Source organism: Pezoporus occidentalis, unplaced genomic scaffold (assembly GCF_034315485.1).
Source record: "Pezoporus occidentalis ecotype Australia unplaced genomic scaffold, CSIRO_AGI_Poc_V1 ctg108, whole genome shotgun sequence".
Taxonomy (NCBI): domain Eukaryota; kingdom Metazoa; phylum Chordata; class Aves; order Psittaciformes; family Psittacidae; genus Pezoporus; species Pezoporus occidentalis.
The window spans coordinates 1739759-1844193 of NW_026912865.1; the positions used below are offsets into that span (position 1 = coordinate 1739759).

The 104435-nt window shown below is 41.1% G+C and overlaps 2 protein-coding genes across 6 annotated transcripts; both read right to left on the reverse strand.

The window, feature by feature from the left end:
* Positions 1-16856: 16856 nt before the first annotated feature.
* Positions 16857-22590, reverse strand: CFL2 (cofilin 2). Its single transcript, XM_062623200.1, has 4 exons — positions 22460-22590; positions 20678-20985; positions 20505-20581; positions 16857-20412 (listed from the first exon to the last, which is right to left on the reverse strand). The coding sequence occupies exons 1-4, from the start codon at positions 22460-22462 to the stop codon at positions 20300-20302; spliced, it is 501 nt and encodes a 166-aa protein (XP_062479184.1). The 5' UTR covers positions 22463-22590; the 3' UTR covers positions 16857-20299.
* A 12814-nt stretch (positions 22591-35404) lies between these two features.
* On the reverse strand, positions 35405-96548 carry BAZ1A (bromodomain adjacent to zinc finger domain 1A). 5 transcript variants are annotated; one of them, XM_062623243.1, is made up of 27 exons: positions 96408-96548; positions 95560-95709; positions 87686-87964; positions 76112-76255; positions 69102-69203; positions 67756-67843; positions 67015-67149; positions 66284-66386; positions 64040-64206; positions 63226-63321; positions 61325-61463; positions 60731-60877; positions 58281-58376; positions 57930-58154; positions 57127-57292; positions 56738-56851; positions 55445-55569; positions 53702-54310; positions 51169-51332; positions 50830-50984; positions 48294-48442; positions 41992-42239; positions 41645-41871; positions 40292-40776; positions 39075-39220; positions 36965-37052; positions 35405-36450 (listed from the first exon to the last, which is right to left on the reverse strand). In XM_062623243.1, exons 2-27 carry the CDS (start codon positions 95670-95672, stop codon positions 36260-36262), a joined length of 4701 nt encoding a protein of 1566 aa, XP_062479227.1. In that variant the 5' UTR covers positions 95673-95709; positions 96408-96548; the 3' UTR covers positions 35405-36259. The 5 variants fall into 5 exon arrangements, with proteins under 5 accessions (XP_062479227.1, XP_062479198.1, XP_062479235.1 ...); XM_062623214.1 differs by lacking the exons at positions 95560-95709; positions 96408-96548 and adding an exon at positions 94816-95079; XM_062623251.1 differs by lacking the exons at positions 58281-58376; positions 96408-96548 and having other exon boundaries at positions 95560-95877.
* Positions 96549-104435: the final 7887 nt, after the last annotated feature.

The window sequence follows — 104435 nt, forward strand, 5'->3', positions numbered from 1 at the left end:
CTGGCCTCACCTTTGCTTCAGTCTACGGGTTTTGCCTGCACCAAGTACTTGCACAAAATTCTTTAAATTATTTCAACAGAATTAATTATTACAACAGAAACAAAAACCTTTTTGTTTACATCATCAGCCTCAGTAACTGCAGTGGTAGGAGCATTATGGGCGACTTCCCCAAAGCAGTTGTATTACTCTTTTCACATCAGATGTGGAAAAGTCTGAGGTAAAAATATGGAAGGCTATTTACAGTAGTGCTTTCATCAGTGCTAGCGCTGACGATTCTTGTCAGGGCTAGGGAATAGTAAAATTGATTCAGGAAAAAACCTCAGTATAAATAAGGCCTTGTTGATGAACATGTGGCCAAGAAGGATAAAAAGCAGATTTGCTAACACTGACCTCTTACACGTCATTCCTCAAAGGCCAGCTCTGCCCCAGCAGGACAGCACCAGGCAGGGCAGACAAAGCAGCTCTTGTCATGTCTTGTCACTGGTACAATAATGGGTATCAGGAAGGACTGCACAATGCTGCTTATTTTGCCAGAACAGACTGAATGACACTTTCTGCCTAATTCAGTAGATACCTATTGTTGGGGACTATTAGTCATTAGTATTTGTCTTTTGCTCCTTGTTATCTTATTTCCTTTTCTTTTACTACTTTTTTGTTTGCTTTTCAATTATTTTCCCCTCTTTTTATTATTTACCATTTTCCCTTCCTAATCTCTCATTCTCCTTCCAACTTATCTCTTCCTTTCTCTTTATCAATCACCCCACTCCTTGGCCCAGTTTCCTTTGGTCTTGCCTAACTGTTCTAGCTCATCAAAAAATGTCACCCCTCCCCTCATTCCCAAGTCTTCAGGTCCTCTGTAATCAGTCCCAGCTTGTTCCATTTTTGTCTTTTCTTATTCTCAGTCTTACATTCAGTCTTCTGTTCTTCTCATGTGCTCTTCACTGTCTTCTTATCATAGAACCATAGCATCAACTAGGTTGGAAAAGACCTTTAAGATCATCAAGTCCAAACTTTACCACAGTGCTGCCAAGTTCACTAAACCATGTCACTGATGGCCTCACCTACACATTTTTTTGAACACTTCTAGGGATGATGATTCCACCACTCCTGGGCAGCCTGTTCCAATGCCTGAGCATCCCCTCTGTGAAGAAATTTTGTCTTGTATCCTGTATAAATCTTCCCTGGTGCAGCTTGAGGCCGTTACCTCTTGCCCTGTCACTTGCTACTTGGGAGAAATGACCAGCCACCTCCTCTCTCTATCCTCCTTTCAGGTAGCTGCAGAGAACAATAAGGTCCCCCCTGAGCTTTCTCTCCTCCATACTAAACAACCCCAGTTCCCTCATAAGACTTGTGTTCCAGACCCTTCACCAGCTTTGCTGCCCTTCTTTGGACCGGCTCCAGGACCTCCATGTCTCTCTTGTAGTGACGGGCCCTGAACTGAGAACAGTATTTGAGGTGCAGCCTCATCAGTGCCAAGTACAGGGGGATGATCACTGCCCTGGCCATGCTGGCTGCGTTGTTTCTGTTGCAGGCCAGGATGCTGTTGGCCTTCTTGGCTACCTGGGTGCAGGATGGCTCATGTTCAGCAGCCATCAGTCAGCACCCACAGGTCCCTTTCCACCAAGCAGCTTTCCAGCCACTCTTCCCCAAGCCTGCAGCATTGCATGGGGTTGTTGTGGCCCAGATGCAGGACCCAGCACTTTGCCTTGTTGAACTTCATACCACTGGACACAGCCCATCAGTCCAGCCTGTCCAGATCCCTCTGCAGCCTTCCTGAGATCAACACTTCCAGCCAACTCAGTACCATCCACAAATTTACTGAGGGTGCACTCAATCTCCTCATCCAGATCATTAATGAAGATATTAAACAACACTGTCCCTAACGCAGAGCCCTGAGGGACACCACTAGTGACCAGTTGCCAACTAGATGTGACACCATTTACCTATCCTATTACACCTATCGAGGCCATGAGCAGCCAATTTTTTCAGAAGAATGATGTGGGAGACAATGTCAAATGCTTTACTAAAGTCCAAATAGACAATATCTACAGCCTTTCTCTCCTCAACCAGGCAGCTCACTTCCTTATTTAAATGTCATTGTTACCCTCTTTTATGTCTGGCTGGTAGCCACAATCTTCTGAGTTCTCCCCTGAAAACCTTGGATGAAAACCTAGCATGTCCCATGAAAGATAGTAGTATTAGAGCACCACTTGCAGCATAAGACAATATGATGGCCACTGACCTGGTCTGCTTGAGGCAACATTCACAAGTTGGCTAAACGATAACAGTGCATCTTGTATCTTCCTGCACATATCAGGTGAGCCTACCTGACCATCATCCTAAAGGCACCAAAGGGGTTTCATTCCAAGTGATCGAACATAAGCCAAGAAAATTAAAAACAAAAACAAACAAACAAACAAAAAACCACCAGAAACACCTGCATCTCTGGCTTTCATTTCCTGACTTAACAGCTATAGAGATGTAGGTGCCTGCTAATTTTAAATTGTGTTGGATAGCCAGTAGGCATGGGTTAAGATGCAGCCACATAGAGCACTCACTGTTAGGCTTACTGCAGTTTTATTTCCAGCTGTATGGTTTTGAGTCAGTGTCTCCTGGGACAGCTTGATTTGACTGATGGTGCTTACTGCAAAACAGGCAGGACGTGCAGGGCAGGTGTAGCTGCCCTGAATAACTGATTCCCACAGTACAGCCACCAGCACTGGAGCTGCAGCCCATCTTCCAGACAGGCCCATTTTGTCTGGTTTATCATGCCATCTTTCTGGATCTGGAGGTGCTCAATGTGAAACAACTATAGAGCACATTTTAGGTTAAGCCCCTCATGGTTTAACCTCAGTTGGACAACTAAGTACCACACAGCCACTTGCTCACTCCCTGCACACACACCCCAGTGCGATGGGGAGGAGAATGAGAAAAAGGTAAAACCTGTGGGTTGAGGTAAGAACAGTTTAATAACTGAAATAAAGATAATGAGGATGATGGTGGTGGTGACGAAGAAAAGGGAGATAACAAAAATAGAAAGAGGAATAAAACACAATAAACACAAATGATGCATAATACAATTACGAGCCACTGACTGATACCCAGACCATCCCTGAGCAATGATTAGTCCCTCCCAGCCAACTCCCCCCAGTTTATATACAAGGCATGATGTGCTGTGGTATAGAATATCCCTTTGGCTAGTTTGGGTCAGGTGTCCTGTCTCTACTCTCTCCCGTCTTCTTGTGCCCCTCCTCACTGGCAGAGCCAGTCAAAAGTCCTTGATCAGGGTAAGTGCTGCTGAGCAACAACTAAAATATTGGTGTGTTATCATTATTCTTGTACTAAATCCAAAGCACAGCACTGCACCAGCTACTAGGAAGAAAATTAACTCTTTCCCATCTGAAACCAAGACACCCATCAAAGGCCATGCTGCTGCTGGAGGAGAAATCCTGCCTCCCCTGTGCCCCTACTCCCACTGCTGTCTCAGTGCTCCCTCAGTACAGCCCCAGGGACAGGCAAATGAGGGAGCTGATCCCATTTACCTGTTTTTCTTGCAGGATCAGTTTACAGCCAGCTCACTTGAGCCAGTACAATAGGAACAAAGGGAGAATATGAAGGGTATCACCCCACTTTTCAGCAGCAGCAGCCCCACCACTTTAGATTGACTTAAACCAATCAGGAAGCCTTGTGGCATTACTAATGGATTACCTCAACCTGCATGTCAGCAAAGACGAGCTCACAGGCACATTACAATAAAGCACCCCACTGTGAAAACCCAGTGAGTACACCAGGAAAAAATTCAAGTGGCTCCTACTATGGTGTCTTAGAGTAGTGTGGTAGTCTTCACTGATGAACAGGATGTGCACCAGGCAACCACCAAGCCTGTTTCAGCCCAAATTCAGGTGGGATAGCTTGCATCACAACAGAGGTCTGCACAATGCATGCATGCCTACAGCTAACAAAGGCACTTGTCCATCAGCATCTAGCCAGCACAGCTTTCTGATGTTGAGTAGGACAGGCTATAATCTGAAATAAAGGCTAATGGAATAGCATTTGGATCTCCATTAGCACTTTACTGAGTTGCAATAGTCCCATGATGAAGGCAGAGGTAATATGATGAGAGGCTGTATATTTGTAGCCAGAAATTACAACTGTAATTCTGTGAGAGCAAACAAGCTGTGTGCTGCAATGTGGGGATCTGAAGTGTTCGGTATTTGAGACACTGACCTTCACTGCATGTGTTCAGAAAGACACACACTTGTAATGTCCACAGGCATGTCCAGGATTGGCTCTTCAGTGCTTCAGAGAGCACTGTTACAGGATCAGGTCTTCCGAGCAGTGTTACGGATGCTGTTTGTCCCAGCTGTGCAATGTATGGTGGAGGGAAGAAAGAAAAGCAGAGGTGCTTTGGCTTTGTTCTTTCTTTTTCCACACTCATGCCTTTTAACTTATGGATTTTTGCATCTGGGTGCATGGATCTGATGGTGAACAGGTGAACCAGCCTCACTGGGAACTCTGTATGTGGCCAAAGGGAATGCTGGGATATATGGGTCGCCCTGCAAACGAGGACTGAGCAATGGGAAACAGCCTAGGAAATGTTTCCACTCCTCCTGCTGGGATGAAGATCTCTCCTTCCCAAGGTACAAAATCAAATCCACAACATTAGTTTAGGTTTAGTTTGAACTCTTGTGTTCAGATCTGTTTGCAGTTATCACAGCAACCGTGACATGTAGGGCCAAATCCTGCTGATACATGAAATAACATGGGCACCAAAAATTCTTCTATTAGGGCAGTGTTTGACTCCATGCAAAAGGCAGGAGTTCAGAGTATTGTTCATTGTTGCCGAGTTCCCAAGCCTCCCTGTTATGCCCTTATGGTAGACACCGTTCACAAAGCAATAAATATCAGGAGCGGAGCAGGGAGTTGTGCCTCAGGACTGGTGAGGAATTCAGCCAGGCCAGGGGAAAAAAGGGAATAAATCCAGATCCTCTTCTGGAGTGGATGCCTAGTGCACGCTGCACTAGGGCTGTAAATGACAGCTTTGGCACTGAAGTAAAAGGACCTGCGGAAAGGAGCTACAAAAGAAACACAGACCCTTAATAATCTTTATTCTTGAGAATTATTTCAGGGATATTACCTACATAAGCAGGACAGTCAGAAATGCACCTCCATCCACTCAGCTCTTCTGCTACTGCAAATCAGTATTTTTCCATTAAAGTCAATGGAGCTTTGCTGATTACATGAACTCAAGATTATTATGTACAGTTTATTGGCTTTAGTCATTTGATAATACTCTACATGGGAAATTTTTTACCTCTGCTTCCTTTCTAAAGCACAAAGGACCTGTACAGTTTCAGATCATTGTATTTTGTTCCAGTCCCACCTTCTCTTGAAAATTCCTTTTGTTATTTCTCACTTGAGGGGGCAGCTATGACTAAGTGGCTGAACAAAACCTTCAGATTTACCAAACCTGCAATGCAGCTCATTTCCCACCATTTAAGGCAATGCTATTTTTGGAATTCGCACTTTGAAATCTCCCCAACCAGAGACTCAGTACTGTAGGACAAAGGTAGGCACCAGTGTAAAGCCCCATTGCAAATGCATCACATAGGAGTTTTATGTTAAGATTTGCCTTTCACATCTCATAGGAAAAAGAGTTTCTTTTCTGTATTTCTTATTTCACATCTCCATATAATCACCCAACTGTGGCACTGAAGACAGGGGAGTTGCAGTAATACATCCTGGCAATGGATTCCCCTTCCAGTCTGAGCTGATGTTTCTTAGCTCTGGACTTCATGTAATCCTGTCTCCCAGTCATACAGTCACAATATCAGCACTGAGCCTCTAACAGCTAAGACTTTGCTTAATCATAACTACTTTATCCTAGAATGTACATTAATTTCTGCTCCATGAAATATCTCAGTGTGCTGTAGTGGTACAACACGGTATCAAATCCTGCAAGCACAACAGAATTGAGTTACACAAAGTCGGTACCTGTGTGACAAGCTCAGAGGAAAGGACAGCAAAAAGTGTCACACTGATTCATTAGGTGATGTCCTTCCCTGTGCAACCAATGCCCTAAGGTACACAGGGCTCTGACTTCCACATGAATCATAAAATGTTTTGGCTGCTTAAGATGTGATTGTGTATGACGTGCATAATCTTTGTGATGAGGTAAAGCAAATAACAAGAGCAAGCAAGGTTCAGTCAGGTTCAGTAAGGCTGTTACGTCTGCGTATTTTCAGCTCAAGTTCCCTCCTAGCATTCTCCTCTTTGGGTCACCTGCAGTTCACATCTGGTTCTGAATCTAAAACATATCAAATTCAATTTAATTGTATTCAGTGTCACAGCTTAACACGAAGTGTTGCCAGCTCCTGATTCATATTGGGCAACAAGGCTATCACATAGGGCTCCACAAGTAAGATAACAGCATGCCTCATAGTTGGAAGTTGGCTAAAGTGATGCTTATAGAATTTGGGAATTCCATCCACAATAAGGTTTACAGCTGTTTCATTCTTTTCATATTTCCCCTCTTTTGTACATTGCTGAGGCACTGTTTTATAATTAATAGAATATTAGAAAATCCCTTAATTTGCTGTAATTCTTAGCATATTTATTTTGAATGAAGTACCAAGTATTTGGGGTTAATTTATTAACAATAAAAGTGAGATACTGACCTCTTAATTTTTAGATATATTCAAGAAAGGGACTAAGTTAACTAGGCAGTTGCCAAAGCATGTGTGTCTGACCTGAATGATGGTCATATTTGGAAAGGAAACATAATAAGAGATAAGGATATGGACATGGGATGAAAATGCCCACTTATCATTGCTAAATTATTCCAGACTTGTTTGATATATGTATTTGATAAAATAACTGCCTTTTCTTTACTGAGATAGACGCTAGACCTAATCTTGCTGGAATCCCGAATGTATTTTGTATAACATTAATTAAGATGAAAATCAAGACTAATATATGAACTGTAAAGCATATAGGAAACTGACTGGACAGGAGTATTCTGTCAGGAAAAAGGGGAATTATTAATGCAGTTTCCTAGATTCACTCTGGGAACAACCTTATTTAATCTTCTCATTAATGGCCTTGGCACAAAAAATAGGAAGTAAATGAGCTAATGAAATCTGCTGACAACACAAAACTGGAAGGTACTACTGATACAGAAGAGGACTGGGGTATCATGCAGGAAGACCTTCATGCCATTGAGGACTGCAGTAATAGAAATAGGATGGAATTTCATGGCAAATAATGCAAGGTGATGACCTTAGGGGGCAAAAGAAATTTCTATAATCATGAGGAAAAAGCAGAGGAGAGAAAGAAGGAGAGGTTTCAGTCACAGGATATATATTAGACTTTAATGGAGGAAGGCATACTATCCTGTGATGCAGAGACAGCAATGCATTAAAGTCTTCCTAACATGTAGTGATAAGGCATAGTCAAACATGCTCAGGAAAGATTCAGATGGGACCGAGTACCAAGAGGTGCTGCTAGAACAATTGAGGGGATGAAGAATGTATTCAGTCTGGAATTAAAATAAGGCCTAAAAGCATCAAAGCAGGATTCTGGAACATCATCTCCTTGTAGTAGTAGAAAGAAAAATAATAACTAATTTTAAGGTGAACTTGCTAAATCTGGAAGGAAGAAAAAGGGCAGAGGGCTATATGGCTTGATAACTGGCAATAGGTAGTTGCTGGAATGAAAGCCCCATTGGGTGGCATCAAGTTCTCCATTGCCTGTCAGTCTGATTTGCATAGAAAAATGATATGCAAACTTTCACATGCACAGCATGGAGTCCTGACCTGTACCACACCTGCTTACTGCAGGTGTGGAGCTCTGTGATCACACTCACAGACATTTCAGGTGGTGCGGAACATCATACGGCCAGTCCGTGTGTAGAGGAAGTTTGCGTTCCTTTGGTTGTGGCAGCACTATGTTTCAGCAATGCACAAGACCAAACAATTCCCACATATGAGGAAGTGAACAAAATAGCTTTGATCCACTCAGTGAGTCCACTCTGCAAGCCCAGCAGTGTGGCTAGTGCTGTATTTGCAGCAGGAATTGATTTTTATAGCTTACAGAGACACCTCTCACTTCTCAGATTGTGAGCATGTGGAAATATTTCTTGCCATCTCATCACTGGAACTTAGGCTGAGAAAAACACATTCACCTCTGCGCAGACAGTGCTTGAAAGATCATTCCTGGAGGAAGTAAATTAAACCTGCAGTGATGCTATGCCAGAAAAATAAATATTCTTCTGACAAATGAATCTGATTCTTAAAAAAAAAACAGCAGACTTACTGAAGAGAAGTACTGAACAGACATGAGTAAGGCATGTGTTAGGTGTGGAGATGTTAGTGTCCATGGATACTAGAGTTAGACCTGGTTAGGGCACTAACATATGAATTGGAACCATAACTAGTCAAGAGGGAGATGGGTTCAGGCTTCTTCCATAATGGGTGGATTTTGTTTTCGTATGGTTTCGTATAAAAAATGGAGGGCACTCACACATTTTCTAATTATTATGGCAATAAGATTGGGCTGTGCAATGTTTGTGCTGAATCCAGTGCTGTCAGTGTACGCTAGTCCTATTTAAAGTACCCTTACTACACTGGGCCAAGGGGGAGACTCAGGTGGGAGGGAGAGCCCAGCTTCCGCCATACAAATGGGCCTTGATGTCAATGCTGTTTTCGGAACATAAACTCACAAAAATGAGGTGCACTTCTGTGCATATATAGGACATGAGGAGACAATGCAGGGATGCTGATCCAAAAAGCTCGTAACAGATATAAATGGCCACATGATAAAACAACAGCATTTATCATTGTATCTCAGGCATTTAAAAAGTGAGCGCTATTAGGTTAAATTAATAATGCATATTTAACATAATATTTTGAGTAAAAGAATCATGGCTTCTTTTCCTTTATATATTGAGGCCCACCATATTTCAGTCTGGACTATACTGTCTTTGTTGTCTGAAGCTGCAAATCCATGATACGTGCTCTGAAATATGCATAATGTATGTAAAGTATTTGTCTTCATGTACTGTACACCCAGAGCATTCCCCTGCTGTCATTAACATCACACCATGCTGTTCTAATGATTCCAGACACTAATGAACATGTAATAAGCATTTCTAACTTCCACTGATTTTAATGGTGCTACCTCTGGTTATGCCTGGATTACATTAATCCTGACAAAAAAAAAAACAACCCAACAACATATATACTTATATTCGCCCACTGTAGGAGAGGATCAGGTTCGAGTGTGACCTCATAGCAGCCTTCCGGTATCTGAAGGGGGCCTACAAGGATGCTGGAGAGGGACTCTTCGTCAGGGACTGTAGCGATAGGACAAGGGGTAATGGGTTTAAACTTAAACAGGGGAAGTTCAGGTTAGATCTAAGCACTGGAATGGGTTGCCCAGGGAAGTTGTGAATGCTCCATCCCTGGCGGTGTTCAAGGCCAGCAAAACAGAGACAGAGCCTTGGGCGACATGGTTTAGTGTGAGGCATGCCTGCCTATGGCAGTGGGGTTGAAACTAGATGATCTTAAGGCCCTTTCCAACGCTAACCATTCTATGATTTTATGTGTGCTCCAACTGAATTCCAAATACACGTCAGGTGAGCCATTTTGCCTATTACTCTTGTTTTCTAACTTGTCTGTAGTAAACTCATAATTTACTTTTCCACTCAAATCACCACTAGATACAATTCATCTAGAATGCTAACAGAGTTCTGAGGTTGAACAAAGTCTGTCTCACCAAGTAAATTAACAAAGCAAACCCCAAACTCTTTAGAAGTGCTGCCCTTGGATATTCAGAGGTCTGTGATGTGCTGTACATGGCACTGTTGAGAATACTATGGCATGGCAAGACTCCCAGTCTCCGAAAAGCTTATAGTCAGAACTTTAGAATCTGAGGAATTCAGTTAATTCCTATCACAGATCTTCAGGGGGGAAGGGTAGTGAGAGTACTGTTAGAAAGAGTGAAGATAGGAAGCAAGAGCTGGAGTCAGGCATGCACATGTCTGATAAGGTGAAACAGAGTTACTCTACAAGTTAAACATTAAAATGCCTTACACGTCTGTGCGGCATTATCAGCAGCTGAGATTTGAGGAACCAAATTTCACCACTGCAGTAGTGAAAGCAGTAGGAGTCAGAATACTGTAAAGTATGTACATGACAAGAAGCTGAGATTAAAGTCATTTGGCTTTCCTGCTTTTTGCCTGAGATTTCCCAGCAGACACCTATGACTGTGTCAGAATCATTCACTGCATTTACTGCACAAGATGTATATAATACAGTAGCCTGGAGTTGCCTGGAAATGGACAGAGCAACATGCAGGAGTACAGTGACTGTCACAGACACCAACTTCAGCTCCTCCACAGACACCCTGCATACCATATACTGAATTACCAAGACCAAGGCAATTCTCAGAAGCATCTGGAACATTTCAGGCATTGTGCCTTCCTAAACAAGCTAAAAAATAACCTTTCCAAAATAAGTGAGAAAGGTAGATTCCTAAATTCACTGCCTGGTCAGGCAGGTATGGGCACCACACCCGGTAGAAAAGAGGGGGAGCATTCAGCCCAGCATCTGGAGGAATCCCCCTCTCATTGCAATATGTGTCATTAGATTGCCTTCACTATGTTGTCGAACAGCACCCTCAGATGGCCCTACTTCATATTTCTTTTTATCAGACTTACTTTCTTTTTAAGATCAGGAAAAGGAAATAAATCCTCACTGCAACGCTGTTGGTTTCTTATGCTTGTGACTGCAGAGAAAAGCCCAAGGAGATGAATAAGCATAATACAAGGTTTCAGAAAAGGAAGCAGAAGAAAACTCTTAGAAGATATTATATAACTATTATACAAAAAGCTACTTCATGATTATTGAAACTTTATTTTTTGAACACATAAGGGAGTAATATGGCCTTTAACCCTTGTCGCAGTCTTCTATATATTTTATAATACTGAGATTTTCTTGATTTGCCTATGAAGCAGTGCATTTGACTATGAACCTATGAGCCATGCAATTAACTTTCAGGTTTCTATGTTGATACACAGTTTATTTCATACTATTTCTACAGCTTCAGTTTTCAATATACTCTAAATTCATGCATCTCTAGCATCTCCCCACACTGTAAGTACTTACCACTTTTGCAAAAGTTTAACAGCTGAAATTAGATGCTTTAATGATTGCAAGAAAGGACAGTTCGGGCTTCTGGCACCGAGGAAAGCATAAAGTAACCCAATACAGCAATTCCCCATCTAAATGGTGGAGTCTGGATTTCAAGAGTTAAATCCTGTGGACAGAAAGGAACTGTTTAAATATCTGAGAGATTATTTCAGACTGTTTGCCACTTCAGCAAACTGGAGCCAAGTTTACTCTTTGAACAATTTCTTCATACGGTTACATATTTTTAACAAGAAAAGCCAGTAAATGGATCCAAAGTGTTCGGGTTTTTTTTCTTGTTTGCACTATGTTTATAATAAAGACTAAAGCACACTGCTAATGTGGGGGAACAGGACCAGAGGAGAATTGGAGCTAACAGGGAGGAAAAAGGTTGTGATGATCAGAGGTGAGACTGGGGTAACTGAGATAAACGTGAGGACTAGAGGCAGCAGGTGAGCAATTTCTGCATGTAGGCAAGAGAGGGGTAAAACGCTTTGGAGAAGCAACACAGAAAGGAAGTCGAAGGGGAAAGGCTCAATTTCATTTTCCTGGTTAAGGAAACAGTAGGACAATTACCTGTTCAAAGGAAGCTAAATGTTACTGACAAGTTCTGATCTAAGAATATTTTTTATTCACTTTGCTTACAGCATGACGTGTAAGTTCACCACCATTAAAATCATGCACCACCACACCCTTCTATGTACTCTTTCACACTGTGCCCAAAAGATGGAAAAGCAAGCCTGATAACATTATAGCAATTCCCAAAAACAGATTAAGTAAACTGGTGGCTTCTATAACATCCACTTATTTTTCAGCCCCGTAAAAGACACTGAAGAACTACATTTCCACTAGTTATGAATCGTCTTTTTAAAAACATAACAGGTGAAAACATCAAAACGTTCATCACAGGTATAAATACTTTACCCAGAGAGCTCCAGGTTTATAACAATGACAAATTATCTCAGACTAGTATTATAAAGTAGCTAGAATATTCATCTCAAATGCTGCTGCAAGGCTGATGAGATGGTCTATGATTATTTCAGGATTAAGCGCTACAATAAGAATTTCATTCCCATTGAGTGCTCCTAAATACTCCCAGCAAACCCAGTAGTCCCTTTTCCTTAACAGTTATCCCATCCCTGTAAAAAGTAATAGCTCCATAAAACTGGGTCAAGCAAACAATTTACTCTTTCCTACAGTAACCGTATATTTTATATACACAATACATCCTTCCTTTGATAACAATTTAATCCAGTCTGTATTAGACTGAAACAGTGTGGAGAAAGTGAGAACACCAAACCCAAGTAACTAAAAAACTAGAAAGAAGAGATTTTCATGGGCAACTTACAGCATAAGAAACTTGTCAGGAGAGAAAAATGTAAGTTTTTTGAAGTTACTTTATATGTTCCTCCCAAAATATGCCCTTTGGTAATTTTAAGTTTTTATCTCATATCTCAAAACCGTGTGCATGTTCATATTAATACTGTAAAATGTGACTTATAAAAATCCTGTGTTCTTGTCCGTTAACCACTGAATGTGATCCAAACACTATTTTGAGAAGAAACTGAGAGGCTCTGTATTTGCACACAACATAAGATGCTGATGCAATGAGAAATAATTCTTCTCCTCTTCCCACAGTTAGCTGAAAAGTGGAAAGACTGGTTATTAATTCCAGGTTCCTTGACTGTCTGGACAAATAATATTTAAAGCACAAGCATGAAAGTGTATTATTCCATTTCCTGGATATTAATTAGTAAACCTTGGGAAAAATCTTATCCTCCCTATATTTTCCAAAGAAAACAGCTGTTAAAGTAAGATTATAAACTACTATCGGTGTTAAATCTATTTTTATGTGGAGAATTACTTTGTGCGCAGGGTAACTGCAGAATACATACAGCCATGTGCTTCTTGAATCTGGTGCACACAAAGCTACTACTGGAAATATCTCAACTGTGTATTTCACTATTAGAGCAACAGCAGTCCTAGCGCTCCTGAAGGTGTCTTCAGCTGTCAGTCAGACTGACTTCTGGAGTAGAGAAGCACTGTACAGTTGCATAAACAGAAATTCTAGAGTAGGCCTAGCCTTGTGACGCTACAGAGGTGCTGCAGGGACAGAGCTAGAGTGCCAGACACTCAGCCTCTCACCACAGCTCTTTTCTGGAGGCCACCAGGACATGCACACAACTCAAGTTTGACAAGGTCACGCTTCGTACCTGCCACAATAACTGGAAACAATTACGATGCCCAGATGTAATTCCAGTGCTGTATTCTGGCCTTATGGTGCACAGTGCTATGAGAAGCATTCTCTTTTGCCTTCTGGCAATCAGGAAAAAATAAAACTCATAGCTGAAATGGTTGACTGAATAACTGTAAGAAAAAGCTGTTAACTGCAGTCTGCCCATTCTGTTCAGAATGAAAAAGGAGGTGAAATGCTTTAGACAGTGATACCACAGTAACCTCAACATGTCCCAGGATAGGAAATACATCCAGCTATGCAAGAAAGCAAAACAAACTGCTCTAATGCGAATGCTCCAACACTTCTTCAGCCCTACCATGAAAATCTATGGCATGTGTTCAGTCAGGAGCTCTCTGGAAGGCTGCTTGATTTGCCATCCTCATTGCAAAACTGAGACCAAGCTATAGAAATAAAATCACCTTAAACTGCTACTAATTTTGACGATGATGACTTTTAAATGCTTTTAACTTTAGCTTTAACTGCCTAGAGTCCAGCATTGCTAATGGAATAAAGAGCTGTAATGGAATTAAAGGCACTGAATTAAAATAATAATGAGACCAAAGCAACTACCAGAATTACTGAAAGGTTTTATGCCTAAATATAGTTTGTCCTGAAGGTACTTCCAACCACTGCATCTGTTGAAGTGAACCTATAAAACTGGCTAGAACCAAAGCCAGGTGTTTTTGTCAGAACAGTTCCAGAAAAACATTTAAGAAGTGGTCATCACTGTGAGCCTGACAGCTGTTTCACTCAGCCTTACTAGCAAGCAAGGCATTCAGCCAGCTTGTAAAGCTTTTATCTGAGCAACATTAAGGCATTCTTTCCTGTTTCCACAAATTTCCTGGGTTGGGCTGTTGCACACAAACCTGAATGGGCTGATGTCCCCATCAGAATAACCCAACAGTCACGGACAGCATGCAGGGCCAAACATGTTCGGTAGCCATGCAGGCTAATGCCATGCATTTGTTTCCTATGGGTGTTCTACAAGATGCCTTTCTCCTTTAGTCACACCGAATAAATATTGTTTAGGAATTCTGGTTACTTGGAAGGAGAGTTCTGGGAACTCATTTTGAAGTGTGAATGCAGAGAAATAATGCAGCACTACAAAGGGAATTCACCAATGCAGAAGAATAAAAACCTTCAGGTGACAGATTCTGCATCAGCAGAGTCAACGAAGAGCTAAAATTATGCTACTGCTTCTTAAAAGAATTTATGCAGGCAGTGAATTCTGTGGACTGGGAAGTGTAATCTATAAGTCATGCTTAAATAACAGGGCTAAGACTCTAAAATATGGCTATAAATTATATTTGTCACTTGCAGTCACCTAATTAACAACTACACCCTTTCATCCTCATTCCTGACCAATGTAATAGCTTAATTATTGTATTTGGTGTAATCAAAAAATACACATTTTTAAAGGGCTGTTCAAAGGCAGCTTAGGTGCATGATCATCTGTATGGTATTTCTATCCTACAGCCCTGTTACATCACGGCTTCATGCTTGTAGGAATAAAACCAATTTCACCACTACAGAGCTGAATGTTCACACTGCATTACTTAAAAGCATTGAGACAGTGGGACTGTGGAATCGGTATGTTCAGGCAGAGTAAAAGATAACATAACCTCAGCCTTTACAGCTGCAAGCTCATGCTGAAACTGAAAGGAAACAAATCCTCAGCTGTAACCTTTTTCCCTAGTAGATGCAAAGGTCTCTATGAAAAACTGCTTCTTCTAAACCTTCCTCTGCTGCTCTGCACCTTGTTTGCAACATGTACGTTCCATTTTCTGTTGAAACAGCCAAAATGGAAGAAAAGCTTAGCTCTCACATTAGCCTTAATAGAAGGTCACAGATGAAAGCAGTGCTGCCACTAAGAGGAAGCAGACACAAATAAGGCTCTCTAAACTGGTTCTCAAAATCACATCTCTTTTTTCAAGTCAATGTATACCCGGCAGCTGTGCTCACCAGAGAGTCACTGATGCTTTTAACTTTCTGCATAATAGAAAAGCTTTTGAGGAGCATAATATTACAGCATTTAGTTTTTCTAAATCAAACCCCTACAATCACAAACAAGAGAGGGGAAAAATAGATACTAAAAGGTACAAGTGGAGATTGTCTGTAAAGCTTTACAGAAGATGGAGGGCAGCTGGTGGGGATTTGCAGTGACACAGCTGTTTTTAAAAATAAAGAGGTGGAAGAGGAGAGGCATGATTACAGCTACACACACATTCCTGAGCCTGTTCACACAAGAGTAAAAATTAAGCTAGCAGCAGGAAATTGAAGTTTGTGTGTGTTATTTTTTTATCACCTGAACTGACATTTATAAACTTTAATGATCAGTGACACTTTCATTTTCCAATCTAAGTAACTATGAAGTAAAGGTGACAAGAGAAATATTAACCTACTATCAGACATGAAAAAGGCAACGTCAAAATTACTTTCAGTGCCTCCAAATAGCACACATTTTTGCTGTATGCCTTACAATATAAGATGAAAATGCTATCAAGTAAACAACATAAATTGTTACCCATTTGAATTTCCTACAAAAGGCTTTAATTTTCCACTTTAGGGTTTATTTTTTTCTTTCCAGATGTTCTTAGTAGATTGTGGAAATAAGCAATGCAAGAAATAGTAAGGTGTATGGGGGTTATTGCTGATTCAACACCATGGGAGGTGAGGCAGGGAAATGCCCAAATTCAACAGGCTATCAAGCACTGTATATGAAAACAGTAAGAACATAATTTAACTAAGCGGTAATTTGTATTAAAATAATTTCATACAGACACCTTGCACTCATTTGTAATGTATATTTCCATACATGTCCTCCAGCCACAGAAAAAGCATGTTAGGTAAACACTAGAAAGGCTGTTACTCTATAGTGTAAAAGCCTGTCTTCTCTTAGAGAATCAAATGCTGCTGCTTCTTGACAGCTGTTTGCAAAATGAACTCTCTTCCTATTAAGTGATTCCTAGATCCAAAAAATTTCAGATTGAGAGATACAACTGATAGCAAGAGGATTACCTTTTGATCATTCTTCACGGAGTCACCATTTTCACACTACATCAGCTCACTTTCTTCCCGAGTATTAAAAATGACTTGTCAGTGTAAACATTATTTTTTGCTACCTTTAAAAAAACCCAACCTATCCCATTTTGTCAACATATGACCTAGGACCCAACACAAGAAAAAGGTTATCCAGCACCAGCCCACTAAAAACTTCTCCATACCCACCTCCAGAGCCATCAGTGCTGGCTTTTTGTACATCTGGGTATTGAACTGAACAGGTCGTATGTGAAAGCTGTCACAAAAGCACACATATTCCACCCATTTACCCCACAGTCTCTCCTTTCAGTTTCTGGGCTGCTCCCAGTCCGAAAAGAACAGCAAAGTGAATGGTGTAGGTGCTGCCTAGCACACAAACACACTCAACAGCTGAGGACATTTAAATTAATTTTATTTATACCAGGTTTTCAAAATCAGAAATATTTCAAAGAAATTCAATACTTATAGACAGGTGCTACATTGATGATCTTTGATCCACCATTAGTGCCATGTTCTCACTCTACAACCATTAACTCGCCACCACAAACTAAGGGGAACTTACAGAAGTTTATAAAAAATAGGCAGACATGAAAATTTGGTTTATACTGGAATTGGCATAAGAGTAAAGCTTATTGTCAAACTGTGGCAACTGCTGTATTCCACCACTCGTTCTGAGGGAATGGTACAACAGAAAAAGACTCTCCCACTTAAGAGAAACACTTTGGGTTTTAACTGAACACACTCAAAATCCATTTAACGATCTGACTAGGAGTGATTCTTACGCTCGAGTCCGTATTAATTTAAAGGTCTGCATTTCTAAAATCGCCACAAGCATAAACCCCACCTACTCACCCGGTCTTGGACTGATTTCCCTTTCTGGAGAAATCAAACCCATATGTCTACACCTCTTCCAGGATTTACCAAATCAAACAAACAGCTGCTGGTTTTAAAGTATATTTTAAGAAGAAAAATGCCATTTTCTCACAAGCTACCTTCATGAAAGTTTCATCTAAAATTTATCAATACAACAACTGCAGCCAAGATACCCAAAAGTCACGTCTACATGGAGATACACAGAAGATACTCTAGAAGACTTTCCTCCACTTCTCTATCACAATGAGGCCCTCACCATTTTGCATAATGACAGAAAACAACAGCTGACAAACCATTTTGGAACAGATGCCAGCCGTCTCTCATTTGTTTTACAATTCAAACAGTAACAGTTCTGTAGCACTTTATTGGTTTGGTTTTTGTTGGTTTGTTGTTTTTTTTTAAAGCAAGCCATCTGAATTGGACCTCGCATCAGTCAGTCAGTCAGTCATTTCAAGAACAAACTGAAGAAGGCAGGCTGATCCGTTTGGATCCACAACTTGTTTTGGTAGGAATCTTACATAAATACAGTTTGTGCTTCAATTTTTTATCTACTTGGACTGAGTGAATATACACCTAAGCTAGTTTAAAAAAAATAAACTTGAATATCCAACTCAGAAGCCACAGACATCTTTCCAGACTGTTTGCAGCAGAGACAAACAATAAATTTAAACACAGTACTGCTTAAAAAAGTTTACTGTCTAAAATGAAATTTAAATGGTTTATTAAAAATCAACATTTTCCATTTTGGCTTTTTTTAAAGAAAGCATACCTTGTGAAAAAGTCAGTTAAAAGATCATTTCATGATATTGAACTCAAGTCAAACATAAAGCACAAAGTAGGTCTTTACATTAAACTGGGCTTTGCACACAATGTGAATTATCAGAAATAGACTATTTCTAGGAATAAAAACTTGATTTTTTTTTTTTTCTAGACAACATGCATACCATCAGTTACTTCTCCACCTTAAAAGTTACCTGAAAGGAGAGTTTTGTAGAAAACCAAGACTCATTAATACACTTAGTAAGTCAGTGGTCATCATGCCTTTTTAGTTAAAGTCTAGTGAATTTTAGTCTACATAGAACAGCTAACACAATGATGTGTGCAAGTCATAGGGACAGCCAGAAGCCTGAAGCAAAGTCTTAAAGTTCTACAGGATGAGAGAGACTAAACACAGTACCACCATATTATCTGAGCTATTACAAAAAAAAGGATATTTATTATTATATGCCTCCTTGCTGAAAAAGGGCAATGGACTGAATGCAAACGGCCCGCATTCAAAAGCTCCACAGTTCTACTCTACCAACTTTTTTAAATAAGGTAATGATAAAGAGCATTCCTTCCAGCAGCCTGTACAGTTCAGCTGCCAGTGGCTGCCTAACAGCGCTCCTTCATGCATACCAGGAGAATCATGTCCAGTTTTGCCATTTGTGGATAACGATGACAAGATACAAAAGCATGTGTTTGCCATAAATAGCTCTGGCTAACGGAGGATTGTTCACACAGAGCAGATCAAATTCTCTATAAGGAGAGCATTATTTGGCTCCCAGCCAAATCATGTCCCCAGTGCAAGCCTCTGTAGTGGCAAACACTTTCCAGTTCTATTTACATAGAAGCTAACAAGTAGAACAGTTAATTTAGGCTGTTTCTTGTACCAAGTCCATCTTAAATGCAACACTCAAAAAAACTCCAAAGATTATTTACTGGCTTCATATTCTGTGTACAACTCACACTACAAATCATCTTACCCCAAAAAAAGACGGCGAGCTGCAAGAATTCATGCAAGGTTTTACTCTGACATGTAGAACTTTAAGAACGCTCAGGTATGGAACGCACTGCGTGGTTAATTACTTTGTACGTGTCTGACACAAGTATTTCATGGAACAAATGGTCTCTAGTAGTGGTAGCTTCTTTAACGGTAAACTAGGAGCAAGTCCTTTATCAAATGATCGGAACAGAGCCACAAAATATTGTAAAGCAGTACCTAAATCACAATTAGGAATGAAAAATTTGCATTATTCAAGAAGAGATTAATGACTGTTTACCTTTACAATACTTTCCACAGAAGTTATTTGAAATATGCTTAAATTAAACATACTTAAAAACTATATTTTCCAATGAAAACAAGGCAACGTTCTGTAATAAGCCACAAGTTTTATTGCAACGTGGCCAGTTTTTGATCTCAAAAAACAACGTTCCATTTAAGGCTCTTTTTAATACAGAAACTGCCACCATGACTGATGTTTTACAAAACTTTAGTGTTTCAAGACTCATATGGTAAACAGATAACTTCTACTCCTGTTCAGTAGTGTACATTCAATGGAAAACAAAAAGGCATTGTAACAGCTACTTCATTTGTAAAGATATGCATGTAACAGGAATGAAACTGAGGTACTACAATAATTTGATGACACAGTTACAGCAACTTAATTGGCATTCCTCTGGGGGGGCGGGTCAAACATATTACAAAAAAGTGCTTTAAATGCATAGTGTTGTGTGCTGCCATGTCACAAAAATAGGCTTGTCAAGGCAGGTGAGGTGTATGAATGCACAAGAGCCTCATGGAACTGCAATCAAGTGCAACTGTAAGTAATACTGTATAGAGTCTACCATCCGACCAGTGGACAATACTTTCAAGGCATTCCATTAGCTTACCTTTTGCTGTCTGCTAGACTATTTACATTAACTATCACATTCATTGTACATGTTGCAAGGAATGCCTGCGACGTCAGTTTTGGCTAAGAGTATGACGTGAAAGCATTCCTTGGATCCTACATAAAACTACCAGGATTAAACAGTCTAATGGCAATCACTGGTAGACTGCTTAACAATGACATCTCCTTCAGGAGCATGAGGGAAGGGCCTTATTTTTTGAGGAGGGAAGGGGATGGGGAGACTAATACTATTCCAATTGAACGAGCTGCAGAAATGGAAGCTCCTTAGATCCAGATGGCACTTGTTTGTCTTTTTATAAGGGTTTTCCTTCAAGTGAAACTACCACGTTGCCTCCCAATTTCTCTCCAAGTGTTGAACGGTCCTTAATATCATCCAAACCATTTACTTGCCACTCATGTTTAATACCTGGAAGACAAGACGGACAACAATGTACTTGTGAGAATCTCAACATCTAAAAAGCATTACAATCAATGAACAAAACACTTTTAGATCCATACCTGTAAATTTCTTTTTAATGGCATCTTTAGAGCTTGCGTAGATCATCTTGCTTTTTAAAGGTGCGCTTTCAGGAGCCCTTTAAAGGAAAGAAGACGACCACAACAAAGCAGTTAGTCATCCAGTGTTAACTCCAGAATATTCAATTTTAACAGCAAGCTTTGCTTTTACACACCAGAATATAAATACCAGGTCTTCTTTCTTAGATTCCTTTGTCTCATATGTGGCATCATACAAAGCATATCGGCAATCATTCAAAGGTAGTAACTTCACAAAGGCTGTATAGGGGTCCTCGACCGTATCTCCAATGTCACCAACCAATATCTGCTTTGCCTCCTCTACAATTATTTGTTTTTTGTCATCACTTAAGCAGAAGAGAACAGCTTTCTTTCTTTTTTTAATCTCTTCTGGGGTTGAAGATTTCCTTACTTTCATGTCATTAAAAACCTTTATGACTTCATCATTCACTGTTACTCCAGAAGCCTGCAAAATGAGATCAAAGGAATACAGTAAACAGCAAAAATTAACACTCATGAGAAAAGATTATAGCCCACAGTGCTAGATAAACAAGTCTGCCTTATCCCATAAAAATAAAAATACTATACGCAACCTGAACACACTACGGATTTAGCAATCTTTGCAGGATTGGAGCAGAAGAGATAAAGGAGGTGTAAATTCTGTACTCTCTTGTTGCAGATCTCAGCATCTTCAGCTGTGATTCTGGATAGCAGTTTTATAGAGCTAGGCACACAACTGTACTACTCAAACAGTTTTCCATTCCCTTATCATGCATATGGCTTATTTTGGGGAGGGGGAGAGTGAGCAGAGGGGAGTGGAAACTGAACACAGGAGAGAAAGGAGTCTGTAGTTTTGGGTTGGGATGGGGGGGTGGCTTTTTGTTGGGCTGGTTTTGGTGGTTTTTTTTTTTTGCGGAACAAATGCCACAGCAGCAGCTCACATCCAGCACTGTCATTTTGCTGGGTGAGGTAAGGCTCTACAAGCAGCAGAAATGTTTTCTGCATTGTGTCAGCTTCAACACCGCGCTTTAAAAACTCCTGAATTTTTACTTCGCACTACTGCACGAGCATTATTTAACTGCTGTTCCTTCACACAAAAACACCAGTTACAATGTGCGCAGTTCCCCATAAGGCTCGCAAGCCATCCAAACCCGAGCCTAAAGCAGAAAGGAAACAAAACACTGACTCGGCAAGCGGGGAGATCATGACAGAAAGCAAGCAGTTTAGCAAGCCCTACTGCGAGCGAGCTGAGCCGAGCCGAGCCCATCCGCAGCGCGCTTGCTCTCGGTCCAACAATTACATCCGAAGAGGCGGGCGCTGCCCGGGCAGGCTGCTCGGGAGGCAGGTGCACGGCTCGCTGGGAGCCGCGGCTTTGTGCCCGGGGAAGCCCGCTGCCCCCTTTCCCGGCTTTGTTCGCGGGGAACGGGCGTCTCACCGCCTGCCAGCCCTGGTCCCAGCCGCACTCGCTCCGCCCGCAGCGCTCCCACACGATCGCTCCCGGTCTCCCCGCTCTCCCCCCGGGCCGGGGCACCAACCCCTCGGGCCCGGTCCGCACTAGCGGCTGTCGGGAGCCCCTCTCCCCGCACCAGCCCCTCACACCGCCGCCAGGCTACTCGCACGCCCGAGCCATGCCGCAGGGAGCGCTGCGCCGCCCGCCCGGCCCCGGCGCCAACCCCAACCGCCGGGCCCGAGCCCGGGCCCCAGCCCCGCCACGGTCCGCCCCGCCGCCCGCTCCTGCACCGCGGCCGCTCCCACTGCTACTTCCCCCCGCACCCGGCTAAAATTAGACTAAAATGGCCGCCGAGAGGCCTCGGGGCCGCGTCGCGCTGAGCCGGGCCGGGCCGGGCCGGGCCTGCTCAATTCAGCCCCGTGCCCCAGCGGGCCACACTACCCCCTTCCCCGGGGGGCCACCCCGCCTGGCTGCGCCGCGTCCCCCTTACCATGGCGCTGGGGCGGCGGCGGCTGCCTGCTGTGCGGGGCTGCTGCACGCAGGAGAGCGCTGCGCTGGGGGCGAGGCGGGCGGGGACTCGGGCCGGGAGGGGGATGAGCCGCGGCGCCCGGGGAGGGCCGGTCACATGGGCCGCGCCGCCACCACGTGCCGCCGGGCCGCGCCGCGCCGCGCCGTCCACCGCGGGGCAGGGCCGGAGTGAGCCGGGGCTGCAGGGAGACAGGCTCGGCCGCTGTCCCACCGCCCCTCGGAGGGGCCCGGCTGGGTGCCGGTGCTGTCCCAGCGTCTGCCGGGCAGGCTCGGCTAGCAGCGTCCGGGAGGGCCGCTCCCGCCGCCTCGGCCTCGCAGCCCCGGGCGTTCCCCCTCGGCCGGCCCCGGGCCCACCCCGGCGTGTTGCTGGCTGTTGGCGGGTGACGCAGCCCCCTCAGCCGGCCGTGGAGCAGAGGGAGAGCTGCCGCTAGCCGCTTCAGGTCGGGCACGGTGGTGGCATGGCCCCTTCTGGAGTTAGCTGCGACGGCCCGGAGCGGGGCCGTGCCCTGCCCTGGGCAGCCCAGCGCGGCTCCCTTCACCGAGGCGCTTTGTGCTGCTCCAGGGTGACGCTTTTGGCATCGCCCCCCGGTTCACCCCTCATGCCCAGGCGCTGTCTACCTCTCTGCCGGCACACGCCCGACACGTCGGCATACATAGGGAGTATTTTGAAGTCGCAGCGTGCTGCAATTCATTGCCCCCCCCGGAACAGGAGACGAACTGCTGCCATGGCTGCCCTTGCTTTGTGTAGTGAAAGGCCTGGGGCGTCCAGCACAGACACAGCACGTTCCGTGGTTTTGGGAGAGCTGCTCAGACAGTGGGGCAGGACACAAGTCGTAAGGCGGAAGGAGGAACATTACGAGATAGGAAGGTTCCTTACACGTAAACAAGGTATGGTAACCTTCCTTAGAGTGTGTCACTTGTCCATACTGAGCAGGACGGGGCTTCAGCTGCAGGACACCAATCACAGAACGTTTTATCTCTAGCCCATAAAAGTGGACAAGAGGATTGTTAGCACTGTGCAGTGCTCTCCACCTCGGACTGGTGGTGTCTGAAAACCCAGTGTTCCTGACAGTGCAGGATCTCAGCATACATGTGAGCACCCAGCCTGTGCTGTGGCGCTCAGCGATCTCTCCCCATACACCTGGATTGCTAGTAGTACCTTGGTGGAAACCAGCCAACTAGTGCTTGTCAGCATGCAGGTGTGTATATACATACATAGATACGCACATTTCATGCTGCAGTGGGTGGGAGATGTGGGACTTTTTCCTCTATCCATTACTATGCACCACCGCATTGACCAGATGAGCCACTATGTTCCTAATCACTGTTCTATCTCCTGCTCTGTCTGTATACAGAATTCAAGACTGAATTACATTCATCAGTATTCAGAATCTGGTCCATCAGCCTTGAAATCACTTAGCAGGAGCTGTATTACACCTCAGCTCCTCACAGCCATACGTTCAGGACTCACTACCGCCACTGTTAGACTCAACCTTTTCCCATCTGATGGCCACTCATGTATTCTTACTGCCTGTTCTGTGCCAGCAGTGTGGGACCCAGGGAGGAGTACCTTTATTGTGTATTTGCATTTAAAGAGTCAGCCATTACCCAATTCAGTTTTCAAATACAACATGTTGCATTTTGATCAAACAACCAGTTAGGAGAGGTGAAAATTGTTATGGGAATTAATAGCAAAAATCCTAAAACAGATAACTCTCAATAAACTGTTTCATGACTGGTTTAAACCAACATAAATCCGTAGGATATCTTAACAGCCTGTTTCCAGGTATCTGCTGCTCTTGTGCAGCTCCGTGGGGTGGACTTAAGTGGTTACACATGCTCATCATCACGATGGCTCAGTGTATCCCAAAACAGCCTTCATGACACTGCAGTGTGGCATGGCATGCTGCGTGTGACACGTGCCATTCTCAGCATCCCAAACGGAGGTCTGTGTCCTTGCAGCCACACACAATGTTGGGAGGCCACTGTGGCAAGCAGCAGCAGGGGGGTTCCTTCACTTCTGTAAGCAGATATGCATGTGTGTGGTACATCCTCCAGTGCCAGTGGCCACAGCCACTGCCAGGGGCTCAGCAGGTTTCTCCTAATGCTTGTGCAATACCATGAAACCGCTGTGTGTGAGGGCCCTATGCCCCCATGGAGGAGCTCTGCACTGCACATCCCAGGCTCTTGAAAGCTGGAGTACGAGTTACCAGCTCCAGAGTTGCATGGGCAGGTTGATGCTCTGGGGATGACGACTCCATGACTCACCCTCTGGCTTAACTGCCATGCAAACCGAATAATGAGTCAGAAGGGCTTGTTATTCTCTTCACCTCCCAGGGTGCACACCTGAGGCACCCAGGCACACCGAGCTGCACATCGCTGACCAGTGCCTGCCAGTAATCAGAGAACAGAAGCAGCGAGGGTGAAGAAGGGGGATTTTGTGATTTTACAGACATCTCTAAGAAATAAATGAGTTTACCAGAATCGGAGAGCATTTCTCAGGGGTGAAAAATGGGTCACAGGTGAACAGGAAGGGGCCTCTCATTGTCAAGAAAATGAGCAATGGACTCCTGGTGACTGCAGCAGGCAGAGAAGGAGCTTGTGGTAGAGCCCGGTGGTGACCTTGGAAGCCACAGAAATGGACAGTCTCCAGCTAAGAGCAATAATGACCAAGCAAATCTTACTGCCGGAGCACACTCAGACAAAGCTGGTTCCTCACCTTGGCATCTTGCTGCACTCAGGAAGCATCGAGTTTCACTACCCTTGTGCCACAAGGCCTCCATCCCACCAGGCACCACTGAAATAGCCCTATGATTCAGAGAGCCCAGCAGCAGCAGCACTAAAAACTTTGTGAATGATACCCTATGTGGAGTGCATGCCTCTGAGGAAGCCCTCTAAGCCTCCCCTCACCCTCTGTGGATGGAAGTAATGACTCACCGTGAAGCAGAAGGCACTGTTTGTTTGGATTCAACTCCTGGATGCTCTTTAGTGTGAAGTGATTAGAGTGGACCAAGTTGCCTTATGTACTGAAGCTCTCTGAAATCATGGTCCTTTTCTTCTGTATGCTGTACATCCTCTTTGCTTTTCTGTCAGTGTCACTAAACTCAGCGTTACCATTTCAGCCTCATTTCCCGTGGAAGCAAGGTGTCTGCTTGGCCTCCTCGGGTACCCCCTTTCTCGCTTGGGCTAGTCCCTGTCCTGCTGACTTTTTGTTAGCTTATTTGAGTTAAAGCTGGCAGAAGAATAGGGGTCACAAAAGTAATTAAGATCCTTAAGTAATTAAGTTTCATAAAATAATTCATTTGAGATAGAGGAAAGTGGGGCTGCATGTCTGCTGGTTCAACTCAGGAACTTGCTGGTTTCTACTAGGAGACATCAGATCTCCTATGGTGTAGCCAGATTATCTTCAGGAAGAGGACTGCAGAGGGAATGCAGAGGAACTTGTGTAGGTGTACACTGAAATAACAGGAAATCTTAATACCACTCAGTTAAAAGATTTGATCTGTTGTGGGAGAAGTCCATAGGAGACTGCATTTGATGAGATGTGTCACTCAGAGCACTTGATTTACCCCTTTCCTCTCCTGCCTCCCCCTGGAAAATGTCTGGTTTCCCTCCAACAATTCTGTATTTTCAGTGGGAGTGCAAAGAATGCCAGATAAAATCTTAACATCTTGTAATGTAAGACAGTGTTAGAGAAAACCCTGGTGGAAAGCAGACACTGAGGTTTTATGTGTTTCCTTACACTGTGGACACATTTCCTTTAAACGATTATACAGCAAATGTATTTGACTGTGGGTGGTGGATCCTGGCATGATTTTTGCTGCGTCTCCTACGTGCAGTGATCCTGGGAGTCCGCATTAAGGGGCAGGATGCGTGTGCTGGTGTGGAGCACGACTCCCCATCAAGCCCTGCTGTCGGACCAGAGGATGGATTTCCCCCCAAGGGAAGCTCTGGCTCCACCGTCCTTGGCAGGGCCCCTTCTGCTGGCTTCAGCAGCTTCTTCCACCCGTGTGGTCCCAAAGTCCCCTGGGCGCTCCGAGCTATCAGGCAGCTTCTTAACGGCGGGGGCTGGCTGAGGATGAGCGAGGCGCTGGCCGCCGCTCCCCGAGGAGCCGGGCAGTGCCTGCTGGCCCCTGCCCACCGCGGGGATGGGAGCCGGGCTGTTGCGTCACCCTCGCCGGGCGCCCCGGCTCCCCGTGCCAGGACATTCCTGCGGCTGAGTCACTGCCCCGCTGCCACCGCGCTCCCACCACGCTCGCTCGAGGGTGCTGCAGCCTGCCAGCGGCTGCCCAGGCGTGTGGAGCTGCCGGACTGCCTTCCCAACGCCTTCCCAACGCCTGCCTTCCCAACGCCTTCCCGGCCTCCACCCGGCACTCCAGGGATCATCCCTTCCAACCACTCGCTGCACTGAGGAGACACAGCCGTAAGAAGAGGGGTAAGATTTCCCCGAGCTGCGATGCCAGCTTGAGTGCTGTGATACTTCATTTGGTTTAAGCAGCCCCTTTCCCTGCCAAGTGGAGCTGCCTTTTAGACTGTGCAGGGACGCGGCTGAAGAAAAGCCTTTTTTCGTTCTCTTGGAACGCTGTTCAGCTGTGCGCATTCCCTGGCCAGGTTCACCTTCCGGCCGTCCGCCAGGCCAGCAGCCAGGGGGAGGCAGGAGGAAGCAGCAGCAGCGGCAGCAGCAGCGGCAGCAGCGTGAGGCCGGCCTGGCCAGCACGGGCGCTCGAGGAGAAGCGGCCGCATGCTCTTGGGGCAGGGTGGAATTCCCCCCTCTCCCCCCGTGGCTCTCTGCGCTGTGCTGGTAAGTCACACGTGCCGGTGAATCATAACGCCGGGCAGCCGCGGGGCTGTCATTGCTCAGTGGGCAATAAAAGAGAGATTTAATGAAACCGTTATGTCTTGTAATGACATCATGTTAGGGGTGGTGTTTGGGCACAACAAAAAAGGAAATAAAAGCTCCTCCAAGGAGAGAAACGTGGAAACTGACAGCAGAAACGTGGCCAAACAGAATAAAAATTTCCCCTGAAGTCTAAAATACAGGAAACTCTGCTCAGCCTTGTTAATGCAAACAGGAGATAAAAGTTACATGTAACTAACTGGCATGTATTTCACATTCACAAAGGTTTGTGCATTCATGGCACTAGTAAAGTAACTACCATTTACCCTGCTACCCTTCATGAATTCCTGTATGCCCTGCAAAGTCCATTTTCCCCATGAGTAGTTTCTTCCCAAGTCTCTCTTCATGCTGCCTCTTGTTCACAGCTGAGATAAATTTACAGCATAACTCTGGGAAAGGAGGATTTATATGATCAGCCACTGACTATAGTGGTTGTTCAATTTATTCACGTTTTTTTTTCTCCAGGCAACTTTCACTTCCAAGCTGAAGACAGTATTTCTTCTTTTCTTCGTCATTTTTCACCTGTGCCATTTTTACTTCAAGGTCTCAATGCTCTTCATTAACATCATTAATGAGGTGTCTCTGCCTGGTCAGTAGTATTTCCCCTGATGGATGTTTCCTGGGGTCATCCAGGAAGGCTGCGGTGAGCCCTGGTGCTGGGCAGGGAGGCTTGGATGCCCATCCCTGAGTGGCACCCCTAGACCATCTCTCCTCCTAGGGAAGGAAATGTAGGCCAGGCAGAACAATTATTTTCTTGAATCCTCTGTTTCAAGCAAACAGCAAAGTCAGCCTTTCCTTCTCATAAGCATTCTCCAACAAGAGTAGGTGTGAGGAGTTTGATGTCGGCTATCTCCCTACTACTGATGTGTCAGTATATAGCCCTGATATATAGCAGATGTGGATGCTATTTGGTAAGTCCTGCCTGAAGAGAGGAAATGTAAAAAGCAGCGCTGCTTTCTGGGAGCCTGGTAGTTGCTGTGCATCATAGAATAATGTTTATTACAGTGAAACAGCAAGAAAGGAGCCAAAGTGACCTTTAGAAAACCATGCATCTGTGGCTGACCTATACGCTGGGTAAGTGGATTAAGGGGAGAGCTGCCAGAGCACTTTGGAAGAATGGGCTGTAATACTAAACAAGATAAAGATTATATCATTTGATTATTCTAATAAAATAAAAGACCAGAAATGTTCTTCAGGCAGCCAAAACGCAACAGCACAATGTGCTGGATGTATCAGTCACCCGGAAAAAGCTCTTCTGGATAATCCATTCTCTTTGGGTTCTTGTTTTGTATACATGACTTTTTCATACAAAATGAGCTATTGGCAGAGTCCCCTGAAAGTGAGAATCTCTCACAGGAATAGCGTGCCAGTGTGAAACCAGTATGAAGAAAACCCAAACTGTTCTCTGGCACCGCCGGCATGTTTCCAGCTGAACTGCACTGTTTGTAGCTTGAAGCACGTTATTCTCCCTGTCTGTATCTGCAGAAGGAGCTGCTGCACAGGGGAGGTAACGCACCTTCCCAGGCCTGGGAGCTCCTGCAAGGGCCTTCCCCAGACCGTGGCATCCACTCACGGCTTCAGAGGAATCCCCGCACTCCTCATACGCCGTCCTGGCGCTGTCCAAGAGCACACACACCAGTCACACAGAGGAGATGCTGTTAATAGCTCTGCTGGTTTCTGTCAGGAGTTCCTAGTGCAGCTATAAAGCTGGGGTGCCCAGGTTAGCAGGGATGTTCATCAATGCGAGGGCCCCAGGAGGTGCTCTTCAATAGCAATTGCACCCCTTGCTGATCTCTTCATATTTATGGCAAAAATGCCCTGCCTTTGCCCCCAGAAGAAAGCTGTCTGTTACTACCGTGGGTGTGCAGCACTGTCATGCACCTTGCTTGAGCCATGTGTCTCTTCCTGCTGCAGGTGTCTGAAAACTTGTCCAGCCACAGAGCAGGGATTCCTCTCCAGGGAGGAGCAGGACAGCTGGAAGGGTTAATGTCCTGAACGTCTTCAGCCTGGTTCACAGGAGAGCGATTGCCAACAGTTAGGATGTGGTTGGACATCTCAGCAGATGACATGGTTTAAACCCCCAGGAAAAGGTGGCAATGGTTTCAGAAAGCCCTTTCCCTCTGGATAGATGCATGTGGACCTTCAGGATGCTGGGGTGGGCTGGCACATAAGGCATATAATGATTCAGCTTTGTTACATTCTTCTTTACAGAAGAGCCCCCCCCAAATGATCCCATCGAGGGTTCCTGGTGGGACAAGGAATCCTTGTTTTCCTGTGGCTAGACAAGTGCAGAGCAGCACTGTACACAGATTGTGCAGAGATTTTGGGCACTTATCCCAAGTCTTGCAACCTTTGCCCGATTTTGCTACTAACCTTTCATTGCTCCATGCTTCCTCTCCCACTGGGGTTCTGTTGTCTTGCATTGGAATAAGATCCTTGTCAAATGGGCTGTTTCTAATCATGATCAGCACTTCTGTGCCATTGTAGGTCTGATTTAAGGACATATTTGCCATACATAAAAGTAATCACCAGGAAGGGAGCAAATCCTCTCCAGGAGATGGAGGAAGCCATCATGAAAGTGCCAAGACAGGGGAGATTAATTCATATGGCCTGCTTAGATTGGAAGTTGCAAAGGCCAGACAAAAAGGAACACAGATGCTTTTGGTTCTGAAGTTTTAATACTATTAAAATTACTCCAAACAAACAGACCTAGTACCCATTTTGCAGCATGACATCTGAATGGAAGGAAATTCTGTCTGCTGAAGGTTGAACCCAAGGACTGACTTAAGAAACCTCTTAGAAGCAGAGATGGACAACTGCAGAAACAAAAGACGCACTGACTAAACCTACTCAAGCATTGCAAAGCCCCCTCACAAAGCATCTTGCTTAGAAGTTTGATCTCGCCTTTTAAAACCGCTATGTTTTTCTTCTTCAGATAGCAATCTAAAAATACAGTGCTAGCTAAGCCCAACATGCTAAATACATGAGTTGAGATCACTTGCTGGTGGTTGAGGATGGGGCTTTAGGATGACGGGGCCACAGGAATATTTATAACCCTTCCTGGATCGCAGGACACTGACACGCAGGTCAGTGCGAAAGTGTCCTCTGGTGACAGCAGCATGGTTAAGTAGTGCCAGCACTGCAGGGCTGAGCATGTGACTGATGGTGGGATCAGCACTGGAATGCTCGCAAAAGGCAGCTATGAAGCCCTGATCCCACAGGCAAATCCCTGCGCTGTCGAGAATCAGGTGCAGAACTGATCCAAAACCCAAACGTTTCAGCATCCTGCCTCACGTTTCTGCTGTTTCAAACACATGATGCACAGCAGCCAAGCCACAACACAGCCCATCTCTTCAGGGTCCTTTCTGCCCCAGACTAATTTCATCTGTGAGTCGCTTGGAGAATAAAAATTGGAAAGGACATAGATTATTATACACGTTCTTATAGGACTGTTAACCTAGGAAATACCTGTATAAAGCCTAAAGAAAATGGTAAGGTAAGAATAGCAAACTGACAGAACTCGAGTTGGACCGTGTGTCACCCTAGCCAGGAATATCCTCTACGAGACAACTGTTGTTACAAGGGAAACGATGGCACAAGTGTGCCATTTTCTGCTCCTCCACGGGGCACTGTTAAGCCCAGCTGCACACTGAGCCAGAGTAACTGTGCAGCGACACGGTGCTAGCACAGCAGCACTCTGCTGCTTGAATAAAGACCACTGCTGTGGAGAGTCTGCCCGCACCTACATCCCTGTAGGAAACTTGGCCCAATTGAACATTTCCATCATCAAACATGAGTGACCTGAACAGCTGGATTCACCCTGCGAGCAGCAGGGAGGGCACAGGATCAGCCCCAGGCTTGCTGCCTTGTCCCCTTCCAGCAAAGGCTGGGGGGACCTCACGCGGGGCTTCTTCCAGAGCTTCTCCCGGGGTACGCTCTTCTGTGTGCCCAGAAAACATGTATTTTCCCTTCTTCCATACCTAAAAACTGTTAAAGGTGGAGTAGCACCTGAAAGAAGTAATCTAAAATCAGGTTTAGTAGTTTCTAGAAAGCAGCACCACAAACCTGGGAAACCAATATATTGTGGTAGAGAAACAAACCCAAAGTTGGCCTCAGTGCACTTTCTGGGAAACATAAGCAGCCTGTGGCCTTCTGCCACTGTGAACATATCAGGTGTAGTCTGTACTGATGCTGAACATTTTAATGCACTCCCAGTATTAAAAAGCATTGGTTTGGAAAAGTGTCTGTTTGCCAGAATGCAGCTGCAGATGATGGAGTGCTTCACCAACAGCAGGTCAGGTATGTTTGAGTACTTAGGAAAAATAAGCCCAAATTTAAGCACAACCCCAGCCACACGTCACTGAAGCTAGGGCAAGGGGATGCTGCTGGGAGCACGGAGGCACTGGGCTTTGCTCCCAGCACCACTCATGGTCTGAGTAAATCACAGTTTCAGCAGCACTTTCCCAAGTACTGGAGGTAAACCTTGGATGAAGTACAGCATTAATGATAAGCATTGTTTAATAGACAGGGGCTTACAGCAGTTGAACATACAAAACTTCGCACAAGTATACACACATAAACCCACAAACACATTTTAGGGATGTTGCTATTTCAGCATCCCTCTTAGGCAACAGATGGGAAACAAGGTGATGGCTTACACACCTGTCTTTGTAATTCTTTTGATTCACAGCACAAGTCATTTCACCTTTTGCACTGGACTTAATCCAAACATCTTCAAACCCAAGTGCCCCAAACCAGGAAACTTTCTTACTGGTAGTAACCAGAGATTCTCCAAGAGGGGTTTGTTCCACAGGCCTGATATGTACAATTGAGCTCTTAAGGGCAAAGTTTTGCTAGGGTGCTGTTTAAGGAGGCACCAAATTAAGGGAAGTACATTGCTTGTTGAAGGGCAGGTGGGAGGAAGAAGACATCACATGGTCCTGATGGCAGCAGACTGAGAAACCTCAGAACATCACCTCACAGTAAGCTGGGTAAAGCACAAAGAGCACCCTTGCAGAGCTGGACCTGGAAGTCACTGCTGTGGCGATGAAACTGCCTGCAGTCATCCAGACACTGGCAGTTTCTTCAGTGGAATGGCTCTCACAGGGTAGAAAGAGTTCTTGGTGGCCTCAGGAAGCGTTAGCTGGAACTGGTGCTGTTATGACAGTGATCCACACAAGGCAACGTGACCAGGGCAAGGTATTACTCATTTGAATGTACACAGATAAAACAAGATTACCAGTCCAGCAGCAGCATGGTGATGGGCAGGATGCCTCCATGGTGTGGTATCCACAGAGATGATCTGCTCCCTGCACAGATCCCTAGCACAATCCCTACTTCTGGTCTGTGCTCGTTCCATGGATGGATGGTTGTGGGGCAGCTGGCGACTGTTGGGCTGTTCAGGGTCTGTCAATCTCTTCCTCCTTGTAATTACACATGTAAGTTCAGCCTGGTTTTCAGCTGCTTCTTGCTCCTTTCTAATGCCCCTATTTGCTAAGATTATGCTACGAACATCTTCCTTTACTGTTAATACTAACATTTATGTGCTCTCTCCTATGACAGTGAAAACTTCACCCTCCACACAAGAGCCATCCAGTTCTTGGGTGCTGGCCACAGCCCAAACCCCACAAAAAGAATGCTGGCTCACATCTGCCATGCACTCTGCCAGCCCAAAGCAGCTCAAGCTTTCCAGCATTGTTGAGGTTTCCAGAAGCTAAGCTTCCAGCAAGCAAATGTGACACTGAATATGCCAGCCAAGGTGATCACCTGCGTCTGAATACAACTTTGGTTCTCTGGTGCTGCTGGCTGACACATGAACAGCCAGCATCGGCTTGATGCAGTCAATCATCAAACAAGGCTGCATCCAGCCTTCTCCTCCTGACCTCACGCTCCTTAGGTAGGAAGGGCAGCTTCCAGTAACAGCAGCCACTGCACAGATTTGTCTTCTGCATCTTCATCAGTCTGTGGCGGCCAGGAGGTGAGCAAGTGGTATTTGAGGAAACATCGAGATTTGCTGGAAGAGAGAATCCTTTGGGTCGGAGCCCGATTCCTCCAAAGGACCTTGCCCCATGGTTATGAGAGAGTTATATACAAAACCCATCAGAAATGGCCCAGGGTGGTTACCCTGTAATTCCTAGCCCTGACATGAATGAAAGGGGCTGAATTTGCACAAAAGGAAAACCAGCAGGTAAAGCAGCCTCTGAGTACTTGCCAGGGTAAGATACATTGGAGCTGCCAAGAAGGGGAAGACTTTCACTATTGGATCTTGTCAAAATGCTGCTTGAAGGACAGGCACTGGACTTGGAGCCTGTCTTCCTGCAGTGTCTGGTACAGCCTGATTAGTTGCAGCTCTGAATCGGAGATGAAGCCGTTGACCCTATCCATTTCTGCACCTTTGTGAGACTTTGGCTTGGAGCCCTCTGCAGATACTGTGCAACGCTTCGCCTGGTGCTAACAGCACATGGCATGGCTGGTCATGGTATGATGCGAGTTTGTTTTGGTGGAAAAGTGGACATGGAGCACAACTATGCCATGATTATGACCAGGAAGGAGATACTGAGCAACTCGCCTTTTTCCAAAGGGATATGCCTGGGGGAAATAAACAGCCATAGAAAGACATCTTGACATAACTCAGAGAAAACATAGCTGAAGTCTGAAAATGCTGCACTGAAAGTACTGACTCAGGCAGTCTACTACCAGGAACCAAAGGCTCGGCCCATGCCCTGTGAGCACCACTGAAGCTGAGGGCATCTCCATTGCACATGCAGCATACATTTAAACACAGCTGATCAAAGGAGAAGTGGCCACTTCTCTGATTTCACCTCCAGTGTGCTTAAGTAAGGCTTGCAAACCTCATGACAAATTGCTAATTTAGTTCATGGCACAAGCATACAAACACCACGTCACAAGCAGAGAGCTGGGTTAAACTGTTCCTACCGGCTCTAGCTAAGCTCAGACTTACCATGGTGCTGGCTGAGGGGAAGCTTTCAAAGGAAATAACCTTAGTGGAAGACTGATAGGAACAAACAGCTGCGAGACTGGGGACAGTAACCATTTAAATGGAATCTGCCACAGATGGACTTGCTCAGCCCACAGCACTCGCCCCACACGAAGTATTCACATTTAAGTCAATGGGGACTATTCATGTGAACAAGAACTCCAACAAGTGTCTGTGCAACTGCTAGTCAGGATGTTCACATCCTCTTGGGACTAGACAGATGCAGGGATATCAAGTACCACCTACACCATGCAAAGAAGTCTTCTGCTGCTCACATTCCTTGTGGAGTTTAGCGTTCTTTGTGGTGGGAACAAGAAACGCATCTTTGGACAGGAGAGATGTCGGCTCTGAACAAGGGAAGGCTCACACAGAAACTCTGAAGTATCAACAGACATTTCTAAACAATATCCCCCCTGTTCTCAGCCTTAGATTATTTTAGGTTTGTTTTTTTAAGAAAACACCTCCACTCAAATCCACCATTTCAACCTGATCAGTCTCGTATGTGTTGCCATCCACTCCCTAGGTTCAAGGGAATGCCCATTCTAGCCACCTCTTGCTACCCCCAAACTTCTGATCCATGCCATTTTTTCAGTGTGGCATAACTCCAGGTGGGCAAAACTGGTTTCTAAAGGGTCTTAAAGGTACTGATTCAAACAGAGTTTAATACATTAATAAATACTGAAAGTAAAACTGTCGAAAAGAGCAAGTAGTTTAAAGAAGGTGCTGGTCAGCTAAACAAAGCTATGAGGTTTTACACTCTTAGGATAAAGATCCAAATTAAATAACTATACAATTTATGCACATACTTCTTACGTTACTCCTTACATGTTGGTGAACATTTGCATCGCTCAAAGACCAGGTGTCACAGCGGCTGCAGTTGCTGAAAATGCTGACTGGGGTACTCACATGGAAACCAAGTTCTGCCATGTTCTCTCCAGCAGCTTGTCCTGGCAGGTTAACGGGGAAGATGGTGCAGCAGTGTAATGCAGAAGGAAATGCCAGTAAGCTCAAAATACTTTGAAAAATGTGTCATTTTATTTGTGCACATCCAAAGTTGTATGTAGAAAGTTATAGTACAGTCCCGTAAATTTACTCATTGCTAGAAGAACTGCCAGGGCCATGGGCAGATGTTTATTGATTGATCATCAAGTTAGAGGGGAATAAACAAACAAAAAAAAACCCAGAAAAAAAATTAAAAAGCTATGGAACTCCTTTTTTTTTTGTTTTTTTTTTTTTGTTTTTAATCCCCAAGTACAAATTTTATAAATACAAAACAAATTCACAAATTACTTTGAATGCTAAATAAATATCTACTTAATAAACTCAGACTGAATACCTCCAGCCAGCACTGGTACAGTACTTAAAAAGATATGCAGTTGTACTCATTCATGTGTAGTGTTGAGAAGATATGCTCAAAGAAGTTTCAAACACACACACACACACAGTTTCCTCAACTGTGCTACAGCAGAAGATTTTATCTGAGTTGATAAAGCCCTCCATACCACAGCTCCTACAAAATCTAGAGGATGAAACAAGGTCATTTTGTGCAGGAAAAAAACAATGTTCTTCTGGAAGATATTTGGACACATGAATGTATTAAAAATGTACAAAATCTCTGTAAACCAGTACTGTATCAGTACATCTATCAAAATTATCAGACACTGAATAAAACTGTAGCAAAGGTAATCTTTCCTACGTTCTCCTGAGTGCTTAATATTACATTGAGAATATAGTGCAGGCCACACTTCAAGGTGGTTAAACAGTTGTTATTGCTTTATACAGGTATGACGACTGCGTGATTTAAGATTTAACATTTCATTTTAATGAACATAGCAGATTTCTCAAAAAAATCCTTTGGAAGGTAGAGGTTAGATTCGTGACTTCTTCGCCGCAGGAGCAGCATGGTCCACATTACTAGATGTGATTGGAAGTCCAAGCTTTTGAGCCTGAATGTGGAAGAAAGCTTGAAGTCTAGTTCCAGCTTTTGCTTCACTTGTGTTACGAGGGTTGTATTCAAAGCAGTTTGAAAACATCAGCTCAATGTCTTCAATGAATTCCGCTAGGAAATAAAAAGTAAATCAACTGAACGTGTCTCAGAGCAGTACAATAAAGCAGTATGACACCACTAAATCACTACAGTGAGCCTACAGTCACAACACAAAAATGTCTTTGCATGTGTCAAGTGTCTATCATTATATTAGTGCCATGTAAACATTCGTGAAATTTCTCTTATTATCAATAAAAACGACAAATCCAGCAGTAACAACAGGACCTTTTTTAAATATTTCAGTGCCACTCACTAACATCAAAGGCTTGAGAAATTACCAGCAGTTCCTCAGCTGCTCATTTCTTACCTATGCATCTTGGAGTAAAAGAACCGTTCAACAAATCTTACTTTAAAATATTAGTAAATGCTCTTTCAAAAAAAAACACAAAAAACAAAACACACCACGAAGCCCCAAACCAAACAATTTCAGCTTCCTGATCCTCTGACACAGCTCTATTGTATGACAAGAATTTATTTTAAAGTGAGAGAAGAGGGTTCATTACCTCTTTCAATCAGTAATACTTACATGCTAACTTGTATTCACATTTATTCACTTTTTCACGGATAATATTTAAGGCAATAGGTTTTTTGATGATATCATAGTAGTCTGGTACCTAAAAAAAAAATAAAATATTTCCATAGACAAAAGGAAACTTAAAATTCTACCTATAAACAAATGACGTATTAGCAAAAGCATTTTGGTTTTGCTTTTAAACAGAGGAGTCACAAGCAACCACCCCAATCTCCTGAACTGAGTGTTAGTTTTCAGGTATTGCTTCTTCATTTCTGTATTATTCAAATAGTAGACCACAGCAAATATTAGCCAGTGAATAAATCTAACCCTAAATACCCTGTGAACAACTCTAAGAAAATTGCATGAACAGATAAGCATTACAGTGGTCCCATCTGTCAAGTGCAAAATGATTTCCAAGATTTAAGAACCTTTCATTTTCCTGCAACATATTACAATATTAAAAGCTCCTCAGTCATGAGTAATGACCATTTTCGCTCCACTACTATTCACTGTCTTACAGGAGAAGTGAAATCCTGATGCTCCATTCAGTTGTGTTGAACAGGAAGTAGTGAACCTTTTTGTAGCAAGAACACAGTATTCAAGCAGCAGACAGAAAGACTCTTTATGTGATGAAAGTGAGGGGACGAAAAGGATTGCCTAACTGATCATTTGGACCACAGATTTTGAATTCCATGTAAGTACCAAGCTTAGGCTGAGTGTCTCATTAACAAGGCAGGGCAGGGGGGTAAAAGAAAAGGATATCTGATCCAAATGTGACTCCTCCCCCCAAGAAAAGATACCCACATGCACCATCATGTATGTTTTTAAACCAAGGTCTTGTTTATGGCCTGTAACTTTACTATATGAAGTGCAACCTGCAAATGAACCTAAAGAAAGAATTAGCAGAGCTACAGAATTAGATTGACACATTTTACCTTCCTTTCCCTTTAGAAGTGCAGTTCACATGAGAACTAAAAAAAGTTTTCCTTTTCTGGCTTGCTGTGCACTGATCATTCAGTGTATTCTTTACATGGTCTTAAAGGCAGCAAAAAAATCAAACCAGAATTTCTGTCATGATGAAGAAAATTTGAACTACTCAGGAACGGATTTTTCTTTCCAAACTATACAGAGACTGTCCCTTAGTGATTGATTCAGGCAAATAGTAACACAATGAATTCTAGCAGTTTCTTTTTAGAATCAAAATTAAGTTGAATTCTCCATCCCTCCTTACATTCACCAGATTCTTGCACTATCCATTGTAATTACTGTACACGAGTAGGCAGACACTAATCTCTTATTTCATTCAGGATTCCTCTCCTCCTCCTCTGCACTTACATCTTTCATTCATGTTTGAACATCATTCTTTTTGTCCAGATACATTAATCCTTTCAGCTATCTGTGACTCTGAATTCAGTTTCAAGTCTTCATTTAACAGCTGTCACTGTTAATTTTAATAGAGCACTTGAACACTGAGCTCTAGATACTGCACGAATGTCTGTGCAGAGTTGCTCCAGAGGCCTCGGAGAGGACAGGCACTTGGTTAGGGTATGACAGTTTCAGCAGACAAACCTTTGCCACCTGCAGAAAAGCAGATGTACCTTGGGAACTTTTACTGTAATACAAACCTCTAAAGCAGCACTTACTTTGGGTACCTACTTACCATCAAGTATTTTAAAAGCTAAACAAGAAGAAAATAATTAAGAACTAAGCTAAGAAATTCTCTGTTTTACTGCATTATAGTTAACATCAGAGTAAAGCTGTTCCTATCTTGTTATATTACTGCAGGTCTGTTCTCAAAAACACCTTTGTGTAAATTGAAGGTTACTCCAAATAATTAATCAACATAAACGTACCTTTAGCAGCCCCATGCTCTACCTTTTTTCCCCACAAATCAAGGCATTTCATATTTTTAAATGCCTGACAAGCATACTTTAAAATTTCCCAACAACACACCAACTGTAGAAGTTACTTCTGGCACCATATTTGAGCTGAAATGCAAGCGTTCTCCTGAATCACATTGCTTATCTGTATCCCTTTGTTTGAGCAAGACTATAAAATCCCGAATTTTTACTGTCAGCAAGCACAGTTCTCAACCATTCCCCTCTACAGTTCTATCAGTTACCTGGATTTTGGAAACCAGTTTCATGAAAGGCCAGCTGTCATCATGTCGTACCAGTTCCACTACGAGTTGTTCGAAAGCTGAGAGTTCATGGACTCCCCCTTGACGTCCTGAACTTCTTCTGTTCAATGAGGTTTGAGGAGATGATTCTGGAGAAAAAAATCCCAAAAAACAAAACCCACCCCACCAGATAAAAATAAAAACCTGAGAAGAAAAAAGTTTCAAAAAGTAGTAAAACACCATTATTCTTGGGTAGTAAAACTGTAGTTTCAGGACAAAACTCAAGTAGTTTGGCTTCAGGTATTAACTACACTGCAGCCTTGTTATTAACCACTAAATGTCTCTCTTGCAGTACAAGATGCAAAGTACCAGGACTTAGCTGGGTTCCTCCTCCATTCTCCTGCATCACATTAATTTTGGAAAGGATTTTTTCCACTGATTTCAATTTTAAGACAATTTGTTAAACACTGAAAGAAAAGCCCTATTAGAGAAAAACAGAATAAGCTGCCTGCTCATAACTTTTGCTTCAGAGTGGTTTTATCTGCTTTCAAGAGTAGTCAGCAGGGTGGTTAGAGGATAAGCCTAGAAACTCCCAATGGTGAAGGACAGAAATGGCACAAAATACAAGGCCACCACACTCTTTCACACTCTTCAGTCTCACATTGGAGCCTTTCTGTTTTTAAAAGGTTATTGTAGCTGGCCAAGTATTCCCCTACTATCACATACTTGTTATTAACTTAGCAAGCAAGAACCCTCTTAGCCCTATACCAGACAGGTGACACTTTTCTTCTGGCAGCAGTTTATTGTGGTTTGTGTATATTCCAAATTTTGCTACCTTGCCTACATCTGTGTTCTGCACTGTTTCACAAAACAAAACCGTAAAAGCTGTAAGTAAGCATCTGCATTTTTAAGGGTTAAGGCATAAATATCACTTTCACATTTTCTACCCACTTATTAGCAATTGCTCCATATTGTTAGCAAATATGAACCTTCAAATATGGGTACGATAAATCTCCTTGGCAATTGAAGTATTTGTTCTTTAGATGACTGAATTTTTCTTTTTGAGGTTCATTTCTGCCACTGCAAAAGAAGGGATCTGCCTTGTTGGAAGAGGTAAAACTGCCTTCAAGCATCATTTCTAGTCTTCTTGCTCTACCACCCAAATATTTTTACAAGGAACAGAACATGGTTTTTATTCTGGGCAAAATTATTTCTCTAACCTGTGGATTGTCGTTTCCTGCCTCTTCTCTTGGGTTCAGTAACAGGAAGAGAAAGCTTTGAAGTAGAAACTGGATACTTCCGAAGCCGTTCAGTCGGGTCTACGGTATCAACAATTCTAAATCCGAGAGAATTAGAAGGGCTGTTTTCCAGTGTGTTATCAGCATTCTTTCTTCCTCTTCGTCTTCTTCGAGGACTGAGTAATTCCACGAATACATCTGCTTGCAATGAACTTTGGGTCTGACGAGTGGTCCGGCTATTAAGTCTTAAAGAAGGCTTTGTCACTGATGGAGGGGCTGATTTTACCTTTCTCAACCTCCTCCTGGTAACTTTAGATGAAGATTCAGTTTGCCTAGGTGTGTTTTGCTGACTCCGAGAAGCATATCTTGCCTGACGCTGGCTGTTCTGACTTGAGAATGGATTGTTGAGTTTGGCTGCTCTCATTTTTAATGGAAACTTCACCTGAGGTCTTCCTGGCTTTGATGGGCTACAAAAAGTGAACAATTATGTTTATTTATCCCCAAATTCCCTGTGTCTCTCTTCCCTCAGTTTTCTAATTCAGCATTTAAAAAACCCAACCATTCAAGGTTGGACTAGTAAGCAACTGCCTTTCAAGCTGACGCAGCCATCCAGCTACCATTATCTAAATACTGAAGTCTCTTAAGTAGATACTATGTGGAGCACCTACTATAAAGAAATGCTTGGAAGTTCCATCATCCTTGCAGCTTGTGCAATACAAATGCATTAACTGGAGCACCAGCTATCAATTTCTTTAAATCACTTGCTTCTTTCTCACAGCAACTATAAGTAACTAGGATTTTTAAACTGTATTTCCAGCTACGTAAATAAACTGCAGTTGTAAAATACTTAATGTAGAAGTTATGCTCTAGTCAGGGTTTATAACTAATAGTGAAGACTCTCCTTCCATTACAGGAGAGAAGGAAGAACCCAGAGATGAATTTACTTCTCAAGGAGATGCAAGTTCTCTCCAACTATTGCATTCCAACTGTCAGAGCCACAACAGTCTTGCTTCAGTCAACAGGTTTTCTACTGTTTGAAACTCTCCACTTTACATTGAAATAGTAGCTGTACAGAACTGCAACTCTGATGGCCATCTCACCTATACATCCTAGGCTGGAATTTTCATCCTGAAAAGTGAGTCTAAGTCCACTGGACTTAAGTTTTGTTAATACTAAACCCATCATGTAAGAGCCAAATTCCTAAAAGCTGCCATTTTTTTAAAATAAACATATTTTTCACACTGGATTTTCAAGATATGTGCATATGTGAACAATTACTCCACCTAATAATAAAGATATTTCTGTGAGACATCTGCTAAAGGGGCTTCCATTTACCTCATCTCTTCTTCCTCCTGAGATTCATCTTCCTCATCTTGCTCTTCTTCATAATGCTCTTCCTCACTTTGCCCCATTTCATCATAATTTGCCTCTTCTTCCCCTTCTCCTAGTTGTTCAGCAGTCTCTTCATCACTTTCCACAGAAGGTCTTTGTCTGGAGGAGAGGCGTCTAGAGCGCTGTTTTGGTCGGCACTCTGGGCAAAACCAGTCTCCTTCAGGAATGACCTAGAAGGAAAAAAAAAAGGAAAAAAAAAAGAAGAAAGAAGCAAGCATTAGTATGCAATTAAATTGTAAGAAGTACTCAAGTTTTGTGTGAAAAGGAAGCACTTCTTTTTCCTCAGATACCTTCAGCTTGGGTCTGATGCAGTAAGTATGATAGCCTCGATCGCAGCCATCACACAGCACCATGCTTTCTGCATCGCCTTTCTTCCGACACACTTTACAGCGAGCATTGAGGATGGACTTTGACCAGATGACACTTCGATCCAGTGTAGACAGATGAAGGAAAACTTGGGACAAGCTGGTAGAAGAAAGAAGTGACTCTCTCCAGCGATCCAAAACTGTTTTATAGGCCCGTCCACCATCACTGGCATCTTCCATTAAAGACGGGTATTGAAAAAAAAAAAACAAACAAAACAAAACACTAGAATCAAACAACTTGTCAAACATCCACATTATTTTAGACTATGAGGTAAGGCTCTGATTCTCAACACAGCAGTAGTAAACTGGGAAAATATTATAACCTTTGTCTTATCTCCTCAATACTTGAATATTTCCCCTTTAGTTTCCAAGCTGCTGATGCCATTAAGAATTTCCTCTTCAATACCACTTCAATTTCAACTTCCACATACATGGGACATAAGAAAGACATAAAAGTATTACTCAGATAACAATCTGGAAACCTAACAACTTGATTAAATTTATAAATGAAGATTACTTAAGATTAAAAAAAGGACACTCCCAATTTACTTTCCCTTGTAGGTACATTTTGAAACCACAAAATTATTTATATTTCAATATTGTACCTAGCATTAACCAGAGACTTTGCTGGCAAAAAACAGCTTAAAGGGCTTTTCTCACCTGCACTTCTCAGCATAATCTAGCAGACAATCTTTTAGGCCTCTCTGCACACCTCAATGCCCTTATTCCTGTCCCGCACTTCACAAGAACCTGCATGTCTGTCCAGCTAACCAGACTGGGTGACTGCTGTAGTTGAAATATTACTGTTTTCTTGGTATTTTATAAGCAATGTAGTACACATGAATCTGTGGTGCACACCTAGTGGCAAACCAAGTCAGACCTGGGATCCTAATTCAGTTAGAAATAAACGGGGGCCGGGGATGAGAGATTATCGTATTTTCATGGGTTTGGTTTGCAACCCAGGCCACCAAAGCAGCCACACAAATACACATACAGGACAGTGAGGGAGGAGGTACTGAATGGGAATGAGCAGCTGGGAATTACAGAATCAAAGTGGCTGTTTGAGGAGCTGGAGAAATGAGAAGGTATAAACGACACCCTGCACTGCTGCTGCTGAGCAGAAAGGGTATTTCTTTATGAATCTCAAAAGCTATTTCTTGCATTTTGAAGCAAGAAGGTTTAAGGAAAGGAAGACACAATATAGTAGTACTTTTGATTATGGAAATGTTCAAAGATTTCCCTTCTAGAAGGGATAGCCCACTTATTACTGTTTGACCTCCAGCTGATTAATGCTGCACTCCAGTATAAAATGCCACCTTGCCTGACTTGCTATAGTAAGAGTGGGCACAGGAATGGCATATGATCCACCTGCCAAATGATTTCTCCTCAGCAATAGGATGAGAAAACATCTAATAACAAATGAAAACAAAATGAAAGAACAAAAATGAGACTAATTGCTCTCCTTGCAAGGCCTTTTTGCCTCTCATCAACTGGCTGCCAGGATTTGCCTAATTTTGCATACATCTGCATTAGCATCAAGCAGCACAAGAGGAGTGATGGTAGAAGGCAAAGGATAAACAGGCAACACAGCTTCATAAATAAAATGTAGCCACTCCTGAACTGTAAATTCGAACCTGGATTTCCTAAAATTTCCTCTTACTTTATCCTTAGGTTTCCTGTCTGAAGTTCAGTCTACTAAGGATAGTGGTCAAGTGCAAAGGCAATGCTACACTCTATCTTCCTGGTGTTTTTTTTAAAATCAGCAAGAAGAAATTAAATCCACTTGTCAGGACACTAGACTAACATGAGACCCAATTCAGTTCTGCTGCAAATTTCTACTGTAACTCTGGCAAAGACACTTTATCTTAAGCATATATATATATATGTATATATCAGATTGGCAAGCATTTCTTTTGCTGACAGTGGCAGCTTGAGCATAATTACTGGGTGTTTTGGCAGTTATTTTTAGCCTGAATTGGTTCACCAATATAGTTCATGACATAACACAACAAATATTTGCACTGCAAAACTGCAAATGCAATATAGAGATAGAAATTACCGACCACGACCTGCTTCAGCACATCCTGCTGCTGAAACATGCCAAACAACCCCCGACGGTTCAGATCCCAATTTGTAAAATAAGAGTAACACTTTTTTCTTCCATCCATCATCTTTCTCATTTATATTGTTAACTTGGAGGGAGAAACGGCCTCTTCCTTTGTGTCTCAGCAGCTCTACACTGCGCGGTGGGATACCCCTCTGTCAGCTAAGCCCTCCAAGCCTTGCTACAATGCAAATTAAGTTGTTTGACAGATCTATGCACTCATCTATCAATAGCTATTGAGCTCAGGGAAGGGTTTCCATTTTAGTATTCCTAGAAAGGATATGCAATTGCACAATGCTGCAAAGTTTCAAAAAACCCCGAAGCACCCAGAGGCATTAAAGGTGTGGGGGGAAAGGATTATGTGAACATGCAAATTTCTGTTCCAAATTGATAAAAAGAAAATATAGAGTTTTTTGTTGGGTTTTTGTTTTTTTTTTGTGTTTTTTTTTTTAAATCTGTAAGTTGCATTTTATTACACTATACTAAACTATAAAACAAAGTTTTTTTTACTATAAAACAAAGATTTTATATTACTATCCATGTTTAAACCTTTGGCTTCAATAAAAAAATTCTTCAGTTTAAGGAATTGGCTACAAAATTATTATAGTAAACAAACAAAATCTGATAAAATATTTAACAGTTTCTAATTCTTAGCAACACGAGTAACATTGAAAGTTTACCATATCTCTGCCTACTCTTGCCTTCCCTGTCCTCCTTTTATCCCCTCAATGCTTCCATTCATTATCTTCTGCATTACCCAACATAAATGCAGTTATTTCAAATACCTTTAAGTGTGGCAAATTATTTTTTTAATTAATTTTTATCATCCATGCTTGTGGAGTCTAAAAATATAACAGTGTTTCCCAACATGTGCATGTGGAAAAAGGTAGGCAGGGAAGGGTAAGAGAATAACATGCACGAAGGAATTGCTCATCCCAGGATTTAATTTGACTCCCACTACAAACAGAAGGCTTAAATCTACCCTCCCTTATCTTCCTGTCCCTCTCCAGTACAAATGGATATAGAAGCAGCTTACTGACCACTGGTTTCTCTCCCAGCAAACACTTTGCCTGGTCTATGCTACCACAAACCTCCTAACATCTCGAAAACAGCCAGTTTATGGGCACACTCCTCAAGGACCAAGAGAACTAGCTCGCCTGCCATGTGAAACAACATTCTTAAGACATTTTTGTGCAGGAGTGTTCTTGAGTATAAAAATTACGTGTAATGAAATGATTTCTAAAACACAATTCACAATTAAGAAATGCATATAATTCACGTTACATTTAATCACCAAACAGCAGCAGATTAGGGGCCACCTAGTAGCTCTGCAAGGCAGAGGGTGCAGTTTCTGGGGCTTCTAGATCTCCTTTTGCATTGCTATCTTCTGTGCCAGTCTTTTCTTGCTCTTCCACTTGAATATTTGGTATGCACCCCAACTCTAAACTTATCAGAATCACCAGTGAGGCTCTTGGCAGCCTGACAGAGGCTCAGAACAAAAACGGAGCAGAGTGGAGCAGCTGGTCCTTTTATTGCTGTGCTGGGTCCCTTTGTCTGCTCTGCACCCTGGAGGCCACCGGGATAAACTTGCCAGTGACTGCAGTGAATTTCACTGTGCTGTCTTTAGTACTAGAAGCTGTAAATAAGACTGAAAACTAAAAACTCTGAATTATGGCTCCATTCCCTAATAGGAACTGAGCACAGTGAATGGGGGCGGGAGTAGAGAAGGGGGAGCAGAGAGGGAAAAGAAACTCCACAGTGAAGGGAGCAAGTGAAATAACGATGAAGACAAAGCAGGTTCAACTTGGTTTAAAGCAGAAATGCAGGGGTACTCTTTTTACCTAGTGTTCCCCTGTACTGCTACCAAACAGAATTCCTAGCACTTGCTTGACTTCCAGTGTTTTTACCTTAATGGTAATTAAATCAGCCTAAACAGGTTGGGCTTGTCAAGTTTAACGTTAGAAACAGACAGGCAGGCATTTGGTCTAGGGATGGTTCCATTAAGTAGTTGGAACAACTATTAAAAAGAAATGAGCGTATGGACACAATGGACTATATAAGATCAAGCATAACAAGACAGCAAATAAACCCAAAACCCCCACAAACCAAACCCCAGTGGTTACAAACCAGAAGTTAATTTCTATTGTCAGAGCACTGCTGGCCACTTTCTAGAGGGGCCAACAAAAGAGGGTATCACAGTTCTGAGCATAAGGCAGTTCCCCAGCAAGCAGCAGTGTCCACTCTGTATACAAAGTTTTAGTAACACTACTAACACCTCCTTGTCAAGCTAAGTAGAAAACTTTTGCCTGTTATACATACACAAGTTGCAATCTAAGAAACAGAACCTGCTGCAGTAGCATGCAAAGACGCTGTTTCCAGCTGGGAAGCTTAAGCTCAATATTAAGATGATGCAAATTTTACACTCTTGGTTTTTTAAACATCTGAAACACTGAAGAGTTATATCCAGAAAGGTGTGCTTCCAGAACTGCTGCTTGACTGCTGAAGCGCCCAAGTTTGAAAGATGCCTCTCAAACACACAGGCTTCCTTGACATTTTGCAGTCACACCTTCTGGTCACATCCACAAGTTCCAAGTCAGAGCACTTTTCATATAACTAACTGCCTAGTGGTCATAAAATCAGAAGTGAATAGGTTTTTTAAGCTTTCTTTGCTACAGAGCCACGCAAAGCCGCAGCTCCTCCAAGAGCTAATGACAAAACTAAAACTTTGCCTTCAGTCAGGATCATCTCCTGCTAAAAGCAGCTCATTACGCAAGCAAAAACATGAGACACTTGGCATCAAAGGTAAAGCAAGGAAAAGGGAACATGACACCATCCCTTAATGGTTAGGACAGTAAGCCCGAAAGCCTGAGCAGAGCACACCTGGGATCCTTCCTGCTCCTTCAGCTATGCAGGTTGTTCTATATATTACTGTAAGCTTACAGCATTACTATTCTTCAGAGCAGAAGAGATGCACAGGCACAGTACAATATACAAATACACAAGATTTAAGACATGCAAATAATATAACATTACTTTCCCTATATACTTTCTTTGTCACACAGTATAAGGCATCCAAAGGAAAACAGGATTCCCAAGTTAAAAACAAGAAATCCCAGCATCATTCAAAGGGTCGGGCAAAAAGACGAACCATCATTATCAGATTATGGCAGAGTTCAGACCACTGGAAAAAAGATGCAGGAGGACTGCTAAAAAACCTCTTTATCTCCAATACTTTAGAGACATTTCTCTTTTAATCTGTTTCCTCTAACTCCGGATGTCCAGTCTATGGCTATAACCTACTAATAACCATGTCTTTCCCCTTAAGGGCACACTGTAGTAAACTTACAGCTGTCAGCAAGATCCTGTTGCCAAAATACCGTCAGAGAGAGTTTGGAAGTGCAGGCACACACTGCACAACATACTTACAACCTGCACATGCAAAGTAAATACAACAAACATTGGATGTACTCTTAATTAACTGTCTCATGCACATGTTATAAATCTAGTCATATAGCAGGAAATAAGTCCTGTTATGCCTGGCTTGGAAAAGGCAGACACACCTGAGCTGATGACTTTGCGGAGTAACACTTTCAAACAGATGCAGTTTAAACTACTCCTGTGCTCCCCCCCCTTTCATCTCAATCATTTGCCACATTTCCCTTTTCCAGAGGTCATCACAATGATAATGAGATCTTGTGGAAGGGAACCTATGCCTGTATATCAAAAGTCTCTGGCACAAATTTAGCTCAAACTCATCTTCAGTGGCAACTGATACCCAGACACTAGACTCTGTGCAGCAGCAGCAGAGGTGAAGAAACAGTTTTAGGTCAACTGTGCCATGGGGCACTAACGTCTAATGTTAATGCACCAAAACCTGCATTTTCCCCAGAAAACAAACTGACTTTATGCAATTTGACTCTCACCCCCAGAGCACATCAGAGGAGTCCAAACAATGAATGTGTGTTAAAGTCAAGCTATAATCTTTAGTTTATATTTTTCTTACAACCTGTCCCTCTAAACCATCCAGTCTTATATAAGAAGCCACGGGGCTTGGGTGGTTTTCTTTTTGGTACAAAATCTTACACAAAATTAGAGACATACAGTTTCAATTCTGAAAGCTTACCAAGAGGTGCTTTGAGGAACCTGCGCTCAATTCCTTGTTCTATCTGAAGCAGTGCAGATGCCAAGCAGTGGACTACATTATTGACTGGCTGAGGAGTACTTGTACTTGTTGATGCAGCACTTGGAGCTTCAGTTTTTAACCCAACGAGTCTAGAACAGAAATGCAGTAAATGATCATACTGGGTTTTCTCTAACATAGTTAGAATTAAACACCACAGATACTTGGTTTAAGTCTGTATCCACAGTAGATTTTTTTTTTTTGCTTACATGCATGGACTATAGACTTGAACAGATACTACACAGGTGTGATTAAGCTATCCCAGTTCTCAAGTTTGCTTAATTAGTTAATCTAGATAAATCATCTTTAGGGAACAAAGTTAATAATTGTATTGAAATATAGAGATTTCCAGAAGACTGGATGCAACATCCATTGGCTAGCTCATGAGAGATTTTGTGAAGACTATAGTCTCGATAATTCTTCAGTGAAAACACTTCCAGTGGCGAGGTGTAGCCTTTTACAATACTTCCATCTGCAGAAGTTCAGCTATATGTATCCCCACAAGTAATAAGATTATTTTAGAAATAGAATCTTATTTAGAAAAGAAACTAAGTAAAACCAAGAAGCAATTTTAGAATGTTAAATCAAGAACTGTTAACTTATACATCCTCATCCTTGGAGGATTCTTCTAAATTAACACTTTAAGTGAGGAGGAGGATGGGGGGGTAAAGTTAGGTTTCCAATAAAACAGCCTTTTTTTGACCAAAGACTAAGTAATCATTTTAAAGTGTAATTTTCCTGAACCACAAATATTAAGTATGGTGTAGGAGAGCAACTCACACGAATGAAAATAAAATTCAATTTCTACTGGGGGTTTATTAAAAAAAAAAAAAAAAAAGGCAGCTCATCAGACTGTCTGGATTCTGCTTTATTCTGGTGAATGAGCAATGCTTTTGGTTGTCCCTGTTCTTTTTTTCCCCACTTAAAAGCTGTTCATTGTATTTTGCAGTCACACACATTTTGAGAGCCTGAAAGCAAACAGGAAAAAAAGCTGCACTGTTATTTACATTTCACTAGTCAGACTCCAAGGTCTTAATGAGATGCCACTAGCTCTGAGGTGGATAAAAAGCCCAGCATCAAAAGCAATCTGTCACATGATTTCAGAATACCATAGTCTTTCTTTTAATATGCAAGACATTATTAGAGTAGACTTTATTCAGAAATTTTGACAGAGTCAGTATCAAATGGAAAAAAAATGAAGCAACAAGCTTCTGCAGCTGCATCAGGTTGGCAATGGAGCAAGTGCCCAACATAACTGAAGACAGATAAATTTTAGCTTCTTAATTAAAACAGTGGAATATTTCTATGTTGTGACTTTCATGAGGCAAACATCTGCAAATTGTGTCATTAATATAAAGCAGGTTGACCCTATCCTTTCTGCACGTAACTAGAGATCTCAGATCCAAAAGGCAGTGTTGTACGAAAATACTAATTCATCAAACTGAAATAAAAAGGGGAAAACCTTAAAGAAATTTCAATTCCTGTAATAAACAGAGCATTCAACAGCTCGTCCAAAAGTACAGCCTTCATAAAATAAAAGTCTAATTCCTGTCTCAAAGAAAAACTTCACAGAATACACAAGCAAGTAGTATGTTAGGACAATGACAGCCTTCAGTGAACCTTTTTCCTGCAATATTTCAACATTCACACCCTATCAAAGTATACAATTAAATGCATTAAGTAAATTAAGGTAGAACTTCTGAAAACTAGGTAACTTCTAAGAATTAAGTATTTTGAAATCTTCACAGTTTCTATAGTTTGACTTACAACACACACTGATACGGAGACTCGCACATCTGTCTCAAAGAAACACCAAAACAAAGCCAACAAAACACTTCTATTATAGCAACACTATATGATTTGAGGTTTCCTCTCTTTTACTATGTTGCAGCTCACTCTTCAGAAGGACAGTTATTCATGAAGTTGTAAGATATCTCTGTTTTGCTGCAGTGCTAAAAGTTAATGCAGACCATGGCCTGTTGTACTGATGGTTCTTACTGTGACACATGAAAAAGTGCACTGGACGGTTCAACCAATGATTTGTTACTATTCCCATTTTCCCTTTTAAGCACTCCCACTTCTTCCAAAAAGTGATTGTTACTTCCCCCCCAGTAAGCAAAACAGAATTTGCTACATTAAAATTTTCTTTGCATTTTAAACATTTTCATAATGAATTCATATATCTCGGCTGGCAATTAACATCCACTTTGAGCAGTGTAATATCTGAATAGAAGTAAAAATTGGTGCCTTAGTTTTACAGGGTAATAGAACAGTGTCATGTGAAAATATATGAAGTTATTTTCATATAAAAGTATAAATAATGTAATTTAAATATAAACTAATGCAAAAATCTCATGTTACAACTCAAATCTTAAAAAAATACCATTCCAAAGAATTTGAGGGTAAAAACAATTTGAAAGTTCAAAAAACAGAGCACTCCTACATAGGGAAGAGACATTATTTAAATCACAGCTCTTACCTGTCTTTCACAATAAATTTATCTTGATCATCAGTTTCCATTTCTTCAGATTCTTCATTCACAGTTTTAATTATACCATTTTCTTTGTTTTCATCATTCAGAAACTCATACCGCCCATGTTCTAAGGCTGCTCTCCAAGCCTGTCTGTCTGTAACCTGAAGCAAACATACAAATTTGAAGTTTCTGAAGAATCAAAGGGTACAAAACTTTTAGTGCCAATTACTGTCTACACAATTTAATTATGCTTTCAGTAAAACCTGTAATATGCAAGAGCTCTCATGTAAGTTACAGACTCACTGGCACCACTGTGCTTCTAGGTATTCTACAATTCACAAATACCTTAATAGCCCCCAGCGTTCCTTGGTAGATCCTGTCTTCAATGTCCAAAAGAAAGTCTCTAAGTCTCAGTTCAAGCTGCTTCTCTGCAGATACATGAGATCCATCATGGGCATACTGCATCCTTCCCCGTCCTGAAGGAGGTCTGACGTCACTTTGAGGTTTGTCTGTAAGAATACCAAGCAACTTCATGTTAGTGGACTTTGTTCCTTAAAGTAGCCACTGGTGAAGAGAACAATAGTAGTACAGGGCAGAACAAGCTAAACATACAGGTTAAAACCTCCCTTCTTATATGTAGTGACAGTTGCCAGCACCAACATCTCCACACCAACTAAGGATTCAGGTCCAAGCAAGCAGAGTACAATTTTAAGGGAAGACCTACAGATTAGCATCTACTCATCCCAATACACAAGATGAGAAATCTTTGTCAATTTAAAAGTCACTACTTTGTCTTAAAATACTTTCTAAACAAGTAGATAATCAACAATAACTCTGTTGTAAGTGAAAGGAATAAAGTCCATTTCACTTGACAACTCTTACTTTAGAGGAGAGCTCCTCAGTTTTCTTTCCTGCACAAATCTTTATCATGGCAATATTTAAAACAAGCTTATGCAACTGACAGCTACAAAAACTAACAGAACAATATGTAATCCCTTTTAAAAACCTAACTTTAAAACAAAACAGAAAGGAAACATGACACAGGCACAGACTAGACTGACTGTCCCCTCTAATTAAAGGTTTTGGGATAAAAAAGGAAGAAGACAGCAAGATAATTTATTAAAAAGAGCTGATGATGGGCTATCAAGCAAAAACCCCTTTATAAAATAACCCAAAATTAATGCAAAACCTCAAAAGCCAAAAAGAGCTAAAAGGATGCCCAGATACTAAATTAGTAGTTGCAAATCTGCATAGGTGGCAAACATTCCTGTTCACAGGACCTACCTTAAATCCTAGGAATGCAGTAATGAGGAGGTATGTGCAAGAACTTGGAGGTATTTAATAAAAAGTTACCATAACACTGTTGTTAAAGAAGTACAGGATAAATTTCTAAGATGCTCTCAATTGCAGAAACAATTCCCTGTAAGTGAAAGTAACTATGCAAACATTCTCAAAATGCATACTAGCATATTCTGATGTCTGGACGTGGGAAATATCCTTTCTGGATTAAAAATCTTGTTTTTTCTTGAGCAGAACTGAAACAGCAGCAATAAGCTATCAAATGACAGCAACTTTATTTCCATTCTCTCCTGAATGAGAACTTAAAAAGGGAGAAGGGCAGCCTACAGCCTAAGAGCGATTCTCACTTGTCCTGCAAGTTATTTGAGTGAACAGGGTATCAGTTGGAGTCCACAGCAGTAAAGCTCCCTCCAAAGTACAGTTAACACACTGCCACTTATCACTGCTTGTCACACAGAGGAAGCGACGCTGGTATTGAACCACTGAATTTTTTTTTTGTTTCTGTTTAAGTTGAAAGCTACTTAAAAAAAAAATTAAAAAAAAAAAAAAAAATCAGTGTTATTCTACAATTAGCAACAGATGAAACATCTATGGCTGTGAAAATCAAGTTGCTTCAGGGCAGGAGGCAACATGAAATGGAACACACAAAATACAGATAAAGGTGCAGCAACTAGGAACAGAAGGAACCACACACATACATAAATTTACGAGAAAATTACAAAGATTTTCTCACCAAACCCCACAAACACAGCCATAAATCTCCAAATAAAGCTTAATTACTATGCAGAAACTCTGTCCCATACTAGTTTCCACTGAGAGAAATGGTAGATCAGGTATGAATTTACATACATGATGTGTTCATGGCATGCCCTGGCATATACATACTCCAGTAAAACAGAACTCAGTTCTGATACAAGTAATACTCCCTTGCCCCAATACAGCTAACATGAAGTCTTCACTGTAATTTTGCATAATTCAAAACAAAATGCGATTTCTTAAACATTCCTCCCAAAGGAATTAGTATGACCCTGCAGTATGCATTCCCTTGTTCACAATAGGCCAATAAAGGCTTTAGAAAGATTTTCATGCATTATGATGTTATGAAAGAGCATGTCCTACTCAGAAATCAAGATAATAGTAATTGCCTCCCTTTGCCGTGTTTCTGTCTCCAGTGTCGTATTTTGTGTCTGCTTTCAGACTGGAAATGAGGACATCAGATGATCAATACTATGATTTACCTTTAGCAGATAGTAATCTTTATTCCCCAGTTAATCTTTTCCCAAAGCTCAAATTACTTCTAGAGATGTTTGTTTAAAAGCCAATCCCATTTTACTAAGCAGTGGGATAAATGAAAAAATACTGCTTTTTTTTAGCATAAGCCACCAGAAAAATACCAAAGATCCATCAGAGAAAAACCAACAAAACCCCAAAATAAACCCAAATCCATTTTTCAGAGTGAAATAATTCTTAATTCTTATATCTTAGCAATTGCAAGTAAATGAGAATTAGGGGTTTCTAAAAATATTATATAGAAGTTAGAGCTGCATAAGCAAGACCAAGAATTTTTCATTTCATTTACCTGGAATATGGAATTTTTCCACAGGAAAACTGCCTAGTTGTTCATATATTCTACTTTTCTCTTGTAAAAGAGTTTCTTTTAAGGCACTCTCCCTATGTCCTCGGGAATTGAGAGCCTCTAGGAGTTGGTCCAGTTGCTCCCGAGAATTGTAAAAGCACCAACGGTTTGGTTTATATACTGGCCTTGGCACCTCTACGACAACACTGGTGGGTGAATCTTGGTCAATATTGGAGGTAGATTCAGAAGATTTCAAAGACTCTCCAGTTTTACTGAATACCTGAGGTTCATTTGTGCAAGACTGTACACTATTCTGAAAGGAAGAGGTTCGAGGCAACAACATGTCTTCTGTCAGACCAGAATAGTCCTCTTCTATAAACAATCCAGGAACAGAGGGGAAAATCCAGTAGCGTCGGTACAGACGATCACGACCCAATGGGGTGATATTTGTGCAGGCAGTTGCATTCTGAATCTTTTCTAACAGTTCCTTCTCTTTCTTTTGTTGCTCCTGCTTTAAAACTTCTTCATCTTCAGCAGTAAGAGGTTCACTCTTTTCACAAGCAGTCTCTTCTTGTCTTGTAAATTCTTTATATCCATTTTGCCCCCTCCTCCCTAAAAGTTAAGGGAAGAAGTATGACAGCAATGCACTTATAAATACTTTCCTTAACCAAAAACTCAAGGAAAGGGTGGGGTTTTGAGCTGTCCCTTTGTGATTATCAAAACTCACAGTCTAAGACCACCAGATTAGTCAAGAAGCAATACTAGTTTTGTTTAAGAAAAATTCAAGTGATTATTCCCCTTCCCTTGATAAAGGGGTAGCCATCTTTAGCATACTTTCAATTTGCAGAACCTAGGCCAAGTCTCGTTTACTGACACTGTCATTTTTAGCACTATAAAAAAAGCCTAGAATTTTAAGAAAAGTATGTTATAGAAGTACTCTATTATGATAAAGTAAAATTCTAGCAATTTAATTTTTGAGTGCAAACTGGTCTGGATTTAATTTATCATACTCAAAATTACAAACTTAAGCCTCACAAAGGCCTCAAGCAATATTAGAATCCCTAGATAAGAAGTTTTATCACGAACTCAGTTACATTACCGCTTTTTTTTCTCCAATATATATATACTACTATTATGTCCCCTAAACTGACACCAGCTGAATATACTCCAGTTTACATTTTAGTTTACCAAAGAATAAGGTCCTGACAGTCATCTAGAAAAGTACATCTTATAACTGACACATGCAACAGTGAGCAATGCTGTTGGTGCTCCATTTGTACCAATTTCCAGTGTGACCTTCAGCTTCCCCAACTGCAGGAATGAAACAACAGTTATCTGCCATCCCATCACAATGCCTCAAACATGGGCATTCAAGAATCTTGAAATTCTATTTAAGATGAGAGCACTACTCATAACTTTGTCAGGCAACAGCCTGGGTTTTAGACAATGAGGAGTCCAGAGATCAAGTAACGGAAGAAATTGGAGCATGAAAGGACATACAACCCAATGCTGTAACAACATCAGGACAGCTCGATGCACTTAAGAGCCCATTATGATCTTGTTTGGGTGGGATTTTTTTGGTTTTGCTTGTGGGTTTGAGGTTTTTTTCTCCTCTTTTTCTTTAAAAAGTTTACAAGAAAGATTGATACTTTATAAAAATTTACTATAAACCCCAAGAACTTCCCAGGTGCATGCATGTGTGTGTGCATACATGTACACAAATGAACAAATCCATTATAGTATTACCCCTTCTTCGTTTTTTGTTTGGTCCCAACTCTTCTTCATCCTCTGTCACTGTGTCCGCATCTTGCTCTTTACGTTCAACTTCTTTGCTCTCTGTACTAGTATCAAGGTCTTCCCGTTCCTCCTCTCTGACACATAAAAAAATAACCAAAAGATGACTAAGTGACCAGCCATTAAAAGCTGAATAGAATGAAAAGAAAAAAAATACACAATATGGCACTTTCAACACAAACTGCATTTTCCTCTCAGAAGTACTTAAGCTAGTAGAACACCTATAATGCTTTAAAAAAAAATATTTTAAGTCATATTATATTAAAACCCAAAAGAAACCCACTGAACTGTAAATGGAAAGTTCCATATTAAAGACAAGAACCTGCCCTTTGGTATTCACTCTTTCATTTGAAGAGCATTATTAAAATCAGACCCTTTGTCAAGATATTTTACAGTATAGTTCTACTGAGCTCAATTTTTTTCATGACTAAAAAAATGCTTCCTCAGTAAAATGTACACTGTTCTATAAAATGCTTATTACATATTTTTCCCCTCATGTAGCAAATATAATGAAAAACCTAAAGAACTACATGAAATCATTACAGGATAATATTCCTCCCCCTCCCCCAAGTGGAGCTGCAAAAACATAGCAAAAATCTGCCTTTGGCCCATAAGTATATTTGCTTGCAAAAAGTAAGCCACTAACACCCTTCCTCAAACAGGTAAAGATACGCTGTTGTATTTACACTTTGCTTTTTTTTTCTGTAATCAGATACAGCTGCACCTGCACAAATGTTACCACCTGAAGCCATATAGCTTTACTAACAGAATGAAAAAATCTTAGTTTTATGGAAATCACCTGGGATAGCATGGCATTTTTTTAAAAAACAAACAAAAACCACTATTTAATTTGATTTATAAATTGTCACGTGAGATCAGTATTATGTAGCTCAGATCAGACCAGTTCCACATACTAGAATGGTCTATTGTAATGATATTCATAAGTCTGAAATCAATGCAAGACAAAGTAATACAAAAAACCACCCCAACATTTTGTATGTTTCTCATGTCAGTAGCTTTTTATAGACTTATGAGTATAATAATAATGAGTTGATTTTAAAAATAAAAGTCTCTTTCACAAAGCAATTCTAGAACACTAGGAAGAAAAATGAAATCAACATTGATGACTACAGACTTAAAATATACCTTTGTATATGACTGAGAAAATTAAAACTAAGTAAGGAAGGTCTGGCCACATCACTAAGTGCTCTATCATATGTATCGCAGTAATAGCATGTATCATACCCAACAGATACTTCTACCACAGCATTTCTTTGCTCCTCTTCCTTCAGCTTTTCTTGTTTCTCTTTCATTTTTAACTCTTGTTCTTTTAACCTTTCTTCTTTCCTCTTACGTATCCTAATAGTAAGAAGGATATAGAAAACCAATTACAATTAATCTAGTCCCTGATCTGTCTGCATCTATTTTCTTTTATACTACAGCATCATCTGAAAAAACAACAGTAATGTGGGACAGCACAATGCAAGGTTTCACTCCTCATTGTGAAAATCTAGGGGTCTCAGGAAATCACCACAGAACACAAACACTACTACTGGCTGTCACATGCCTTTTGTAGCTGAGGAATTAATCTAATTTGTTGCAATAAAATTTAGCTTTCCATATCCTAGTTTTACCTTGCTGCTGCTGCCTCGCGCTCTTTGCGATGCTGTTCTGCTTTTAATTCTCTGAACTCTTGTTTTGCCTGTCGTAACACATCAACAGAGTCCTCAATGAAATCTCGAGTGGAGACAAGAGTCAGAAGTTTCCCACAGAGGGCATGAAGGATCTTCATCTTCTCTCCTAATAAAATTTAGACCACTTCATTATAAAACTGATAACTAAGCCTTACGCTTACACACTCTAGACTGGTGATTGGCTCTCAGTTGAGAAAAAATGAACAGTCAAACATTTGTACTATAAGTGTACCAGATGAACTTGCTAAGCAGCATTTCCTGAAAAAGATGTGCTTTGCTCAGAGATGTAAGCCTTTATTTTTAATTTATTAACTTTAGGCACTGTAAGAACCAAAATGCAATATTATCTTCAAAATGGAGATAAGTAACAGTAGGTAGTATTTCTTTTCTCCATTTCCAAATAACAAAACAGACCTAAACCAGAACAGCAATAAAAAGCAGGGGTGGAATGAAACACTCAGATGCTTCTCCCAGAGAGATCCCCTTCTGCAAGTAAAACTAACATTTTTCCAAGTGGGATTTTAAAAAGCTACTCAGAAGTAATGAGACTGCCTAGCTCTGCAATCTCTGATCTGCTTGTAGGGGCCAGAGCATAGGGGGGTGGCTGTTGGTCTAGGTGACCTCCAGAGGTCCTTTCCAATCTGGATTATTCTACGATACAGTAAATTTCAACCATTATTGATCTGAAGCAGTTACAAAACCAATCACCCTAATAATCTCTAACATTTATTGTCTTGTATTACCTGGCAACAAATCATACACTGAGGTACTTGAAAGTTTCTTCAAGAGACCAGGATTACTTAGTCTCAGCTCCATGCAAGCATCATCAGTAGCATCAAACCCTCCTCGTTTCTGGTAACGGTATTTTGCATTGGCTGATGTTACATCAGCGCCTGACGCTAGAATGTGAAGTCTGAGAATCTCAGAAAGAGTGCAGCTATCAAGATCCAAGTTTTTCAGATTGCAGCCTACAGTTGAGAAGAATGAACAGTTATTTTATATAGGCATTTAAATGTACATGTGTATTTAAAAATGTGCTTTAAACAGAGCAAATTAATAACAGCAACAAAATAAGAAGTGAAACCCACACATACCCTGATGTAACTGGGGCCATGCAGCTGCCAAAGTTGCAACTGCAGACAGTGCAGATTTTGTGGGGTCTGTATCTTCATCCAAAGCCTCTGTTAAATCTTTAAGGAAATAAACACTTTATTCTAGTGCAAATTAAGACTTGTACTGTGGAGGGGAGGAAAGCAAGCTTGTTTTTTGTAAATTGCAGACAAAGCAGGAAGAGGGCCAAATATTTACAAAAGCATCAATCTATTCAAAACTCAATTCAACATCCAAATTAAGACTTACACGTCTTTAAACGCAACTAAAAATCCAACTACAAGCTAAGGACATGCACCACATGCTATACACTGTTTTTGCTATGAGCTGTTAAAGCAACCACAATGCACAAAACATGCAAAATGGCAACATAAAAGGCAGCAAAAACAAATCCGTAAACACGCTTGAAAGCAAAACCAATCAACAATGCAAGAAAACCTGTATTTCATTTTCTCAAATTAACTGTTATTTCCTATCATCATTCTGCTTTTTTGGGAAAGGCCATCCAAACCAATCACACATTTTGATACTGGTTATCACTATTCACTGTATACTTTTAATCTATAACTCAGACATAGCCTTACTGTCTTGCACAAATACAATTAATAAGGCATAACAAAGAAACCATATTTCACCAAAACAAGCATCTGCACTTCATAAGGAGCATCACACATTAGCAAACTGACCAGGAAAGCAGGGCAGTGAAAGGGAGAAACAGCAAAATTCCTGTTTCTTAGACAAAAGTTTCCTTAGCACTTACAGGTATTTCTCCAGAGGGCTGGCAGATTTTTTTACAGTGTTGTATGCGGTTTCATCAATTTCACTTTATTCAAATCCAAATCATTAAGCAGTTACATAGCCACCAAGTCAGTAAAGAGCCACAAAACCAGACTTACATAAAAAGCAAATCCACAAGTCTCATATGATGATTGATGTTTGACAACTGTCACCCAGACACTGCAAAAGTAACCTGTGCACCTCGCCTCCCACTGTATCTGTATAACACAGTTCGAGACAGTACTGCACACACCAAAACCTGAACACCCATGGTGTTTGCTGTTGCAGACTACTACTAGTTTGGTTATCCAGAATTATAAAGCCAAGAACATGTAATTCTTTTACAGGAAAGAAGATGTCTAAAGGTGACGAGACATGAAAGTTCCAAGGCAAGTCCCAGATAAAGTGCCCTTCCCACAGCTCAGCTAAATTAGAACTGGCAGATTTTTTGCAATTGCCTACCCCGTATCATCAAATTAAAACATGAAAGTTACAATTTTTCTGATCAGTCCTATGAGTAGTAAAGAATCTAATCAACTATTCTATGATTACCTGATAATGGGATCCTTGCTTATATTGCCCAAGCAATACTCTGAGTAGTTAAAAGATACCATTTAATTGCTAAATGCAACAATAATTAACATTCAGTTTAAATTTCTTAACACCATATCAAATCTGTAACTTTATTCAGTTAAAAAGAGCCGACTCCACTGCTGAAGATACTGCCCATATTTTATACAAAGGCATTTTATAGACAAGACATAAAACTTAAGAATGAGAATATTCCTAGTTTTCAAGGAAGGAATTAAAAGAACTCCCTGTACCTCACGTATCTGTCTTACGGGGGCACCACAGGATTCAACTGACCTCAAATGGGGAGTACTCTGACGTTCCTATCTACTGCTAATGAGATACAGATTAGCAAAAGGGTCAAAACTTCTCCTTTAATTAGTCAGCAAATCTGGCAGTGCATAAACACAGGACCACATAAATTTGGAACAAAGCCTATACTTTCTTCTCATCAGTGGTTAGCATACAGTAGAAACCTCTGAAAAAGTGGGCAACTTCAGCCTTAGAGTCCAAAGGCAGAGGGACTTCAAGATCCTTTACTGGAAAAACACAGAGACAAGGTAGCATCTGGGAGTTACGGATGCATACTTTGAGTCTTGAAGGGCAATGAATATTGAATTCTTGATTACAGTCATGCTGGGGGGTTTTAAGTTTTAATCCAGCTAGGTCCAGAATAATTTATTTTTTTTTTTTTTTTAGCTAGGGACCTTTGAGAAGATTTAGGGAAATGCCTTGGTTTCCTAACCCTCAGGAGAAACATCTCACAGTGCTGAAGGAAGAGCAGGAAGGTGAAGACAAGTTTTCCTCACCTCCAAAACATAAGCAGTGCTGTTAAAAGCTTATTATGCTTTGCTGGATATAATCGTAGCAACAATAAGCTTGTTTTTTCTCTATTCCCCCAAGAACCCACCCTCCATGCCCAGTTTAAAGCTTTAATTTCAGACAACAGAGAAAAAACAAGTCCATTTACATAGAATAACCATGCATAGTAAGACAAGGTTAAACAAAGGAATGCCAAAAATCATGCAGTTTAAAAGTTAATTCCAGTGGAATTTCAGTTTTTCAACAGTAAAATTAAGGATCTGACCTTTGGTCTCAGCATCAGCTATTTGATCTTTGGCCACTTCCTCTTCCTCTTCGGCCATTGCCTGAAAGATGGCAGTCAGGAAGAAAAACAGCAATTCACATAGTGGGCCTTCAGTGTCATTTCCTACAAGAGCTTCCTCTAAAACTTCTGTGAATAAAGTTTAAGAAGCGTCACTTTTGCCGCAAAGTTGGAAAACGATTATGTACTGAAGAACGAAAACATTTTTTTTCCTTCAGGTATAAGTTACTTTTCCATCATTTACTGCAAATATTCCTAAGGTGATGGGTGTCAGAAACACGGTGTCCCACAAAACATTATTTTCTTAATATATAACTGCAAGGGTAAAGTACAAGTAGCCATTTTAATAAGTAGATTAACAACTTCTATATTGAAATTTTGATTTTTATAAACATCGCAGAAGTTGACCATGAAGAGCAAACTACATTGATATGCACATGAAAGCACTGACATATTAAAGCTGCAGAGAAGATTTTGTAGCACAGGTACTTTGGTGCACCTAAGATGTTTGGCTGTTTGGTAGGAGAAGCAACACCAAAAAAATCAGGGCACCTTTCCACATAAATGACAACTTGCCTAAAGTCACTCCTTCAGGAAATTCATCTTGAAGATCAAAAAGTTCCCCAAAAGCGTACAGAAACTCCAAAACCATCAGAGCATCACCAAAGATCTCAGGAGGAAGCCTTGTCTTCACTGGCACTGGAACAGGAAGTTCCTGCAATCCAAATGGGACAACTTAATATTGTCTTTGGTTTCTGCAGAGTACACAACTGATTAAAACGACAATCTACGATTCTGTCAGGTTTCTTTACATTTTACTGAAAGTAGTTCTGCAAGACATAAACAGTTATTACAGTAACATCTGTGGCAGTACTAACTTTAAAAACTGGCATGCATGCAACCTGGATAATATCTCAACCTTTTGGGATAAAAATTTATTCATGTTCATGCAGATGAATGATTTTGTATATTTGTTTAAAGGAGCTCAAACCCACTACAAGTTGTTGAGCACCAGCTGCCAACATTTTTCCTTTAAACCTGTATTATTTCACAAGAGCTTTGTATTTAAGTTTGCTGGAACTGCACAGACAAGCAAAAATAAACATATTCTTAAAAAGTTGCTCACTACTGCTTGCGAAGACAAGCCAACAAAACCCCAACGTGTTCACATAAAACCACACCCATCTAGTAGTAGGATATGCAAGATCACGTCTAATGATTGTTTTGGTATTTGTTTTTTTGCATTGGTAAGGCAGTTATGATAGCTACAGACACTTTAAAGGGAGCTGATGTAACCACATATCAAGACCACTTAACAGAGACACCACTTCCAAATCGGAGACAGGAGTTCACAATACCAATTCTAATTTTTCAATTTAACATCCTGATGTAAGTCTAGGGGACAGAGTCAAAAAATTTCAATGAAGATGGCTCCTTGCCACAAAAGTGGTAGTTCACAAACATCAATGAGAAGAATGCCACAAACTCTGTGCTTTCAGAAGAACACAGTAAGGCATTTCACATATTTCTGAAGAAGGGAATTTTTTGAAAAGCAGTTCTTACCTAAACTCATCTTTATTTATAGTCTTGCCAATTTTCACTACAGTGGTATTACTTTCCCACCCCTCCCTTTTTCTTATCCAACTGAAACATAGCAGCACTGTTTTACTCAGCTTTGTCTTGTTTTGGCAATGCTCTTCCCTTTCTTGTTTCTTCTCCCATTCTAAACACAGCCAAGAGTCTCATCTTCAAGGGACTACACAGCTCTCCTTGAAAACACATTCAATTCTCATACTGCTCTCAACCAGTGCTACCCCTTCAATTCATTTAACACTCGTCCCACTTGTCCTCCTTGTACTTATGTTTCCATGTGTATTCCAAATAAACCCCATCCTTGTGTTTCTGACAATTTTTCCTACCTTTTCTATCCCCTGCCAAAATTAATCATAATAAAGTGTAAATAAATACATATCACTACACAATCTTCTATTATGTACAACCGCACAAGAATATTCTTGTTTAAAACATTATGCTCTTTGGGAAGTAAATTCTTGTTACTTTCTACATGTTTCCAGGATCATCCAGAAAGATGCTCATTAAGCAAGGATACTGCTAGAGTATAAATCACAAGAATGCCACAGTCTACCTTTTGCAGCCAAAAAACTTCATTTCACTACTCCAGTCTTTTAAGTAACACAGGTCTATTTGAGGTGACCACATCGTGTATATTTAACAGAAAAGTCAGGCATGCTCAAAACCCTCCACGCTAAGGTCAGCGCTTTAAGAATGCATCTGTTCCACGTTAAGAATGGGAACAGCCTGTCAAGTTTTTCTGGAGGGTGAAAACGCTGATGATTCTATTAGCATCACCACTGGGAAATACTATATGACTGCAGCTGATGCACAACCTCCTGCATTTGGATCAGATCTAGATCCACCTCTGCATTTGGGAATCTACCTTGGGACTTCAGTCATACCTTAAGATCATCACACTCCATATCCTCCCGGGGCTTACTCCATTGTTTCAGATATTCCACATATTTTCTTTTTTCTTCACGCAGCTTCTCTCTTTCCTGAAATGGTGTCACAATTGTATATAAAATATGGTCAGAATGCCCTATTACAGTTTCTAGAATTGCATCACTTACTATCTCAATCAAAAAATAGTATCAAATTTAAATTAAATTAATGTTGGCGGGTTTTTGTTGTTTGTTTAGTTTTGGGGTTTGTTGGTGGGGTTTTCTTTTTTGTTTTGATTTTTATTAATGGAAGCAGATGAGGGAAAAAAAAAAAATCTAATAAAAGTATTTATGCAAGCTGCCACAAAAAAGATCACCAAAATAGGTAGTGGATGTGGCAAAGTACAGTGGAATAAATAATTTCTTTGTATTCAAGGAGACAAAAAGTTATTTAGCAGTTTCCATCCAAAGAGAAAACACAACGAAACCCACAACTTTTTAACATACTGTGAATCTGATCCAGTACAGTCTTTAACATTTAAATAGAAGACAACCATCAAACCAAATACTATCATGCATTACTGACAAAAAAACCCCACCACATTACTTCAGAAGTTCAAAGAGAACTTTTTGCGAACTAAAAGTTTAAAATAGAGAATTTTATCCACATAAATCCATGTGATCTTATAACTGCCTATTCCTCTAAAGTGCATTTCTCTGACTGAAAACAGTTAAAGGAAAATAACTTGAAGCAGATAGCGCCTAAGAAACAAGTAAACTAAAAAACCATTGTACTGTTTCTTATGAAATATATAGACTGCAAATGCATTACTTTTTCCTTTTCTATTTTGAGTCTCTCTTTTTCTTCTTTCTTCTTCATCCTTTCTTCTTCCACAATCTTCTTTAATTCTTCTCTCTTTTTTTCCTTATCTTCTTTCTCCTTTTTCTTGGCTTCTATAGCACTTGCCTTCTCTTGTTTTAATTTAGCTTTTTCAAAAGCTATAAAAGAGAGAAAAAAAAAAAACAGAATAAACCACAGTTATTTTTTCTTCTACAAAATGTTAATTTTATTTATGTGTGCTAAATAATCTGATGTTTTTATAATTACCGTATGAAGAAGATAGTTATGAAGACTGAATTGTTTCTATACCAACCAGAAATTCAATCACTTGAAAGTTCTTTACAGAATCAGAATTTTGAGCCTGTTACACGTTTTACAAGGTTGTCAACACTGTAACAAAGTCAAATTTCTGTTTTACGAGTATACAGAAGTTTACTACTTGTTTATCTACTACACTTGGTTTCTATCAAGTGACATATAAAGATAAGAACTGATTCCAACCACATATAATTACAGCAACATATTTCGTATTTAGTATGACTACTTAATAAAAGCATGTCAAAACTAGGTACCACATAAACCCATGAAATATCTGCGACAGTAAAAACCTTTAAATAAGTGATCTTTAGATATTTAATTATTGCTGAATTGCTGAAAAATCGGTATGTTTGAACCTACTTAGCATTACAGTGGGATTTGTGTAAGTTCCACTTTTTACAGTTTAACTGGAACTCTAATTGGTAATAAATGTTAGTGCCTGAGGAAACCCCGATTTCTTTGTAGATGTCTGCAGAAGAACAGCAGGATACAAATTTCCACTTTCTGTGGACAATATCAACCCACTGACAGGCTAACAAATAGAAGGGGATCAGGGAGCTTAACATTTTAAATGAATAAACAAGAAAGCTAGAATCAGAAGCAAAGAAAATTAAAAAAGAACCTTACTTCCTATTACCAAGTGGATAGCACTCTGAAAGGATTTTGATTACATTTTCCTGTAAAATTCTGAAAATGGGCTAGATTGATTTTACAGATAGCTACTATACACGCCAGCAATGTCTTTCGCTCAGCAAACTGGGTTTTCAGGTACAACAGGACAACACAAAGATAAAATTAAGCCAGAACATCTTAACCTGTTTTCTAGAAGCTGTAATTAACACCACACAAGAAAAGAAGCACCTCTGATGTTGATCAGCTATTACCTTGTTCTGTGTTCTTTCCAGCACATAAACAAATAGATGCTAGTTGTACAAAACAGTGGACACACAAGTTTAGCGGAGCCCGTTAAGCCTCGTGTCCCAGTCTCCGATGAGGAAAACAGCCCTGAGAAGCCCCAAACAACTTTGCATTTATTTAAGCAGAGCTGGACCAGATTATTTCCAGGTGTCCCTGCCATCCTAAAGCATTCTACGATAATGAAAATGAGAGTTAAAAACCAGAAGTTCACTGAAGTATTTCCACAGATGAAAGCCTTTCCTTAGGAAGGACATCAGTGCTTAAAATCCAGAAGAATATTTCCTTGTCTGAGCTTTATCTCCTCAAGATGCACCACTTTACCTACTTAAACCCATACAAAAGACATGTGGGTCACCTTCCTTCATCTGAAATCAAGTTTAAATAGATCTGAAACAGGTCAAAACCAGGCTAAAATAATTCAGTCCATCCAAAATAAGAGCATCTTAAGTGATCTGTGCTCTTTTAATTGGAAAAAAAAAAAGAAAACACATTCTAAGTAATTTTGGAGAACATTTAGACATACCTTAAATATCTATAACAGAGACATCTTCAGAAAGACTCAATGATTCCCTTAAGGATTATTACAGGTTTAGGAAGAACTGCAGGTTTTTTAAATTCTGAGGCAGCTTTTCCATGTACGTATTTTCCTCACACAACAGATTGTGTTAAATGTTCATGTTTTGATATAAATGATTTCACAATCCAAACTCATGCAAAAAATTTATTTTGCTCTTTATCTGAGACAGAAAGCAACACAGCTGCACCACAAGCTTCCTACATTTCGGCAGTTAAGTAAATACAACAACCAAACAACACACACTAATTCAGGAAATAACCATTCTAAACACCAAAAGGAGCACTTTGCAATAGTGCTGTGGCAGTGCACTCTTATTATATTTTCCCTTTGAAAAGTACAACCTCAAAAATATTCTAATTATGGCCTCCTTGCAGACCTGTAAAAACTGGTTCTCCTAGTCAGAAGACTAAACCTCAACTTACCCATGGCCTGCGTATCTTCTTTTTGCTTCTGGAACCTTGTCTTTTCCCTTGCTATTTTAGTTTTGCTTCCTTGGCGATTTCGTTTAGCCACAATCTTGTCCTCCTAACACAGAATTCAGAGGGGGAGTGGAAAAAAACAAAAAAGATCATAATATCTACAGTGAAAGGACCAACAACAGATATTCCAATTTTTTTCTAACAGTTCTCTAAAGAATAAAAGCAGGTTCTAAGAGTTTCCCACAAAGTCCTCAGAGATTTTGATTAATAGTTCAGGGGAGCAGTGACACACAACCTTATTCTTCCAGCTTTCTGTTCAAATAGCTTAGCGCACTAAGCTTTGCTGTGTTTAAAGACAGGCAAGTCACATAACTGCAGCTGAGGGCAAGTGACACAGCTGTATCTAAGAGTATAAATTAAAGGTTTTTAGCAAATTCCAGAAGGGACAAGTACTCTATACATCTTCACAACACACTGAAAAACTAGTTTCTTGGTGGGATCACAGAAATAAAATAGATAAAATTAAGAAGATAACATACCAATTATGGTCCCTTCTACCAGCTTAACTATAAAGCAATCTACTTTAATAGCAATTATGTAATATATCCCAATTCATCTTGAAAAAAAAAAAGCTTGACAACCTTATATTCTGTTATGAAAGTTCAGAAAAAGCAGAGGAACTTACAGACTATGCTGATATGTCTTCAAATAGAATTAAAAGTGTTATTACTTACAAGACTACTGGCTGCCCTCTTTGGAGGTCTCCCTCGCCGTTTGCTTGCAGGACTGAAGATAAATGTGGGTGGGTCATCAGGAAATAAGCAGGAGAAATTTTGTTCTGCTAGATTATATTTTGCAATTGATGTTGCCTTAATAAGAAAGATGAAAACAGATATTCATTGCAAAATTCTTACCTGTTCATAGACTTTAGCTAATTAATGATTCATTAATTTGCAAAAGATGACTGCAAAAGCCCATTCCAGCCACCAGAACTCTTCAGTACTTTTGTCTCACTGAAGAACTGGAGACTGAATTCTACCTACGGTAAAATACTTTCCAGCTAAAAGCATTACAACAGGATAGTATCAGCTTACTGTACCAAAACAGAAATAGTTAATTTTTATTTGAATTAGAAATACCAGCTGCATACCTTGAAGAATGAAAACAACTCATGTGCTAGACTAAGCAAAAATATATTATATTTTAATAAGCAACATTTTTCTAGATAAAAGCTTCCATTTTTATTTGGGGGACTTTTCTAAACTGGTAACTAAAGAATAAATTAGAGGATAGAGAACTCTGCTTCATGTACAGAAAAACTACCATCCTGTTTACAAGCAAAAGTTAACAAAACCCTGGTTTTACAGGTTTACAGAGTTCAGTATTCATCCTTTTATTCTGGAGAAGTAAAATATTAACTCATTATATTATACTTACAAAAAGCTCTATCCCACAAATTATTCCTTCTTACTTACCTTAGTTTTAATGACTCCATCATGTGGTTCACAGTGTTGTTTCAGAAAAAGTTTAAGTCTATCACGAGAAAAGAGATGTTTCCTCCGACTATATTAGGAAAGAAATGTAGCATTATCAACTACATCTTTAATTATTGTTTAAGTACAGCTGACAATATGTGCAAGACCACTTGTAACATCAGGATTGACCTTTTTTTTCTCATTTTCCTATTTATAAATTACACTCTTACCATTGTAACAAATAGCCATTCTTTGCAACCCCAATTCAATTAAAAACTTCCTTATGAATAAAACAAAACCCAAGTAATACTTAAACAATTGGCTTACGCATCTGTAATTTTTGGTTGGAAGATCTGGTATATCCTCTTTTATACAAAGATACAGACCAACTCCACAGTCCATTCATCTCTGCTAGATTTTCCAAACATTCTTTTGTATTGCAATAAGTTTTATTTAGAGATTTTAAAAGCTAAGTCCAACTGCTTCAGAAGACAAGGAAAGCAAACAAGCAAACAAGAACAGCAGGAAAGAAGCATTCACATCTCTCAAAGGGAGAAGTAAGGCATGGATATTTCAAGCCACCAAGTGAGAGGGGTGAATTCACACACTACTTTATCAGGCTGTGGCACTCCTCACTCCAGGACAGTATGTGCTCTAAATGCTTCCTGGCATCCCAGGGAACCTGCACTACTTCATGAGCAGGAGAAAATTAACTACACAGGAGTAGTTAATGAAAAAAATTAATCTCTATTCATGCTGGAACTAAAAGACATGAAATCACTTAAAGGGTTTGTTTTTTTTCAAAGTATCCTGTTTATAAAGTTTCGATACACAAGCTACTCTTAAAACAAAACCAGTTTTAACTAAGTTCAAGACACAACTGTTACTTAAGCAGCAAAACTTCTTTGCAGCTTCTACTTTAAAGCAGCAAAGCAGTCTGATTGTCAGTGTCTGCTTTAACATTTCTAAACCAGTAATGCTACCAGACAGAGCAAGCTCCCAATGCCATTAGTTCATCAATATTAGAGAAAAGGGTTCTCAAACTTTTTTCCATCTATTCCCATCAGACACAGCAGTAGGTACAGGTATCAGCAGCAACACCAGCTCTCTTCCATTTGCCAACAAAAGCAGAGAGTTGTGAAGAATGGGTATCTGTTAATACTAGTAAAGCTTAGAACCCTTGCTACAGAAAGCCTGTGAAACACAGTATTTTGTTGCAGTGCCTCTAATTAATAGTTCTAACATACTATTTTAAAATACCATTTCATATCAAAACCAACTTACAGTGACTTAAGCAACTCACAGTTATAAAGTACAGTTTTAACTTTCATATAGTAATTTTTTACCTTAGTTGAGATGCTTTAACGATAACAGTTTCGTATAAATCTTTTTTAATAGGCTGGACTTTGTATTTAAACAAAGAAGGATCAGTTATGGCTTTCTTCTCCCTAAATAAATAAATAAATAAATAAGTTAACTACATTGACAAAACACCAGTCTTACATTGTACACATTTAATATTTTTATTTGCAGACACAACGGAACTCTTCAAAATACCCAGCCATATTTAATACAGGCTTTAACTTCCATTGGTACCAAGGAAGACCTATTCACTTCTGCCAACTTTCCTGCCACTACATTTAGATCTGCAAAACCAGTTCCTGCAAGGAACAGCAAAAGGGATAGGGGATGTTGTTTTTCTTAGCTGGAAGATGGAGGATAAGAAGGGAGGGGAGAACAAAGAGAGAGATGAACAATGAATATGCCTCTATCTGTTAGAAAATAGTCTTCTTAATACTCTCAGTACTCATGATGGCAACAGAAAGGCAGGAAAGTGGAGAAAGAGATGAGAGACAGAGTTAAATACAGTGAGTAAGAATAGCAGCCACAGACCTACAGATCACATATCAAAATGAATGAAAACCAGACAGCACGTTTTTTCTGAAATACTGATTTAGGAAAGACACCCTCACCAGCAACATTCTGAAAATCACAGGAATCACAAAGCAATAAATCTATCCTTTAAAATAAATGCTTATCAAGTTAAATATTTTTTTCCCCAAAGCATACTTTCCTTTTACAGCTATCAGCCACAGAGAACTAGATTTTTTCTCCCCCATGGAAAATATTTCTTCACTTTTAACATAAAAGTAACCGTTTTGCTTTGCACAATGCTATCCAAGTTAAAGTCTCAGGCTGAGTCGCTCTGACCAACTCCAATTTAAGAAAAATAATAAAAAACCCCAAACCAGTTAGTCATATTAGCAAGAGAGATAAGCGGTATGAACAAAGTAAGTATAGCTATCAGTAAGGTTTTAACACCTCCGCCTATAATTTTACATTTGTCAAAAGAGGCTTCATATTTTGCTCATACTGTGACTTGGTCTTCCATGATCACCTTCACTTTCAAGACAGGAAAGCTAAGGTAACGAAGGTTGATTCTTCAGGAACTTGTGTATAGTATCAAATACTAACTTGTTCCCTCAGCATTCACACCTGCATCTCCAAGCCCTTTGGTCTAATAAGTTAAAGAAAGGCCTAAATAGATAATGTTCAGGTACAAAATAAAAAGCAATTATAGCAAATATATTATAGCAAATATAGCAATTATAGCACCAATGCTATATCAAAAGTGTATCAGTTGATGTATACATTTTTAATAGATTTTAAGCTCCAATACTCTTTGTAGTCAAAAGCAGGGCCCAAAGAATAATCAAATGGTTAACTCTTATATCATTAACCTTTATTTTCCAGTTTATCTTTCTCTCACCTTTAGTGGATCACATATAATAGCCCCAACCTAATTTCCAAACACACTTAGTTTTTTCTGCTTAGTTTCTGAGTTTCCAATGATTATCCTAAGAAATTAACATATTCCCAAATCCTTCTCTATAAATCCAAATTTAAAGTCAAAATTTTGCTTAGTGCAGAGAGAAAGAAAAAAGGTCATTCAGTACCTGTAGAAAGCTTTAAAAATTATATATCTAGTCACTTCAGCATATAAGTCATAACATTCTATTTTGCTATATTTTACTTTATAAAGCATTACATAAGCCATTTAAGATTGTTGTGGTTTAAGTCCAGCCGGTAACTCAGAACCACACAGCCGCTAGCTCACTCCTCCCCTTTCTCTCCCTCCCCCCCCCAGCTCCCAGCAGCACAGGGAGGAGGAACTGAAAGAATGTAAATCTCACAGGTTGAGATAAGAACAGTCCAGTAAGGTGCAATACAAAACTACTACTACCACCACTAATAATAATAACAATAAGGGAAATAATAACAGAAGAGAATATAAAACTAAAAAGAAAATAAAAACAATAAACACAAGTGATGCACAATTCAATTGCTCACCACCAAGCCTGACCCTGAACAGTGATCTGGGCCTTCCGGGTTAACTCCCCCCAGTTTATATACTGGGCATGAAGTGCTGTGGTATGGAATATCCCTTTGGTTAGTTTGGGTCAGGTGTCCTCTCTCTGCTCCCCCCTAGCTTCTTGTGCCCCTCATCACTGGTAGAGCACGAGACTGAAAAGTCCTTGATCAGGGTAAGCATTGCTTAGCAACAACTAAAAACAGTGTTATCAGTGTTGTTTTCAGACTAAAGTCGAAAACACAGCACTGCACTAAGAAGGAAAAAAAATGACTGTTACAGCTGAACCCAGGACAGTATCCACCCCTTATTTCATACCATTCACGTCATGCTCACATCCCACATATTTCAATATACCATCGCTTTTTGTCTCTTGATATATACATAGATACACACACACAAAGAGACAGATGCCATTCTATGATTCATTAGTCCGTGGACCATCCCTATAAAGCACACAGAGTTCATTCAGTTCATGTCAGGCTCCACGTGTTGTAACAGCCTTTCAGGGCAGGAGACATGGTGTGTAGTGTTAGACTGTTGCCTGCTGATGACACTGCTGAACTCGCCTGGTTTCAAAGTTTATTCTTTGTTGGGGTTATGATCGAAGGGAAGTCAGGGTCAGTCAGTGGTGACCTGAAGACAGTTCTGCTGCTGATGATGGCTTTTCCAATGATTTTATTCTCTGCTGATAATCATGACAGCACATATTTTCCTTTCAAAGCCCAGAGCAACAGAGATGGGCATCAAGTTGATGGGCTAAGTGTGTTACATAGCAGGCAACAGCATATAATTGAGTTCACTGGCTGTTTTCCCTCAAAATTAAATCCCCTTGAGGTACACATCAGACTTCCCCATCTTCCTGCATTACCCACCAAGTATATCTGGGTCCCTCAGCAAAGCAATCCCATGAGTGGGTTTGCCTTTACCTGAAGCAGGAATAACCCAGACTCTTTTCCCCAGCAAACTCTTCATGTGCACCACAGGAACTTTGTCCCCTTCTACAGCATGAAAAAGTTCTGACCAGGCTGGGCCAGCCCTGTTGGTGGATCCCCTCCTGTTGACCAACCAGGTGGCCTTTGGTAAGTGTGTATCCCAATGTTTGAAAGTTCCCCCACCCATTGCTCTCAGTGTAGTTTTTAACAGCCCATTGTACCATCCAATTTTCCCAGAGGCTGGTGCGTGGTGGGGGATGTGATATACCCACTCAATGCCATGCTCTTTGGCCCAAATATCTATAACGTTATTCCAGAAATGAGTCCCATTGTCTGACTCATTTCTCTCTGGGGTGCCGTGTCGCCACAAAATCTGTTTCTCAAGGCCCAGGATGGTGTTCCGGGCAGTGGCATGGGGCACAACGTATGTTTCCAGCCACCTGGTGGTTGCTTCCACCATGGTAAGCACATGGCGCTTGCCTCGGTGGGTTGGTGGGAGTGTGATATAGTCAATCTGCCAGGCCTCCCTATATTTATACTTCAACCATCGTCCTCCATACCAGAGAGTCTTTAACCATCTGGCTTACTTAACTGCAGCACCTTTCACACTCATGAATAACCTGGGCAATAGTGTCCATTGTTAAGTTCACCCCTAGATCACAAGCCCATCTATATGTTGCATCTCTGCCCTGATGGCCTGAAGTGTCATGGACCCACTGGGCCAAAAATAATACACCTTTATGTTGCCAATTGCTCCGCTTCCATTGCTGCAACCACCACTCCAGGGCATTTGCCACGATCCATGAGTCAGTATGAATTACTGGCCACTTTTCTCATTCAGCAGCGTCCAGGGCCAGCTGGATGGCTTTCACCTCAGCAAATCGACTCAATTCACCTTCTCCTTCAGCAGTTTCTGCAGCTTGTCACTGGGGACTCCATACAGCTGCCTTCCATATCTGATGCTTTCCCACGATACGCCAGTAGCCATCAGTAAACAAGGCATACTATTTTTCACTTTCTGACAGTCTATTATATGGTGGGGCCTCTTCAGCACGTATCACCTCCTCCTCTGGTAACGTTCCAAAATCTCTGCCTTCTGACCAGTCCATGATGACTTCCAGAATTCCTGGATGACTGGGATTTCCTATTCCAACTTGCTGTGTAATTAGTGCAGCCCACTTACTCCACGCAGCATTAGCTGCACGATGTGTAGAGGAGACCCTGCCTTTGAACATCCAGCCCAGCACAGACAACCGGGGTGCCAGGAGGAGCTGTGCTTCAGTGCCAATCACTTCCAAAGCAGCTCAAACCCCTTCATCGGCTGCCAGTATCTCTTTCTCAGTTGGGGTACAGCTGGCCTCGGATCCTCTGTATCTCCGACTCCAAAAGCCAAGGGATCAACCTCAAGTCTCCCCTGGAGCTTTCTTACAGAGGCTCCAGGTAGGACCATTCTCCCCAGCTGCGGCGTAGAGTACATTTTTCACATCTGGCCAGGTCTGGACTGGTCCAAGGGCTACTGCATGAACTCTCTCCCATTTAATTTGCTCAAAGGTTTGTTGCTCAGGGCCCCATCTGAAATCATTCCTCTTCTGGGTCATGTGATAGAGGGGTCTTACAATCAGATTGTAATTTGGGATGTGTTGGGACGTGGAATTCTCCAGAACTCCACAACACTTAAGAAACCTTGTGTTTATTATTAGTTGGTGGAGACACTGCTTTTATCTCAACCATTCATGCTTCACATTGGGTGCCACAAAGGACTGTTGTGGTTTAAGTCCAGCCGGTAACTCAGAACCACGCAGCCACTCGCTCGCTCCCTCCCTTCCTCCCTGAACCCAGGACAGTGTGGTCTTAAGATAGCTTTGCCAAGAAATATCTGAGTCCTTGTTCTTCTGAGTTACTCATGTCCAGGCCATGACTATCTGGCTTGAGTCCTGCTGGAACTATAATACGTACATATCTGAGTCCTGCTGGAATATAATACCTATATATCTTGCTTTTACTGCAGAACACAATAAAAACAGGTCAGCAGGAACACTAGTACTGAACACATGGCTATTTCTGCCCCACACAGACAGGAGTAGGGTCAGAGAAAGGTTGGGATCTCGAATAACATCTATTTTCGGTTAAGATTCTCAAGCTTTACAGACTCTTTAGGAAAAAATATTTGCAGATGGCCCATCAATCTGTGCAGTGCTCCCCTCCCCCCCTCTCACAAACACACTGAGAGCATCTGCTGTACCATTGTTTAACAGCACTGCAGCTTTGCACGAAGGCTGGGTCTCAAAACCTGGAGATCTGTGTGCAGATGGAGGCAAAACTGTGGTTCTGCACTTATCAACTTAATATTGGTCACAAGGCAAATAACATCCATACTCTCCACAGTTTCTCCATAAGCAGTAAAATACAGACCCTGAAGAATTAGGGCTGCAAAACCATGTAATTGAATTCAGTGGGATTTCTTATTGTTACAAATAAGTGTATAAAGAACCATAAATGCCAATATACAAAACCTGACAACAATGCTCTACCTTTAGATAGGTTTTACAGGTACAACGAACACTTCCAAAGTTTGCATATACCCAGAATATATCCAGAAACTAATTTAACTGTTATCACACTCTTGATTTGTTAAAGACTCACTTAAGCGAGAGGTTTGTAAGAGGACTGCAATTTAAGTTTGTAGCATAAATGTCAGTTATGTATGCCATAAAACACTGCTTCAGAATTTTGTCTATTCTCACCAGATTTCCCTAAGAAATGATCTTCCCTCCCATCTCTGCATTGTCAAAACAAGTAATCAGCTGGGGAGAACCACAGACAGAGTGCAAGACTCAGTCTTACTACCAGCTCTGTACGCATGGAACTAACAGCAACATAAAGGGATCAATCCCAGTCAGCTCTGTGCACGCTTGCGTAATTCCAAGAATAACCTCCTTTCAAACGCCACATACCTTGTGGAACACAGAAAATGCATTTATTTTCTCGAAGACGTAGGACGTCTTCATAAAGAAGCTGGACACTGCCTTCGAGAGACAGTAGAGGATTTTTCAGGTTATTTATCCCATGTTACTTTCTTAGCCAAGCCAGAAGCTCCACCCTGCTTATTCAAGGCATGTCAGGACATGGAAGTCCTCTTGCAGCCAACAACAAAAGTAACTTCTGCATCCACATGACATTGCAAAGTCAGTAACAGTTCATGTAAAGCCTGTATGTTTCTTGATACAAAATTGGGGCCCACTTAAAAACCTCCTCTTTCATCAACGTTGTGCTTGTGAAGCACAGAAACCTTTCCTCTTGTTATACTGCTAGGATAAGCTGCATGTATAAACTCAATTATTGGTCGGTAAAGGGATACTCCAAATTAAACATCACAATTAAAGCCAAAAAGCTTATTAAATGTTATTAAGCTACTCCAGCCTACAGGCAATTCCTTAAGATAAAACATACATTGCTGCTTCGTTGCACCTAAAATCATAATCAATTCATTAAACACAATGGCATATGTTTATATGGACACATGCACATTGAAGAAAGCTTTGTACATTTTGATGTTTTGTACACAAACACATTAAGTCTCTGGAAAGACTTTGCAGAGAGTTCCAGTAAGAGCACATCCTCTTACTGTAAGGCAATCTCAACTCAGTCCTACAACGGAAGTCAAGTAATACATCATGCTAAGTCATACCAGACTGTAGAAACGCAGAACACGACTGCATTTTCCAGGCTACAACAGGACAGGTTCTGCAGCACAGAGAAGACCAGGCATACATGGCCCTTCCACCATCTCTCAACAGAAACACTGTCATTGTCATTCCAAATAAATTAAACAATGATTATTGCATAGGTACTCCATCTCTCATAACACACGGTTCTCTGGTGGATTACGCACAGCACAACTGGCACCTGTAAATGTTCAGCTTGTCACCTTCAGCTGAACACTCGGGATCCATACAGATCAAGTAACCTGTTTCAGTCAGACCCTGCCACATCTGCTTTAGTCTCATTTCCACCCAGCCCACATGCTTTGCACTGTCAAAGTATCATTTACCCATTTTGTGCAGAGCTATTGTGCGTTTCTGAGTCGTCACTGTCAGTGATGACAATTGTGTCTCCGTCAGTGCTGCTGGCGTGGCCATTTGCCATGCCGTTGTGATGGGCTGGAGCTATGACTTCCAAAATCTTACACTGCAACCTGAAATAAAACACAAACATTTATTACTATCAAAGTCTTTCACTAGTGAAAGGAGTCTAAAGTTATAAATATACTCTTAAAATTACACCTACAACTGAACATTGTATTGCCTACTAATCCTTAAGAGCCTTGCACCGAAATATCAGGTAAAATATTAATTTGATGAGTTCCCTCTAATAAATGAACAATTTAATCTGCTTTCACAGCTATCAGCTTAACTAGCCAAGACAAGAAATCAAGTCACTGGTAGACTAATTTATGGTTGTATTTTTTTTCCAGTTTTCACTTAAGCAAACTAAAAAGTTAACTTTATGTGTTTCTTTAAAACTAGATACCAAATCTTTAAATTTATTTTGATAGCAGTCTAAGAAAGCAAAAGATTTTCAGATCCCAAAGTATTTTTACTTATAAGAGATCATCTTCTACTGCTGTTGATGACCTAAATAAACAAGGCTGAAATGATCATTATGCATCTAATCTTAATAATGGCCCATTTATCTGCTGACACATATTAAGGCTCCATCTGGCATGCACACAATTGACAAAACAAGTCTATCCCTTCGCCATCCTGAATGCTAGTTAGAAAAGGCAGAATTAACTACATATTAAAAAGTATAATTAATCGACATTTCATGATGGATAACTGTATTATAGCTGGTTCCTGAACACTTGCACCCCATTCTGGAATTCCAGGGTACATATTTTCTAGTTTAATCTCCTAAAGCCTTGTCTGCTTCATGAAAACTAACTATTACAGTCAATGGATGCTGTCACACACAAAGAACGGGGGGAGAAAAAAAACACAGCGATTCTCTTCTCTGAGCACCAAACACTGCCAATAGAAATGAAGAAAATGGAGAATACATGAAGCACAGGGCTTTGAATTAGTGTGGCATCATGCCCAAATCAGAAACAAACAGAAAAAAATACCAACAAATCTATGGCAGGCAAACTCTAAGTGCTCTTCTATCCAAACACTGGCAAAAAGGAAACAAGGTCAAAATATTTCTTAGACACCTCTTTCTGTAAGCAGACAGTACCATCCAAAACCTGCAGATATTGAAGGGGTGAGAGAGGGGGGAAGGAGGAAATGAAGGGAAACATAGGGAGAAAAGGTGAAAACATTAAAATATCCTGTGTCATATTCAGTTGTGAACTTAGCTAGGACCAGTAACACAGTTAAGTGTATACAGCTGTCCTCCCCAAGCCTCTCTCCAACAGGAACAGAGCTCCAGAATGTTTCAATGGGGTATGCTATTTAAAAAAAAAAAAAAATTAAAAATCCCAAAACAACTATTAATATCCTTATATATTCCTAAAGACAACAATACCATGGGGACACCAGAGCTGCCTGCACACAGAGGCAGCCCAAACCCACTGGACTCAATGACCGCAGGCACACTGCCAGTCCAATGCAGCCAGTTTCCAAAGCTGGTCTGGAAGACACATTTTCGTGGTGAATGGAGCCCAAACTAATTAACTGTGCAAAAATAAATAGGCTTCATGAACAGAACCAAGAGCACCCAAGTATGTAATGGAGACAGAGCCTCATGGATGTTCACAAAATCAGTCCAAGTCCAACAGGGCTTATTAAGGTCTGGCCCAGCACCAGACTTTGCCTGAGTCCTAAGAGAAAAGTCTATCATTAAAGTATCTTGGTTTTCAATATTCAGAACATCACAGCTTCCCTTTCATATTAAATAATATGGAGCTGACTGCATGGCAGAATGTGCATCATTAGGTTGGCTTTTTTAAATCCAACGAAGATCACCTGCTAAAAAAAACACTTCTTAGTAGAATTGGTTTTGTTTCATATTATAAGGTACGTTTCCTAGAAAATTCAATTCAACTGCAAAAACACTTTAAAATTAATTTCTAATGGAAAGTAATCAAAAGCACCAGTGCTTAAAGCTACTGACACTTCTTCAATTTCATTCACTACTAGAAGACCACTAGAGGGAGCGCATACACGCTCAATTCGCAATCCCAGTAAAACGGCCACATAAAGGGCTAAATCGGAACCTATGCTTACCCAATGCCATGAAAGGACAAAGAGGCTGAAACACACACGCGAATCAACCCTCCGGGACAAAAATATTTGAATATTTAGCCACCAAGTGTTTTTCCAACGCTCAATTTCTCTGCTTATCCATTGGACAGCCCTGTAATTTACAGGGTATCCCATCTCCTTCTGTGAGAACCGAAGTTAAATATTTTATACACTTGATTCCGTAAGTAGCAAAATCACCAATAGAGCTACTTCCCCTCATCTTCCCCCGCCTTTTTATTACTAAACAGAAAGAATGACTAATGGAACCAGCTATCACAGAAAGCAAGTGATTCTCCATCAGCTATGCCTTCATTCAAATCATTACCATGAATCTTTGGGGAAGGAATCAAGTGAAACACACATTACCTGTCTCAATAAAAACATAATTCAATGAATTTTAACAGTTACTAATAGGAGATTGAATAAAGTGATTCAACACTTCCTTCTGGCATTAAAGAAATAATCTACAAATGAAGACTCTTTTTAGCCTTGCTACAGTCAAACCATGGGTAGTAGCAGCCAATTCCCTGGGCTAAAAGAGACAGACACTCTGCCTCTAGTGCGAATAAAAGTCTGCTTTTCCTAATAACCTAATCATTCCCCAAAATCACTTATTACAACTCTTCTTCTATTGGGCACGAAAACAGTAGAGATGAATGCTGAAGCAAGACACTCAAATGAAGCATGCTATTTAAAATACTTTCTAGAAAGGATGCCTTAAGATCTCTACAGAACTCATGTCAAAGTCAAACCATGCTCACTCACCATCTCCCACAAAAAAAGAAGTGGGGGCACCTGAATTTAAAAAGCAGCATTAAAGGAAATACATACTCTAATATCCCCCTTAGTCAAGAAGCACTTTCTTCAATAATAAAATCATGGAGAAACTTAAGAGCCACATTACGTGAATGCCACAGGTATTCAGAAAATGATCAGGTAGATTAAAAATACAGTTATCATTCACTTTTACACAATAGTCCCAGCAACTAGCTCACACTGACAGCCAAAAGCTAGAGCAGTAAGCCTGCAATAGAATTACTCTAAACTCATGCAGTTTTGCATGCCCTTTCTGCACTACAATCCTGCTAGCAACAACAGGGTACCTGTCCTCTGACCTGTCCCAAGAACGGCCTTTATGCTTACAGCTTTATTTCTTGCTATGCTCAGAAACCAAGCTCTTTGAGGTCTTTTCATGGAAAGGTCCCAAGAAGGGCTTGCCCTATATTAAGGGGAGAGGGGAAATATGTGGAAGAACAACAATACAGGATCCCCAAAAAGTTTTAAACACAAAGCCAGAGGAGGTACCACCAACATGAATGTAACCTTTTTTTAAAATACCCAGGCACATCATTCTCAAATGAAAAAAAAAAACAAACCCACCAAAAACCACCAACAAAAAAACACAGCCACACAACAACAACAAAAACCTACGAGATTTTCCACTGACTTCCATGAATTTTGGGTATGGCTGGTCAACTGCACAAGTGAAAAGAATGTAACTGATTCCAGCCATCTAAGGGCAAGAAACGCTGACTGAAAACTGTGGCATAGGACATAGTTTCTCTTGAAACCTAACTCCATCAGTATCTCTCTAGAAAAACAATTCTAGGCTCTGCTTTGAAAAGCATCTTGACACAACTAGCTGAAAACTTTTAAGTCTGACTGAACATTGTCACTGCCAGAAGAATGGTAAGGAAGCAGCAGGGTGAAGGTGTATAAAATCTGCTCCTGCAGCCTCTGGCTGCTGCTTCACAAGATGCAGAGGTGACTTAATGGTTCAACACCACCAAAATCTTCCCTTGCCATTCCTCCTTCCAGCCACATACTTGGTGCAGTGCTTGCTTTTTGTAGCTCAGGCACTCTATCATTTTTTGATTGCCATTAAACTGAATTCAACCACCTGACAAAAAACCCCAAACAAAAAAAAACCAACACACCACCCCCAAAAAAAAAAATTCAAAGCCCCAAGCCGTATCAGCTGTTGTATCAGCTACATCAAGCGGCTCACTGAATGATCTGATGACAACTAAGAGGCAAATACTGGCCACAGACAAAAGCAGAGAAGGAAGAAAGAAGCAGCAAGACCTCATTCATTTAGAAACCCCAATACTTCCAAACTTCTTGAGTAGCTCAGTGATTTCAGCAGTTTATCCTTACTAACTGAAAGTGACATCTAGGCAAGTGAACACTAGAATACCAGGAAAGCCTGTTCCAGGGAGATCACACACCTAACAAGGTAGTTGGGCAAGACATGGTACATGCTTCAAACTCACCAGCAGCCCAAGATGAGAGTGATTCGGGAAAACCCAGAACAAAGGGTAATTGTAACTTTTTTTCTTTCATTCAGCTCAGCAACTCAAAAGCATGTACACAAGCCATTACAAGTTACAGGACAAGCAGATATCTCCATCTACCTCTGCTGAAGCAGCAGAACACCACAATCCGAAGAGAAAGAAAAGATACACTCCATTCTAACGGTCCAAAACCAGCCATCACAGGATGTCGAGTGAAAACCTTGACCCTGATATTATACGCACTTGTACTTCCTCAGAAGTTCTTCCCAAATGCTGAGTAGGCCCCTTTACATCCAACCAAGGCTGAAGTTACAAGTTGTGAGAAGGAAGACCACTGCCCATCAATTGAGAGTTCTGCACAACAGCTTTTGATCTGGCTCATGCTAACTACTGTGATACAACAGTCTGGCACTCTGCTATGTCCTCATTTCAAGTCAAAGAACAAGATCCCTTGAAGGCTCAGATGAGTTACAAACATGCCTCTATGCTTTGTATTAAGCAGACAAAAAACCATCCCTTGGATGCAGAAGGCTGTTTCTTGTGCAGAAGGTGGGGGAATACTGGAACTCACTGGGGCCAACTTTTAACATAAAAACCAAGATCAGCAGGTCAGGTGAAAAAGAAAAATAATTTTTAAAAAGACACCCAAATAAAAATAGTTTTTCAAATACCAAAATTTTAAAAGCACACCTTTGCTAACAGTATGTAAAGTTAGTTGAATACAGAAAACCCCAAGAGTAATACAAGAAGCTATAGCAGCTAGTACCAAGAAGAACCAAAAAAAGCTACAGCCTCATTATGTTTTGTCAACTTTTAGTAAGTTTTTAAGAAGTAAATGTCAGATAAGTGCAGCAGTTCATATCTTTGTCCTAACAGTTCTCATACACTTGAAAGTAATTAGAAATAAAAGCGAGACAAGATCTGAAGAAGTGACATCTTTTACGAAGCTAACTGGCACAGTTTAATGCACACACATAACAAAAGCACACAAGGAGACAAGTCTTATGCACATAGTGGTTCCCTGAAGTACAGCAAGAGCTGCTATTTTCGAGTTCTAGCATCTTCATTTGTCTGGCTGTCATATGTTTCAAAGAAACTAGTAAGAAGCATGATTTAAAAACCACAAAACAAAAATCATAACACAAACCAAAACCTGTACCTTTAAATTTATAGTTAAAAAAGCAGAGTGTGTGCACAGAAATGAAAGCTAAAAGAGTGACAGTGCCCCAGAATAGTTGTATAGCTGTTCAACAATCTATAAGAAAGGAGTTGCAGGTTCCTTCCCAGATACCACCATCTCATAGCTTCCATTAGTCAAACACAAATGTAATTATTAGTCAACAAATACAAATATATCCCTATCTCAAAGGACTGAAGGGCAATGGAAAGCAAAATCTTTAAGCATGATTTTTCCAAGCCAGGAGTTTACTGATCCATAAACAGCAATGCTGGAAGAGTGCAAACTGTCCTTGCTCTATGAATGCGTAAGCTGCTCTCCCATAATGTCAGCTATGCCGTTTCATGAGCACCACACTAACTTTACTACTTGAATTCAAACTCACCTTTTGAAATAAAGTAGGAAACTTTCTTAGTATGCACTTATGCTTAAGCCTTATCACTACAAGAAACACTCTATAACAACTTTCTGATTCTCTAGACATTAGCCCCAGTGCGTCTACATCCAGTCAGCTTTGCAGCCTGCGTGTCGCAGGGGAAAATGTAAATTATTTTGTGGTCCACCAACACATTCACTGTATCTCATCAGAGTGGAAGACACTGCCTTCTACTACCTAGTAGTCTCATATTAACTTATCTGAGTGCTCAGAAAACAACTATATATAAAAGCCAGTAATACCTTGTTGCCAGTTTGAATGAAAAAGTTGGAAAATCAGCGGTAGCCTTATCTCTCACACGGTTTATCTTCTACCATCCTAACTCCTTATCAGCTAGGCAGAGTCATGACTAGCAACACACTTCCTGTGCCCCAGTTAAGGCTTACAGACATGAAATCAGTATGCAAATCTTTTAATTAGCCTAATGCAGTGGTTAATCCACTATGAACACCTAAAGCACTGGAACACCAGCCAAACAATTGATGAGTTAAAAAAAGAAGTTTCACTTACAGAGAAGGCTTCTCTATCAAGTTTCCTACAGGTTGACAGTGGTCGACATCAGATCATTCAGAGCAGAGAAAGGATGTCAACCTATACCCAATGTGTGATCAGATGCAGCAATCTTCTCAACAGAGAACTTTGTCTCCTAGTTCTGCTAGTAGGCTCATTTTAAAAACACTGTATTATCTTAAAGCATTCTGGTGTTGCTTGCTCACAAGTATTAGACAAACACCCTTTTGCAGTGGTGTCATCTAGTGGTCAAATCCAAAGAAAAAAGATATTCCTTTTTAGTATCTGCCATGTTCTGTATGATTTTTTCTTTCTTATACACTACCTTTAAGCAACCTTTAAGACTTCTAATTAAGTTGCACATTAACTGATGGACAACTGGTTGTCCCCCAACCTCCGTGGGGAAGGGCAGACATTGTCATATAAGTTATTTTTAAGGGCAGGTAGAGGGGGAGCTGAAGAGCTAGTAGAGTTGCCCAACCTAAAACCTCAGATCTCTTCATTGCTCAAGTCAGACTGCAAGCTTATAGATTAATTAGCTAATTATCACATTGCTCACTTGTATACCCTAATAAAGACAGACATTATTTATTGTGATAGCACCAGACTCAGAATACTGATGAGAAATCAGAGTTGGCTGTTTATACATGCTTTAAATCTAGCTTTTGCTCCAACAAATTACAATCATTAAAAAAAAACAAAAAACACACTGCTGACCTCAAACAGAAAAGAACAGGTCCTATAGCTGACTGAGTTAGGCTGTTGAAGGTTTTATTTGGTGTGCCTGAGGCATTCACTGAGGTTATTTCAGGTAGGCCTTCCACACCCCAGCTTTCAGGTAACTGACTTCAGATGCCCAGATGTTGAAAATCAATTTCACAAATTTTAAGTACCAACAATACAACGCAGTTCTGAGACAGCAACAGATAGACAGGTTACTGCAAGAGATGCCATTCCTTGCGGAGAAAAAAAGACAACTAGTATGTTACGGGTCTTCAACTAAATTCTGATGCACAAATACAGGAAGCAATTCCAGCAATGTGGTCCACTTTTTTCCTCTGTTTCAATAAAGTGTAAGCTAAAACACTGGCTACTTATTTTACATCTTAAGTGATCGTGGTTAACATGAAATATTGCTATATTTTTTCCCCCAACAATTTGAGATTTATATATTAGATAATAATGATTTCCATGCCTTTTTCAATAAATTACTTTCCATAAGCAGCAAATTGACATTCTGAATAACAGTACTTACAGTGTCAGCTGTTTTCAGTTCCTTGGCAACCCAGACAAACTTAAAACCTAATCTCAAATTAAGTTTATATTATGTTTCAGACCAATATTTCAAATAATTTTGTCTTGTACACAGACACTACTAGAAAAATGTTGTTACACAACTCCTACAGTTCTTTAAATGGAAATTCAAGTGCCTACTGTTTTAAAGCATAGCACAGCTGCCACTTTGGAGAAAAGTCACACCCAGTTTGGCCAGAAAAGCTGGACATGTACAAACAAACAAAACCTGGTCATTTTTAATCAATACATCATCAGAAAGGGTTAAAAAGAAGCAGAATTCTCTCTTTGTTGTTTCTGATTACCAAATTGCACATCATTTTCAGAGACAACCTGAACAAGACACATCAGAGGACTGGGGGAGATTTCTCTACAATTTATTTCTGTTTGCTAAGGTCTCTTAAGACACCAGACATACCAAAACAAAAGGAAGACAGAAGAACATCTCCCAGAATGAATTCCTCCCACCAGACTTCAGCAACAAGGCAGAAGCAGCCAAATTCAAAACTGAGCAGCACAACAAAAGGCTAGAAACTCAATGAGCCTGATAGAGATATAAGGCCAGAAAAAGCAATGGGATATCAGATTCTGTAACCAGAACTCACAGGTTGGACACAAGAACAAGTCTCAACCAAAACCATCTTCTAACTAGCCTCTGCACAAAGCACTTGTCCTCTTACTACTTATAGATGACCTGTCTACTGCTTACAGTACTACAGACCACTTCATAAGCTCAAGACAAAACCATCTGCTTTAAGCCAAAATACTAACCCTGCTAGTGTTTGGGTCCCTCCAATTTACTTGGTTCAAAATCTAGAAAGCTGCATCAAAGCAATCTATCCTTCAAGAATATAACATGTGCAAAGTTAGGGGTTATAAAATGTCAATACTTAACTTGCTTGAGCCACCACTGGTTACATATACATTATGTTGTAGCCTTTGCATTAAGCTATGCAAATAAATGATCCTACTGACATGTGCAAAAAACTTCATACATAAATTCAGTGGAAGCATTCACAACACCATGACACAACTGGGTTTTCATGATCTGCCAAATTCTGTTGATTTTATAGGATGCTACTACACTGTAGATGGACTGTGATCATTTTTCCTAGAAAAGATCACAAAAAAGTAGCTGCACGACAGACATGCAAATTGCTCTGTTCAACAGCCATGTTATTTACAAGTAACATGAGTCAGTATACTTAATCCCCAATGTAGTACTTCAAAATACAGGTCAAAGTCAACTGTTAATTGAGCAGAATAACAATGCTTCACCTCCTCCCACTTCATATTCTTTAATTATGTATCTGGAAGCATACAAATCCCTCTGCATTAGTGTTATTTGCTCGGTTTCCTGGATTTGGTATTAAAAGCCTGAACTAACTCTCCACTGTCATCTGGCTAAAGTATCAGTGGCATACAATCAGCTTCAGCAAATTTTTCATGCTTCATTTCACTAGACAGAATTTTATACTTATGTAGTTTAAAACATATAACCTCTAGCAGGGATATTTTTGATAAAAATAGATTCTATCTGCATCTTCAGTATTTTGAATGGTACCTAGCCTACCCCAAAGGCTTAAGAAATCTAGCCTGTATCCTACGAATACATTGATCTGTGAAAGTGGAACATAAACACAAAATTTTTAGATACATACTTCAACACAACTTTGAATAACCAAGAAGACGGAATTAAAGTCTGGTGAAAAAAAATAAATTATAGTGATTCTCGTGAGAGATAATCATGTCACAACTTTATCTGAACAGAATTTAGCTTACATGGTAAGTAAAAACCATTTTGTTAATCAAATTTAAGAACTGATTAATGGCAGTCTAAAAAGAAGAGCAAAATAATTATGAATTTCAAAAGATGAAAAAACAAGACAGACTTATTTATCACATAAGCCTACTTTTACTTTAAAAAAAGCTAAGATGCATATGCATAAATATTTTAGCAAAAAAGATTAGAAAACTAGTAGATTGATCTCTTGTGGGGGAGGAGGAGTTTGTTCTTCTAAAGCATTCTTTTTGCCATTAGCTTGGAAACTGACAGTATCTTCAAGGACTGAAAACAAAGGCATTTCATTGAGCAAACAAAAACCAGCACCTGAATTACACTGACAGTTCACAATATTCAGGTTTCTAGTTAAAAAGAAAGAACACCACCACCAAAACAAAACACACAACTTCAAGCAAAATGACTGTAATACTAATGGTAACCTGAGTCTAGCCATTAGACATATATAAAGATGAAAAAGACAGAAACAAATATTCAGATACATTCAGAAAGAAATTCAGAAAACAACTTAAGCACCCTACTCAATTTATTCTTGTCCTGGCTCTGCAGACTGTGACTTCACTGGTTGAAAGGAATAGAGCAGGGAAGAGACAGAAAGCTTTTCTATTAAGCACTGACCTTATGTACATGCTCATACAAATTTCCATACAACTTACACCCTGCAGCTCACCACAAATTTTAATTCCCGGAGTAGTACAAAATTTGCCTTAAATAAAATCTGTATTAGCCACTAGAAAGTCTCATACAAAATAACTGTTCTCCAATGACCATTTTGAACTAGCCCATTCTTATCACCAGATTATGTGCTGAGACCACAGGCTACCCACACAAACCCCACTGACTCTGTAGTATAAGCTGGTACCTTCCTCCTGAATAAAGCAAAACAAAACAACCCCACAAACAACAAAACAGCATAAGCTGAACCCACAAAGGCTTTAGCACGTGCTCTGCAGGCACTTCCAAGTTGAGCATGTTGAGCCTTTCCCATTTTAAATGTGTTAGGTGAAACTACAAACTCATTTAGACAAAACATTGACCTTCTCTACCCCCTCTCCCAGAAGCTGCTTTAAAAAAAAAAAAAAAAAAAAATCAGGCTATTTACATGCTGTAAAACAACTTCTTCATACTACAAACCACATGTACCAGTGACATGAGAAAGCAACCACCTGAAGCTCAAAATTCTTCCATGTTTTTAATCAAACTGGGATAACAATAAAAACATTTGCTATATAAACATCAGTGTAACAGTAAGCACAACACTAACCCCAAGTGTGGAAAAAAAAACCATCACACTAAATCCCAGATAATCGCCTACTACAAACATTTTACAATTAATTCCCAACTTCTGAGAATGCAGTCACAATTTTCGCTACTACCTAAAAAGAAAAATTCCAACTTCTACTGATACTTCAAAGCTTTTAGTAGTTAGGCCATTCTGAGGACACAAAACATCATGTGATGAATTACATTCTGGAAGATTCATCAAAACTTTCATACGATTCTTAATTCATAGCTTCCCCTAGTTTCTCATTAAATGCCATTCTACAAACAATCCACCTTTCTCACATCTGGGAGCTGACATTCCTTAGCAAATCCACTACACAGACCAAAAAACTGCAGTGCCCAGACCCAAGAGAGCTATCCTGCTTCCACAGCTGCTTCTAAGCTAAGGAAAGAGATACAAAGCCCAGCAATTCAATCCTACTTTTAATTAAGAGTAGGGAGGAACAGTAACAGTACCACTAGCTTAAGCATCACACCTCACTTTGCATTTGATGGAGTTTTTATCCTGATTTTGGTTTAAAAGCAGCATACACAAAAATTACCTTCACCAAAACAAAGTATGTATTTATTTTTAAATATACTTACCTTGCACCATTATTTCTAACTACTTCCACTGTTTCACCAACAAAATAACGATCCTTGACATAAGCAAAGATTTCATCACAGATCTCATGCAGCCGGGAGCAATGCGTAAGGGTGGCCAAGTAGAGAATTGGAATGATGAGTGCTTCTGGAAAACTCTGAAGATTCTGTCTGGCTTTCTTCTCCGATTCCAGTGCTTCCTGATATGTGAGTCCTGGTTTACCTGTGACAGCACAGCTCCACACAAGGCTGTTGCACAGAATAATGCGTTCAAAAAAATCACTGAAAAGGCAAGGAAGAAAGAAAACAGTTCAGTTCTGAGAAACATTTTCAATTTGCTCACAATTACTACAAAAGCAAATTTCCTTTACAAGGCTGAAATGAAAAAGCAGCTTTACTCCTGCACAGGCTTTTGGATAATCAAGAGTTATTTACCACTTTTTAGCCACAGCATGTTAAATTGCTATTGTAAAACCAAAGTCTCCTCTCACTACAGGCTACACTAATATCAAGACCTGGAAGTGCTGCAAACAAATGTTCATATAGAAGAAGCCTGACACATGAGAATAATCACACTGTGTTTAATAGGTGTCACATCCTCCTCACATTCCCCACATTTCCACAAATATTTTCAAGAGGAGGGTCTAAAAGTGCACAAACATAAAATAACCTTAAGATCACAGAAACATGTTGAAACTTGAATAACTTTCAGATTTTGAGTGCCCTAGCTCACAAATGAGAAGATGGGAGAGGTAAAATATTAATGTCAAGTAGTTCTCTAAATAGTTTTTATTCCTTCACTGTTTGCATTTCTCTCAGAAGAAGCATTAAAGTATTTTTTAACTAGATTCTTCTCCTCCCTTGTTCCATTAGCACATATTGATTCTCTTCCTTACCTGTATTTCTAATTAATGCTAAAATTACACTGCCGTTGCTTGCTTACTAGTTATTATATAGGAATCAAGAAAGAGCCGCTTTTGTTAGTCAGTATCTATCAATTTTTGACAAGTATCAGACAAAGAGCAGTTAAAACACTGTAGATGAAGTAGATGATATACCTATTCATAAAACCATGTTAAAAACATATCATACACTATCGATCAGTGATCGGACTGCAGAGCAATATTTCAGTATGCTCCAATTCAGGCAATGATTTTTATCTGCCCTCCTTTAAAAATCTTAATGGACTAGTATGAATAAGTAGGCAACACACAACATGATAAATGGAGGTTTGCTCTGCCTTGTATCAGTCCAACATAGCTATTTCATAGAAGACACTCAGTACTTTCAGAACACTGAATGCTACACAAGATACCTACACTGAAAATTCATTTACAAAAAATAAATAAATAAAAAAAATACACTGTGCAGGGTTCCCATTTTTAAGAGGGTAGAGCAGCATAAATCATTCCCAGCAGTGGAGCTGGAGAACTGGGCAGTTAATACTGAAGTTTTTTCTTGCAGGCTGCCTTGCAAACTCAAGCTGGCAAATGTGCATCAGTTTGTAGATAACAATGTTCACTGCAGACAGATAGATGAACCATAACATTTTGTAAATGAAAATGGAAATTCCAGATTGAGGACAATGGAGGGTCCTGGCTCAGATAATCCTTTCTGTATGAGCACAGGATTCCTCTGAATGAGAGATGCTTTAGGAAGAACATCAGCTGCAAGAAGGGGAAAAGTACAGAAGAGATATATTATCTGAATAATTTTTAATAGCTACCAAATTTCAGATTTTTATACTACCTGCATCTAAAATATTTTACAGTACTTGGGTCCAACACTCACAAGTAACACAGAATAGTTTGGGTTTGCTTATTCTAAACAAGAAAAGAACAACAAAGGAGAGAGAACAAGAGACATTATTCTTTCATATATAATGAATGGATGTCCGACACTCATTCTTTGTGTATCTTTATTGCATTTTATTGTGTGTTACCTTTAAGGTATAGTTACTTTAATATTTTGAAGAACAGGTTAGACAAAAACCTATCTTTCTTTTGGGTTCTTTTTTAGATGATGGAATACATAAAACATGATCTCTTCAGGTCTCTCCCTGCCCAACATTGCTATACTTCTGTATTCGACTGACAATTTTAGTAGTCTTAGACTTCAATGGATGAAGTAACATTTATTCAATCTTCATGCAGGTGTGTGTCTCTACATATATTTTTGTGTCTCGCCAAAGAGGTTCCTGACCATTATCTTTAGCCAGAAAAGTGAAAAACACCCCGAGAGTTATTTAAAAAAGCATTGGAACACAATTTTCAAAAAAATATGACATTAAAAAGAAATAAAAAAAAAGAGAGAGAGAAAAGAGGAAGGGAGCTCAGAGAATGAGCAGAGCCTGTCTCAGAGAGGCTGAGGCTGACGCTGGCAGTGTCCCTTTAAGAGCTGCTGTTATTCTTTGTGAAGGGACACCGGACAGTCATACTATTTAAAGCAACAGCATTGAACTTACAGGAAGAAAAAAAAAGGGGGGGGGGGGGGGCAGGAAAAAAAAAAAACCACACTTAAAAAAAAAACCACACCACGCAACAAACCCCTTCTCGAAAATTTTTTGACCATTATTATCACAAGTGCAAAATTCTAAAATTACTTTAACTGAAACATATTTGAGGAAAACCTGTTCCATTTGCATACAAGAATAGTTTGTGCCTCTAGTTTCATTCTCCCTCATTTCCTCTTTTGTGTGGATTTTTCCCCTGTCAACTTACAGGGGAAAAAAAAAAAATACATTCTATTTTGAAAGCACTGTCTTTAGCTAGTCATTACCTATAGCACATCAAAACCATCTGTGGCTTAGTCTGTTAACACAGTTTTTATTCCAGTGTTTTAAGGATCTCACTTTAACTTGGTTTAAGAGAGAGAAGAAAACAAAAAACCAGTAGCAGAGCACTAGATGTTGCAGTACTCTTTCTGTCCCTCAGTGTCCATTATCACAAAACTATTTATGAAGAGCAGACACAACAGCTAGCAAACCAAGTGAATGGTAGCAACAGCCATGATACCCTTTTCCCTTTACTTAGTAAAGAGTAATAATGCGCTTGATCATATTCTACATTCAACTTAAATTCACAACAGCAAATGCATCTGCTGCTACATCACATCTGAAGCCTTACATACATCTTCAACCAAAGTATTACCATCTTTGGGGCTTCCTCACTGGTTCAAGATCTAACACTTGACAACATGGAGAAGGAAGTTTATACAAAACATGTCCACAAAGCTCACTTGCATGGTCCCACCTGCCTGCAAGTAGTCAAATGGGACTGCAGTGCCCTGGTGAAGATGGCGGTTATCAGCTCAACTACTGGAGGAGCAGGGACTAAAGGCAACAGAGTTGCCTTTGTAGTAGTAATTAATGCTGACTTCTCAGCTGAATGTCTTTTTTCGTTTATATTACAGGTTTCCATACAAGGTAGTGTAAACGGAAAAACTGTCAGCAAATCATTGAGAAGTAGTTTAATACTGCTACTTGGTAGGTATTTGATAGGAGGCAGTTTTTTAACAGAAATAAATTACTTGCAATCTCCGTGCTTACTTGCAGTGGATGTAAAAATTCAGCCTAGAAATAACTTGAACTAACCAAGTATTTCCATTGAGTCCAAGATCTACTTTACTTTTAGTGTGCTGCTAAGAACACATTTCTTTCAAACCATTTACTTTTATTCATTTTCTTAGCATATATTTAAAACAAACTGGGAGGTTATTTTTTTAAACAGAAGAATTATATAGTGGAGAATGTAAAATATGAGGAAGTCACATTAAGTGAAATTAGAAGAAAAAGCAGGGAGAAAAAAAAATGGAATGGCTAATTTATAATAATTGTTAATTTTAATCCTGAAGCCCCTATGAGCCCCTAACATATACAGTCTATTTAGTCTATAGTAGGAGGGTCATCACAGAACACCAACCCTGTCATTCTGTATCACAAAAGTACTCTTGTACTCCGGCTTGTCTCGCCAAGTGATCAATAACACATCACAAAATAATGCCCAAAAGAAACAAAAAAAAAAAAAGGGAGGGAGGAAAGAGAGGGAGAGGGAGAGGATTTATTCCTTAATATTTACATGTTAATCATGCATTCAGGAGTATATTTCAAGTTATAAGTTTCTCTTCAACAACAGAAAAAAATACCTAATTTAACTATAGGGCACCTTAAAATGTCTTTTGAACAGATCTAGTTTTTACCGTAACCAAGAATTCCACAGGCCAATCTATAATGAAGTTTCAATAAGTTTTGAAGATGCAAAGCAGCTCTTTGCCCCCTGCATTTTAGAATGAGGAATGTTCCTACCATGTATCTTTACTACTCATCATTTCCTTTTTCAGGCTGTCTTCACAAGCAAAACTTCCCATACTCTAACAGTTGCTTTCACAACACATCTCCATCAGCTATTAACTTTCACAGAGAAGGTGTCAAAGACTGGTGGTAACATCCCACTGCTTTAACGTGTTTTTCATACATCCCCCGTAATTGCATTTCCAGCTACTACTGTGGCTGCAGAGACTCTTACTGTGTCTGTCCTCAGGTCTGTCCCTCTAACCAGGAGTACAACCAACCACAAAGAACATCAGTTCCCCTAGTTCCTGTTAGTCCTGATAAATGTAATCAAACACTGCCACCTCACTGCACCCCCTTTTGAAGGGTTACAAAATTATGTGATGACATTTCATATTATAAAGGAAATGGGGCTGTTCAGCCTGGAGAAGAGAAGGCTGCTTGGAGACCTCATAGCAGTCTTCCAATATCTGAAGGGGGCCTACAAGGATGCCTAAGAGGATGATGAAGAAAGACTGTTCATCAGGGACTGCGGCAGTAGGACAAGGGGCAATGAGTTTAAACTTAAACAGGGGAAGTTCAGGTTAGATCTAACAAAGAATTTCTTTACTGTGAGGGTGGTGAGGCACTGGAATGGGTTGCCCAAAATGGTAAATATTCCATTCCTGGCAGTGTTCAAGGCCAGGTTGGACTGATCCTTTGGCGACATGGTATAGTATGCAGTGTCTATGGCAGGGGGGTTGGAACTAGATGATCTTAAGGTCCTTTCCAACCCTAACTATTCTGTGATTCTAAATACATGATTAACAGGAAAGTCACTTTACAAAATATTCATCTTACCAAATTCTCCTCACATTAACATAATGATTTTTTTATACAGAGAAGAGTAATACTGATGTTAAGATTTGTATTCATCTCTACTAAAGCTGTCATGGGCATGAACAGATCTTTTCAATACTAAGTTTGTGCTCTACAAGAGAAAAAGAAAGCTAATCAAAAAACCCAACAAAAAACAGAATAACTTAAGTCTTAACCTTTGTCACAATTAAATGTGTTCATACAGTTGAGGAAGGGGATAAATCCAGGTTACCACATGTATTCTTCACAGCCCACTTAGATCTAGTCACTGTAATTTTTAAATCCTCCCCTCAAAAAAAAAAAAAAAAAAAAATCAAGTTTCTATTGCAAAAGTAGATTTGCAATAGAATTTGCAGAATTTTGTCTAAATTGCAGCCCAATTTAGACAATGGTCTTCCTTCATGAAACAGCCAATACAATTTTTAAAAGTGGGCCTTCCCTACGCCTATTAATCTAATTGCCCTTGCTTAGACAAAGAAATGGGAAATGCTGTTTCCAGAAGACATTAGCTATCTGAAGTATCGCTTTGCAAGCAGCAGAGAAAAACTTGCTGACAGGTGACCCTATTTTTTCCAGTAGATTATGCCACGAGCAACTAACATCAATCTAAACTTACTCATCTGTTCCAGGACACCTTGCTAAATAAAAGATGCTAAACTTCTCAATCCAAAGCACCAATTTTACCTAATCTAAAAAAAAAAAAAAAAAAAAAAAGCCAGAAATTAAATAAGGGGAAAAAAAACAAACAAAAAATACCATACCACAACCCAACAAACCAACCAACTCTGCCCCACATGTCCAAAAAAACGAGGCATAGCAGAATTTTCTGCAGAGTTTTACCAAATACCATATTCTAAGCTCTGACCCCTGAGGTAACCACCCGCTGACATTTCTAGGTATTGCCTGTGTGAACACAAATCTAAATTTATCCCTTAATTTGTGAACTTTGGTTAACTATGGAATTCGGTCTTTCATACTACTTCTTAGTGACAGCATCTCTGCAGTATAAATAAGGCTGTCAGAGGACTTAAAATATTCACCAAACCCTCTGAGAGCAGAAAGGTATTTTAAAAGGATACTTTTCATGCTGAAATTTTAACAAAGCTACACATACCTGAAGCATATTTCAGCACAGTGTCGACAAATACGTGAAACTCATCTAACTATGTGATAATAATAACTGCAACCAGAAAAGCAGCTTTCCGAATATTGGAAGTTGGGGGAGGGGGAGTTAATTCCCTCAAGGACAGGAGGCTGTCAGCTCTTGCTCCTTAGGTTCTTACACACCCTATAATGAAAACACTCCTTACGAAACTTCCAACATCACATTCTACACCCCTTTGCCCCCCACAGTATATTGTCCAGGAAACAGTAAAGCATTACTCTTCAAAGCTACCTAATCCAGCTTCTTTAAAAATTTTATTAGGTTAAGTGTACTTGAGTAAGAAAAACAAGCCTAAACACGAAAAAGATTTAGGTGTGCTCTAATTTCATGTGCTGCAAATGAAAAGTATTTCAGATTTAATCTCATTAGCCTGCACGTCTTTTAAAAAAAAAGGAGAGTTTGGATGTTGGGGCCTTTCTGAGGGCGGGGATGCGGATGGATCACACTGGGAGGGGGTGTGTGAAAACACTTTTACCACCGTCTGAAAAAACGTCTTGCTAAATACTTTCTGTTCGCTGTTCTTACAAGCGATAAAGTCAGCGCAGTAAGTTCGGGACTCCACGTGCAATACGCTCGGATGTCGTTAACGCCGTTAACAACAATTGCGTAATTCCTACTAGTCTCTTTAGACACAGAGAAAGGGGAAAAAGGTAAAAAGGGACGGAATGAGGGAGACAAACCTCTCTAAGAGGAGAGGTCCTGAGGGCAGAGGTGTTCCCGCTCGGTTTCAGGCCGTGTTTAAGCCCTGGCGGTGGTAAGGGAAGGCTAGCGCTGCGGGACCCGCACCCGCCGGACAGGTGCACTGACCCCTCGCTCCCCTACCTGACCGGGCCTTGGGGCCCGCCAGCCATTTCCAACCGGGTGAGCCGGCGGCTCCCCGTGAAGGCGGAGCGAGCGCGGCCCTGGGCTCTGCGGCGGCTTCGGCTCCCCGACCCGGCCCACTGCCGGTAACAAGAGGCTAACCGCAGCGGGAGCTGGCCGGGAAGCCGAGCCCGGCGGGATCCGCAGGCGGCGGCGGCGCCCCCCGCCCGGCCGCCACCACCACAACAGTGCGGTCGGCACATGCCGGCGGGGCTGCCCTGATGCCCCGGCGCGGCCGCTTCCGCGGGGCGGCCTAGCGCCGTCCGCCGCCGACACGCGGCTGCCGTTGGAGAGGCGGGGAGGGTGAGAGCCCGGGCCCCGCAGACTCTCGTTACCGCCCGCCGCCTCCCACAAGCGCAACTTTCACTTCCCCGAAGGGGGCAGGGGCAACACCGCGGAAGGAGCGGGGTTTAGGGGAGGGGAGGGGGCCGTGGGATACCCCGCCGAGGAGGGGCAGGGATTCCCCCTGCCCCGGGCGAGAGATCCGCCCCTCTCCCCCGCTCCTCGGGAAGCAGCGGGCTCGCCGTCAGCCGCGTCCCCCCCTCACGCTCCGCGCTTCCCCCCAGCCGGGCTCTCCGCGGCGCTGCCGGGGAATCCCCTCCCTGCCCGCCCAGGTGTCAGCCGTTGGGCGTTCAACCGCTCCCGTCGGGGGGGTGAGGGGGGTGGGGGGGCAGGACGGACACAGACAGAGGGGTTGTCTCTTACTCGTAGTCCCTGAAGATCTCATTAGTGACCCTGCAGTAGAAAACGCGCTCGTCCGGGCGAAGGTCGGCGGGGGGCTTCTGCCTCACGAAGGGCTTTCGGTGCAGCAGCGGCATCGCCCCACTCCGAGCTCTCTTCCTGCCCCAGGACCCGCTTCGAGGGGGAAGGAAAAAAATATACAATGCGGAGAGAGTGAGCGAGTGCGGGCAGCGGCGGCCCCCGGCCCGGGGAGGAGGGAGCGGGCTCGGCGTGTCCCTCCCCCCGGGGGGGCCGAAGAAGAAGCGGGAGAAAGCGGCGGCGGCACGGCGGTCTTTTGTGTGCCTGACGCGCCGCTGCCTGCCTGGGACTGAGCGCGGAGCGAACGGCGAATCCTTCCTCCCGCCTCCGCCTCCCTCTGCCTCACAATGGGGCCATGACGCTGAGCAGCGGGCGGAGGCAGCGCCCCCGCCCCAGCCGCGCAATGTGCTCGGCTCGGGGATACCCCGACCGCCGCCGGGCTTTGTCTCCTCTGGCTCCCCTGCCCCCGGGCTGCCCCCTTCCCCCCGCCTCTGACCCACACACGCCGGGCCGGACACCAACTTCCACTCCCCCACCGCCTCCGCCTCCTCCCAGCAAAGCAAACACTCTGGAGGGGCAGCGTCGACCACTTATCGCCCTCCGTCCGCCCTCCCTTTCCTGCCGGGCGGCTGCCAAATGGGGGTCCTCGCCCTTCCCGCCCCAAGCCGCGCCCTGGCCCGGCGGCCGCCGAGCTCTGTCGCCCGCAAGACAGCGCGGCCGCGGCACGGGGGACTGCTGCAGCCCGGCCCGCCGCAGAGCCATTTCCCCCCCCACTGCCCGGCTCCGGGGCCCACCTGGCGCTGCCGCAGGCTGCCCTCGCTGCTCGGCCGGTGTGGAGCGCCGTGCCCTCGCCGCCTTTCTGCCCTTTCGTCTGCCCCCCCCCGGCTCCTGGGAAGTTTTTGATCTACTTCTTCAAGCCCTCAATCAGGAAGAGCTGCGGGGAGGAGCCTTCCCCTGCTCTCCCCTACATCTTTATTGGCCGCTCGGTGCCTTCCAGCGTGTGTCACACAGGAAGACAGCGAACTACATTATTAATTAATGGCTGAGAGGGCGCATCCTCCATTTTTGAATTATCAGCCTGAGACCTCCGGTGCGTGGGGTGGGCCTGAGTCGGCTGACCGGGCTGGGGAAGGCGGCTCTTCCCGCACGGCGCTGCCGGCCGGGCTGCGGGCGGCACGGCACGGCACGGTATGGCGCGGAAAGGCAATGCGGGGCGGCCCAGCCTGCGGCGCTGCTCGCCCGACCGTGGCTCCTGCCACCGGCATGATCAGCGCTTCCCAACTGGGCGCCGAGGAGCAGCTGGGGACCACCAGCCCCGGGCGACCGACTCGTTGTCCCCAGTAGCTGCCCTGCCCAGCAGGACCAGGCGCGTCCCCGATCGGGCTGGCTGGCTGTCCGCTCGGGCTCGTCCGTAGTGGTTTCGGCGTTTGACAGTACAATTCCGGAGACATTTCTCGGAGCCCAAAAGCCAGGAGCGTAGTCCTGTCAGAGCGCACAGGGGCACACGGATAGATTTCGCTGAAAGTTAAGTTATATACAATTAAGATGAGCGTACACGTTGTACGTGGGCCCTTTAACATTTTTTTCCTGTTCACCAAAAATATCACTACATGGTTTTCATTTTTCACCCCTCTTTTTTCTTTTTTCCTTTTTTTTTTTTTTTTGTGTGTGTTTTTTACACTAGTGCATTTACAGTGCCATTGGTAATTAAAAAATAAAACTTGTATTCTCAAAAATCAAATTTGTGTTCTCAAAAGTGCTAGTCAGCTCGAACACACAAAAACACAGTTCACATCCATTATAGTTCACTATTGCAGGGTCCAGAGCTTACATGAAAAAAAAATCTAAAATAATTGTAGAAACTCCACAGAACTCTTATGGGAATAATATCTGAAAGCTGAGCTCTAAATAATTTAAGCTTACAACTTCAAGTGCTGCTCTTGCAAATAAAGGTGTGTTGTTTCCTGCACCCATACATAGGTTGTTTTCTTTACCTCTGCAAGTAAAGGCAACGATCGGTGCTGCTGCAGCATGCGTGACTAAAACCTGAGAGAATGCTTACATCCAATTCGTGAATTACTTGGTTTAAAAAGTGCTCAGGTCTAATCAAAAGCACTGAGAAATGTTAATTCTGGCTCTTTCTAGTTCACAAAATACAAAGCTTGAGCTACCAAACAGGTTAACTCCTGAGTCCCACCGGTTTATTTACATTTGCCAGCTGGCTTCACTTTCAGTTTTTAATGACTCTCTAGCAAAGGGCACAAACGCAACTTAATGCACTTCTACCTAACATCTGGTAATTTTTAGTTAGTTTTGCGTCAAAACTGTACAGCACACCGTGGTTATGACATTGAGTGTTGCTAGCTCTTATGATTACAGTAAGATTTCACAACACTGAGCTTTGTTTCAAGCTGTAGCTCTTCAGCAGATGTGAATAAATTGGAACCTCAGGTCTCCTTAAAAATCATTGTATTTCTAAATACCAAATTTAAGAGAAAAGCTTGAATATCTGAACCCGAAAGACTCACAAATTAGAAGGGAAATAAAAGCTTTGAGCTTTGAATTTCTCATTATTTAAAATCTTATTATTTTTAAGCCAGTATTGTGGTGTTTGGGAACTTAGCTGATTGTTTCTGTGCTTACATTGTCAGCACAGCCTTATTTTAGCACTAGTTGGTACACATGAAAAATGCATGAGTTGATAGAACTGTGACATCAAAAGCAAATTCCCCCTTCCTTCTTGCTCTCTCTTGCCCTCTTCCTCTTTTCTTCTCACCTTTTCCTCCTCCTCTTGTTCTTCCTCCCTCATTATTCCCTCGGCAATTTTCCAGAGAACAGATCCTCACTGAGTAATAAGGTTGCACTCTGTTTTCATGTTCATAGGATACACAGGAGCAGTTCATTCAGTTTTCACCTCCAAATCCAGCTCTGTTCTTTGAAAATCATAAATCCAAACTCTGATTCTGCTCCTACTAAGGTCAGCAGGAGCTAGAACGATGTTTATGACAGCAGCTAATGTCTATTAAGTCTATTGAGGATTCACTGGGTTTTAATTCTGAGAATTCAGAAAAAAAGTTGCTTTCCTTCCATGGAAATATTTGTTGTGTTTTTACACTGTGTTTAATTTTTGCAGTAATTTGTGTGGATTTTTTTTTAACACATCACTGAAAGTATAGCTTTGATTCAAGGTACAAGAATAGGATTGATGACAATAACTGGGGTTGTTAATGTGTATTTTGCCACAAAGCAGCAAAAAAGAAGCTGTTTTCTTTTTAAAAGATGACTTACACCCAACAGCCATACTAACAGAGTTCCCTAGCCAGGGAGACTGGCTCTCGTTCGTGGCAGTTCATGGAACTCTAAAAGTAGTTATATTGGGAACATAAAACCTTATAAAACACTTGGTCTCTTTGCTTTACAAGGGTAGAATGATTTCCCCAGGACAGAGTCACCCCTCCAGCTGCTCCTTCAGCTCTCCCCACACTTTACAAATTCTTTATTTCTTTTCACTTGCTCCTTGCTTTATCACAGATATCATTCCTTGCCCTATCCTGTTTCGTCCTGTCTTGAAATCACCACCAACTGCTTTACGCAAATATAATCTGAATATCTATTCAGATATTCCCAAATATCTATTCAGCTATATCCATTCCCAAATGTATCTATACCACATGTATACCATTGTTATTCTGGAACAACTAGAGTACATGGAATCATTTTACTAGATCATTGCCACTTTAAATTCACACCTAAGTTTACATTGAAATAACTAATGTTAAGCCAAATCACATGGAACCATGCAAAAGCAAAATTTTAATCAGTTTTACCTGTATTATCATACAATTGGGAGAGTTTTTTTTCTGTACAGTATGTTTAGCTGCTTGCTCATTTTTTTGTTCTTTTTATTTTACTCACAAAGTTGCCACTATGTTCTCTCAGGATTTGGTTGAAGTCAGAGAAAACTTCACTGGATTTCTTCATAAAGAACTTATTTGGACTTTGAACAGCATGTTAGCTTCTCAACTCTAATTATTATCAAGAACATGGTTGAAAAGATAAATGTGAAAAAATGCAACTCTGTGTAAATGAAAGATTGCTATTTGTTCAGTCAAGTTACATCAGTAATTACCTTTTTCTCAGTTGACTGGAGCATGTAAAAAAGGGAAAATTGTAACATATATGTGAGCGTTGACTCATTTTAATGCACAGAGTAGATTTTTGAGAAGTAGTATCATTCCTTTTCTTTCCAAATGCTGTTTTGAAAGTCCTTCATTTCCATAATGAAAACAAGCTACAGATCTTGCGGCACCCAGCAAAAACATACTATTCATCTGATTATGCATTTTATAATTTACTAATACAGCTTTTCTTTCAACGTTTGCCCTTTCTTTGCCACTTTTCTGAGCCAATATACATTTTTGATCATATATCTTTATTTAGACTTAAAATTACGTGAGCAAAGACAATGTGCTGGTTTTATCAATCCACCCCAGCTGTGGGTAGCAGTAACATTTGGTCTGTTGTCTTTCACTGGCTGTAAAGCACTATGCTTGATTTTTACTAACACTCTCACTTATAAATAACATATTTCAGTCAGAAAAAAAACGAAGAGATACACAGATGATTTTTCACAAATATTTTCATCTTTCATTCTAGCTCAGTTGTGTTTCAATATGCTTTGAAAGCAGTTCTGGAGCAGAAGGTTAGGATGTTGTTTTCTGCAGTTGCTAGACACATTCAATGCTTGTTGCTTTCACAGGACTCACAAATAAAGGTGAAGAATCAATCCCTGTTTTTAGTAAATTTTTGGTACAGTCACATTTTTTTGGTAATTCCTTAATAGTCTTAACCTGAGCATTCCGCAGTTCCAAATGCGTGGATAACCTTGGGGTCTGTTGCTGTCCTAGAGGGCAGTAAGTCATGGCCAGAGTCTGCCTCCCCTATTGCTAAAGTTAAACAACAGCCGATACAGCAGGGCCTATCTCTCAACAAAGCCACTGGGGAGGGAGGACTGAGATGTTTCTTATATCATCAGAGTTATTCTACCTAAAGGCATTCCATCGTCATCAATTTTTTCACAGTTTAAAAGGATTTAGACATACACTTCTCATTGCTTTTGTTGGATATTGCATGTTTAATTTCTGTGGAACACCAGAAACAGAGATGTTCTTCTGAAGTTTACTTTAATTGTACCCTACTTTTTCCCGCTCTGAAAAGGCTATTAAAGGTATTTAGGCTGATAACCTTATACTAGTGGGGAGGAACTCTGACCTCATCTACTTTGCAGCGATGATCATGTATGATTGGCCTGTAGCCTGATTACAAAATGATAAAATGATGTTGTGAAACCACTATTCATTTCTTAATAGTGTCTCTGAAACCAGCTTACATTCTGAGAGGATTGGTACCGTGTTTTCTTTCTTACAGTTGTAGTGCACAGAATACAGAATATTGACACTACTGTAATTTTCTGACACTAAAATATACTGAATTTCTCATTTCTAACCAATATTTAGAATAGATGATGACTGATGAATGATTGTCAAAGAATGATGGGTGAATCAGCTACCTTTTGCTACATATGCACATTGTCACTACTGAAGCATGTATGGCTTTTAGAATAGATTTAAATATCCTGCTTGAAACCTGGATCTGAATCAATAACAGTCAAATCCATGCAGTCTTTATGCAGTCAAATTTAAGACTGAGGATTCTCAAACTGCATAATACTAACCTCCTACCATTTAGCAAGTTTGCATTCATCTCATTTGAAATACTTATATTGACCACCTCTCTGTCCAGTTGATGAGTAGAACCAATAATTTCAAGGATGTTACTTTATGAATTTGTTCTATGACTATATAGTCCCAACTTTTATTTTTTTCAGTAATACTGAGATTAGACAAACCTGCTTGCATATTGAAAGAGATCCCATGAAATGCAAGTTCTGTTGAGGAGCACATAACAGAAGTTGGCACAGTAGCTGATCACAGGGTTATTTAGTCAAAGATCACAGCTATGAGCCAATCTGAAACATAATTCTACTCACAGACAGACCACACTGGATTTTCATAGAGTCATTCACTGGACAAATGTGATGACTCACGACTGACTAGTATTCTGACTTATCCATTTAATATGAGACTCCTTTGGCCCCCACCTTATTTTCTTCTTGCCACTTACCTTTCATAGAGGGCTTTAGGAAGAATGAGGCAAGGAGATTAACCATTTAGGCACTATTCCGATGGCAGATCTCAAATAGGAGGAGAGTTGAAGAAGCCAGTAGCTGGCTTGGCAAAGACTCTGGATGCCTCCCCACTTAATGACACATGGGTGAGTTGTGGCGTGTGCAGGTGGAACAGCCTCGCTATGATGCTCCTGCATGTGCCTAGACCCTGGCCACCACTTCAGCCCACGTAGACGAGGGCTGGAGTGAAGCAGTAGCTTGTCCTGGGTACAAAATAAGCTGCAGTTTCATGCCTCTGTAGGACACTGCTTTTCCATAACAGTATTAGCAAGGTGCTGGCAGAGTGATCAAAGCCTGGTGTGCTGAGCCCTAAAGCTAGAGGGAAGCCCACCATACTACATCACAGCCACAGAACATATTCCACAGGGGAATGCTATACACAAAGGAGATACTCCAAAAGGAGAACTCCTGAGGCACAGCCTACATAATCATTCTCCCTCTTCCCAAGGTCCAGGGACAGGCATGCATTAGGTAGACACCTGTGTCCCATGATGCCTGTGTTGGGTCCTCACACCGAAGAGATATTGAGGGAATTTCTACAGTTCTTAAAAGTCAGGGACTCGTAAGTGTGTTTGGTTTATATAAAGCATTTATGTAGAGCAAAACTAAAGGAAAAATGACGTAAAAGGTGGTAAATCCAGTGTGTGCTTTGGTCTCTTGCTGGCTTTAGAAGATTTAGGACAGCCAGTAACAGGATTGTTACCATTAAGTTGCTAAGCATTCATAGCAAGGAACAAAATGTTTTTATTACTGGTACCAATTTACTGCAACAATTTACAGAATTAAATTGTTAAAGATTCAGTAAGTTGTGAATTAAGAACTGAAAATTATTTCAGTTGCATATTCCAGTCATCCAAGAAGTTTCTAAACAAAAAGCAAGAGCAAGACTTTACAATCCTAAAACCACCTTCAAACATGGAAGTTATAGTACCCGAGACCTTATTCAGTACAACCCCACAGCATGGACACAATGTTGTAAAAATGTTTAATATCCACATAGTTTATTGTTCTATAGGAACACTTTGAAGTGATGCAGTTTACCATTATGCATCTCTCAATGTACCTGTCCTGGGTTCAGTAGTAGCAGTCATTTTTCTCCTTTGTGGTAGCTGGTGCAATGCTGCGTTTTGACTTCCAGCCTGGGAACAGTGCTGGTGATACCGATGTTTTTGGTTGTTGCTAAGTGATGTTTACCCTGACCAAGGACTTTGTGAGGCTCATGCTCTGCCAGGGAGGAGGGGAAGCCAGGAGGAAGCAGAGATGGGACGCCTGACTCAGGCTAGCCAAGGAGGTATTCCATACCACAGCACGTCATGCCTGGGGTGGGGGGTAACTGGGAATTACCGGGAAGGACATGGGCTTCCGGGTGGGACTCGTTTCTTGGCGGGTGGTATTGTATTCTCTTCCCTTGTTATTTTCCCTTATCATTGTTGTCGTTGGTGGTAGCAGTGGTGATTTGTGTTGTACATTGGTTGCTGGACTGTTCTTGTCTCAACCCATAGGAGTTGCACTCTTTTGATCCTCCTTCCCGTTCCTCCGGGAGCAGGGAAGGGGAGAGCCCCAGGGGGAGGGGGCGGGCCTCAATTGCTCTCAGCCTGGCACCACTCACTGGGAGTGAGTGAACAAGCTGTCTGGCTAGGGTTTAAACCACGACAGTTCTTTTTAAGCGGCTGACATTGCTCACAGGGTCCCCTATTGGCTGGCAAACGCCTACAGCACCTGGGATTCCCAGGCGGTCTCCCATTCAAGTACTAACCGAGCCCGACCCTCCTTAGCTTCCGAGATCAGCCAATTAAATTCACTGGCTGTTTTCCCCTAAAATCAAATCCCCTTGAGGTATACATCGGACTTCCCCATCTTCCCGCATTACCCACCAAGTATATCCAGGTCCCTGAGCAAAAGCAATCCCATGAGTGGGTTTGCCTTTACCTGAAGCAGGAATAACCCCAGCAAACTCTTCATGTGCACCACAGGAACTTTGTCCCCTTCTACAGCATGAAAAAGTTCTGACCAGGCTGGGCCAGCCCTGTTGGCGGATCCCCTCCTGTTGACCAACCAGGTGGCCTTTGGTAAGTGTGTATCCCAATGTTTGAAAGTTCCCCCACCCATTGCTCTCAGTGTAGTTTTTAACAGCCCATTGTACCATCCAATTTTCCCAGAGGCTGGTGCGTGGTGGGGGATGTGATATACCCACTCAATGCCATGCTCTTTGGCCCAAATTTCTATAAGGTTATTCCAGAAATGAGTCCCATTGTCTGACTCATTTCTCTCTAGGGTGCCGTGTCGCCACAAAATCTGTTTCTCAAGGCCCAGGATAGTGTTCCAGGCAGTGGCGTGGGGCACAGTGTATGTTTCCAGCCACCCGGTGGTTGCTTCCACCATGGTAAGCACATGGCGCTTGCCTCGGTGGGTTGGTGGGAGTGTGATATAGTCAATCTGCCAGGCCTCCCCATATTTATACATCAACCATCGTCCTCCATACCAAAGAGGCTTTAACCGCTTGGCTTGTTTAATTGCAACACGTTTCACACTCATGAATAACCTGGGCAATAGTGTCCATTGTTAAGTCCACCCC

Bases quoted from the DNA above. Each gene is read 5' to 3' on its own strand.
- CFL2 (XM_062623200.1), bottom strand. The intron at 20,582-20,677 runs GTGTGTAAAAGC...TTTCCTTTAAAG, and splicing joins GACCTGGTATTTATATTCTG to GGCTCCTGAAAGCGCACCTT. The intron at 20,413-20,504 runs GTATGGATCTAA...CTTGTCTTCCAG, and splicing joins CATTAAAAAGAAATTTACAG to GTATTAAACATGAGTGGCAA.
- BAZ1A (XM_062623214.1), bottom strand. From the start codon at position 95,057: ATGTGCCGACCGCACTGTTGTGGTGGTGGCGGCCGGGCGGGGGGCGCC. The intron at 67,150-67,755 runs GTAAGTAAGAAG...TTTCTTATTAAG, and splicing joins ATGGAGTCATTAAAACTAAG to GCAACATCAATTGCAAAATA. The intron at 36,451-36,964 runs GTAAGTATTACT...TTTATTTCCTAG, and splicing joins ATGTGAATACAAGTTAGCAT to CGGAATTCATTGAAGACATT.